The sequence below is a fragment of the Dryobates pubescens genome, chromosome 23, assembly GCF_014839835.1.
Source record: "Dryobates pubescens isolate bDryPub1 chromosome 23, bDryPub1.pri, whole genome shotgun sequence".
Classification (NCBI taxonomy): domain Eukaryota; kingdom Metazoa; phylum Chordata; class Aves; order Piciformes; family Picidae; genus Dryobates; species Dryobates pubescens.
In genome coordinates, this window is record NC_071634.1 from 13,366,131 (window position 1) to 13,507,115 (window position 140,985).

Here is a 140,985-nt window from a genome sequence, read left to right on the forward strand (position 1 = left end):
ATAGCCAAGGGCTCAGGCGCTCACCTAGCAGGTCTGCACACAGTCCTGAAATGGGAAGGAGCGTGGCAATGTGGAGCTAAATACTGATGGAAATGGCAGGGAACCCACATGCAGCTTTGCTAGCTCACCACAGAGCCATACCCATGACCTGTTATTGCTGCAAGTCTCCTTCTCTGAAGATACTCACAGCCCATCTGGGTGTGAGCCTGTCCAGCCTGCTCAGGGTGACTTTGCTTTAGCAGGGGAGTTGGAGCAGATGACCTCCAGAGATTTCTTCCAGTGCCTACCATGCTGGGATTCTGTGATTCTGTGCTGCCTATTTCAAGAGAGCAAGGTGGCTGCAGTTCACCTGGGTGTGCTCACAGCAGGCAGATGACAATAAGCTGCTGCCCACAGCTTCAGTCTGCAAGTGACGCGACCGAGGCACCTCGCAGTCTGAAAATGTGCATTTGGCACTGAGAGGCCACTCCAACAGAAAAAGCACAGGCTGGGAGCAGGGCACTCATCAGCTCTGCTGGCTAGTTCCTAGCACATAGCTGAGCTGTTGTGTACTGTCACCGGTGCCTGGCTTTTGGCCACCCTCTTCCACCCTCTTTTCCTGATCTCTGCACTAAAAGACCACTGACCATGATGGAAGAGTCAGAGATGTGAGGGGAGGATGCTCAGGGAGGCTGAAAAAGTGGATCCAAACAACACAGTTTTTGTGTAGCCTTCCTCATCCCTGAGGAAGTGTTAATTTCCAACTGCTTGTGGTGGTTTTTTACTTTCTTTTTTTCCCTCTGCATGGGCTGGAGCAAGCCCTGCAAGTTCCCAGCTATCTCCCAGCACCTCACACACACACCCCCCAGAGAGAGAATGCTTGGAATATTTTTGTTTGTTTTTAAATTGCTAGGGCAGCTCTTTGCCAAGTTGTGCAGCAGCACAGGAGTGCTGCTGCTGCTGCTGCTGCTGTCCAAGGTCCATGTGCTTGGCAAAGGGAGCAGAAAATGTACAGTGTGTGTTGGCTGCTCAGAGCTGAGCCTGAGTGCATCTGAGACAGCCTGGAATGTGTCCTTTGAGGGCTTCAGGGCTGAGGCTCAGCACTTTGGTGCTGAAACACGGTGGGGTTAGCACATAAATGCTGGGGACTGACCTAAGTGTGATGGTGTGAGTATCTCCTGACCATGCCTCCAGGGTGGCTCTTCTTCCTACCTGCCCCCACAAGTGCTGATGTCCCCCAGCAGTCAAAGAACTTGGGGCTCAACCAAGTTGTCCTACTCATCATCCAACACCACCTAATCAACCAAACCATGGCACCAAACACCCTATCAAGTCTCCTCCTGAACACCTCCAGTGATGGTGACTCCACCACAATGTTGTGCTCCATCATGTTGGATGTCAGACACTGCTTACAAATAACCTGAGGGGTAGCTGTCAGGAAGATGGGGACAGAATCTTCTCAGTGGTCCCCAGTGACAGGACAAGAGGTGATGGACATAAGCTTGAACACAGGAAGTTCCATCTAAACATGAGGAGGAACTTCTTTACTTTGAGGGTGGCAGAGCACAGGAACAGACTGCCCAGAGAGACAGTGGGGACTATCTCTGGAGACTTTCAAGGCCCACCTGGATGTGTTCCTTTGTGATCTGCTTTAAGTGATCTGGCAGGGGAGTTTGGTTCAGTGATCTTCAGAGGCCCCTTCCAGCCTCTACCATGCTGTGTGTGTTAGTGTGGGCTGCAGAGAAAGCTCCTCTTCCACTTGGGAGAGGACACCATGTCATGCTGCACCTCCACCTTCTCCATATACCCTGCCCTGGGACACTACTCATGTCATACTGTGCTCCAATTGCCACCATGCATGAGCTGCTCCTTGCACCCTGGGGTCAGATGCTGTTGTGAGACCTCTTGGGTTCACATGCTCCATCACAGAACTGCAAACCCTTTTCTGGGGCTGTTTTTCTGCAGGAGATGCTGCCTTTGCCCCTCTTTAAGAGAGCTGTGATATTCTTGTCACGGAGAAGCAGATCTCTCAAAGAGGAAACACGGGGAGGCAACCCAGATGGCAATTTCTGTGTGTTGCCTTGGATGACCTGGACTTGCCCACCTGGATGACCAAGAGGCTGGGGACAAGCACTGATGCAAGCAAAGAGAGCCAAGGAGCATGACCATTTGCAAGACACACTCAGCCCTTCACAGCATCAGGCATTTGCAAAAACCTCATCTTTTGACTCCCACTTTCTTCTGGATTTCTTCTGAAATTGTATGTTCTACATGAAAGATCTTGTGGTTATTAAAAGAAAGTGGAACCATCTGAGCAGATTCTTCTTCCTTCCCCATGTGCCAGTGCTGGGAAGGGCTGGAAATAGCCACCTCTTCTCTTCTCTTCATTATGTGCCACAAGATGGCTTTAGGGCAGTGGCTTGCCCTTCCACGTGGTGTTATTGGGGTTTTGCTCAAGCTCTGGCTCAGAGGGATGCAGAGATGGTGCAAAGGAGCAGAGTCAGGGCAAGTGGAGATGTTGCACAGCATATATGAAAGGTCTCCAGATTGAAATGGCAATAAAACAAACAAAGGGAACCCACTTCTTACATAAGAAGATGGGTGGCAAGTGTTGAGTGGCTGCCTTTTGCTTTGATGAGTCACGCAGCTTCCATGCTACTAGGAGGTTCAAAATAGAAGGAGCTTCTTCACGTGGCAGGTAGGAGATCTGCAGATCATCTTGCCAAAAAAAAAATGGAGATGATAAATATTTACATGAGCCTGAGTGGGGAAACCAAGCAAATCACCCAAACCACAGAACACTGAACGTGGAAGGGAAAGCTGCAGATCTGTGGACCAATGCCATGCATTAGAAGGGCACTTCTAACCACTTTGTACTGGCATGGGACACAGAGTGTACTGGGATGGAGCAAAATGATGCAGTTTGTGCTGGGATGAGACCATGTATGTTCTGGGAGGGGACTAGGGGATTAAGCTTGTTTTGGAACAAGGCCCATTCTGCACTGGGAGAGCTCAGAGAGCTTCAGTTTGTAGCTGGAGGGGGCCCCAGTCTGAACTGGCATGGCATCAGGGTCTCAGTTTGCAGGGATGGGTCCTGGTCTGTCCTGGGATGGAATCAGGGTTTCAGAAGATGCACTTTGTACTGGGATGAGACTCAGACTGTGCTGGGAGATGACAATGGGATCCCATTTGTACCAAGAAAGCAAAGGCAGGTCAGGTTGCTCAAGGTCTGGTCCAGCCAAGGCTTGAATATCTCAAAGAAGATTCTTCTCCTTCTTCTTCCCCTGGGTGAGTCTGCTTCTATCTTCACTGTAATCCCCCTCAAAATATTTGTTGGCCACCATTAGTCCTCCTATTTGTCTTCTCCTTGCTCGACTCTGCAGTGCCCAGGGCATCTTGCTCAGGCAGGTGCCCCAGCCCGGGCTGTTAAGTGGGGATATACAGTCCCAGATGGAAGAGCTGGCATTTGCCTGCAGGGAAGCAGGGGGTTACACTGAAGCTTGCACAGAAACCATGCCTAAGCAGGGAACTTCCTGAGCTAAAAATGGTTGGATGCGTTGAAAGCAGCAGAGGGTGGGAAGGAAGAAGCTCCAGACTGTCCTTTCTCTGGTGTTCTTGCCAAGGCATCTCCTTATGTCTATGGTTGGAGAATCGTAGTTGTTTTGGCTGGAAAAGACCTTTCTGATCATCAAATCCAGCCATCAGCCCAGCACTGAACCATGTCCCTCAGCACCATATCTACACAGCTTCTAAAGCCCTCCAGGGATGTGGACTCCACCATTTCCCTGAGCAGCCTGGTCCAGGGCTTGACAACCCTTTCAGCAGAGAAAGTTTTTGTGATGCCCAACCTAAACCTCCCCTGCTGCAACTTGAGACCATTTCCTCTTGTCCTGTCACTTGTTCCTGGGGAGAAGAGACCAACCTCCACCTGGCTCCAACCTCCTTTCAGGGAGTTGCAGGGAGCCAGAAGGTTTCCCCTCAGCCTCCTTTTCTCCAGGCTGAACAACCCCAGTTCCCTCAGCTGCTCCTCACAAGACTTCTGCTCTAGACCCTTGACCACCTTTATTGTTCTTCTGAGCACAGCATTTGAGGTGTGGCCTTCCCACTGCAGAGTGCAGGGGCATGACCATTGACAAGAACTCAAGTTGTGCCAGGGGAGGTTTAGGGTGAACAAGAGGAACAATTTCTTCCCCAACAGGGTTGTCAAGGCCAGGGCAGTGCTGGACTCCCCATCCCCTGAATGGATTTTAAAGCCCTGTAGATGTGTTGCTGAGGGACATGGTGGTGGGGACCTGGCAGTGCTGGGTTAATGGCTGGACTGGCTGATTGTGGAAAAACAATCCTGTGGTGCTATGATTACACTGTCATCAGGAGATGGCAGGACCTGAGCAGAGGTGAAGAGCACAGTGGATTTGCTGAGCTGTCCATGCAGATCTCCAGCACTCAGCTCTGACAGCCAAACCCTTCCACAAAGTGCTGACACCAGAGCCTGGGAGGCTTTGCTGCTCTTTGGGAAGAGACATGAAGGTTGCTGATGCCTTGGGCTGTCTGTTACATCTCTGGCTGCTCTTGCCTGGCTTTGCTGAATGTGGTTATCAAAACCTTCCCAACTCCAGCTGGGACAGCTGTAGGCATTTGTCAGAACCATCTTCCATCCCCAGACCTCTTCTGCCTTTGTATTTCCCCTGCACTCGAAGTGGAATTAAAAGCCAACCTGAGACCTACTCATTTTATGGCTGAATTACTTCAATTTTCTCTGCCTGAGGCTCCTTACTCTTTTCCACCACGTTGCTCCTAGCCTGCTGGGACTCTCTCATTGCCCACAACAGCTCCTCTTGTCCTCTTAAATTGACACTTTCCTCCATGAGCTCAGAAAATGGACTCTGCAGAGCTTATTTCTCTTACATCTCACCCAGTCTGGGTAGGCACATGTGTGCTCACTACAATCACTTTCACATTGGCTCAGAGCTATTTTAAACCTTTACTTTTTATTTTTGGCAGATGCCAAATGCCTTGATTCCTGGCTGACAGGAAAGAACCCAAACCCCAAACCATCCCAAGAAATAAACCACAAACCCAAACTCCACAGAGGACTTTTTCACTGTGATTTAGTGCCTCAGCTACAAGGATCTTGACTGGCTGAATGAAATAGTTGGTGCTCACTCTTGTGTGGGGAAAGAAAAGGTCCTTGGTGGCTTTGGAGGCACATTTTATGTAACTTGAACACAATTTAATCTTGGGGAGTTAAAAAGCAAGAGTTTAAGCTGATGGCTCACAGCTTGAGACAACAACTACTGGAAAAATCATGCAGCTATCTCATTACTTCTCTGAGCAAAACTCTTTGTTTCAGTGAAGCTCTTGTGTTTAAATAGTTTGGGATACAAAGTTTGGGAATTGTTTCCAGGAACAAAGCTTTTCTTTGAAAGACAACTGCAGCTAAAAATCATAGAATGGCTTGAATTGGAAGGGACCCTAAAGATCATCCAGTTCCAACCCCCCTGCCATGGGCAGGGACACCTCCCCCTAGATCAGGTTGCTCCAAGCCTCATCCAGCCTGGTCTTAAAACACTTTCAGGGCTGAGGCATCCACAACTTCTCTGGGCAACCTGTTCCAGTATCTCACCATCCTCACAGTAAAGAGCTTCTTCCAACCTGCTCTACCCTGCTCTAGTTTAAAGCCATTGCCCCTTGTTCTGTCACCACAGCCCCTTATGAAAAGTCCCTCTCCAGCATTCTTGTAGCCCTCTTCAGGTACTGGAAGGCTGCTCTAAAGTCTCCTTGGAGCCTTCTCTTTTCCAGGCTGAACAGACCCAACTCTTCCAGGCTGCCCTCACAGAAGAGGTGCTCCAGCCCTCTGATAATCCTCATGGCCCTCCTCTGAACTGTCTCCACCAGATCCATGTCCTTCTTGTGTTGGAGGCTCCAAAGCTGACCACAGTACTCCAGGTGGGGTCCCACCAGAGCAGAGCAGAGGGGCAGAATCATCTTATATGGAAATATAAGGAAAAAAACCTAATGATCAGATAAGCTTTGAGTGAAAAATTCCCATGCAGATCTAGGTCAAAAAAAGTCACTGGTTTTTAAGCTAAATGAGCTATTTTTCTGGGTTCCTTGCTTGGAAGAAGTGTAGGGGTTGGGTCATCAAGGATCATATCCTTTCCCTGCTATTTTTATTCTGGAAGAACCATCAAACCCAGGAGTCATACACCTTCATTTCAAAGACTCAGATGCTGTCTGGGAGCTCTTCTGCAGAATGCAGTGCTGGAAATGCCATCCAAATAGAGATGTTAGGTGGAATTAAACAAGATTATGCATTTTGAAGGCAGTTTAAGAACCTCTAATGCAGAAGATAAGTAAAACCACTGCACTATGACCTCAGGCATATCCATATCCTGCAGCAGAACAAACCAAATGCTCTCATTATGTGCTGAATGTGAAATGGACCGTCCTGGGGCTTCAGGATCCTGATGAGACTGGTTGAATTAGCAGCTGGTTAGTTCTAATCCAGACAGCTCTGGCAAAAGGACACCCTGTAGCTCCATGGCAGGAAAGGAGCTGGAGGAAATCAGACCCTGCAGGAACTTCATGTCCCCATGGCATACCAGAGCTGCTGCTAAAATGTTGTGACAGAGGAGATGGTGGCCCAGAGTGTTTTCTGGGAGGAAAAGAGTTGTTTGTGCTAAGCAGGACCTGAAATGGGCAGTCAGAGCATGTCCCAGAGGTGTGGTGTGTGGGGACTTCCTGCATGAGCTTAGAAGCAGGCAAATCATGAGGAGTGGTGACCATGCTGGGAAAGGGTGATCAGTAGCAAGTACACCAAGGAGAACATACAGCATCAAGGGGAAGTAGAGAGGTTGTGGCAAGGTTTAGCACCAGTAAATATGGCAGGAGTGTGAGGTAGGCTCATGTCACCTCCTGCCTCGTTGTATTGGTGGGGTCTCTGGTTTGCAGGATGCAAGACCACAGGGCATCCCAGGAACTGTTTCCCTGGACAATAGCATCCATCTCTTGCAGAAGGCAGAGGCCAGGTCCTTACTGCTGCCATGCCAGGGCTGCATTTTGTGTTGGAACAGGAGCCTCTGAGCAGCAGGGACTAGGGACTGAAAGTGGCTGCAAGGCCAAGGCACAAAGTGTGGAATGCTCTGCCATCCAGAGAAAGCCTGGTCCAGGGAGCCTTACACAAACCCAACACAAACATGCTGCTGTAGGCAGCAAACCGTGGGAGATAGCTAGGAAACTGTTAACCATCTTAGCAGAATCACTCACTACTCTTCAAAGAGCTCCTGCATAGGATAGCTCCATCAGGTGAAGCAGAGCTCCAGCAAAAACATTAGGATCCCTCCTGACTAGGTCCTCCTTCAAAACCCTTAGCTGTTTGATCTTTAAGCATTTCCCACTGGAGCCCCATACAACAGCTACACCAACCTGCCCTGCTCTCATGTGCCACTCTGGCTCCAGATGTGAGGACACAGCCTTGGAGAACATCAGAACAACCGGCTGTTCCTGACCCTAAACTCTCAGCCCCTTGGGCTTGAGAGCCAGTGGGCTTGAGACAGTTTCTCTGCTGTGAATCACCAGCCTGAGCTGGAGAACTTCTTCAGCATCTCCAGAAAAAGCAAGTGTAAAAATAAACAGGATATAAAAGTCTATTAGAAAGAGGAGAAGTGAGAGCACAAAAGATTTCACAGGAGAAATCTTAGTTACTAATCCAAACCATGCCAGCAGTCAGCCAAGATATCCAACAGCCAATTTGGCTGTGCATGGAGAGATCATGCTGCATGATACTGCAAGAGATGGGACTGTCACCACTCATACCTTGCTTGAAAAAGAAACTCTCTAGTAGAGGGAGAGCTAGAAATGCCTTTCCTGAGCCTCTGAAGATTCTGGCTTTGACAAAACCCATCTAGGAGATGTTCAAATGACTGACCCCACAAAGCAGATACCATATACAAATAGGTAAAGCTGGTGAGCCTGCAAAGCCAGGCTGATGAAAAAGGTTGGTCAGGAGCAGGAAGACAAATCACAAAATCCCAATATGGTGGGGGGCTGGAAGGGACCTCTAGAGGTCATCCAGTCCAACCCCACTGCTATAGCAAGGCACCCACAGCAGCTTGCCCAGGATCACAATGCCCAGCTGAACTTGGAATCTCTCCAGAGAAGGAGACTCCACAACCTCTCTGGGCAGCCTGCTCCAGGGCTCCAGCACCCTCGCAGCAAAAAAGTTTCCTCTCATGTGCAGATGAAACCTTCTGGGTTCCAGTTTGTACCCACTGCCCCTAGTCCTGTTACTGGGCACCAGTGAAAAGAATCTGGCCCCATACTCTTGCTCCCCAGCCTTTAGCTCTTGCTGAGCATTGATAAGATCCCCTCTCAGGCTGCTCTTCTCCAGGCTAAACAGCCTCAGGGCTCTCACAGAGATGCTCCAGGCCCTCAGCATCTCCATAACCTCTGCTCCCTGTCTCTCTTGAGCAGGGAGCCCAGAACTGGACCCAGAACCCCAGATGTGGCCTCACTAAAGTAGACCAAGTTTCAGCGCTACAATGCAGTAGAGAAATGCTTTAAAGCCAAAGTGACCACAGAGCCTACAACCAAAATAAGGAAAGCAGACTTCTTTCTTTGTTGTTTAAAAAAGGATACATCAATGAGTGCATTTTTTCAAGCTTGCTGGACACTGTCAGAGAAATTCTGTACCTTTTCCTGTTGCCAACCAAAGCGTGCTTAGATGGAGTTGATTAGCCGCGAACTATGAGCACACATCACTTGTCTGAGAAGGAATTACAGCACAACCCAATAAACAGAGCTGTCTTTGCCCACTGGTCACTAGTGGCCCTGATGAGGAAGCTGTTGGACTTTCCTATCCAACCAGAAAGGAATCTTCCTGTTGATTTGAGTCACCTTCTGGGAGTGTGCCTCTTCCCAGTGCTACGGCGTGAGAGGGGACAGGGCCGGTGGGGTCACTGCTCTGACGTGCAGACCTGGACACGAGCTCAGTGTGTACAATGCTCTTACACAGGTGGGAAGAGTTCGTGCAAGCTGGGATGCCTTGAGGGCTTGGATCTACAAAGAGCCTGCAGCTGCTACCGTATTCCATTAGAGAAGTGCAGCCAGTGTCATCTTTACAGAGGATATTGTGTGCCCTCCACAGACCTTTGAGCCCTTTGTGAAGGTGGAGAGCCACACTCTTACCAAGTTTGTAGGATGCTTTTTGTTTGGTTGGGAGGGTTTCTTGTCCTTCCTCTTTTTCTATTTATTTTTTAACAGAAGGGGAAACTGAGGCACAGTAAGGTGGTGTGACTTGCCCACAGTTGGTGGCAGACCATGAATCCCCCCCGGTCCTGTTTGTTTTCCAGCTCCCACCTGGAATATGGTTAGAAGGGGGGAGAAGAACAGCAGCTTCTGCTGGGGAGAGGGGAAGGGGTGTCTCTCTCAGTGGTGATGCCTGGCAGGGGGGACAATGGCACGCATGGTTTTTGCCAGCCTCGAGAGGCAGAAGAAGCAAGGAACCTGAAATGGAGAGGCAGGAGGTGGTTGGTCAGGCACTGAGCGAGAGGACACAGCTCTACAGGATGCATTCGTGCCTCTCTGTGGCTTTCAGGGCTTCGTGCATGCTGGCAGCGGACAGCCTCCTGTTGATGTTCCTGTACCTGCACCTCAGGAGGTTCCAGAAAGTAGTCCTCAAGTCTCGGTTGAAGAAAGCATAGATCAAAGGGTTGATGAGGGAGTTGGTGTAGCCCAGCCAGAGCAGAGTCCTCTCCAGCCTCAGGGGCATGCAGCTGCAGCGGATGCCGCAGATGAACGGCCGAGCCGTCGACATCAGGAAGAAGGGAAGCCAGCAGAAGGTGAAGGCCCCCACGATGATGCCGAGGGTCCGAGCCGCCTTCTGCTCCCGCTTGAAGATGGAAATGTTCTTGCGGTCCTGCCGGAGCAGCTTGGAGAGCGTGGCGCATTCCTCCGCCGCTTTGGTCCGCCTGGAGCTGCGGTGGCCGCGGCTGGAGGCCTCCAGGCAGTAGACGCCTTCCTCCTCGTAGTGCTTGGGGAGGTTCATGAAGCGGTGCTTCTCGGCGCTGTCCTTGGCCGCCCGGTAGATCCGGCTGTACATGACCAGCATGACGGCCATGGGGATGTAGAAGGCGACCCCCGTGGAGTAGACCGTGTAGCCGAAGTCCTGGCTGATGAGGCAGACTCTTTCCACCGTGACGTTCTTGGCCCAGCCAAACAGAGGAGGAAGCGTGATGGAGGCGGAGAGCAGCCAGACGATGAAGACCATCTTGGCCATCAGCTTCCCGTTTTGCCTCACGGGGTACGTCAGCGGCCGAGTGATCCCCAGATACCTGGGGAAGGAAGGGTGGCAAAGGTCAGGGGGGTCACAAGGTGTGAGGGCTGCCAGGGGGTTTGTCCTTCCTAACCAGCTGCTCACTCTACCACCCCATGCAGACGGGAGATGGCATTTAACAGCTGAGGGCAGGCTGAGCCCCACGTGGCCTCCTGGGGAACTAAAGTGCTTACAACCCTTTGCCTGCCACCAGAACTACTGCGCACAGCCTCCAGCCATGGCACGTAACTCACTCCAGACTGTTGCCATTCAGGAGTGGGATGGGTGATCCACAGAGTGATACTTGCACCAGGTCCAGATGAAATGAACAGATTCCTAGCAGGGTTTGCTGGGAGGTGGGAAGGACAACGGTCTTCCCCTGTTTGCCCAAGGTGACTTAGGAACCTGGGGAAGAAGTACAACCTGAGATGTCCCTGAGGTGAGTGTGGGAGCAAGGAGCAATCTTGCCTTTATGGGAAAACTTAAGGGTATGTCTGGATGGCCACAGAAAGCAAAGATGGTGATGGAGTGATGGACTGCGGTGCAAGACTGACAGCTCTTGTTTCACACCTCCTTCCAGCCCATGGACTGTGTGCTTGCACTAGCACCCATGTGCAGCGCCACTGTCAGCAGCACACCACATCCCTCCCCTTCCCATCCAGCCTGCAATGTTAGAACAAACCTACAGGTTCCTGGCAAGATCTGACAGAGGTGACCTCTGACAATGAGTGAGATCTCAGCAGTGAGACAAACAGCTGGAGCAGTCTGCTCCCTTGCACAGCCCATAGCTCCCGAAGTGATGGTGTCCGGCACTCCCTCAAAAGCAAAATGAGAGGAACTCTGAGCAGGAGACCCCAAAAGCATGTGGTGGCCTACAGAGTCACCTTTTATCTTGTCAGCTTGACTGAAAGGAGCTGGAGGCTGCATCAGCTCCTGTTAGACAATGGAGTGTCACTGACTCCAGCCTTGATGGAGAGGGTTTGTGTCACTAAGAGATTGTTAGAGGGTAGCTGGTGAATTACAGCTGTAAACAAAGAGATCAGTAGGGAGTTGGCCACCATCAGCCAATGCTGTCCCTGAAAAACATCTGCCTGCTGTTCAGCTCAACCTTTATCTGGTCATATAGAATAGTTTGGGTCAGAAGGGAACTTAAAGACTGCCCAGTTCCAACCCCCTTGCCATGGGCAGGGACACCCCCCCTAGCCCAGGCTGTTCAAGACCTCCTCCTCATAGGTGGGTGATTTGCTTTAGGTGACACTGCGTTAGCAGGGGGGTTGGACTAGATGACCTTCACAGGTCCCTTCTAACCCCACCACGCTGGGATTCTGTGCTATGGGTTTCTTCTGTGCTACAGGGGTTTGATCCCAACCTGCCTGCTGTCAGCAATTTGTAGCATTTGGAGGTGGGGATTGCATCAACTTCTCCTTGATCCTGGATGAACTGTGCCAGCCCAGAGGGGCAGTGAGCACAGCAGCTGAAAGCTGGTTGAGGGAAGAAGGAGCTCTTCTGCCAGAGAGGGAGAGTTCTACAGAGTTTTGCCTCTCTTGGATCATTATTTCTTTCCTGACAAGCTGTCTTGTTGTAGGTGTTAGGAGATATTTTTTTTTTCCTTCCCTGATTACTTCTATTTTCCAGATCCTCTCCCAAGGTTGGAAAAAGATGGAAATAAAGATAAAAATAAATCTAATTCCTCCTCCTCTCCTGACCACTAAATAAATTCAAACCTAAAGCATTCTCCTTTGACTTCCTGATAAAATGAATTTGAATTCTTTCACTGAGTTCTTCTCTTCCTGTTTCCCTTCAGTCACAAAACCAGGACAAACGCTCCATGACTACCCGTGTTGCTTGAAAGCCCAGCACTGCCTATGAAAGAGGAGATCCAGGGAGATGAGGTGGACACTGGGGCTGGTTTTTAATTCCAAACCAGTCCACCTGCTCCTTCCCACCAGGGCTGGCCACAGTGAGAAGTGATGAGCCTGGCTGGAAGGTCAGCACTCAGAGAGATGAGTGGGAGCAGGTTGCCCAGAGAGATGGTGGAGGTCCCATCCCTGTAGACATTCGAGGTCAAACACAACAGGACCCTAAGCAACCTGCTCTAGCTGCAGATGTCCCTGCTGAGTGCAGGGGGGGTGGACAAGATGGCCCTCGAGGGTCCCCTCCAAACAGCTGCATTCCATGATTCTGCGCTCTGCGGCACCCCAGGTTCACTCTGAATGCCCGAGCCCAGAGCTGTGCACTGAGCTGCCCTGGGGGAGGCTGTCACTGGGTTTGCTCTGGAAGCCAATCCGCTGGGGATTTGCTGCACCTTCAGGAACTGCCAGGGCAGCACAGCAGGACACAGGGTGCCAAGGTTTAGAGAGCAGCCAGAGCTGACAGGTGTCACCTGCGGGTGCCTGCCACCCGTGCTGCTGAAGGAAAGGGAGCTGCTCTGAGGACTTTGCTCAGAATTCTGATGAGAGCAGGGAAGGCCTCCAAACAGGCCAGGCTTGGGGTGGGGGCAGGCTGCACAGAGCTGCCATCAAATTCACAGCCACTTCTCTTCCTTTGAATCTGTTTGGGGTTTTTTTATTGGGGGGTGTCTCGTGGTTAATTGACTAATCTGGTAACCAAAGCCAGTTCCCAGAGCAGTCATTTGCCAGCAGCCTGTGCAGCATCCCCACTGTGCAGAGCTGACTGTGTAGCCTCTCCTTCTTGTGCACTAAACTGTTTCCATGTCCTCGCTCCCCCAGATTCCTGGGAAGCCCAAGCCCTGCCCCAGGCTGGTCTCCACCACCAGCCTCATGGATGAGGCTGTTCATCACATCTAGTCTGTACTTAGTGATAACTGATGAGTCCTGATGTCAGGGATTAAATAAGAAAGAAAACCAAAACCTCTCCAAGGCTCCCCATCTCCATCCTGCAGCTGGTGGACTGGAAAGGATGAACCTCTGCTCACAATAGTTGGCTTAGCCCAAACGAGCCCAGAATAGGGCTTTACTAGATCCCAATGTTCTATCACAATCCCCTGCCTCCTCTAGAACAAATTTAAGCTCAGTATCCTACTTCCAACCTGAGGCTATGGCTGCCTCATCCTGCTGAAGGAGAAGGAGCCTCCAGGTGGAGGATGCAAAGGGCAGCTGGAGACTGCATCTACCTTGTACCTTCCTAGAATCATAGACTCAGAGAGTGGTTTGGATTAGAAGGGACCTGTAAAGCTCTTCTAGTCCAACCTCCCTGCAGTCAGCAGGGGCATCTGCAACTAGAGCAGGGTGCTCAGAGCCCCAGACAGCCTGACCTGGCATGGTACCAGGGATGGGACATCTCCCACCTCTCTGGGCAACCTGGGCCAATGTTTTACCATCCTCAGTGCAAAAAATTTCTTCCTTCTCTCTAATCTAAATCTCCCTTTTGTAGTTTAAAACCATCACTCCTTGTCATGCTGCAACAAGCCCTACTCAAAAGATTGTCCCCATCAATCTGGAGCATATAATCTGATTTTGAGTAGAAAACACTTTCCAGGGAGATGGAAGAGCCCCAGTGGGGCTGCCTGGGAAATGGATGGAGACTAGGAAAACCCCAGGTGATATGTGGGGTTTGGGGAAGTTCTTTTGTCAGCTGCTTGGCATTGTTATGGACAGATCCATCAGAAGCTGAACAGCCAGGAGGGGGTTTGTGCTGTTAATATTTTGGTTTAGGTTTGTGCCATGAAAGAATCTACAACATTGGCAGGCTTTTCTATTAAAAAAATGTAAGAGAAAGATGGATGCTTCCAGCATTTTTTCTTCTGGGATTTGAAAGAAAATCAATCAAATCTCCCTTCAGACAAGATTAGTTCTACCAGCTTCAATCAAGAGGCTTTTAGAAAGCACTCTGCATTAATAATCAATAGTAGCAACCTACATTCTCATAGCACTTGTCATCCTGGTCAAACCAAGCATCTTTTCTACCTAAGCTTACCAAAATGTGAGGACTCCTCAGCCATCAATAGAAACACAGCTTCCTCTTTGTGTGAAACATGCACCAGTGCTGACCATGCTGGCATTCAGGGCAGAACTAGAGGAGATATTTGCACTTTTGAGAAGCACCAGTGCTGTCCCTCTTCTTTCTTGCAGGGCAGGAGAAACAGCTTGCCATCACCCTATGGGGAGATGTCAGTCCCACTGACAACCACTTCAGCTTTGGTGGAGCAGGCATTTGAGGCTCTCTGCTCATTTGCTTTTGCTCTGTGGTTGCCTTTGCTTTGTATCAGCAGAGAAACAGAAAAGTGTGCTTGTGGAGACGTTTCCACCAAGAACTAAACCAAAAATCCTGGCCCATCCCAAGGCTGGGGTAGCAAATGCAAGCACAGTCCTGGGTCTGTGCTGTCCCTCTGTCCAGCTCCATAACTGCCTGCAGGGACACCTTCCACCATACTAGGTTGCTCAAAGCCCCATCCCACCTGGCCTCTTTCTGGTCAGCCTTCGCTCTTTGTCTCTTTTCCCACCTGGAAATGCATCCTGGGCAATTTCCCTCTGACCACCCAACTTCCACATCATGCTTTTTGTTATGGGGATGAAGGTTTGAAAGCAAACAGTAACACTGCAGCCCAGCCAAGCTCTCAGCATGATCTGGTTCCTGTGCAAAAGCCCCTGAAGAGCAAGCCAATGCTGGCAGCCTCAGACTCTGTGCAGCCTCTTGTATCACAGATTTTTCCTCCATCAGCCTGCTGAGAGGTCTGAAGCAGCCTGCTCTCTCCATCATTTCCTTTGCTGCAGTGCCTTTTTCCTGTCTAATGGTGAAAAAAGAATGGTGGAGGTTGTTGGCTGGCACTTTGAGATGTTGCAGCAGACCTGAGTAAGTGCTTGAGAGCTACATGAGAAGAGTCATGGGACCATGTCCCTGTGGGGTGGGATGATTTTCCCTCCCTGAAGCTCAGTGCTGGCATCATGAGTTTGGCAGCAAGGGCCTGAGGCCGGCCTGCTGCTGGACAGCTCTCAGCCCTGCAAAGCTTGTCTGGGAGAGATGGGCAGAGAAGGTCCACAGAGAGGTGGAGGGGCTGCTGAAGATAGAAAAAGTGTACTCACAAGATCCTCCAGCATCACCCAGTTAAGAGATCCTCCTCGGCTGTATGACCAGTGGGTGCAGCCTTAGGCTTGCTCCTGTTTAAGCTGAGAATTCAGCCTCGGCACGTAAGGACCTCCCCATGCTGTGTTCACATCTCCCCACAAACATCCTGCCCGATCCCTTCCCAGGGGGGAAAGGCAAACCAGCCTCAGCCCTGGGCACGTGCCTGTGTGGCATCCCTGGGGCTTGGTCTGCTCGTGGGAGTGGTGACATTGTGTGGCAGAGATGCGATGGACAAGCGGAACGGATTGCCACGGGGTTGGTGAAAGATCTCTCCTGTTTCTGGGGTGTTGGGAAGAGTATCCAGGGAAAGGGGGGAGAGGGGGAGGGAAAATGAAAGAGCAGGGGAAAAAAAGACAGGAAATCTCTCCAAGCAAAGCTGATGTGATTAGTGTGGAGCTGCCTCCCCGCTTCTCATGCCTTTCACCACTGCATTCCCTCCTTTCCCTCTGCCAGCCACGCTCCTGCCAGCTCCCTCTGTATTCACTTCTCTTGCTAGCAGGCTTTCCAGAAGGACAAGGTGAGCTGTGCAGAGAGCTGGCCCTTGCTCTGCAGGGACTTGGCTTTCCCACCAGGGCTGTGGGGCAACGGGTGGCTCATAGGGGAGCAGTTGTGGTGGGGAGGGCTTCAGAGCAGGACCTGCTGTTTGCTTGCCAGGAGATAAAGTTAATCCCCACCAGCAGGATGTTCTCAGTGCTTTCTGCTTTGTCACCCTAGTTCACACCTGGGGAAGGTGACAGGGAGGTGGTGGAGCTGAAGGCACACAGCTTGTTGGTTCTCTGCCTTTTCTCAGCTGCTTGTCACAAAGCAGCCTGGCTCAGCAGTGCCAATGTAACCCCAAAGCAGCCCCTGGAGAAAGCCAGCACGTGTGTCAGACCTGGCCCTGGCCCACCAGCTCCTCGGTGCCATGTCCCCAGTGACGCAGGCTGCTATAATTAGAGCCATGGAGGTGCTGACTTGCCCCAGCCCTGCCCCTTTGCCAGATGGGGACTAGGGAAGGGGTTCGGGGAGTTGCTGACATGCTTAACCAATGCACAAGTCCGGGGAACAACAAATTATCCCATAGGATTGGGCTGCAGAAGCCCCATAACCATTCTTTGTGTGTGAATAATAACAGCTCCAGCCTACTCCCATGGGGAAGGTCAGGTCACTGGTCTCTCCTCTACACTGCGTTCCTCAAGCCAAGAAGGAACAATGTGGAGAATCTGCCTAGAACTGGAAGACTAAGCAAGAAACTTAGACAAATTACTTGAGGAAGCAGCTTAAGCCCAGCTCTTCCAAAGGCTGAGGCATCTAATCCCTACAGAAAGCCCTCAGCTACCCTGTGTGCCTGGAAAACACCTGCAGAGGCTTTCATCCAAGCAGGAACGTGATTCCGGTGGCCCTCAAGCTCCAGAGACACCCTTCTGTTCCAGCCTGCCTGAATGCAGGGCAGGTGCCTCGCCCTCCCTTACCTGTCCACGCTGATGATGCACAAGGTCATGATGGAGGCCGTGCAGCACATAACATCCATGGCGATAAACACGTTGCAGAAAACCTTCCCAAAGAGCCACTCTCCCCCGACCAGGTCTGTGATGGTCACGAAGGGCATGACGGCAAAGGCCACCGACAGGTCGGCGGCCGCGAGGGACACCACCAGGTAGTTGGAGGGCTGCCGGAGCTTCTTGACGATGCAGACGGAGATGATGACCAGCAGGTTGCCAGCGATGGTCATGAGGATGATGATGGAGAGCACCACGCCGATGACGATCTTCTCCGTGTCCCCATAGAGCAAGATCTCCTCGCCGCAGTCCGTCGCGTTGGTGAGGTTGGAGGAGGGCAGGTCTGGCTCGGCTGGCACGGAGGGTTCCTCAGTCATGAATGGAGGCAGGAGGGGTTTTTGAGCCGGGTGCTGCTGCTCTGCCTTCTCCACAAAGAGAAGATGGTGCTCCAGAAACCGCCTGGGGCCGACCCCGAGCAGCATGCTCCGAGCTCACCGCAGCGGGCAGCCACACGAGCTCTCCCCCAGCAATGACACCTCCGGTGACAAACCAGAACATCTTGTCACAAGCAGGATAAGAAAACACAATATCCCCCCCACCCCCAGCTCTTGCCTTCGTGTGCTCGGCAAGAAGCTCCTACCCAAGTCTGCTTACAGGCAGGCAGGTTGCTGGAGGGTGCCCGGGGAGAGCTGCTCTCCGCTCTTTGGGAGCAGGGCTGCCCAGTCCACCTGCAAGGAGCTGCCTGCTGGGCTGTGCGCTTCTCCAGAAGGACAGACAGCAGCAGTCCGTCCTAGCTGTCCCTGTTTTCATGCCTTGCTGCTGAGCTGTGCTGCTGCTCTGGCAACTCTCCCGTGCATCCATACATTGCAATTCCATGCAACTACATCCCTATTCCCCACATGTAGCTACAGCAGAGTATGTGACAGCACACGGCAGGCACCAACGCCTGCACACACATCTGCCTGCTTTGGCACATCGGCTTCCAAGCTGGGACTGAAAACCCATGCCCGTGGCACGTAATGGCAACAGTCCTCCGGGAGCAGGATGCGGAGCTGGGAATGGCAGCGGGAACATCTCCAGCACATGCGGCACCCCCAGGGTACCACTCACAGCCAGGGCATCCCGGAGCTGTAAGCATCACCACCACGCACCGAGCAGAGACGCACCGACAGCAGCTCCCACGCTCCCACCCGCGGCTGCTCACCCCTCTAAGTATTTCCCAGCCATCAGCAGGGAAACTTTGGGGCAGGGCTCATCCCTCTGCAGGGCTCCGAGCGGCAGGCACAACCTGCAGCCCCTTCTTTTTTTGTTTCACAGCCCCCTTTCCTTTTCCCTTTCCCTTGAAGGGAGTTTTGTTTAAATAGAAACAGGATCGCAATCCCCTCCTCTCCGTGGCAGCCCCCACCTAGGGTTGAGGTGATGGGGGTCTTGGACTTACCTGTGCCGAGGGGGTGAGACATCCTCCAGGCAAGCCCCTGCGAGCTCCGGGCAGGAGAGAAAGCGAAGAGCCAGCCCTGGAGCATCCTTCTCCCCTCCCCGCCTCCCGGTCCCTCCTACCGCCCTCCCCTCGCCTCTCCCCGGGCAGGGACCCAGATGGTCCTCGCTGGCTCCCTCTGAGCCCCAGGGAGGAGCAAAGACCGGGGATGGGGGCGGTCAAGGTCCAGGTCCTGCAGCAATTTGTGAAGCTTACAGTGACCTCGAGAGAAAGGCTGGAAGTTGAGAAGATGCCTTTGAAGGCAGTCGCACGGCACAGGAGCAGCAGCCTGCAATCCAGAAGCAGGCTAGAGAGGATGAAAGCGTTCTCCACAGCACCCTTCACCGTGCTTTTTGTTTGTTTGGTTTTTCCTTTTTGTTTCTGTCCCTGCCCCCTGCATTTTTCCATCTCTGCTTGTTGGGAGGTCCTGTATGTGTGCAGCTCTGCACTGAAGAGCAGCAAACAGCCAGGGACATGCAGACCCCTAAAGATCAGCCTTTGCCTTAGAATCATAGAATCATTTTGGTTGGAAAAGATCTTTAAGATCAGAGTCCAACCCTTAACCCAGCACTGCCAGGTCACCACCACACCATGTCCCTCAGCACCACATCTACAGGGCTTTGAAACCCCTCCAGGGATGGGGACTGCACACTGCCCTGGGCAGCCTGGGACAGGGCTTGGCAACCCTTTCTAGAAAGAAATTGTTCCTGATGTCCAGCCTAAGCCTTCCTTGATGCAACTTGAGGTCGTTTCCTCTTGTCCTGTCACTTGTTCTTTGCAGAAGAGCCCAACCCCCACCTAGCTCCAACCTCCTTTCAGGGAGTCCTGGAGAGCCAGCTCAGTCACCCATCCTGGTGCTGTGCAAACACCCTGACACCTTCTAGCCCTCCACAGAAGCCCCATTTCTGGAGGCATTCAAGGTCAAACTCGATGGGGCCCAGATCAAGCTGTTCTAGTGGCAGATGTCCCTGCAGGGATCCCTGCAGGGATGTTGGACAAGATGACCTTTGAGGGTCCCTTCCAGCCCAGCGCATTCTGTGACTGCAGGCAGAACACCTTTAAATCTCTGAGATGCAGAGCACTGTGCTACCTGGGGTCAGAGCCAGCACCAACCCCAGGAGGCTTTAGGGGCAGCTGTTCCCTGCAAAAGCACATCTGCAAGGATGCACTGCTGAGCTGAAGCAGGGCTGGTGGGGCTGTGCTCAAGCCAAGGTTCCTCCTTTGCTGCTCGAGCGTCGCAGCGTGTGTGGGAGGCTGGCTAAAATAGCTTCCCTGCCAGGGCAGTGTGTGCTGAAGCTCTGGGCTGGCTTGATTCACTCTGTGTGCTATGGGTGGGGCTTTTTGCAGCCCCTCAACGTGCCAAGATGGGATGGGGCTGACACACCAACAAAACCTGCAAAGCCCAGTTCCTGTGAGGAGCAGCTGAGGGAACTGGGGCTGTTCAGCCTGGAGGAAAGGAGTCTGAGGGAGACCTTCTGGCTCTCTACAAGTCCCTGAAGGAGGCTGGAGCCAGGTAGGGGTTGGTCTGTTCTTCCAAGGAACAGGCAATAGGATGAGAGGAAATAGCCTCGAGTTGCACCAGGAGAGGTTTAGGTTGGACCTTAGGAGAAGCTTCTTGACTGAAAGGGGTTCTCAAGCACTGAAACAGGCCAGGATCTCTCCAGCCCTGAAAATGTTTCAAAGAGGTAAAGATGTGGTGCTGAGGGCCATAGTTTAGCACCAGCCTTAGTAAAGAATGGCTGGAGAGGATGATCTTAAAGGTCTTTTCCAACCAACACAATTCTGTGATTCTATGAGGGACCTGGGGAGCAGGGGCAGCTTCAGTGGCCAGGCTAAACTCACTGATACTTGGCAGGAAATGCCACCCAGTATTTCCAAGGAGAAAGAGAGATCTGCAGAACTCCCTGCTGCAGGACCAAAGGATGCTGCAGTCTCAAACCCCAGACAAATCCACCCAAGAAGAAACCCAGTCCCTAAGGGCCAGCTCTTACATGCAAAAGTATCCATCAACAGATGCTTGGAGAGTTTCAGGGAAATCCTGCCCTGCTTTCCACCCCTGGGATCAGGGTTTGGCCAGAAGAACACAGGGTTGTGATGGACAGAAGGGAATTTTCCAGCTTCTCTGGATGATGCCTTTGGTGAGGAACACAGCAAGCAGCTCCTGTGTGTTAGCAAGGAGAGACAAGGAGGGAGTTTTGCCTCTTGCTGCACTCCTGGGAAGCAGACAGCTCCTGCACAGTGGTGAAGTTCATGTCCTGGCAGAGGAAGCAAGGAGGGAAGGTGCATTGAAAGGTGATGAACTTCATGGGCCCTTAGGTTTGGCTAAACATTTACTTTACTTATGGTAGAGCCTCCAAACCCTGCAATAGCTTCAGTGAGCAGAATTGCCCACCCATCCCTGCCCCATTTTTGTAGGCTATAACCTATCTTTGCCCTTCCAAAACTCCTGCAGGTCTGGGGACTCCAGAGAAGGGGTTGGCCACCACCCCACCCTCCAACCCCACCCCCCATTTCCAGCAGAACAAGCCAAAAAATCCCTGGAAAACCAACTGCCCTCATCCAGCTCATGGGACAGGCATTGAGTGGCTGGAGGGCACCTTCTCTGCAGGGACTGCTTTTTGGGAGGGCAGGAAGGAAGAGACCAGTTTTTGTGTGAAGGAAGGATTAAAAGCAATAATTCTTCTTCCTAAAACCCTCAGTGCAGCATTTCTCCAGCTGCAGGCCACGATGACCTTGCCAAGACCCTTGCTTCTGGGGCAGGGTGGGACGTGCTAATTGCATTTAATGGTCATTAGGAGAGGAAATGGCCAGCGTGCTTAGCTGCTAAGCACAGCTTTCTGCCTTTGGCTGAGAGCACAGAGCTGGAGGAGCAGGGATGTTGCTGGAGTGAGATGGATGAACCCCAAAGAAAACAAAGCTGAGAAGCTGAAGACACCAAACAGCCAAAGCTTTCCCCCTCCACCTGCAGGGACAAGAGCTGAACAAAATCCTCCACTGCTCCATGAAGGCTGCCCCCAGATACATTCTTCCATCTTCCTGTACAAGTGACCATTAAAGTGGCTATCTTATTAACCATTAATTGTTAGTATTACACCCTATTAACTCACGTGGCCAGGTGACAGGCAGAGCTATTGCTATGCAAATTCTGAGCAATCCCATTATCTGCCAGGTCCTCAGCCTCTTGGTCTTGTCAGGATGAAGATCCCAAAGGAATCCTCCCTCTATGGCAGGTGTTGACATTTCTCCAGCATGCCCAGATGGCTGAAATCAATCACTCAGCACTATCAGCTTGTAAGGAGCATCACTGAGGACTGCTCTTGCCTCCAGAGAAGTTCACAATGAGCTGCTCTGGAGTATCTAAAGCCTCTTTGATTTGAAAACAGAGGGGATTAACCCACTTTCTCAGCAGGGTGGCCAATAGCCCAGCCATGTGCAGACTCCATGCTGCTTCTGCAGTGGTTTTGATCAGAAATAATGATGACTGAGGTCCTTCAATGACCCAAATTACCCAAAACATCATCTCCTGTCCATGGGCATGTGTCCTGCTTTCCCTCTGAGGCTCTCCCCCTCAAAGACAGCCCCATCACCTCCTGATGAGCTCTGACACCCAGCTCCCCAGAGATGTTCAACCAGCATACACCACCTCAGTGAGGTGGAAGTTGGTGCCCAAGAGATGCTGCATCTTCCAGACACAGAAACACTGACTTGGGGTTCAGACCAAGGCGCCCAGTCTCAGCCCTTAGCACAGGGACTGAGAAGCAGAGCTAGCAGAGGTCTGCAGCAAATGGATCAGAGCTGTGGGGGGAAACTGAGACACTTGGGAGGGCCAGGAACACAGTGAAGCTCTGCACCTAAACTTTCAAAGCACATGTGCCCTTCAAAAACCAACCCACACGTTTAAAACCAGCACAAATGTTCACAGGAAAGTCCCTAAACAAGAAGTGACAGTGCTGAAGTGGAATGGTTTTGGCTGGACTAGGACAAGATCTGGGCTGCCCAGGGAGGTGGTGGAGTCACCATCACTGGAGGTGTTTAGGAAGAGACTGGATGGGGTGCTTGGTGTCATGGTTTAGTTGATAAGACGGTGTTGGGAGATAGGTTGGACTTGATCTCAGAGGTCTTTTCCAACCTGGTTAATTCTATTCCTATTCTATCCCTGTTCCTATTCTATCCCTGTTCCATCTCCTCCATCCCTCTTCCATGGTGTGGAACCTCCAGCCCTGCTGAGCATCTCTGCCTCCTCCCATCTCTTTGGTGTCCCTCTGTGTCGTGGCAGCAATACAGTGATTTGCCTTCTGCAGGCTCCCATCCTCCTGCAGGGTGAGGAGAATGGTGAGGGGACACTGTTCTATGATGCTGTGACACTGCTTGGAGCAGCCTATGGGAACCAGGAGACAGTGCCATGACAACACCACCAGTGGCCAAGAGATTTCAGCAGGGGGATCCAAGCAGGGGCCGGACCCATAGTGCTGACAGCAGTAGCCAAGAGAGCTCAGCACGGGGATCCACCCAAGGGGATGAGCCAGAAAAAGCTCAGCCATTTCTTTTTACTTACTTCTGAAGAGCTCTTAGAGATGACAGCCAGAAATGGAGTGCAGCAGCCCTGAGACTGTTTCTAGAAGGTTTCCAGTCCATACTCAAGCCAGTGGCACTGGAAAAGAGAAAGGGAACAACAACAAAAGTTAAACACACATTTAACTGGGGATGAACTAAAAGGGATTTCCAACCACTTGTTCAGTACCAGGTGAAAGGGAACTCTGCCAGCACCGTGGAGTCCAGAAAGAGAGCAAAGGAGAGCAAAGCAGTGCTACAAGGTGGCTGAAGATCCTCACACAAAAGCTTTAGCATCTTCCAGAGCAAAGTTTCCAGTGCTCCTGCTCTTCACAGTGTGAGAGCAACCTGCTGCACTTCAGAACCCTTCCCCTGAAGGAAAAAGGCAATACAGGGTAGAGGAGTTAATGACCTGACTTGTTAGTGACCTGTCTGCAACTTAAAGCTCTCAGAGTTGGGTCTTGGGCTTGGTTTTTCCTGTTTCTCCACCAAAACTTTTCATGTTCCTCTCCATGGGGGTGGTACTGGAGCCCCAGCAGGGATTGTGGATGCCTCATGCCTGAAGGTGTTCCAGACCACGTTGGATGGGGCCTTAGGCAACCTGGTCTAGTGGGAAGTTTCCCTGCCTATGGCAGGGGCTTGGAACTGGATGATCTTTAAGGTCTCTTCCAACCCAGGCCACTCTCTGGCTCTGAAAATGTCCCACATGTATGTTCCTGCTTGAGTAGATGGGGAGCAATTGGGAGCCTTGGGGGGAAAATGTCCTCCAAAGGAGAGCCTGTGCTGCTTCTCCAGGAACTGTGATCAGGTGAGGTTCAAACCAGCTCAAAGGAGGAAACTTTGTACACTGAGGGTATTGACACCCTGGCCCAGGCTGCCCAGAGAGATGGTAGATGCCCCATCCCTGGAACCTTTGCAGATGAGGTTGCTTGGGGCTGTGAGCAGCCTGCTGTAGTTGTAGGATGTCCCTGCTGACTGCAGGGGGTTTGGACTGGATGAGCTTTACAGGTCCCTTCTAACCCAACCCATGCAGTGGCTGTGATACACGCCTCCAGAAGGTGTTGGCTGAGGACCAGCCTGGGGAGCTTTCAGCCACCGCCACGCTCCCTCTGCTGGAGTCTGCACAGACCGCAGGCAGCTTCAAGTGAGACTCTCCCACCGTTTGCAACTTTTGGGTAGCTTGGAGGGCTGTCCAAAAGGTATCTCCCTGCTCCCTCACAGCTAAAGCCAGGGCAGGCCAGGTGCTGGCAGCACCAATGCTTTTTCCTGATGTGCCTCAAGGGTGTTACCACCCCCGGGGAGGATGGGAATGAGCTGAAGAGACCTTTGAAACACACATCCTGGGAAGAAAAGCTGAGAGAGCTGGGGTTGCTCAGCATGGAGAAGAGAAAGCTCCAGGGAGAACTTCTGGTGGCCTTACAGGGGTCAGTAAGAAAGCTGGGAACAGACTTTTTAGCAGGGGCTGTTGTGGCAGGACAAGGAGTGGTGGTTTGAAGCTAAAAGAAGGAAATGCCTCATCCCTGGAACCATTCCAGGTCAGGTTGTTTGGGAGCTCTGAGCAGCCTGCTCCACTTGCAGATGTCCCTGCTGACTGCATGAGGGTTGGACTGCATGACCTTCAAAGGTCCCTTCCAAGCCAAACCATTCTGTGATTAGCAGCAGGATGGGGGTGAGGTGGAGAAAGAGAAATGCCCAAGAGCACACTTCTGGTCTGTAGACCTCTGCTGCCTACCCTGGAACTGCCTGTGGTGGTTGCTAGAGAGATTTCCAGGAGGGCTGATGAAGCTAACAGAGAAAACTACAAAAGCCTGACATGAGAGGAGAAGGTGGAAAGTGAGTGATTCAGCTGAAGCCTCCAACTCCAACCTTCAGCTCTGGCTCACAGCTGTTGTCGCCCCTTTGCCAGACTTCATTAGCCAATTGATAGCATCAGTGTTCATTATTTATTCCAAGTGATGGACCTGCAGCATTTCCACCTACTGCTTTCCTATCCATCATCTCCAAGGCTTAGGAGAGAGCCTGATTTGAAATACTTGCAATGAGGTGGGGCCTGATGGAGTTATTTTGGCTCACACATCACCAAACCACTCGATGCAGGGCCCTGCTGTTACACCTCCAGACTACCCAGACTCCAAAGGGGCAGAAGTGGATGATGCAGAGCAAGAGTTCCTGGCCACATCTTTTTAAAATCCCATCAGGATGAGGCCCTGTGGAGGACAGGAGGAAGAGGCAAGATTGTTTCAGGGCATCATGGTAAGTCCAGAGCTAGAAATGTGAGCTGTGCCTGCAGGAGGGTGAGCTCGCAGCATCCTGGCTTGCTTGTGGTTTCTCCGTATGCCTATGGAACCAGAGAATGGTGTGGGCTGGAAAGCAGCTGGAAAGCTCATCCAACCTGACCCCCTTGCAACCAGAAGGGAGAGCTGCAACTAGAGCAGGCTGCTCAGAGCCCCAAACCACCTGACCTGGAATGGTTCTGGGGATGGGGCATCTACCACCTCTCTGGGAGACCTGGTCCAGGCTCTCACCCTCCTCAGTATCAAACATTTCCTCCTCCTCTCCAGTCTCAAGCTCCCTCTTTCAGTTTCAAACCACCACCCCTTGTCCTGTCACAACAGGCCCTGCTAAGAAGTCTGTCCCCAGCTTTCTGATTTTTCCCTTTAAATTCTGAAGGTCTCCTTGGAACCTTCTCTTCTCCAGGCTGAACAACCCCAACTCCCTCAGCCTGACCTCACAGCAGAGGGCTGCCAGCATTGCTGTGAGGCTTACAGGAAACCACTAAAGAACCACCTTGGTGCAGGTTTCTCTGGTCCCCAGCTTTGGGTGCAAGAGCTGTATGGAGACAGATGCTTTCTGCTGGGGATTGGGGACCACCTAAGCTTGGGTGAAGCCACGCACCCACCAGCACCCCTGGTTGAGCCCGGGGTACTTGGGCTGGGTGCTGAAGAGACTGGAAGCGGAGGTGGGCTGAGGGTCTTTGGAGACCGGAGATGGTTTAAGGTGGTGGTGCAGGTATGGCAGGTTCGGGGATGAAGCCTCTCGGTCAGTCCCCTAGGTGGCAGCTGCTTCCCAGCAGATAGATCCCCGGTGACAGCCAGCAGGGTCCGCTGCCTGCCAGAGCTCAGGGATGCAAACTGCTGGCCAGGAAACACACAGAAAAACCCAACCCTTAACACATATGCTACAACCGACGGTGTGCCAGAGCAGCTCAGGAGCCCCCCACACAACACAGAATGCACTGGCTCTGGTTTGGATGATGCCAAGGAAGAAGTCAGGGCCACAAGGGTAATGTGAACCAGGTCCAGGTGCTCCCAGTGCACCCCAGCAGATAAAGGCTGCACTCTTTTTTTGCACTCCTCCATTAAATCGAATGTTAGACTCACAGAACAGTTGGAGTTGGAAGGGACCTTTAAAGCTCACCCTCTGCAGTCAGCAGGGACATCTGCAACTAGAGCAGGCTGCTCACACCCCCAAACAGCCTGACCCAGAACGGTTCCAGGGATGGGACATCTCCCACCTCTTTGGGCAACCTGGGCCAGGGCCTCACCACCCTCACTGTAAATAGTTTTTTCCTCAAAGAGGGAAGGAATCCCTTTTTGGACTCCCATGAAGAAGTCAGCATGTCTCCTTACACTCACAGTTGAGATGCTCAAATGCTACAACTGTTGGAAACTGCAGCAGTGTCTCAGCCACCGAGCTCCCCACCAGGCACCAGAGAAATGCATCCATCAGCTCAAGGAGGGAAGCCCAAGCCACGCTGGGAGCTTGAGGTGAAAGAAAGGACACTGATGAGGCAAAGTAGAAATATATAAACAGTATATTTCTTTTTATTGTTTTAAATACAGAGCTTCCTTATACAACAAAGGAATTCCCTCCCCCCTGCCCCAAGCAACTCTTATCAAAGCAACCATCCAGTGGAAAGCCAGCCCTGGCTGGAGGCATGCGCTCGAGGAGCAGCTTCAGCAAGGGCAGCATCCACAGGCCATAGCTCCCTCAACAGCAACACCTTCCCTCACTTCAACCAGTTCCCTGGCAATCTCTGACAGAAACCTGCTGGCCAAAGACAAAAAGGTTTAACCAGTTTCATGGCATGTTGGGAGAGGAACCCATCAGGAAGTCCTCTGGTGTGCTACCAGGTGGAGCTGGCAGGTAGCTCCACTAGAACTCTCTTGCATGGGAAAAGGATGCAAGCTTTGAGATGGGCTGGATTTGCCTATGGATGGTTTCTCCTCTCAAATCACCTCCTTGGAACTCATCCTACATCTACACTCCCTCCAAGGCAAGCAGAGGAGCAATGAGGGGGTACTGACAACACAGCCCCTCTCTCAGGTGGGACCCAGGGGAAGGGGGCCGGTGTGCACTGACCTTCAGGAGCATGTACTTTGGAGAAGGTTTTGTTGTCTGCAGTAAGACAATTCCTGTGGAAGCAGCATCTGCATGGGAACAGGGTGCAGAGGACAGGGAGGACAGAGGGGCTAAACACCTCTGAAAATAACAGAGCACTAAGCCACCTTCCTTATGGCATCACAGCAGCTCCACCCCACATGGGAGGCTAAATCCTCCAAGGGCCAAGAGTACAATAAGCTTCTCTCTGTGTGTGCTTTGCTGCTCAATCACGCTTTCTCCCATGGGAAGAGATCTACTCAGAGCTGCTGGGCACTTTGGATCACAGCCCAGTACCTGCTGGGGATGGACACAGCCAGTGCACATCCCAGCAGTCACAGCTTCCAGACACAGGCACTTAAACCCAGGCTCCTAATTACACTGTGGCTTCAGAAGTCTTGGAGATGGGAGGTAGTGCTCACACCTGGGCAGGCAAAGGAAGCTCCACAATGAAGAGGTGAATCATTTCAAAGCCTGTCTATGTAGGCTGGGACTCTGCTGAGCATGCAGCCTGAAATCAGTGGTGCTGGTCCCAGGTTTCAAAAACAGATGGTGCTTTAAGGAGCAGCAAGGTGGCCAACACAGCTCCCCAGGTGAGCTGGCTACAGAGAGGAGGGTACACTGCATGAGCTGGGTCATGACAGACATCAGTCACCTCCTGAAGAGAGATCACCTGCAGAACTTCAGATGCCACTGCTCACGGCACCAAGGGCTACACCTTCTGCTCCAGCCACCTCTGGTACAAACCAGCACAGCCATGCTGCCTCAACATCAGCCAGGACATTTGCAGAGGCCATCTAAGTCATGCACCCATGAGAACTGTGTCTCAGTTTGGTGCCTGGGAGAAGCCTGCTGAGCCACCAGCTGTTGCTGGCAGGCAGAGCCAGAGCTGACCTCAGCCCTTGAGCTACCCTCTCAAGCACCAAAACTGGTACTCCAGCTGCTGAAGTTGATGTGCTCCTTTTCTGCAAAGCCCTGAGCATGTAGCAAACACTTAACAACACGAGGGAGCTCTCTTTCCAAGTTTTATTCATGCCAAGAGCAAAAGGCCAGCACAGCTCAGGAGGGAAAGAACTTTAATTGCAAACTCGTTTCTTTTCCAACAATTTTGGTGACCTTTGGGACTCCACCTGCAGCTGTGTGAGGGATATTGAGTTTTTGCAGCAGCAAGAATGTGTCATGCAGATGACTAAGTGAGGTGCCACATGCATCCCCCTCTTCTGCTCCAAGAGCAGCCTTCAGCTCTCCACGGAAGGAGCTCTTTGCAGCAGAGGTGCTGATGGGAACCAGCAGGCAGCATCTCCCTTAGGACAGGCTCTTAATATTTAATGCACCATCAGACCAGAGCCAAGTGACCTGAGCTCATGCAGATCTCTACAAGGGAAAGAGACACATCCAAGGAGAGCCTGCCTTTGAAAGGAGAGCACACGAAAGCTGAAGAGGAAAGTGCCAACTGGGATTTGTAAAGCATGTGTTCCAACAACAGCCTGGTCTCTCTGCTCTCCACACAACACTGATGGTTTGCTCTTTGCAGCCAAGTCTGCAGTCAGTGGTGTAATGGTCAGGGGTTTGGTACTTAAATGCCTTAATTAGATCTGAAAGCAATTAGAGGAGACTAGTGCATTCTAAAGCTCGCCAGCCTCAGCACAGACAGAAAATGGGGTAAACCCATCCCACTGCTATTTGTTTTGGAAGCTGGATGGATGAAAGGAGGACAGCCCATCTGGAACACTGCACCATAAAGTCATCATCTGAAGAGATGGAGAAATCAGTGCAACTGCAGGACAATATGAATCCTTTATAGGTGCCTGTTATGGTGCAGTGAGCCCCAAGGGAGCAGCCACTGCCAGCACTGAGTCCTCCGGAGCAGAAATCCCACTCAGCCCTTTGGCAGCATTCCCACAGTGGGGATGCCAGAGCTGACTTTCACAGAAGGGCTGGAGAAGTTGAGAGCTGGGTCAGGAGATGACAGAAAATGGTTTACATTCAGTGTTGTGTTTTTGGGGGGAGGAGGGAACAGAGACAGGAGATGAGCCTGAGCCAACCCTGGTTGGGCCACTTAACCTTCCAGGCAGGTAGAAACACTACAAAGGGCAGATAGAGAACATAAAGGAACAACAAAAGCAGCTTGATCATGGAGTAACGTGACCATGTGACAACAGAGAGCGTAGAGACACCTTTAGTGGGACACAGCCTGGGAAGGGGAAGGTGCTTTCAACAACATGGCACAGCCCAGGCCCCTTTGTTGTTGCTGAGTACTCCACACAAAAACCCAACCACTTCCAAGCTCACTCCAGCTCTATCCCACTGTGGCCAACCTCATGGCTCTTCAGAGTGTCCACAGAATAAAGTTCAGCAGCAGTTTCTAAAGCAGCCAAATATGATATGCAGGAGTTCTACAAGCAAACAGTTCCAGTCTTTAGGTACAGCTGGGCATGGGGGAGAACTGTTTGACCTACAGGGTATGGAAGAGGGACCATCTACCTTACTTCTTTCCGGAGCACCCCAGCTCTCGCAGGGCTCATCAGGAAGCACATATCGTGTCCCTCGGTCATTGGGCTCATCTTGCAGCCTTTCAGCAGCTGGCAGCTCTGAAGCAAAGCAGCTGAACTCCTTCAGCCACCCCTGTCCTTCCGCAGCGATGCGCCGACGCACATCCAAGTAGAGCTTGACATTTATTAACGGCTTCAAGTGTTGACACCAGAGAACCTGGGGACTGCTGCTAGTGAAGTTGTCAGATTCACCTCCTAAGCACTCTAGGAAGTGCTCTGCTGCCTGCTGCTCCTCAGCAGTCCACATTTTCACCCATTCTCCTGAATCCACAAGGGAGAAACCTTCCATTGCCATGCCCAGCATTGCTTGAAGGCAACACAAATAAGTCTCAGACCAACAAAACCGTTCAGGTACAAATCCAATTTTAATCGTCAGGCTAACTTCTAGCTCCTACATTCAACGCAAGGATCAAAACCCACAAGTTTGGGAGTAGAAGTTTATTCTGTCCCCAGTTTCTGATCGGTTTTGGCAGCTGTCAGAAGGGAACTTCCCAAAAATCCACTCGTTTCAGAAGCTTGTCACTACACCTTGCAGGTCCAGGTTGACGCTGGGGGCTCCCCGAAGAGCCATCACCACCTCTCCAGCCCGGTTCTTTGGCAACAGTTGTACATAGCATTGTGCGTATACAAAGAGCTTATAACAAAACTTCTTTTACATTCTAATTGTCTGAACCTTCACAAAAAGTATTAAAGTGCTCAATCAACTCGGAACAAACTCTCCTTCCCTAGGTAGCCCACTTCCTGGAAACGCCTGCGCTTAAAGTCAGCCAAACCAGAAGCAAACAAGAAGAGCAAAGTATGAAAACCAAACAACCAAACCCAAACCATCCTCTGCAGGATCATTACACCACCTGAGGCCTCGAGGCTCACATCTCCCTCCTACCCATACACTGAGACATGGGTCCAAATGGCCAACCATTTCATCTTCCATCCCCTCCCCGAGTTCTGCTCGTTCCCCATCAGCTGAGTCTTTGGCCCCTGACTCCTGTAGAAGCAAAACCACCCAAAACAGGAAATGCAAACACTGAAGTCCTAACTGACTGAGCAACAGCCATAGAAGATGGAAACATGAGTTGTGATGGACACTGAATCCCCCCTCAAGCTGCCTGGATTTTAAATGTCTGCTAGCAACATCTGATGCTATCTGAAATCGGTGTTCTCAAAGAGGTTTATATGGGGACGGTTTTTGCTGCTTCTCAGTGGGGGGATGGAGGGGCACACATCTCATAACTAGTTCTCTGCATGCCAGTTCACCCCACCGTGCTCTGTGCTGGGGGAAATTTCACCCAGGGCCTCTGCTCTTCCTCAAAGAGGATAACAGCTACATCCCCTTGGGCACATCCTCTCCTTCCTCCAGCCACAGCATCCCCAATGTGATTTAAATGCTCTCACAGGGTGCATTCTTCCTGCCAAGGGCTGAGACACCAGAACAACCCCAGGACATGTGTGCTTAAGAGCTTACTCAACCAGGGGATGACACTTTTGATTCTAGTTTTGGCTAAATCTTTTGACATCCATGGGAAAAGGTTATTCAAGCATCATCAGGCCTCTGCACTCCCTGCCTTACAACAGGTACTGAACCGTTTGCTGTCACCTGCTCTTTTCCTCTTGACTGAAGATCAGACATGCTTTTACCACCTCTCCCTTCAGACTGCCCCCAAATTCTGCTTGCTGTCTGCTCCCTGTTTCTACATGCAGACCTTAGTAACAGCTAGTAGTGACCTCACCACAGAGCTGACTCAAAGGCCAGAAAACACTGACCGAGGTAGTCAGAGCCACATAGATTCATGCCTTCTGTCACGCCACACATGGCACGAGTTATTCCAGCTGCCTCCAAGAGCTTCTGAAAGCCAAACGTGTGGCATTACCTGCTTTGATGGACTGGGGTGGTTCTCCTGGCCCTGAGGCTTCTCAGCAGTCCCACAAGAGTCGGTTGGTGCAAGATGAAGGTCATGCTTTCAAGCTCACAATGGTGCTGCTTTGCTGAAAGCTTTCCCCTACGGTTGCTTGGGGAGACCTAAACCATGGCTATGTTCTCAGGGAACACTCTTACTGCTCTCCTCTATCTAGTACCAACACAAAGATGAAGAGTTTCATATGAACAGGGGGTAAAAAATAATCTAGGCTTCCATCCATGTCTTACAGCCAACAGGCAGATGCATGAAGATGAAACACTAAGATGAAATACTCTCTGATACTTAGTGCAAATACACCAAATCTTCAGTGGCTTGAGTCTGGCTTAGTTGCAGCAGCAGGAGCTTTTTATCCAATGCCTTCCTCCCTCACTACAGAGTTGGTCTTCCTCCTCATGCAAAGGAACACCCAACCAGGAGGGTGTGTGCTGATCAAGACCACACCATCTACTGGGCAAGCAATGGGTAAGAAACACTTCTCTGTGCTAATACCACATTTGCATTCCATGCTATAGTCCTTTCCTTCCCTCATTTTTACTGTTTTCAAAGTTCATTCTCTTCAGAGGTCCACTTTTATCTTAACACTTCAGCTGTGATCTGTAGTGTGCAGCAAAGGGCAAGCACTGAGCTAAAGGGCAGCTTGTTTCACAGTACTCCAGATAAGAAAACTGACCATAGTACAAGCAAAAATTAAATAAACTGAAACCTAAAAGGCAGCAGAAGATAGATTCATCCAGAAATAGAACACCTGGGAGGGGGGAAAAATCCAGAGATCAGCTACAGAACAGAAACAATGAAATGACCAACAAATATTGGTTAGGTGAAAGAGGAAATCTTTCACTGCATGCTGTACATGAAAATCAAATGCAAAATCCACACACTGGAGCATCAAGACAGAGCGATGAAGGTCTCAAGGCATGGGAAGAAGACAGTAAAGGAACACCTTGAATAAAGCAACACAGGGAACAAAAACAATAACTGAGCAGCTTCCAAAGGGGGGGAAAAAACCAACCCAAAACACACAACCATATCTCAAATGAGAAAAAAGCAGCACTGAAGCAGAGAAGAAGAATATGGTCAAGGCAGCACAGGTAACACTGACTACACAAAACACCTCTGCTATTTTGAGAGAATCAGGCCTATTTGTATATCTATGCAAAATATATACACAAATCCATATGTATATATGTACACATAGGCACTACTGTACATCTGTATATGCAACCATCAACACAACTGCCCTTTGACATGTTTCAGACTCTGGGTGCAAGCCAGAAGGCTGCAGCTGTGCAAAACTACAGGAGAAGTCATGGTAGAGAGACCCAAAATCATTCCCAAATAGCTTAGACCCCGATGCCATTTCAGCAGCACCACCACGTGAGCCCAACCTCTGAACATTTCCAGCTCATTCACAGGAATTAAACATTCATCCAAAGCTGTGGATTGTATTAGGACAAATCAGAACTGTTTCCAACCCTGCTAAGCTAAAGAGATGTCCAGACACCTCTTCTGACATCAGTGGTTCAGCGTGAGGCCATCCCACCCAGAACACCGATCTGGAAATACTGGATGCCCAGGAAATTGCATTCAAAGGGCCAGCACAGGACTGGCACTCTGTAGAAGAAGGGTCAGTTGCTGTCCTTGGAGTGGTTTAGGAAGAAAGGGAACATGGTGCATTGAAAAAAGAACCAAAGAAAAGATACCCCCCACTTCCCTCCCCCCGTCAAACTAAGGAACACAGCTCTGAGAGGGCATGCTCCAACCACAGGGACCTGCTGATCTTTAGGGCTTCCAGTTTCGGGGTGCGGAAAGTGGCATTTTCCATAAAGCTTGCTCGCCTCAGCTCCAAAGAGCATCGACCTCTCAAGTCCAAGGCTGTTTTGGTCTGACCCTTCGAGGCTCATTTGGTCTCTATGTGCATTACCAATGCCATAATAGAGCAGAAAGAAAGTGGTGAGAGAAAGAACTGCAGAGATTGTTCCACGCCTGGGCGCTGCCTTCCGGCTCACAGGGAGCTGTCCTTGCTGCTCTGCCCACGGAGCACTCCTCAGTGCTCTGCATCCATAGCATCCAAGTACTTGGCTTCAATGATCCTGGGCAGCAGGTTATACCTAAGGTGGAACCAGAGAGGCAGCATCAGTGCTTGTTTACAGTCAGGTAACACTTTGGCTGTCCCAAGACTTGTCAGCTGGTGGTGTTGACTTTGGAAAGCCCAGCCCAAAGAGCTTTAACCCAGTCCTGTGGAGAGCCACGGCAGCTTTGACATTTGCTTTTGGTCTAGGAAGAGCCAGGCCCATCCTTATCAGGCAAGGAAAGTGCCACAAAAGGTTCCCTGACATTGGTAGCCCTGAACTTGGAGATCAGACAGGCAATCTCCAAGACTGCCAGCTCAGAGACAAAGCAGATACCACTGCATATCATTCTGGCCTAAAAATATTCAAATGGACTGGAAACAGATTTCTTCTTTCCAAGATCCTATTATGGCTTCTCATTACATCCAAAGGATGGAGAGCATGAATGATTTAAGTGGAGAGTGATGGGCAGTCACTGTTAATGAACACCAAGGAAGAAATTAGTTAAATTTCTCAGTGATTCTCTCTGAGGACTGCAAGATACTGTGGGGTCCTCCCAGGTTTAAAGATACATTTTAAGACTAAATGTGGCCAGCCTGACCTAACTGCTCATTGGCAACAGCACTCAGCAGTGCAGGAAGTCTATAATGTCATCACAGCACTGCCTTAGAAACCTTCTTAAAAGTTTCCAGCTCTGCTCTGAGCAGAGGCCTTAGAAAATCAAATTGCAAAGTATCGTGGTCTGAGCTGCAGCAAAACCAATTCTGCTCAGGGATTTGACTTCTCAGCTCAGGCTCTGCTCACTGAGGCACTTTCTGCAGCTCAGGGCAGGGTTGCACAGCCAGGCTATGCTCCTAGCCCAGAGAAGCTGATGGGGAGAGCTCCTGCCAAGGGCTGGGCTGCAGAAAGGCTCTGGCTGAGACTTGCTCCTGGGCACACCAAGGGCACTGCCACATCTTGTGTGCCTCCTTGGGGTGCAGGGAGCCAAAGGTGGCACCTACAGGGAGAAGTGGGCAGGACAAATTGCCCTACACTGACCAACAAGGGGTTGCAGCCCATGGACATCATCTTCAGCAGAAAGCTGAGGCATCACCAGAGTCAAGCCTCCTCTTCAATGGTTCTTGACCCAGGGGAACTCTGTCCCTTCTGCCTTCAATCCCAACCAGTGTGTTCCTGAATCCAGTTCCAGCATCCAGCTCCTGAATCTGGTTCCCATCTGCTGCTGAGTCCAGTCTGGGACTTCCCCAGTGCCTGCCCCCCAGCATCAGTGTGACAATAGTGCCACCATTGCCATCAGGGGTTGGATTGGATATTGGTTTGTATCTCTTTGTCTCTGTTTCATTGGATTGTTCTCATTTCCATTGCAACTGTTTAGTTTCTTTCCCATCCCATTGGTCTCTCTTCCTTACTCCCTTTCTCTTCCCTGTGGGAAGGCACAGGGGTTCATGGAAAACATCTGGTACTCCTCTGGTGGCCATCCCATCCCCAACCCTTCACACAAACCAACAGAGAATATTTGAAATGCAACCTAGAGAAAAGGCTTAGACTACAGCTGCTCAGGAAGATCAGGCATCTCACAAACTGCACAAGGAGACCCATCTGCCTCTCTGTAGTTGGAAGAACACCTGCCAGCCCAGAGCCCTTTAATGAAGACTCAGCCTCAGTGAAATCAGACTCTGCACTATTCCTCCTCAAGCCTGAGCAGCTAATGAAGGAATCAGCACCTGGCTACTTCAGAAAGCACTGGTTGCCCTTCTAGAGCACTCAGAGTTCCTGCATTCCAAGCCTGAAAAGAAAAGGCATGGGAGACAGGAAAAAAGAGAGCCAAGCTTCATACCTGATTGGGATCATCCCTATCATGATGAGCGGGAAGATCATCTTCATGTAGGGCAAGGGTGACATGCCAAACCCACAGAGGATGAGAAGCTGCAGCACCTGCAAGCCTGTGAAGTAGTGGATCTTCCTCTGGGGCACCCTGCGGATGTAGTGTGTCGGAGGATAGGCAGTCTGGAAGAGAAGCAATTCCATGTTAGATGGGCAGCACCTTGGACTCGTGGCTGCAGAGCGTGGCAGAGGCTTCTGAACCAGGGGCTTAAGGAAATCATCAATTCACACACACAGAGCCCTGGACAGGTTCAACAGCTGGATGTGGGATCTGCAGGGTTAAAGTGCCTTAAACTCCAGCAGTGGCAGCAGCACACAGGGGATGACAGCACTAGAAACCTGGAGAAGACACGACGCACCACACAGCTAAGATGACCTTTGGGAGCATCTGGAGTGCAATAAAACATCTTGGTAAGCACTGCAACGAGATCCCTAAGCAGGATTATCAGGGCTATGCAGCACTACATGAAGTGCCTGTGGGGATGTGCAGAGGGCTGCTGGCAAGCAGGTGTGCTCAGGTGCTGCTACCGCTGGATGGTTTCTCCTCATTATTTTACAGCCCTCCGGCCTTTGCCGATCAGATTCCACGCTCACCCCGTGGGGTTCCAGCTCTTGGCTGAACCCCAGGAGGGCAAGACCAGGAGATTAGATCAGGGAGGTGTGGGAAGAGGCTGTACTGAGACTGCAGTGATCTTCAGCTCATTCAAGCTATTCCCTTTTGAGCAAGCATGTGTGGGGGAGCAGAAGTGCCATGAATAAGCTAAATGCCACTCATGGCTGCCTTTGACAGTTGCCTGCTCGGCTCTGAGCGCAGGCTTTGACTCACTGTCTATACATCAATGAAGAGTGTGAGCGACTGTCTCCTGGCACCAGCACAGCCTCAATGGATTTCAGATTGTGCCATGACTCATTAAAGGGTTTCCAGCAAAAGGGAGACCTCCATGTTTGAGGATACTTCTTTCCATACCGAGGCTTGGAAAATTCCACACAGGATTTGTACTAAACCCAGAAGTAATAGTCCACATCCAACAGGAGCAAGTCAACCCTCACTGAAAAACTGACATGACAAATGCCATCTCAGGGATGTAATACCAGAGATCAAAGTAGATTAGCAGAGATGCAGAGCCAATGTTGAGCTCATTAAGCCCTTGACCCTTTCTGCATAAGAGAAGGTGAGCTGGAGGCTCGCTCTGGCTCCTGGGTGCTGCCCACGCTGCAAACTGACACCTTCCCAGCACTTGTAATAGAGAGGGTTTGAAAAGATCCTCCAGATTTGTTTCCATCCCACATCAGAAGGGTTTCAACAATCCAAGCTATTGCATGCTGCCTTTAAAAACCCTACCACCTGGTTTTTCCACACAGCTCAGAATCGAAGTGGCAAAATGCAGCAAGACTTTTACCTGTCGTGAGACTCTGCTGGGGAAGGGAAAGATTAGCAGTGACACTAAGTGTGTGCTGGTGAGTGTGTTTGATCAGCAGTCCCTAAATGTGTGGCATCACAGCACCAGGGTCTAAAGCTCATGAGCACCCTACATTCAGTGAGCAATTCTTAAACTAAATATTGAAGGATCACACCTGAGGCCTTGCTCAGAACAAGAAAGCTCAGATGCCTTTGTGGCAAGGGAAGGGAGAATGCAACTGACTCTCCACTGTAGCCCCTGGCACCATTTCACAGAGTCATAAAATGGTTTAGGTTGGAAGGCAGCTTAAAGATCATCCAGTTCCAACCTCTCTGCCATGGGCAGGGACACCTTTCACTAGCCCAGGTTGGTCAAGGTCTCATCCAACCTGGCCTTGAACACTTTCAGGGATGGGACATGCACAACTTCTCTGGACAGCCTGTGCCAGTCTCACCAGCCTCGCAGCAAAGAATTTCTCCTCAAGGAGTTTGCTGCTGAAGCTGTTAATATGATTTCCTTCTGTGTGCCAGCAGGCTGGTGCTCCTGCAGGCTGTGTACCTGTTCTTTGAGCAGGAGAGCCACCCTTTCAAAGAGCTGGTTCCCATCAATGGAGGTCAAGGCGATGTAGAGGAAGAGGCCATAGAGGACTGGCTTTGGGATCCACTGAAGAGGGAAAGGAAGGAGCAGGAGCGAGAGGCCAACCAAGAAGTTTGCCACTAGACTTGTCAGCCGGGTCTCCTTCACACTCACAATCCTGAAAGCAAGAAAACAGGGATTAGGGGAGTAGGATGAAGTCCCAGGATCCATGTGAGCTTACTGCTGGGGCTCACCGCTCCGTATGGGCGCGGGACACGTGCCACTCGGAAAGGGAAACTCATCTCCACAGCCTGAGATCAGCACTTCTGGCCCCGTGCTGACACTGAGAAGGCAGAGCTCTGCTGGCTCCAGGCCAAGCACTTAATCCACAGCTCAAACACAGCAACTGGAAAAATGCCAAATTCCCCTTCTGCAAAAGCTTCACAGATCCTATCCTGAACTCAGCTGCCCCTTACACTAATTCTGTTTAGCACATTGCAGAGGAAAAAAACCACTTCCAAAACCCAGGCAAGGCTCCTCTTCCTGGGCAGTACCTTTCTTGCTTTACCCAGTGCATATGCAATTGGCTTCCATCCAGGAGAAGTCTCCCTGACTCCTACAGGATCTAATGAACTCATGGGGAATAGCAGCCTGCACACTCCTGCCTGCGAGTCAGCATTGCTGCTGTACATGGAGATCATCTTGTTTGTGTGCAAGGGAATGCTGAGAGCACTACACAGAGAGCTAGAAACAGAATTCTGCTGTGGAGAACAGCAGTTGTGCTGAAAACTGCTTATTACCATGCAAAACATATAATTAATGCAAATTTTCCAGAGCTGACAGACTACAGACTGGTTGGTTTTTGATGGGTGGGAAAAAAGATTGACATGAAAGCATGCAGCACTATTCAGAGCCTACATGGGGGCTGAAAGGAAGATGCTTTGTTTTCTTTTCTCTTCAACTAAACCTGTGAGGATCTCCTAGGATGAAAAACAACTTACCAGAAACAACAGGAGGAAAGAAACCTCTCATTTTCCAGACCACTTATACATACAGATGGAGAACACTCCTAATGCTATTGAGAAGATAAATCCAGCTAGTGATGGATAAGGTAGTGAGGAATTCCCACCATCAAGAGCAATTCTTGTTCAAACACTCTTCAGGTGTCATCTAGTGGTCTCATTCCCTGGGTGTGAGACCTCACATTCTGAGTTAATCCTGTACACAAAACACTCAGGACTAACACAAGAGCCAGCTACAAGATCACAGAATGGTTTGGAGGGACCTTAAAGAACCTCTAGTCCCAAGTCAAGGTCTATCAAAACACATTTCCCTCTGTTCTATTTGCACTGCTGGGACTTGATAATCCTTTCTGCCCTGCAGAAGATTGTTTCCCAGTGAATTCCCTCAATATTAAGCTTTTGAGAGTCTTCCTTACAAGTAAGCTCCCCTGGATTCATCACTGTGGAAGCTACAGAGGAAGCACTTCTGCTGTTTCAGGCAAAGATCTAACCCACTGCTGGGGATGTTCATGACCTGAAAGCATTAGCCTGAGCACACACAAGTCTGCAGGTTCCTTTCAAGTGAAGTTAAGCAAACCAAAGAGGTTTGGATCAAAGTTCAACATGAAGCCACCACATTTCAATCAGGTGTAAGCCTGCAAGCAGAGAACAGCTCAGAGAAACACCCCTTGGGTGAGAGATTTTTGAAGTTCAAGAGCTTTTCTGCTGTAATTTCTTGATGCAGCAATCACAGCACTGAAGAGTGTTTGATCACATACAAGAGGTACTGCAGCTACTACTGCCACTTAGAATGGTTTGGGTTGGAAGGGACCTCAAAGATCATCTAGTTCCCACGCTCCTGCTACAGGCAGGGACACCTTCCACCAGATCAGGCTGCTCTAAGCTCCATCCAACCTGGCCTTGAACACTTTGAGGGATGGAGCATCCAGGTGGGCAACCTCAGCACTCTGACAGTAAAGACCACCTTTCTGCCATTGAATCTACATCTACCCTCTTTCAGGTTGTTCAAGTAGCTTGGAATTTCTTATCAGAACACAGAGACTATTGCTCATAATAGACAAAGCAGGAAATCTCTACAGCTGAAGTTTCCAGCCTCAAATCATTCTTCTGCTGATTCTAGCACCTTGTTTCCATCACACGCACATTAAGTCAACAGAACCAACTCTGCCATTTGCATGTGTCCAGTATCTGGTTTGGCCCTTGAGGAAATGGCTCCAGAAAGTCTGTGCTGCAATGGAAATGAAGTCACAGAGATCAAAGAGCATAATCCAGACTCGTTTCCCCACAATCCTTCACATCTGGGATTAGCCATTCCTGACCTTCTCTGTAAGAGCAGCGAGAGCCTGCTTGCAGACCGCTGTATGAAACTCAAATGGTTACTCTACAGGGGAGAAGAAAACTCTGCTTTTGTTATGACAGATCTTTATACTTGTTTATATCATCATCCTCACTGAGACCTTTGATTTGAGCACAAGAAGAAACCTGCCAAGGGAGCCAGTGCTGAAAGAGCTCCTGATTTTCTAATTGAGCTTCAGGAGGTTTCTTTTTCAGCAGAGCTGGCTATGAGAGGGAAAAAAGAAAAAGAGATGACAACATTGCTCAGAGCCCCCTGTTTATAGCTCAGTGCTTTGCAGAGAACAAAAAGCTTCAGTCCCAAAAGGGAGCTGAAATAAGGAGGCAATCCTCGCTCCCTTTCGCACTCCCAGCCTCCACCTCAAAGCACTCAGTTACAGACATCAGTCTGCAGCAAAGGAAGAGCTATGCTGGGAGGGTACATGCTTGGTGAGGCCAGCTTGTCCCTTAGCCCTCTGCAGAACCAAGACAGTTGGTGGGGAGACAGAAAAAGGGCCACCAAGTATTAAACTGATCAAAGGGGAGACAAGGTGGAGGCTTGGTACGTGGATTTTCAAAGTGTAAATTCTGCATCTCAAAGAAACTGAGCACAGGTACCCCAGAGCAGATCAGAGCTGCAGAGTTGGAAGGGACTTCTGGAGATCACCCAGTCCAACCCCCCTGCTAAAGCAGGGCACCCACAGCAGCTTGCCCAGGATTGCATCCAGGCAAGTTTAAGACTCTCCAACCTCTCTGGGCAGCCTGCTCCAGGGCTCCAGCAGCCTTAAACCAAATAATTTTATCCTCGTGGTCAGATGGAGCCTCCTGGGTACCAGTTTGTGCCCACTGCCCTTTGCTCAGCCATTGGGCACCACTGACAAGAGTCTGGCTCCATCCTCTTGACCAATTGATTGCTATTGACCAGCACTGATCAGATCCCCTCTGGGGTTGCTCTTCTGCAGGCTCAACAGCCCCAGGGCTCTCAGCCTTTCCTCCTCCCAGAGATGCTCCAGGCCCCTCAGCAGCTTTGTAGCCTCCACTGGACTCTCTCCAGTAGTTCCCTGTCTCTCAAACTGGGAAGCCCAGAATTGGACCCAGTACTCCAGATGTGGCCTCCTTAGGGTAAAGCAGAAGGGGAGAACCTTTCTCAATCTGCTGGCCACACTTTTCTTAATGCACCCCAGGAGACCATTGGCTGGCTCACAGTTAACTTGTCCACCAGCACTCTGAGGCCTCCATGGAGGTGCTTTCAAGCAGGTCAGCCTACTGGGCACCATGATCATGGATGAAAACCCTACAGATCTCAAACTACAAAGGTGTTTTGCAGTAGGTTCAGCATTTAACCAAGACAAATATCTGTATCTAGTTGTGGAAGCAACTCACCCCCACACATACTAAACGGGAATATGAGCCCAAGGGACTCCTAGGAAAGGTAAAAGGATTGCGGGGAGCAGCAGGAATCAGCCATTTCCAGGTGTGGAAGCTGAGATCTGTCCATCACTGACTCAAAAAGCTGCTGTGTCAGGTTGGGCTGGGCCAGCTGGCACCAAGAACAGCAAAAAAGTGAGACTGAAATGAAAACACAGACTTACTCCATCCCTCAAAGTAAATGACCACTTAGCCTCACTTTTGGTAAGTGGCAACTCTGAAAATGGAAACCAAGACAGGATAATTAAAACTAATGGCATGTGAGTGGAAATTACCACTTGAGGTAAAAGCACTCAGCTGTAACACACTGAGATCAAACAGACCAGATAATCTCTGCTCTGGAGCAGGCTTCATGAGAAATTAGCTTTTAAATTATTGTTTTAAATAAGTCTCTGAAAAGAGAGTGTTGGACAACACAGAGCAGCAAAAGCCTCCTTTCAGACAGAATGGTGGGAGCTGGGCAGAGCTTCACAGCCAGCTCTGCTGAAGCCAAGAGAATTCAGCCAGCAGCTTGCCTTCCTGACACATGCTGGGTGATGCTATGGGAGCTCTGCAAGAAAAAATACTGCATTTTTCCTGCCCTTTGTAATAACCACCATTCCTTTCAGGCAATGAATGAGAATGGAGTTTCTGTGGTGAAGATGTCTGGAAAGATCTGGCCAAAGCATCTCTTCAGCTTTCCACAAGATAAAACTGAAAAAGGCCTTGGCTGGCTGTCCCACAGAACAGTTTGCTCTGGAATGCTGCAGGCTCCGCCGCCTGCAAGAGCATCACTTTGTGGCTTGCTCACTCTGGTGAAGGAGCAAGAAGTGGGGTCACAGAGCAAGCTGGTTGAGGTGGCTTCATCTGGAGCCATCTGCCCTCCACCTTCATATCTTATGGGTCTCTTGAGAGGACACCTTATTGCTGTCTACAATTACCCGAAGGGAGGTTGTTGTGACTCGAGTGTTGGTCTCTTCTCCCAAGTAACCAGTGATAGAAGAGAGGGAATGGCCTCAATCTGCACCAGGGGAGGTTTAGGCTGCACATTCTGACAACCCTTTCAGTGAAAAAGGGTTTTCTTACACTGGAACAGGCTGCCCAGGGAGGTGGTTAAGTCCCCTTCCCTGGAAGGATTTAAAAGCTGTGTGGATGTGGTGCTTGGGCACATGGCTTAGTGCTGGACTCAGGGGAGTAGAGTTAATGGATGGACTCAATCTTCATAGTATCGGTCAGGGTTGGAAGGGACCACAAGGATCATCTAGCTCCAACCCCTCTGCCATGGGCAGGGACACCCCACACTAGATCAGGCTGGCCAGAGCCTCATCCAGCCTGGTCCTAAACACCTCCAGGGACAGGGGCCCCAACCACCTGGAGGTGGTTAAATCTTAAAGATCTTTTCCAGCCTAGACAATCCTATGATTCAGGATGACAGCTAACTCCCCAGCTATGTAACCCACAGGCTTAGGAAACCACAAATAACCCCAAAGACCTGCAAGACAGCTGCGAGGTTCCTACTCACGTCTCATAGATGTGTCCATTTTCCACCCTCTCTTCCACATACGCCAGGGCACGGACGTGCATCGGGGAGTGAGGGAAGGCAGCGTGGATCCAGGGGAGGCCGAAGACAGACAGCCCTGTGTTAATCAGGGCAACGAGCAGGAGGTCCCAGTGATAAGCTGTGCCCTTCACCAGCCTGAAAAGAGATTTTCCACATCAGTTACACCTGCTGCGGGCTGCCCCTCTGAACCTGAGCTCAAACGCTAAGCACCAAGTGCACCTCCGTGCACAGAGCCACTTCACTCTCCTCCTGCTTTGCAGCCCATGTTACCCGAGCACAGAAGGTAAGGACATTTGATAGTTTGCTCCCAAAGCAGCCATCTGCTGGAAAACACAGTGCTGAGCAGAAAAGCAGCCTACTGAAATGACAGCCCAGGAACCTTTCAGCAGTGTTTAGCCCCTCGATTCATTGCAAGGCTCTCTTCAATCACATCTATCTGCTAGCAGAGTCCATGGGAGAAGTGGTTAGAAACCTGGGCATGGGCTGCCAAACTACTGCCACTGAACTTTCCCACTCATCTTGCTTCTAAGCTGATCTCCCTCCTTCCCCACGGGCAGAACATGTGCTCAGTGTGCTGCAGTAATCCCCTAATTATGTAATTTGCTACTGCATGATAAGAAAATAGGCCATGAATTCATTAAACTTCCTTGGTAGTCAGCTCAGGAGATAAGCTCTTCACTTTGGTGACTGCTGGGCAGCCTCTCCATTTGGTTTGTCAGGGGAGGGAGAAGCTGGCAGCCTTCACCAAGGAAAGTGACCACCTTCACTTTGCAAGGACAGCGCAGGGAGCAGCTGCTCACACCGACCTTGCATCTAGTTTAACCTTGCCATTTTCTGAATGTATCTATCTGGTACCAACTGCTCAGATACCCTGAGAGAGGCTGAGGGAAAAGGCTGGAGAAGGGTTCAGCTCTTGGACTTAGATATGCAGCTTAAAGGTCTACAGCTGCATCTCTGCCCAGTCATTGGTGCAGACACCACTTGGCAACTTCACACAACGTAAGGGAGCAACTGAATTACTCCCCAGGCACTATGAACTGCAAAAGGAGCACCATTTAGGTGTCTCAATACCACCCAAGGAAGCCCTGTTCAATACCTAAGCAGAGACTTGGAGCCATCCAAGGTGCTGTAGGATGTGAGGTATGTAGAGCTAGCAGGCACAACCCAGCATGTGAAGATAGGTAAGATCTATCTCCAAGAGCAGCAGAAGTCTTGGGTGCAGTTGATTTTTGTAACAAAAAGCCTTATTTCATAATCCTCACCTCCACTCACTGAGAAGGCCAGAGGGTGACTAAGTCAGGTAGATGCCCACAATGCAATGGCTCTGAAGTTAGAAGGTGCTGGCAGGAAGGGTGGGATTTTAAATGCATTTCCTGTGTTGGCTCAGACTGGGGAAGCACAGCCCCTGCCCATGTGCTGCCTTCTCAGAGCAAAGGCATCTCCAGCATCCCCAGGGTTATGGTTTGATTGTCCAGCCTGCCCTGCACAGAGGGGTTTTTTTGTGTACAAAGGCCAACATACACCTGCTTGGATCAATGGATTGGCTCTGCTAGCTCAACAGAAAGGGCTTAGGATAAGGCATCTAGGTTTTGTCACACTACCCCACCAGCCCAGGCTCCTTGGACTATCACTTAAGCTTGGACATTAGAAAGACTTCTTAATTCCACCACCCTCATAGTAAAGAGGGTGGTGGAACACTGCAACAGGCTGCCCAGGGAGGTGATGGAGATGTTGAAGGTTTGACAGGTCTCTGAGCAAGCTGCTCTAGCTGCAGATGTCCCTGCTGACTGCAGCAGGGTTGGACTGGATGAGCTTTGAAGGTCCCTTCCAACCCAAACCAGTCTGTGAGTCTAAGCTTGCTTTGGTTTATTCTTTAAAGCACATAGAGAAGGGCAAGACATTTGGTAAGACACCAAACAGCAGAGTCCTCAGGTGCTTGGGATAGCCAATGGTATTTTTATTCTCTGATGGTACCACTCTGATGGTGTCAAGTCCCGGTTTTTCCATCTCCAAACACTGACACCAACCTCAGCCCTGTACTGAGGCACCATGATAAACACTATGAACAACTCCAAAGGCTACTTTACATTCCTCAGAGACACTCTAGTGACAACACACTCAAAGTTTACCAGAAGCTCCTCTTAGGAAAGAGAGCCCCACTTGCATTGCAGATTTATGCAACGCTCTACTTTAAGGGCTATAATGAAGATAAAAGGGGGGGGGAGGGGGGGGAAATCCTGTGGTCAAAGAAAGCCAAATTAGAATAACTGAATTTCAGCTTGTCTTCTTTCCCCTAATTCAATGTCACTCCAGCTAGAAGGTGGAGAATGCTAATGTGTGTTATGCAAGGAGAGAACCCTCCCACGCCTGACATTAGCAACAAACCCTCCGAGACGTGGTAGTTTCCCTGGGAAAAAAAAAGGCAGCAAGAATGGATGTGCATGGCTCATCTGCCTGCAGCTGGCACAGAGAGAGGGGATATTTTAACAGTGCAACATCTTGCCTTGGGTTTACACATAAATCAGACATGCTGTTGGACTTGACTTCCACCTTTCCAGTTGGAGACTAACGGCTCCAGACAGCTCGGTGCTGATGCTCAGCTGCAGCGGATCGTGCTGTGACATTTACACAGGTCACTGACTTCCCTTCAGCAAATCCCAGTACTGCAAGGGCTGGGCAAGTGCCCACACGTGTCAGACACCCCCTAAATACCTGGAGATACAGCCACAGACCTCAAGCCATGTAAGATGCCTACATAACATACACAGTATGTTAGGGGTTGGAAGGGACCTCGAAAGATCATCCAGTCCAACCCCCCTGCCCGAGCGGGGTCCCCGAGGGCAGGTCACCCAGGAATGTACCCAGGCAGGTTTTGCATGTCTCCAGAGAAGGAGGTTCACAATCTCTCTGGGCAGCCTGTTCCAGCACCTTCACTGTGACAAAGTTTTGCCTTCTGCTCCTGTCAAACCTCCTCTGCTCCAGTTTGCCCCCAATGCTGCTTGTCCTGTGACTGGCCTGGCTCTGTCCTCCTGACACTGCCCTGTATTAACAGGAATGAGGGCACCTCTTAGGCTCCTCTCCAAGCTCAAGAGCCCAAACTTCCTCAGCCTGTCCTCACAGGGAGATGTTCCACTCCCTTAATCACCTTTGTGGCTCTGCACTGGACTCTTTCAAGCAGTTCACTAAGCTCCTTCTTGAACTGAGGGGCCCAGAACTGGGCACAATATTCCAGATGTGACCTCACCAGGGCAATATAGAGGGGAAGGAGAACCTCTCTCAACCTACCAATCACACCCCTTCTAATACCATTCACAGATGAGCAGAGCAAATAAAACACCAGGCTGCGGTGATGAGCTCATGGCTGCTTTGCATTTTTGATTCACCACCACAGAATTTAGTGTAGGGGATGGTGAAGAGTTAAGCAGTACAGCTTCCCTTTATCTGTGACAACAGAGGTTCTGAAGAACATGTCCTGAACATCCCTCCTGATGTTCAGGCAAAGTTTGGATGAGTCATGCTGAAGAGAGGCTTGAGGATGCCCCTCTAAGGAGGAAGAGCAGCACCAGAAGCATTACCTGTTCTCTGGGGCGTTCGTGAGCGACGCGACGATGTTCTGCTCTATGAAGAAGAGCATTGACAGGAGGAACCCCAGCCCCATGGCGCTCATCACTGACCCAATGGAGAGGGACTGCACTGGGGCCAGCACAAACAAGCTCTCAGATGGGTTGTAGTTAAATTTGGACACTGGAAAGAGGAGAGCAATGATGTTAGAAGGCACCTTCTTGTCCAGCCATCGGCATGGACTCATGTAATGTTTTACTCGCACCACAAACTATTGGGAGCCAATGTGGCAAACCAGGCACGATGCTCTGGCTTGCAAGAAGCAGAAAGCCACAGAAGGCAGGCTCATCTGCCTGGGTTGGTTTAGTTGTTTCCCTTCATCCGCTTAGAACTTGGCTGCCATCCTGCCTTGACAGATTACTGCTAGCCCTAGTGAGGCATTACATATTATTTGAGCAAGACAAAAAGAGGGAAACTTGGTTTTGACAGAGGCGAGGTGCTGTTAGATTGGAAATCTCAACTCCTACCCAGCAGTCGCCCCTCCTGCTCAGCTCAGCAGCTGACAGAGGCAGTCTGAAACTTCCTCATATCCAACAAGCTGCGCAAGGCATTTGAATATAAAACGCTCCCTACTTTCCTGCCATTGGAAGAAATCCATGGCTGGGGATAAACCACCCATGGCCACACATCATTTTGGGATCCAACTGGATGGAATGGCCATCACAATAAAAACACAAAAAGCCATTTCTTATTTGCTTCCATACATTTCCTCACATCACCCACTCACGTCACCACAGGACAATGCAATTCCTGTCCCCATTATCACTTCCTGATATGGAAAAGCTGATCTATCTGGCCAATGAATGGGGTCTCATTTTTAGATTTCCTTGTGTAACTTAGAACTGCCCAGATGCTCTGCACCATTTCACCTAAATGAGGAAAACGTCAACTGGAGACAAAGAGGACAGGCTGGGATCATCAACTCCACGTCTGTATGACTGGCAACAACCCTTCCTGCCTGCTAATTACTCTGCCCTTTGTTCTTTGCCAGAAATTGTTGATGGTCTTTATTGTAAGAGATGCATTAAGTTGCACTGAGATAGAACAGTTTGTCTAGAGAGCAGACTCCAGGCAGCCTCGTTTCATCAGGGGGCTGAGTGAATTCAACCTAATGCTGAGGAAATCTGAGCTCTTGGGCTGGGGGGCACAGAGGGTTTGCCCAGGATTTGTCTTTTTCCTAACTCCCCAGCATTCCAGAGAACAAAACCAGAACTTACTTTCAATTTCCTTGAAGATGTAGGAACCCACAAGAGAGAAAGTCAGAACGGAGATGGGTAAGGCACAGTCGGACAGGATTTCACGCACTCTGGCGTGCAAGTAGGGGCTGCAAGGCAAAGACAAGAACATTTCCATCAACACCACGCTGTGTAGGGACCACCACTCAGTTCAGCTACTAGCAATGCTTTAACAAGTGAAAATTCAGCCCAATCCTGCAATTCTAAAAAGGCACTTGGAGTGAAGAACGAGTCTTTAACTCAGCCTTAAATCCCCTGGGATCTGTAGTCTTTGAGGGTTGAATGTATAAGCAAAACCCACAAAGAAACAAGAAACTAAGATGTGAGCTAAAAGAAAATCCTCCAAGCACCAGCTTGTGTCTCATCTCCACTTCACTTTGATTGCTTATTCAGCATTTCAACTTGAAGGGCAATGAAAGTGAAACTCAAATCAGAGATGGTTGTTTGACTCCCAAGAGCACGCTGAAGCAATGTCCCCAACAGACCTTCTAGCACCTCTAGGGATTCTTGCCCACCAAATCACAGAATCAACAAGGTTGGAAAAGACCTCAAAGATCATCAAGTCCAACCTGTCATCCAACACCTCCTGACTACTAAACCATGGCACCAAGTGCCACGTCCCATCCCCTCTTGAGCACCTCCAGGGAGGGCGACTCCACCACCCATGAGCCATGTGGTTCACCAAAGCTTTCTGAACAGTCACTTGTGACGCCGACCCAAACCCGGAAGGGCATCACCCAGCGACTGGACATTTTGTTCTGCTGCTAACATTTTCCAGGGGGGGCAGCCAAATCCATCTCTGCCTTTGGCTTCCACCACCACCAGTGGAAGAGTTCCACCTGATTTTACTGGGTTGCAAAAAAAACCCCCAAGGTCTAAACCCATGAGCAGTTCCTGACAGGTAACAAGCAGCAGTCTGAGCTGCAAGCAACTCACCTTTTCTTGAACTGATAGAGCGTGTGGCCCAGCCAGAGGGTACCCAGCATCAGCATGAGGCTAAGAACAGCAGTTTCACGCCCATAATGCACATCATGTGTGCCTGTTTGATTCTCCAGGGACATGGATCTGCTGACAGAGGAGTTCATCAAGAAGGTGGTGTTGATGCCGAGGCTTGGGATGGCGTCGGCTCGCGCCTTCTCCAGGTAGCTGTCTCCTGCTCGCCCGTGGTAGTAGTATTTCTTGAAAACTGTGCAAACAGCCCACAGGCAAAGCATTAGGACAGCTCTGAGACAACCAAAGCAAAGCAAATCAAGAGCTCCTTTCTTGCTTGATCATGCAGTAGTAATGTTATGCTTCACCTGGTTTATAGCTCTGCCCCTCAGACCAGGGAGAAAGAGGGAGAGCTGCTCCTCTTCGACCCAGTGCTTCACAAACCCAGGATTCACTTCCTCAATTTAAAAATCAAGCTCATTTAAAGCAACACATTTGAACTGTAAGGATTCCCAAGGCTTATTTCTGTGTTTTGTTTCTAGCACTGGAATCACTGCTCTTCACAACTTCTCTGGGCAAGCCATTCCAGTGCCTCACCACCCTCACAGTCAAGAGCTTCTTCCTACTGTCTACAAAGGAAGAAACTTCAACTTCTTGCATGTTAGTTAAAGCAAGAAGAACGTGCCAAGGTGGCAGGTGGAGGCCTTCAGCCTGCACCACAGACTTGCTCTAAAATACTTGATCCTGCAGATTTCTAGTTTGTTTATCCAGGAGAGCTAAGTGAATCTCGTTGCCCACATTCAGAGAGAGCAAAGCAGGTGGTGGCCTCACTGAAACAGAGCCCTTCAAGCCAAAGGCACGCTCAAATTCCCTCCAACAACACAAACTTGCTTTGTTTGCTCCAGCAGGTTCACTGCCATTTCCTGCAGAGTGCAGATGTCAAGATCAAACAAACACAGCTTTGGTGGCTGGGCTACATGGCAAAAACAAAGTGTCACCAGGACAGCCTGAGTGCACATGGCTTGACTCCTCTGTGCAGCATCACATCCCTCCCTCCTACTTTTCCTGCACGAGTAGCTTGCAAAAAAGTCAAGGCTATGAACAGATGAGGAAAACACAACTGAGCAAGAGCAGTGTGTCCCCTGGCACTAGGGAAGCCCAAAGCTGGATAGCCACTTGGTTCCTGTTTCTGGGGGAAGTTCTAAGTGGCTGGACAGAGAACAGCAGCTTTAGGAGCATGCTGGCATGCGCTGCAGTCCTTGTGCTGCCATCAAATAAAAGAGGCCTCAGAGCTCACAATAGCATGGGCAAACTCAGCCCATCTTTCAACTCCCCACCAGGCACCTTTAGCAGTGTGGTAAAGAAACAGGTCCAGATGCACTGCCTTTAAACTGGACACTTTTTTCTTCTGGCCAGGACAGACCAAAAGGGACTTTCACAGCAACATGAATATGGTTCCTCCATTTGTGAAGACATTATCTGTATCTCAGTTAACTGAACCTCTGCACACCCAGGTAAACTGCTGACACAGGGATGCTTCAATCCCATTTTCCCCTCCCCTGAAAACCCTGAATGAACCTGGAACAAGCAAACATCATGCATATTTGCAGCTAGGTATCCCCCTCTGACAACTAATCAAACTAGAGACCTGAACCAAGAAAAACCACTGCTGCAAGGCTTACCTTTAATAATGCCTTTGAAGGCATCAAGCACAAATGTGATGGATATAAAAAGTGCAATTATTTCTTCTGTTGACCTGTGGAGAAATCCCAGGAATGAATACAACCATTATCAGAGTCTGCATTCAACCCCATTCAAAGGGAACAAAAAATCAGCAGATTCATGCATTCAACATGAAACTATCCCAGTTTTAGTTAGACTCCAAGTCAGGAAACAAAACCCAGTGAGTTTTTAAAGGCTTCTTTCAGGTTGGAACAATAAGCTGATGTGATACTAGCCTCATCTCACAGAAATCCATTCCGTGGCAAGTTGGTAATTAAGGAGCTCGTGGAATGTATAATTTTTCCATTTGCTGAATAATTGGATCAAAATAGGGCTTCTTGAAAAATAGCTACCTTTTAAAGAGCTTCATCAGAAGGCTGAAATTAAAGAGGGAGTACATCACAAGGAAGAAACTGTTCCACAGTCCAATCCAGGCATAGAAAGCACTGAAATCCAAGTTGTAGTCATCACAGATTCCTCGGATGACTGCAAAACCAAAAGCATTCACATGGCAGATTAAGCTTCTGTCATTACCACCCTGTGACTCCCATCTGCCTGATGACAAAAACAACCAATTCCAAGACTTCAGCACAATGCACTTATGGCAGGCATCACTAAAGCCCTGTTCTTACGCTCCTGGATCAGCCTGAACTGTTCTCACTGTCCCCATCCTCCTTCTCCAGTAGAAATGGGGAGAAGCATGTGGAAGAATATTCTCCCACACTGCTCAAAGCATCTTTCTAGGTATCAAGGCCACAAAAGTCAGCCCCTGGCATTTGTTCTGTCTGACACTTTGGGTTGCTGTTGAGCACAGGATCTCATTCATGCTTTGCACCATATTTACTCTGTTACTGCAGTGTGGACAAAACTTAAGCCTTTCAAACCAGTCACAGCTCATCTGTAGATACGGAGTTTGCTCCTTTACACCCCTGCTCAGTAACATCAGCTGTGACTGGAAAGTTACTGACCAGACCCTAACACCCTCCAGCACCACAAAATCCCAATCCCCTTTTTGTCTCAGGCTCTTGTCCTCAGGTTGGTTCCCTGCAGCCACACAAGAAAACCATCAGCTGAAGAAGGTTTCCTCCTTGAAGCAGACAAAATGCTGCTTCTCACGAGATCTGGGAAGATGATTCTTTTAGGAACCAACTGACTAAGCCTGAATCAAAGCCCTCTCCCTCTGGCACCAGAAGCAGTCCTTCAATATTTATTAAACCAATGCAACTAACACTAACCCATCCCAGTCCCATCAGTTCCACCACTTACCGTTAATGTACAGTGCCAAAGGGGCTGTAGTCAGGAGAACCACCAGGGGCTGCCCTGAGAAGAGTGCATAAAGCAGCCCTCCAATGCACTGGCCAACAATTGTCTTCTGCACATCTGCAAGGAATCAAGAAAGGGGTTTTTAACCAACACCTCCCTGACTAAGGAGCATTTAGAGGCCACAGAAGCCAAGCACTACCAAGTAAGAGCAATACTTAGGAGGTCTGGAGGTGAAACTTGACGAAAGCAGGGTGCATCTGGGGTGCACTCAGAAGAATGTGACCAGCCGGTCAAGGGAAGCTCTCCTTCCCCTCTACTCTGCCCTAGTGAGACCACAGCTGGAGTACTGTGTCCAGTTCTGGGCTTCCCCAGTTCAAGAGGGACAGGGCTATACTAGAGAGTCCAACAGAGACGATGAGAGTGAGCAAGGGACTGGAACATCTGCCTGACAAGGACAGGCTGAGAGACCTGGGGCTGTTTGGTCTGGAGAGGACTGAGAGGGGATCTTATTAATGTTTACAAATATCTGAAGAGTGGGTGTCAAGAAGGTGCTAGTCTCTTTTCAGTGGTGCCCTGAGACAGGACAAGGGACAACAGAAACTACAGCCCAGGAGGTTCCATCTGAACACGAAGAGAAACTTCTTTCCTGTAAGGGTGCTGGAGGCGGCTGTACAGACAAGTTGTAGAGTCTCCTCTGAAGACTTTCAAGACCCATCTGGATGTGTCCCTGTGTGACCTGTCCTAGGGTGTTGGATTTCATCTCCAGAGGTCCCTGCTAACCTTTACCTCTGATTTTATGACAGCAAGAAGTGGTCCTTCACCAGCGAACTGGTACCAGCAAGTTTCCAGATACTGAACTGTGGTAGTTGGGTGTGGGTGTGGGGGGCTTCATTGTTTGGTTTGGGGGTTTTCCTGTTGTATTTTAGGGTTTGTTTTAGCATAAAACATGACCAGAAAACAGAACAAGACTTCAAGCTCTGACTCCCATAAACCACTACCAGTATGAACTGTTTCAGGGCCACAGCTGGGATAGAGAAAAGCATCATCCAGTGGTTTGGGTATTATTGGCAATGCACCTGGGACTGAAAGCACAGAAGTCTGGAATAGAAAAAAATGTGCAGATAACTGCACAGATACCAAGTGAGCAGCATCTAAAAATACAGCAGAACCTCTCTGTATCAGCCCAAGGCAGACCACAATATTCAAAGCCTTCAGAGAGAAATCATGAACACAACTAGCAGAGCCCTCAGCAGTGTTCTACTCCTCAAATAAAGAACCATTCAGTTTTGCTGTGAGCACAGCTGCCCACTTTGAACCCATGGGAGCCTGGCACAGAGGCACCAAACCCATCACTTACCAATAGCTCCTCGTGTGTTCTCGTCGTTGAGTGACCCAAAGGCAATGGATGGAAGCAGGCAGGCAAAATACAGAAAGATCATAGTTGTGATGTACTTCCCTATAGCTTTGTTGTTCCCAATAACACCTGGAGTAAGCCAAAACAAAAGTCATGTTAGCACTGCCCTCTGGGAGAGCACTGCAACCCTCCAGCTGCCACAGCCAGATCTACCATTAACAGCTTTAATGCTGAAAGGCAGAAGGAGAAACTCAGTCCAGCCTTGAAACACTTTCTGGTGCACCACTTTCTGGGACCAGAGCTAGAAGCACCAACCTGCCACCAGATTGCTTCAACAGACGTTTGTGGCCTCATCAAAACAAGAAAAACTGGAAAGCTTTTGTTAAGTTTTGTCAGAAGCTTGGAAGAAGATCAAAGCAGAAGCCATTTGTGGAGGGTTTATCAACCCCACCTCACCCCCTGCCTTTTTAATACCAATTTTATAGGGATTCTGGACTGCACTCCTAATGAGCTCCACAATGATCACTCATCTTTGTGGTGCTATGAGCAGGAAAAAGTGAAGCACTTCATTTTTCCCTGAGCAGAAGTCTGAGGTTGTAGACTTGATGCAGTAACACACTGTGCTGAGCCCTTAGTGCTAGCAGAGTGTCCTGGCCTGAGATGGAATAGAACCAATTCTGCTCAGGGATTTGACTTCTCAGCTCAGGCTCTGCTCACTGAGGCACTTTCTGCAGTTCAGGGCAGGGTTGCACAGCCAGAGACTGCTCCTAGCAGGGAGAAGCTGATGGGGAGAGCTCTTGCCAAGGGCTGGGCTGCAGAAAGGCTCTGGCTGAGACTCGCTTCTGGGCACACCAAGAGCACTGCCATATCTTGTGTGCCACCTTGGGGTGCAGGAAGCCAGAGTTGGCACCTGCAGGGGGGAGCAGACAGGACAGGTGACCCTCAGCTGACCAAGAGATTGCAGCCTATGGATGTCATCTTCAGGAGAAAGCTGAGGGATCACCTCTCTTCTTCAACGGCTGATGTCCCAGGAGGACATTTGATCCTTTGATCCCTGCCTTTGATCCCAATCTGCATGTTCCTGAACCCAGTACCAGAATCCAGCTCCTGAATCAAGTTCTTATCTACCACCATGTCCAATGTGGGACTTCCCTTGTGATGATGGTGACTAATTGCCATCAGGAGTTTGGGTTCATTACTAGTTTTATACCTACTAGCATAGATTTTGTGGTTTTATTAAAGGAGTTGTAGCTTCCCACCCCATCAGTCTGTCTCCCTTACTCCCTTTGGGAAGGGAGAGGTGTTCCATAGAGAGCCTCTGGCACTCTTTTAGTGGCCACCCCAGCCTTGACCCTTGACACAGACTTACAAAAACAACCAGCACAAGAGGTCAGGAATGCCTGCATTGAGAGGTTTGCTTTAAAATCCAACCAAACAAAAGAGCCCTTTGTAGAGAATGGCTCCTTTCTTTTCCATCCACTCACCCCCTCTCATCTCCATTGGAAAAAACACACCAAGCCAAAACAACAGCAGCCAGAAAGAGAATTAAATTGTCATAATGTGAATTTAAGGGCCTCTGAAGTTGCTTCCCTTCCCTTTCCTGTTTTCAGGCTCATGTCCATCCCCAGTGGGATCACATCAGAGGAGAAAGGACGAGAGATGACAACAGCTGATATTGTTTGAGGAGACTGTAACCTGTTCCACAGAACAGCCTCTTCAGAGAGGCTACACCAGAGGACCTTGTCAAAGAAAACCTTGAAACAGCTTTCAACCTGCAAATGTCACCATTCTTGACAGTGCTCCTGCAGTAAGTCACTTGCACAAGCATGGAGTTGCTCAGTTTAGCTTTCTGGAAGCCTCCTGAGCATTGAGCTCCCAGACAGGCATCTGCCCTTAAGCTCCCAAACATCTGTCTGAGGCTTTGCTAGCATCAGCACCTTGCTGAAGGAGCTAAGATCCAATGAGCTGAATCAGAGAAGGGAGGGTCTGCAGTACAGGATGCTGGTGCAACACAGTCTGGACATTGCCACAACAGGCTGGGGTGAAAAAGGCCAATAGAAATTACTTAGAGACCGTGGGCTCTTATCTCCCACCTCTTTTCTGCAGCGTTTGCAGTGCAGAGATAAGGACAAGCACAGGATGCAAAACTCAGAAATCAAAGACCATGTGTAATGACCAAAACCCCCCAAAAATCAAAACCCTGTGAGTGAAGGACACCTTGTGATGGTTCCTGTTCAGACACAACAGGACCTTAATGCTCACATAAAAAGGATGGGGGCTAAAACTTGACAAGAGACATCTTGAGCATGCAAATAGGAGCCTGACCTTGCAGAAGTCATAAGACCAGCTGTTTCAGGGCAGATTCCTTTCCATTTATTGTGAAGATTCAGAAACCACAGACCACATTCCTGGCAATCAAAGGGCCAGAAATTTACTTCTTGGAGATGAAGCTCTCTCATATGATCTCCAGTCCAACAGCTGCAGGCTCCTGCATCACACTCCCAAGTGATTGAGATATTCAGAGAAAAAGGAAAGACTTGGCAGGGCAAACACACACTAGGCTAAGCAGAAGGTTTGTAAGCAAAGAGGGTCACATCCTTGTTCAGAGGACTCTACACCTCTTCAGGACACATTTTGGATGAAGAAGTCTTTCCAAGAGAAAAGATCGGAGGGAACAGCGCCTGAAAGCTTTCGTAAGATGACAACCAGGACCAGAGAAGCATATTGAAACCAAACTAACAAAAGGCTCAGTAGCTGAGCAGAAAGAAGGAGGCACATAAGAGATAAGTTGCCTTGCAAGAAACCTTTCAGGTGGGTAAACCACAACATCTATGACAGGGTAGAAGGAAGGAAGAAGCCTTGAAGACCACAAAACCCTTCAGTTTCTGGTTCAGTCCTTGCAAGCCAGGAGTCCTTTCTGATCATGGAGGTCTTTATTTCACATCATGGCTTCCAAGAAGTAGTAATAGGTTTAGTCCATAATCAGCCAGAGACCCAAGGACCAAAAGAACCTCTTGTGGTGGGCAGCTAAACCATCACTTCATGACAGAGAAAACAGCTACAGCAGATGAAACAAATTCCTTTCCCAGCCAGCACTGATCACTCTAATTGCAGCTCAAATCCTCAGCTACCACCACCTCTCTGTACAGATTCACCTGGGACAAGCACTAAAACCCAGCATTAACCACCATTTACCTCTTTGAAGTCAACACCTGGCCAAACAATTTCAGGGTCTATTTGCAAGCCAGGGACTGACATCACTTCATTTACAGGAAGGGGGGCTGCATTCTGCTGGCATTTCATCTGCAGCAGGCTCATCAAGCCATTGAAAGATGTGTCACTGCAACTGCACAAGGGACATTTGTGGCAGCAAATCAGCTCTGGGTCCAGCTGTGAAATGTGAGTAGCTGACTATTAGAGAAGCCATCCCTTGGCATTAAGGTACTGAAATGGGAAGCAACTGCATTCAGCAAGGTGACAGATCTGTTTTGCTTGCTTGAATTTCTGACCTGTCCTTTGCTTTAGAAACAAGTTTTGGAGAGGTGCAGCACCTTGCTTGCTGTGCTGTGACCAGGAGACCCACAGACTACAACTAGACCTCCTCAAGTCTACTGACTGTGCATCTACTGAACCAAAAATCAAGACAGATGGACATCTGATGAAATGCCTGACTATTAATTTTCTTTCCCAAGTCTCTGGAATATTCAAAGCAAAGCAAGTTTAATGGTGTTGACCTGCAGCACAGCAGCAAGGATGTGGTATTAAAGCCCTGATTAAAAATAAAGAAAGAAAGATTGCCTTTCAGTGGTAGAAAACACACAGTAAGGAAATCTGTTCACAGGCTTTGAGCCACCAAAACTCAGAGCATTGCTAACGCCCTCAAGTTGGGCTCTCACTTATGTTAGTAGCTGCTGGACTCTGCCCAAGTCTCTGAAGATGAACAGAAGATGGATCTTCTCTAAAGTTCTCTGAGGAGTAAATCACAGCACAAGGGAGACTAAGAAGCTAACAGGAAAAGGAAATCCACTCTCCCCGATTTTGGAGCAGGGAAGCCAAGCATATGCTCACATCAGGGAAGCATGAAGAAATGAAACAAGGGGTCAGAACTTCTCCTTATTCTCTTCTTTCTTTCAGCCCACTCCCCATGAAGTGCTGATCTCCTGGAAGGAAACAGTCACAAAGCAAGATGCTTTTAGCCATCTTGAATGCATTCTCACCCACCCCTGACACAAACTTGAGAAGCAGCTCAGTTCATGATGTCCTCACACATCCAACAAGGCAGTCTTCAAGCAGCTCTTGAGTTTTGCACTCAGGTGGTACTTAGGAATGAAAGGGCAAGAGTTACTCCATCATCTGACCCAGGGCAGCAGAAGGTCTGAAGGGGAAAAGCCTACCTACAATCCCTTTGTTTTCCCTCCTGCCTCAAGAATGCAATCCTGTCTAACAGCGTGGCCAGTGCAGTGAGGTGGGGGAGTCCACAAGGCCTTGGCATATGCTGCAGCCAAGCCACAGGCAGCATTGCAGCAGGGTTAAGATCTGTGCCTAGACAACTAGCACAAGAAAACTTCCCTTTCAAATCCCATTTTTCCACTGCCTTCAAGCCTGCCTTCCAAGCATGCCTGCATCAGAGGGACAAATCCCGAGGGTGCTGCCAGCAGATGTTGCTCACATTACTCTCAGAAGCTGCTGAGGAGCTTCTGCAGGACCAAGGACAGGGAGGAATGCACATCACCCACCACAGCCTTGTGCTGAGCACACAGGTTCAGAAAACAGAGGGAAAGTGCAAATCTCAGCTCTCCCTTCTTTCCCTCAGCCTCCTTCCCCAAGGGATTCAGCAGAACTCAGGATGGAAGCTCACCATAAAACCCTCAGGCACCTCCAATTCCCTGTTGGGCACTCTGGTCTTGTTCACTCCTCATCATCACACCAGAAAACACACACTGAAGATCAAGGGTAGTAACTTTAAGGGGTTCCAAGGAACTTGCAGCTGAGTCCAGGCAGAATTCCCTATACCCTCCTTCAAATCACCTTCAACATAAAAAAAATAAAAGGAAGCTGCAATGCTTCACCTGTTGTAATTTGAGAGATACATTTTTGAGCCTGTATGTCAAGATCAGGATAAAGTTCTGTACAAGCTCTGAGAAGGCAGAATCCCACACACAACAGCTGCAGGAGAGGAGACTACAAGCCAAATTCTGTTAATCCTAATTTACAAGGGAAGTTACAGCTCTTCCTAGCATAACCCAGCTTGCTCATCCCCAGATGCTCCTGCTGGGAGACACAAAGCACCTATTACAAACCATCAGTACCACTAAAGTCCTTCAGAAAACTCTTCCTCAGTCCTAGTGGATTCAGTAACTTTGAGAATCCCAAGCAGACCTAGAGCTGGCAGTTCCCTACCTGAAGGAAAACAGGGGGAAAAAATGACTCCTTTGCTTTCCTCTCCCGAATCAAGGTGGTTAAGGATGATTTCACAGGCAGCCTTGTGCAGCACAAAACCACCAATCACACACAAGTCCAGCTGGCAAAACATTTGCTGGCCCTATGAAAGCCTTATTATTTATCACCCTGCCCTTAGTGGGTTTATCTGTCTAAACCAACTCCCCCTGGATGCTTCTCAGACTGAGGACTTAGAAACTCAAACCATTAAAAATAATAATAATAAAAAAGGCTTCTTGGTAACTCAGGACTCTTTGATGATGCACATGTGCTTGTCTGAAGCACAGATACTTGAGCAGCTCAAATCCCCACTGCTCTGGCAGACTGCTGGTCTGAGATGGCTCAGGAATTTCCCGTTCCTGATCACCTTCAGTCTCGGTGGTTTATGACAGATGCTTTATGCTCCATCTGGTTTTCATTCCACACAGACCCTTATAGCATTCATCTTAATTTCTGACAATATATAGAGAAAGTGTGTATATATCCCCATATCCTACTTGAAAGGGCACCTCAGCTCCTAAGGCAAGGACTTCACATCTGAGCTGTAGCAGCTCTTGAGTTCCACTTGGCTCAGCTCTGCACCCTCCACCCTCCAGAAGTCGTAGAACAAAGCACTGACACTTCTCAACAAATATTTCATTTAATACCAAACCCTTTTTCTGGTGTATTTGCGATGCTGGACTCTCACCACAACAATATTTCATCATCTGGAGCAGATATATTCAAGGTAGTCAAGCCCTGCACCTCGTTTAGGCCAAGCCTCAGTTCATCTTGTGGAGCTGACTACAGCTGGCAGCCCCAGGCCTGAGAGGCAGCATGCACAGGTTAATTTGGATGCATGCAGAGCCAAAACAGACCCTGAAATGAATTTCCACATTTGGCTGCAAGGGCATTGTATGATTCTTTGGTGCCCAGGACACTTACAGCCACAGCAAACACCACTCTGTCTCAAGATGCAGAAGGGTGCTTCTGCAGCACGTCCCTTCTGCCGTGCTTCAGCAGCCCTTGGAAATGAAGAGTTCAACTTTGACAGCCCTACAAAGCAACAGCCACAGATATGAAGCATCCTGAATGTACTCCAGGTGTCCAGATAAGAGCTTAAGTCCCCTCCTCCAAACCCAGTTCCAATGATGCACATGCCAGTAAGTATCTTTTCTGTCTTATCAGACTCGTTGTAGCTACTCAAAACAATTTCTTGTCCTCCTTCCACCCCAAAATACTCTCAGATTCCCGGACAATATAGCATTACTTCCACTTCAGACTGAGCCTGCCCTCCTAACACCCCAAGCCCCTGCAAACAGTTTCATCCCAGCAGTTACAAAGCTCCAGCACTCCAGGACTTTGTCAAGCCAGCATCCCATCCCATCCCATCCCACTCTTTCCAGCAGAGTGGCTGTCACTAACAGCAGAATGCATGGTGCTGGAGGAAGCATTCCTGGTCAGCACAGCTGCATCTGTGTGGGAAGCGGCTGTTTGGCATCTCCTTCAGGCAAGCAGCCAACACTCAACTGCTGTGCTCCTCTGCTGGGGGTGACCATCCTTGTTGAAATGCAGGGAAGAACACACATCCAAGCCTTGCCCACTTGCTCCCAAGCTGAAGCTGCTGTGGAAGGTAGTTTTGTGCTGGAACACTTACCTGCAACGTCTCATTGTGGTACAGCAACTCCAAGGCCCTCAGCAGAAGGGCAGAGGGGAAGGCTGGCACACTGTGGCTTGAGATAAGGAGGATTTAACAGCAGGAAAATCCCTGCTAAGGCTCTGAAATTCTCCATATCCACACTCTACATCTTGATCTTCCGCAAGCTCTCTGGGCTTGATACTGGAATATATTCACCAACTCCTCAACAAGCCAGAAGAACCTTAACCCATTTTGACATTGGGCTGAGGCTCTGAAATCATGGTTTGCCCTGAAGCCTTTCCCCAGCCTTTCAGATGTCTCCTTTCTGAGATTCTTAAAGTGAAAAGGAAGAAAGCAACTCCTCAACCCAAGCAGTTCTTTAATTAAGGGGAAAACTGCAGGCTCCAGGTCCGCAGTGTGCCACACTGCCTGTTCACGGGCTGTTGCCACAGCGTTCTTGCAAAGAAGCTCCCAGAGCCATTCCAGGTATCAAAGAACACATTCACCACAGGCTGTAAACAGGAGATGGCATCACAGAAAGCCCAAGGCAGGCCAAGGCTTTCGCAAACATTGGCCAACGTACCGTCAGTGAAGTCCAACACGTAGACTGGAAACCTTCGTGCAATGTCATCAGAAATCCCCTTGCCAACATTGAGGAACTCATGCAGCTGAAGAAAGGAAGGAAGTGCTGTGTCAGTTTAAAGGCTCATGTATTGTTAAAGAGATTAACCTCCTTCTTCAGCCCTGAGAGGGGCAGAACTTTGAATAGGGTATTCAAATTGCAGTTTGTAATGACCATAAAAACAAACTCTTGGCACTTCCATTTCTATCTCCCATGTGGTGCAAGAGAAACCTCCCAGACTGCCCTGTTTTCCTCCTTCCCTTTCCTCCTCCCCATTCAGATGGGCATCCCTGCTTTGCAGGTGAGGGACCTGCTGAAAGCACCCTGGCCAGCAGCAGGGTTAGACCTTGGGTATGCTGAGGTTAAACAGCAGCTCAGAGATTTCCCATCCCTGCAGCCATCTTCCCCTAGGTACCAGCACAGAGAATCTCTTCCCCCAAATCCACATAAAGCTTCCAAAAGAGGATCCCCACCACATGCTCCCTATCTCAGCATTACATTGGGAAAGACCTTAGAGCTACATTTCAATATCTGAGGGGGACCAGCAGAAAGGCTGGGGAGGGCCTGTGGCCATAGGATGAGAAGCAATGGTTTGGAACCGGAGCAGGGGAGATTTAGGCTGGACAGCAGGAGGAAGTTCTTTACTGTGAGAGTGTGAAATACTGGAACAGGCTGCCCAGGAATGTGGTTGAAGCCCCATCCCTGGAGACATTCAGGATCAAACTTGACACAGCCCTGAGCTGCCTGATCTAGCTGGAGGTGTCTCTGCTGACTGCAGGTGGGGTTGGACAAGATGACCTTTGAGGGTCCCTTCCAACCTGATGCAATCTGTGAAGCTGTGATATGCTAAGGGAACTAAGGGTCTCTACACCTCAAACTGCACCAAGAGGCAACAAGCTGAATCACTTCAGATGACCAAGCCCTAACTCCTGCCCATTAAAGGACAGCAAGATTGTTGTGAAATGGTTCCAAAACCCCCCAATGTTTCCCTTTTCTTTCTGGCTTAGGGCAAGATGCAGTATGAATGTTTCCATGGTCTGATGCTCACCACAGGCAACAAGGAGCTTCTCAGAAAAAGTGTGACAGCTGCTGTTGACTTACAGCCTCCCAATTCTCACAACTACATCCTTCAGAAAGCACATGGAAAGCCTCAGAATAGGCAACACTTGCAAATGAAGCACCTGTCAGACTTTTTCTCCTGTTGTCCTCAATTCAGAGCACACCTACTCCTCTGAAAAATCAAATGCACCTTTACAGAGTGCTAATTACCCCAGCCATCACAGCTGAGAGTTCAGAGGCTTGCTGCAGCGCTAGACACAGACAACTTAAAACCTCTGCAGGAGAAACAAACCCACAGATCCAGAACTTATACCAAGAAATCATCTTGAATCAGCATGGACATCTTCCTCAGGCTGCTTTATGGAAACAACCACCTTAGAAAGGACTTGACACTACAGTGCTGGTTTAACTGACAGCACCTAATAACTGCCTCTTCTCATGGGACTCACCTGCTCTGCAGCATGTGGAAGATGAGAGCCCTAAGTGAAACATGACAAAGAATCCTATTTTCCAGAAGGAAACACAATGGCCATGGCAAACACCAGGGCTTGAGGTGCAAAAAGGTGTCTCAGAGGACTGACTCCTTTATCAGTGTCTGACATCTCATACTCATAGAATCACAGAATCCTTTAGCTTGGAAGAGATCTTCAAGATCATCAAGTCCAGCCACTAACCCAGCACTGCCAGGCCACCACTAAACCATGGCCCTCAGCACTCACATCTACACAGCTTTGAAAGTCCTCCAGAGATGGGGATTCCACCACTGCCCTGAGCAGCCAGGGCCAGACCTTGACAAGCCATTTGGTGGAGAAATCTTTCCTCATGTCCCCTCCAAACCTCCCCTGGTGCCACCTGAAGCCCTTTTCAGCTACTTAAGGCAACTCTGTTGAATTTTGCCAGCACACCTGTACTGCTTTAGGACAGTTTCATCTCTCCAACCTGAACAATCATGGATGGGCAGACAGCAGACTCCAGCCTAACATCTGCTTTCGAAGCATTTCCGACAAAGCCATGAGTTAAACCCCGTCTGGAGGCATTTCTGGACATCAAAGCCATATGCACTTGAAAAGCAATCTAGTTTTCCCACCCCTTAAGACATTCCTGAAGGCAGGAGTCAGCCAGAGAATCACAATAGCTTAATGACTAATGTGTTTACTCCTCTGAATGCAGGGAAAGTGATGCTCAGGGTATCTCATCTTCCGGGGAAGGAGCCACAGGCTTGCTGCTGGCCTGGGGCAGGGAGGGAAGAGGCACTCATGTGCAATACCTGCTCGTAGGCAGTGGTGAGTGAGCAGAAGAGAAAAGCTCTGATTAACTCTCTTGTCCCACAAGGCACATTGAGGCAGACTGGAGAGAAGCAGCAGCCAGTGGGTTATTTCAGTCCCTCGATTCACTCACCTGTTTCTTGTGCTGGTGTATGTCCAGCCTAGAACAGGCCATGGGGATTCATTGAACAGTTTGGCTTGGAAGGGACCTTGAAGATCATCTAGTTCCAACCCCCCTGCTATGGGGAGGGACAGCTTTCAGGCCTCATCCAGCCTGGCTTTGAACACCTCCAGGGAGATGGTGGATGCCACCTCCCTGGGCATCGTGGCCCAGCATGTCGCCACCCTCGCTGGAAAGAATCTCTGCCTAATCTCCACTCCAAATCTGCCTTCCTCAAGCTTCAGTTCTCTCCAAGTACTTTGCCATAAACTACCAAGTCAGAGGCCACACTGACTTACACAGGGGAACAAAATACCTGCTCCATCAACACAACCCTTGCTCAGTCCTCCCCTGAAGTACTGGGGGCCACAGGACTATGTTACAGACCTGGGACACTCTCTCCTCCTCTCTGCCGATGCTGAGCTGACAAAGCCCAACCCTCTCCACAAATCCCCCTAGGCAAAGGGACATAAAATCACAGCCAGAAAACATCTCAGCTGGTTGGGGCTCCTCCACAAACAAAATGACAATTAGATGCCTCAGTAAACAAGAGGACTTCAGGCTGACTTAATCTCTCTGTAGCCTTGCCTAAGTAATCCTCCCAGACGAGCTGAAGCAAACTGCTGCAGGCACAGCATGGTGTGCAACTGTCATGTGTCATGTCCCCTGCAGCATTTCAGCACAGGTAACAAAGAGCACTTCCAAAACCCCACAATTTGAGGCTCATTTCTCTCCCATCATACCACCACCAGGGGAAGAAGGAAGCAGATTTTGATGCCACCAAAAGACTTGACCCTCCTGGCTCCTTGTGAGGGCTCCCTTACAATAACACAGTGGCTCTGGATTTGGGTATTTATTTCACTGGGGGTGGTCCACAGGTTGAAATTACATCCCTGGTCTCATATGAAACACTTCCCTTCTACAAGGCTGTCATGCAGGGCAGGCAGAGGGGGAGGAGATGCTGCTGGAGATGGCTTTCACAGAACTGAGCAATGCAGGCTATAATCTACTTCACCCAAGTTACATGACTGCAGCTGCTCCTAACACACCACTCTAAACAACCTAGGTTTGAAGAGGGCTTCAAGATTTGTTCTGACAACTTCAGAGCAGGTATGGGGTCTAGGCAAGTTCAAAGCACTAGCTACAAGCAAGGGGATTCTGCAGGAAAAACATGAGCTGTGCTCATTTCCAGATGCGCAGATCAAACCCCCTGAAGTCTAGTCCAGGAATAAAAAGTGCTAAGTTAAGCAGCTCCTGCACCGTAGGCAGCCCGGAGCTTTCAGGCTCTCTGTAATGCAGGGACAGGAGCAGCAAGCTGGAGATGACAGAGGCTGTTTTTCAGGTATGCTCTCTGGGTGAAGAATGAATTTCTGAACGGAAGAGCAAAGGGATGACCAATACACAGGAAATTCCAGAACAGAAAGCTGAGTTACAGCATTTCCCTAGCACTCAAAAAGGTACAAAGCAGGTTACGTTGTGCAGAGCTGCAGATCAAACAGCAAGAAGTCAGGCCAAATCCCGACAGGCAGCTTTTTGCCATGCAGGGATGGCCAAGAAGCCTTTTGGCTGCAGGAAAGACAGGCAGCAGCTTCTTTTGGAGACTTCTGACATTAAGGATTAAGTACCTTAGACCGACAATGCACAGCAATCCATTCATCTCACCCTTGACTAAGCATCTGGAATCAAAGTCCATTGCAACCCTTAGTGCTCTGCATCCCTTCAGCACCTGCTCCTTTTAAGAGTCTCTTTTGTTTAGAGGTACAGCAGGAGCTGAGGAAGGTGGACATCCACAGAGCAGCTGTCTGTAGAAGCCTCAGTGCTGAGAGCCTGCTGGAGAGCAGCAGCATGAGTGCTTCACCTCACATTCACAGGGCGGGGTGCACTACACAAGACTTGATAGGGTGCTTGGTTTAGTTGATTAGGTGGTGTTGGATGATGGGTTGGATATGATGATCTTGAAGGTCTCTTCCAACCTGGTTTACTCTATTCTATTCCAGAAAGGGGGCCTACAAGAATCTGCAGGGGGCTACAAGAAAGCTGGGGAGGGACTTTTGAGGGTGTCAGAGAGTGATAGGAGTGGGGGGAATGGAACAAAAATAGAAATGGGTAGATTCAGATTGGATGTTAGGAAGAAGTTCTTCACCATGAGGGTGGTGAGACACTGGAACAGGTTGCCCAGGGAGGTGGTGGAAGCCTCATCCCTGGAGCTTTTTTAAGCCAGTCTGGATGTGGCTCTGAGCTGCCTGATGTAGTGTGAGGTGTCCCTGCCCATGACAGGGGGGTTGGAACTACATGATCCTTGAGGTCCCTTCCAACCCTAACAGTTCTACAACCCACTCCAGTTCCTACCATTCTGTGTCACCCTGACCCCCAGATTTCTGCATTTGGACACCCCCAAAGCAGAGGCCTGGCCAGTGCTGCCCAGCCTTACCTTGAGTGGCTTCGGGCCGTGCGGCTTGTGCCCATCGCTCATGCCCGAGGGTCTCTGATTCACCACCGTCAACAAGTGGCGCTGGTGGACCAAGGCTTCCTTGAACTCCTCTTCAGTTTTGGTTTCTAGAAGTTTCTGCCGAAAGGTTATGTCTGAAAACATCGTGGCAAAGGTCCTGCCCACTTCTGTGGCAGTTTTGGTACTTTTCTGAGTGGAAAACAAGCAAACAAACAAGCAAACAACCACCGCTGTATAACTACTGTCTTTCACTTCTGAAAGGCAAAAATCCTTGACCTGCACCCTTAGGCAGCATCTGAAGAACATGCTGCCTGCTTCCAGGACCCCAGAGACACCCAGTGGAGAAGGGCACAGGTGGAAGCTGTCACAGATAAGTAACAGCAACCAGAGCAGGCTCCTGTGAAGCCATCACTACACGTGTCCTGACCACAAACTGATCAGTGTAACCTGATCAGCTTCCCAGGACTAGATCCAAAGCTGAATCACCTTGAGCACACCTTCTATCCTTGGTCTCCTTTCAAGGTTACACACTCATTGCTATCCTACAGCACCGCAGCGCTACTGCTAGTGGTGTGGAAAGAGACTGTAGTCAAGGTTCCTGCAGGTAGAAGTGTCCTGATGTCTTTTCTGGAAGACTGAGATTACTGTGCACGTTTGCTTCATGGGCTTCCTATTTTCTGGGCATTAAAACTCAACGTGGTTGGCCCCTCTAGGGCAATTCTGGCAGCACCAATGGAGATTTAGAGCTCTCAGCTGAAGTAACTACTGGCACAGAGGAAAGCTTAGGAAGAAGCTGCTGAGCACATGCACACAAGCAGCACTCTAACCTCACTGAGTGCTTGGAAGGGATATGCAAACATCAAAAAGGAACAAGTGCTGATTTGCGGGCCCTAACATTTCTGTGAGCCACAAGCCTGACCTCTGAGGGTCCAGCTACAACAGTACCTGAGCCTGCCTTCCTATTGCTCCAAGCATCTTGGAAACTAGCTACAAAGGGAACAGTAAAGGACACTGGGCTGCCCATCCCACCACAAACCCTGATCTGCTCAACTGCTGGTACTACTTGGGCCAGGACAGGTAAGATACTTGCCAAAGCAAAGTTGTGTAGAACCAAGAGCTCCTTTTGATGCAAAGTTTTAACCTAGTTGCTTTAGCTACACTCAATGCTCATGTGACAACCGTTAGAGACACCCAAACAACCACCCTCCTTTGGAGAGCCTCCAAGCTCCTTGTGTTACTGTGAAAAGTAGTAGTGAGCATATGTGATTGATCTGCATTAATTTTCATGATTCATAACAAAGCAGATGAACAATTTCTTCAACAACACAACCAAACAATGCTGTGTTGCTTGACACAGAGGCACGGGCATGTGGGTGGCAGTGCACTAGTCCCAGAGTCATCACTAACTCTATGCTTGCAACATCAACCCACACTGCCCTGCCTCCACCTCCCCTCCATCACAGGGAATGTCCTATCAGACACTTGCCAGGACAAGTTCAATTTCAGCTTCTAGGGAGAAGTCTGGATGGGCCATCTGTTCAAGGCAGAGATGTCCCTGCTCACTGCAGGGGGGTTGGACAAGATGACCTTCAGTGGTCCCTTCCAACCCCACGCATTCTGTGATTCTGTGCAAGTGAAGATCATTTGCTGTGGGAGTTGCCTCTACAGTTTGTAAGCTTGGTCCTTCCAGACTGAGCCAGCCTGGATTTACTGTCAGAGGGGAGGCTTCTCTTTCCACCTCAAAGCAGCACAGGTCCTTGGGCTGGGCACTGCTAGGGGTTACTTGAAGCTGCTCAGTGCTGCTCCGTTTCCTGGCTTTCCCAGAGAGAGATGACCATTTTAAAGGAAAGGATTTTCAGGAGAATTCCAGGCTTTTCCCATCTCCATATTGGAGAAGGTCAAAGATCTGGATTCCTCAGCACAACAAATGCCCATTCTCTGGGCTTTTTTGCCCACCCCCTCCCCAGGCAAAGCTCATTTAATCTGTTACTGTCGGCAGGTTAATTATTTTAACTGCTGTACCAGAAATGCGCACTTGGAGCTGGCTAGATGAAGCCATTTAAAATAAAAAGCATGCTGGCAACTGCAGCTCTGCTTGGCCTCCACTCCCTTTCCTCAATTTGCTGCTGTCCACTGGAAGTGCAGAGGCTGAAGAGAGCGGCGGATGCAGAGCCGCTCACCCAGCAGCCAATGGCCACATAAGGAGGGGAAGATAGTGCAGCCCTGCATGGCCTCCCCTGCTCGCCTGCTGCTTTTCATAAGGAACATCAACATGTTTTCAGCCTGCTGGGTTTGAGTCCTATGCCAGAAGCACTGAACTGCTCAGCTGGGAAAGATCTGCCAGGAATCCTGGGAAATAAGGAAACACCAGGATTTCCATTTAAACAAGGGTGGTGGTGGAGGAGACAGAGCAGACTAGAAGGTCCCAAGGTCACCCAGATAGCATTGAAGAGGAGGAAATTGAATCAGGATATGGTCTGTTCCAAAGAAGGTCCCCAACCTCTCCAGCACCTCCCTGAAGCACAGACCTAGTAGCCACAAGGTGTAAATAGTCAGTTCAAGTGTGAAAAGGTCTTGAGCTTTGAACTGTTCAGCCATTAGCTAGAAGAACATGCCATGCTGATCCAGCCAGTGCTTTCTAGGAAGACAGGATGGGGATCCCCAATTGACCTTGATGCCCCACCATGATAGTGCAGTCAATGTGTGCTGCCATGCAATTTGTTGGCCTTGGCTAACCAAAGAATCTGGAAGTACACTTGAGTGAGCTTGAACCTAGCAGCTTTGAGTGCCAGAGGCTACAAGAATGTCCCAGAGGACCTCAAGATAGTCTGACCTTAAGTGCACCCCAGCTCCCACAGAGTCTCATCCATACTGCAATAAGGCTGAAAACATCTTCCCCTTGGTTACATCAGTTCACCTACAACTGCTGCAATCACATCTACAGCATAACCGTCAGGCTCATCAAGGGAGTTGGCTGGGAAGCAACCCAGACCTTGGCAGTGGGGTATCAGCCACAGACTTGCAAGAAACCTCCACAAGCATGGCTTTAAGCAGGAACAGCATTCCTCACCTCAAAGACGAGCAGCCAAACTGGTGAAGCTGGGGGGAGTGCTGCAGCTCGAGCAACAAGTCCACAAGGACTATGGAGAAACTCAATCTGCTTGCCTCCCAGTCAGGCTGGAGGCTGTGATGAGGACACAGGTGACTTATCTACCCCTCACAGACCATTAGCATAAACCACCTCACAACTGCTGAGATGATCTGGGGCCTTTTCACTTCTCCTCGTGTTAAAAACAATCATAATGTTGTCATTCACCCTTGAAGGAGACCCAGGAAAAAGCAATCTTGGGACAACCCTCTGAAGCACCACCAGAGCAAGCGAGGAGGCAACACTCACCATTTTAGGAGGAGCCAGGACTAGTATCACAAATCTCACTTCACAGGAGTTTTCACCCCAGTTCTGAGGCCTCTCCAGGCGGCTGATGCAAACGTGACGTCGCTGAAGGGACTTTATAGTGCAACTGTCAGGGAAGATGGCATCGTTACACAGGGCACCCTCTCTCTGGTGCACAAGGTTTACAAACACACATTTCAACTGAGAAACACAAAGCTTTGTTGCTTGCTTGCATCAGGCTCACTTCTGGAGTCTGAAAGGGTGAGTTTAGGTTACTGTTAGCCCACTTCTGCTCTCTCTCCTGTAGAATGTGGACCTTTCCTGGCTTTATGGGAGATCATGGTCAGGATTGCAAGGTGTAGACTTCCTGTTCCCTCATCTGCTTTTCAACAGCCAAGAAGTCAAAAGACAGAATGCAGCATGCCTAGTGCAGAAATACCTACGACCCCCCCTCTCATTACAAACACACCACCTCCATCACTGGAGAGGAATTCATGCTCCAGTTCATTTCACCTGACCTCCCAAAGCGCTTCTGGAAACACGAGGGCCAGATGCCAAAGTAACACATTTCCACTTCTTTGGCCTCAGGCAGATTTCTCTGTTTGAATGGGTTTCCCTATCTGCTCTCTGCTGTTCTTTTCCCCCCTTTCTAGCACAGAAACCAAGCTGACCTCCTCACTCCCGATCTACAGAGGCTGCTCCGAGGGAAACCCTTGGCTGCAATCCATCCAGCCCTGCTGGGCATGTGATGGCTGTTTTGACTCCCACAACAGACTAGCAACAAATTGTTTGAAATAAACACAAGGATCATCTCTGGAAGCCATAAAAGACCAGGTCTGTGTCCACCTCAGGATGCTTGAACAGAGCTGTGACCCGAGTAACCATCATTTTTCCTGCTGAGAAACTAAGAAAGCAGCAAATTGGCTTGGTGCAGTGGCAGGAGGAGGTTAACAGGCTCTCTTCTTCCCATGAAAGCCACCTACTCCTTCCCAGCTCTTCTGAAAAGCACTGGTGAGATATCTACACAGAGTTTGCCAATGACACTGAAAGAGGTCTGGAAATGTCTTTTCCTACTTCAGAATGATTTTCTCTTTCTCCCCCTCTGCCCCTCTTTTTATATCTGGTTCAAAGTCACTTTGACTGCTTGTTCCCTTTTAGTCATCTGGCAGCTAGCTCATCTAGTGATAGGCTTCATCTCCTTTAACTTCTCTTCCAACATTCTAACCCATTTCTTTCCTTTCCACATGCACTGTCACACCCTGAAGATTGTTGCAGCAACGGCTCCTGAGGAACTCTGGCTGGAGATGTACTAGGCAAGAGCTCATGAGATTCTTCTATTAAGTTCTTAATAGCCTGCATACCAAAAAAACCCCATAAAATATCACACCACCAAGTATTCTCTCACTGAGTTTGACTTCCTTGATCACAGATTGGAAGCAGCCTACTTAGACAAATTAATCTGACAAAAGGCACTTGTCTGAGAGCAATCAAACAGCTTAATTAAAACGATATAGGTCATGAGGAAGATGACAGTATTGCATTTATTTCCCACTCCACTCCACCCCAGCCCCTTGGCATTTTTCTACTCTAATCAGCTTGGGAAGAGAGAAAGATCAAGGCAGGTTCTAAGGTTAGGAATAAATCTCTTCTAAAGTAATTGCAAGTAGAATGCAAGCAATCTTCTCAGCTAAAGCCATAGTTTGGGATCTGCAGCAAGCCTTGGCCTTCCCTCCCAAGGGGTCATAGACACAACTGCTTTTCCACAGGCAAGGCAAAGCCCTCAGTGGCAACCTTGTTATGGATGGACAACATTCAAGTCTCCTTGTGTTACAGTTCAACAAGCCAGAGGGGAAAACACATGAACTCTGGGCTTTAGACTGACAGAATAGCCTTCAAGTGATCCACCACCTTCAGTTCTCAAACCTTCATCCACCTGAACTGGTAAGCAACAGTGAATGCTTAGTGCAAAACTGATCCTTCTTTCATTATTTTCATACCTCAGATACTGCCCTCAGTAGTCAGAGTGCTCTGAAAAGGAAGCTGTCTGGGCATTCTGAACAGTGCTTTGACTCCAGAGATGGCCAGAAGCAGGTATCAGGTACTCTCCCCAGACATCATCTCTTTCTTGTCACATCTACCAGAAGAAGAAATTGTTCCTAATGCCCAACCTAAACCTCCCCTGGGGCAACTTGAAGCCATTTCCTCTTGTCCTGTCACTTCTTCCTTGGGAGAAGAAACCAGTCTTTGCTTCACTCCAACCTCCTTTCAGGTAACTGCAGAGTGAGGTCTTCCCCGAGCCTCCTTTTCATCAAGCTGACCACCACCAGTTCCCTCAACTGCCTCTCATAGGAGTTGTGCTCTAGACCCTTCACCAGCTTTGTTGCCCTTCTTTGACATACTTTAGCACCTCATTCTTATAGGGAAAAAACAACAACCAAGCCACAACCTAAATGGTGTTTCAGTATTTTTGGCACAAATCCACGCAACTCTTTCCAGCTCCTCAAGGTTTTCTTTACATTTCAGCCATTACTCAGCTGACTCGATGCCTGCTTCCTGGTGTAACACTTACAGCTTCCACTTTTGTTTCAGTTCTAGGACCTAGAAACAAACCTAATCCAAACCAAACCCACAAGTCCCTAGACTTGTGCAAATATTTGTGAAGGAAGCACAAAAAAGATTCCCAAGTTATGCAAATCTGCAGGTAAAGCTCAGCATAGTTCAAAGCCAAGGAGAGAGTCACTTGGGAAATGAAACAACTTTTGTCAAGTAGCACTCAAGTAAGTTCCTACTAAAAGAAAAAAAAAAAATAAAATAATTGAAGGGTAAATAGCCAAAGGTCCAAAATAATCTGAGAATAGAACAGAATTAACCAGGTTGGAAAAGACCTTCGAGAGCATCACGTCCAACCTATCCCCCAATGCCATCTAATCAACTAAACCATGGCCTCAAGTGCCTCATCCAGGCTCTTCTTAAACACCTCCAGAGATGGTGACTCCACCACCTCCCTGGGCAGAACCAGCAAGACATTTTCAGCTGACTCTAAATCAACCCTGGTTTGGCCAGAGCTTCCAAGTTCCCTTTTGGTTTGGGCTTGAGCTAAATTTCATTCTCCTTCGGTTTGGCCAGAGAGCTGAAAAATCTGTTTTCACCCAGTATTAGTCAGAGAAGGAAACGCTGGGCTATGATTTAATGAGATGCCAGGTTGTGTTCTCAGCAATTTTATCTTGATCCTCCAATAATTGAGCTCATAAAAAGGGGCAAATAAATCCTAGCACACATTCCTGCTCCACTGTCCTCCCCTCTGCAGGCTGCGTATCTCGCGGTGGGGAACGCGGCCCTGGGACGGTGAGAACTGGCAGTGCTCCACCAACACACCGAGTCACACATGCTGCAGGTCTGCCCCACACCCAAGATCTTATCCCAGCAACAACACATTTCTCAACCGAATCATAAAAAGGGTCAAACTATGGAGACCCAAGAGAAACAGAAACCCTCTTTAAACGGGGCAAGACAGGAAGTTAATTCAGAAACAAATTATCCCCTACAGTAAGAAAAAGTGCCCAACAGAGGTAATAAGCTAGCCAGCCTTTTCCTGTCCCGATGCAGAACAACAATGACACTTCTTGTTCTCATCCACTGGCCAATAAATCTTCCTCTGCAGAGCAGCTCCAGGCACAAGCTTTCAGAAACCAGAATGTGCAGGCGAGGAATGAAGCTGTGACCAGCAACGCCAGCTCACCAGCAGCTTGGCACAAGGCTGCTCCCCCAACAAAAGCACTCCAAGCTGGAAATCATTTTGACTGGTAAATGCACTTTGCTGGGCTCCAGGAAGACTCATCCTCCCTGGCAGTTAATCTCTCTAGGGGTAAGCATTTCCTACAAGTCAACACATAAGGAGACATCCTCTTCTTGCACCCATGCTGCAGGCACTGCAATGAGTCATCCACAGCTCCCCTTTGGAACCCAAATTCCCAGTGAAAGGTATGCCTTGGAGAACTGCTCTTCTTAGCAGCACCTGCAAGAGCTTCAGCTCTCCAGCATAACCTGGGACAGACCAGCAGGGCTGGCTACAGGCACTTCAGTTCCTTGAACACAAAGAGCACTTGAGAGATGATGGTTGTGGCTCTTGTTCATGAAGCTCCAAACCTTGTAAATATTATTCTTTAGAGGAGTGCTTGTTGTAAACAGTGAACTCTTTCATTTCCCATAGCATCCCATTTTGCTCTTTGAAGGAAGGGGCTCTTTTCTGAGGAACACACAGCAACCGGAGCCTCTCGAGCTGAAATCTATTCAACAGCCAAATCAGAAGCAATGTGACTTTCCTACAGACCCCCAAACCTCTGAGTCTGGCTAAATCCTTAAACAAGTGGAAAAGGCTTTGCAATGTTTTTGTTGAGAGAGCCAGCAGCAATGTACCACCCACCCACCAGTTACACATCTCAGAAGCCACTACTCTTGACCCTGACTCTCTGAAAAGCAGTCCTGCTTGATATCTACAATAACCTCCTCACACCTGCTTTTGAAAGGCCACCTGGGCTTCTCAGAGTTCAATCACTGCAATAGCACTGCAGCAGAGTTAAGCAATTCCACAGCACCACTGAGCACACAGACCACTAAGCCACCCTCTACTTGCAGAGAGGCTTTTTATCGCTGCCGTGCCATTGGAACAGCTCTAGCAAATCACCTGAATGCACTGAAAGCAAGTCCTTCACCAACCTGTGTGCCTCACCAAGGCAGCCAAAGGAAATGGCTCTGCAACCACTCAGTCCAGACAAAGAAGCAGCTTTTGTGGTTTAAGGGTTCAGCTGGGGAAGAAAGCATTATCTGCCTCTCTCTGGAATGAATATAGGCTGGAAATTGTGATGCCTTGGGAACTCCACTCAACTCTGGGAGCATTTGTTCAACAATCCATAGAGTTTCTCCTAGAAGGACATCAAGGAGAGAGATCCACCAGCAGACAGTGAACAGTTTGTTCAACATCCTTAGCATTAGGAGACCTTCACTGCAAGGCAACAGTGCTAGGTGTGACAGGACTTGGATCATGAAGACAGTCACAAGGGGCTTCCCTGGGCTTTTTGAGCTACAACAGTGCAACACCAAATAAAACAGCTCTCACAGGGGTTTCTTCTCCATCTTTCCTGATCCAGACATGCAAGGCATCCAGTTTCATCCCTCCAGCCTCTGGGTCATGGTAGGTCCAGGTGGTTCATGTGGAATTGAGCAGTACATCTGGCAGTACATCCTGGCAGTACATCTACCTGATGCAGTCACTCCATTCTGGAGGGGTACCAAAGCACCTCCCTAAGCTCCTACTAACAGCAGAGCTTCCTTACGCTAAATAACTGAACAAATCTGAGAGCAGTTCAGCACTTCCCTTTCTGAGCTGGGTCTGGCTACCCCTCATCCCATGTTTTCCAATGAAACAATCACCCATCAGCTTCAGAGTGAAGTAGCAGGAGACCTCTAAGCCGGTTTGTGCCTTGCTGTTCTGGACAATGCTATGAATAGGTGAAAGAAAGAGCTATGTCCAGGGCTTCTAACACATGAGATGGTGCTCTTCACTGATGAAACTGATCTGTCACTCTGAAGATTTGCCTTCTGGTTAGAAATCCATCACCTATGCAAACACCTAGCAACCCTCATCCTTCCAGAGCTGAAGGCTGATGATTAGTAGGGCATGCAGTACTGTGCTGCTTTCAGCTGCACAGAATCCTAATAAAGGAGTTCCAAGGTTTCCAGCAGCTTATGCACCCTGGTAGGGATTCAGCAAGATCAGGTTTTAGTCATCCTTGACAGTAAAAGCCCCAAAGCCTAGTGTGAATCAGAAGCCAGTTGTTTTCCTGGACTTCAGTGGAACATTCAAACCTTGAAAGATTCAAATCCTCAATGGTTTGTGCTGTGACATGGCTGTAGCCCAGATCCATACAGTACCATTTGACCTTGCTGGCAGTTGAGTAGACCTGGAGCTGTCAGTACCAATTCCAGGAGAAGCAGAATAGCCATTTCACTCTAGGTTCTCCCCACTGCTCTTCCCCCAAAGATAAGGCATGAGAGAAAGAGGAGAAAGGGAACCAGACTGTTGTGTCCATGAGGAATGCTCTTCTGCAGCCAGGCTTTGCACAGCTGAGGGAAATCTTATACAAGGTTTTTCTTTCTGGCTCTAAGATAATTTCAGCTTTAGTACTTCCCCTCAAAAATCAGTGCAGAAGCAGCACTACCAAAACCATGCCTCTGAGCTGCTCTTCCTCATTAATATAATGCTGTCACCATACTCAAGCTTCCCTCATCCACTAGGAACTGAAGAAACTGAAAGTGCACAAACCCAGCAGTGCTAACTTCAAATTTAGCAAAGGCTATAGACTAAATGGAAGGATAAAGAGCAGCAGATACCTTAAAGGTTCTTCCCACTCATGTGGAAAATTTTTCATCAACAAATTCCTTTTACTTCAGGAGTTTTGGAAGCTGTTTTGCAATTTGGCTTCAAGAAAAAAAAAAAAAAAGTATCTAAGGTCTAAAAATATGGTTCACAATCTGTTGCACAATAGCTGCAGCAGAAATACAGGGCAATAATTAGATAATTACAGTTAATAACTCATCACTGCTTTCCCACCACTTTCTTCTCCCTCTTCAGAGTAACAATAGGAAGAAACAAGGAAAGTTTTGCACAAGACACCTTCAGGCTGTAAGCTTATTTTTCCACTCATGTCTTGTCATGGAAGCTAGCATTACTCACAGGGAGGCATTTAAAGCTTTGGCACACTTTCTACAGAGAGGCTCAACCTGCCCTTTGCAGTTTCATGCACATAATCACAGCACTGGTATCATGACTTCCACAAGTGCTTTGTTATTACATCAACACTCCTCAAAGCCCTCCATGGAGCCATGTCACATGCCACAGCAGAAGCTTCCACCCTCAACCCTTCCTTGAGCAGGCTGTACATATCTTTATGGCTGCTATGCTACCCATAGCATGCAAAGGGGAGAAAACTGCTCCAAAGCCCTCTTGACCAGTGCAGAAAGATCATTTTCCTGCATGAACTCATGGTCTGCATAGGTGGGAGCTGCTCTGAACATGCAGGAGGAGAGCTGGCAGTAGCACAGGTAGCACAGGCATCCTCCAGCTCACTTCACAGAGCAGAGCTCTGACATGCAGAGCCCACATCTCTCTCTTTCACAAGAGATCAGAAACAAGGGTGGGTTTTTCTTGTGATTTGTGGGTGTTTCTTTGGATCTTGTTTTTAAAAGCTCATCTATTTCCAAGGCAGAATACTCTAGGTTATTTTCCAGCCATAATCAGAGGGTAGGAGCAGAACTGCTAGTAGAAAGCAAGCTATTGTGACAGTTGTCCTAGCAAACTGGCTGTGAAGGCTAAAATGTGGGTGCACCCCTGAGCCTTTAGGCATCTACCCAGCATATCCTAGTAATGCTTTTTGGAATTAAGCTATTTCTTGACAATGTGACTTGGAGACTGTATATGCATAAAGCAAGAGACAGAAGTCAAATCACATTGCTTTGGCTGGCTCAGTGATTCAGGATCTGGCTTTCTGTGAAGGGACAGTTTGGCTCACCCAACATGCTTGACTGGGAGACAGTGATTTCCAAACCCAGTTTTGGTCAGCTGGAAGCTGGGGTGAAAGTCACCATGTCTCATAAATCTCAGATGGTAGAGCCCTTACTGTCTTAAGGGTCTGCTTCAATGTTTAACAGCGTTGACAATTAATCAGCCTCTGAATTAGCTGTCAGAAACTAATTAGTGTCTGAATAGTGTTGGTATTTCTGACTTCAGTTTTCAGTTACAAAGTTTAGATGTTTTCATCAAAGGCCCTTAGAAATCCTTTGCTCCAAGTTCTCAGACTTTGGCAGGCAAAACAGTCCATGAACAAGTCTGTCCCTTTCAAAAGTTCCTCTCATTAACATTTCTCAGTAATTAGTATTATTTTCTGACTGAAGACTTATATTTTTTTCTCAACATTCTTAGCTTGTTAACACCAGATTTCAACAGCAGCCAAGAGCTTCACGTTCTGTCATCTGGGCCCAGGCTACTGCTTGTCATTGTGCAAAGAGAAGCGTCTCACTGCTGAGACCAGGATGGATGGAGACAGCATCACCATCTTGACTTACAAGCATACACTCTGAACAGCTGCAGGAGAAGGTACAAGTTTTGAGCAGTTTGGGATTTTGCTAACCTAACCCCAGGTACTTACATGATACAGAGCCAGGACTGCTGATACTGCACCCCTGTGACTGTTGCTGTGACCCCTTGAATCGTATCTGATAAGAGGTGAACTAGGAAAAGAAGAGAGGGTAACATTAGAGACTGTCCATCTTTGGTTTACAACTGCAAATGGCATTTCCTTTCAACTGGAAGCTCTGAGTACTAACTGCACACATACTTATTTATCTGCACAGTGAAGTGATGCAAGGGTGGGGGGAATGACAACAGAGAAGGATGGAAACATTTCTTCTGCTGCTTTTGAATTCTGTCCTTTAACTATTCACAGCTGCTTCCTCCTCCCAACATCAGCCCACTGCAGTATTAGGTTATTAGATCAGCACTATTCAACACACACACAGAGGACTGGAAGAGGCTGCATCTTCCCAATCCCTTGCCCTCTCTCCCCCTCTTCCTCATTAATGTTCTCACAGTATTTTACGGCACTGCTGCGTTTGTCTTTATTGGCAGAAAGCCTAAATTAAAGAGATTATAAATGCAAAGCTCTAAGACAGGTAGCAAGAAGTAACCAAAGCATGACCATGCTTACTACATGCTCAGGATTTGACATAACTGTTAAACAAATTCACTCAGGCTGTGACAGTTACATTTGAGGTGCGAGGTGCATGTTTGTATATTCATTCCTGTTGGCTCTGAAACATCATGGGTGCCTACAGAGAAACAATGCTTAGTTAAGCTTCTTTATATCCTGGGCTGAAAAGCAGTGCTTTAAACTATGCCACAACATTTGCTGATAACTTAAGGTGACAAACAAGAAGGCAGCATTGGCTAGGGCTGCCTAGTGGAGTTTCTGAAAGAAAACAAAGGGCCTCTCATCCCTTCCAGTGGGCTGGGAGCAACACAAAGGCTCAGCCCTCCCCAGTTACTTGCTCATTCAAAGCAGGCAAAACTTCCCCAGCCTGTGTGAATTCAGATGGAGAACCACAAGGCAAAAGAGCCACTTCTGAGGAGACATTGGCAAGTGTCTCTTCGCTGAAGAGCATCAGAGACTTGTCAGTGGACAAGCACGCCTAACAGCTCCAAAGAGACAACAGACTCCAGTGCTGCAGACTTCTCACCCCAGAGAGCACCACCATGTGTCATTTTAATGAAACAGGGGCAAGACTCCACCAAAACAAGTGCCACCAAACAAGTCTGAGTGACACGGGCAAACAAACCCCCAGCACCACGTGGCACACGCAGGTCTGGACACCACGCGGCAGCGCTCCACGCACCACCAAGGGCACGGATGACAGTCACCCTCAGGCAAAAGGAAACGAAGAGGTGGTTACCATTCCCTTCCCGTGGGGTCCCTGAATCCGTGAATAAAGTGCTCATGATTTTTTCAAAGTTGCAGCTTGGCTCCATGTTCTCAGGATCTTCAGCGAAGTGTTTCAGCATCTCCCGAAGAACATCGTCCAAGGAGGTGGCAGTCTCATCAAGGATGATGCTGGCTCTGGCCAGGAACCCATCCAGGTCTCGGTGGGCTCTGACTTCCTCCTCAAAATTCTTTAACTTCAGATACTGCATTAAGAAGAGGTCAGTGTAAGACGACTGGATGCACCACCCAACAGCAGAGGCCTAGGATCTGTCTCACTGACAAGCAGGTTTGCTGAGGTTCCTGCCCCTCAAGCAATGATCCCAGAATCACTTTGACCACTGGGATCCCAAGGCAGAAAAGGAGTTTAATGCTCTGATGGTTTGCATTTGCCCATAGCTGAATGTCTAGGCACCGTTTATACCCTGACAGAAAACAGAACTAAAACAAAATTAGGGATTTTGCCTAGGATAAAGCACATAAATTTGCCTAAAAGCAAAAATGCTTAAGGTAGCATTTACCAGCCTCCCTAGGTTTCAATAATTCAAGAGCTCTGCAAAAATGTGGGAGAAGTTATCTGGAAGAAAGACTGAGCTGAGCAGCATGGACAATTACCAGTCTGCACCTCAGGGTCACCTAACCCAGCTCTCAAACTTGGAGCTATCTCTGCCCAGGGTTCCCAGTTCTGGAGTCTGTAGTGGGAGGTAAGGAATGCCAGCCAGCTCATCACCTCTTTTTCAACTCCCCTTAAATATTTCTGTTCTTCCCACTCTCAAGGAAGTTTTCTTCCTTTGTCCATAACATTTAGAATCAAAGTATGACAGGGGGCAGATGCTGTCGCAGAGGCTGATACTGTTTCAGCTGTCTGTTGGTTCCTTTAGCCATCCCAGACTTGTTGGCCTCGAGCTGCTCTATTACAGAGCCTCAGCTCTTTGTATTTATCAGCTGAGAGGTTCTTTCACTGGACAATCACAGTATAACTAAGACTGGAAGAGACCTCGAGGATCATCGAGTCCAACCTGTCACCACAGACCTCATGACTAGACCACGGCACCAAGTGCCACGAATCAAACTACAAATGAGTTGTTTCCATTTCACTCTCCATAGAAATCCACACACAGGCTGTCCTGGCCAGGGAGGACAGTCCTGCCCTCTCCTTCAACAGCTTAAGGCTGAGGGAGGAAATGGGAAGTGCACTTTGTCATATGGACCTTCCTTCTGACAGGAAACTAGCCAGGCTGAAGCTGGTCAAGACAGACTGAAATCCTCAGTTCCCCCTGAACTCGGCAAGAGGCAAGCTCTGAATTGTCTTTACAAATCTGACACCCAGCTGCCTCCACAACCAAGACCTTGGCACATTCTCCCTCGAGCGACAAGACTACCCCAGCACCTGACTCACAGATCTTTTCCTCTCCTCTCACATGCCCTCTCTACCTTTTCCATTTATAGCCTAGACACGGGGGAAAATGCTAACATCTCACTAATTACTGTAATTATCACAGCAACTATCAAGTTGTCAGTACACATCCATTGCAATTAGCACTGTTTTACTTTGCATCAATCACTCCTTACACAGCATCCAGGAGAGGGAGGATTCTCTGAAGGATTTCAGCTCCCCACCCTCAAGGCTTTGTTACCATCTGCTCTTAGGAGACAGTGACACAGCTATGTTACAACCCCACCTAAAAGAGATGATAACTGCAAGCTGACAAGTCAGTGTCAAATAATCACTGTACAAAAGCAGGTTCAAACACCTACCACCATCTGCAACAGCAGGGACCAGCAGCCACCTCCCAAAGATGACTTAGGTCAGGCTGTCTGGTGTGCAGAGTCCAGGCCAGGATGTAGGTTCAGTCAGCAAAGAAGCCAAATGACCCAGACAGGATTTAACAAGGAGGATGGCACAGGAGGTACCCATGAAGGTATGAGGAAGGTTAATAGCATCAGAAGCGCTGGGGAGCTTTCAGAAAAAATGCATCAGTGGCTTCGTGTTGCCAACTTCACCCACACATAAGAAGCCACCAGAGGCAGAACAGTGGAAGAAGAAAGTTGAAGGATAGCTGAGGGACAGGAGAGATGAATCAAAGGCATTCAGAAGAAGGCTATTATCTGCCCACATCATCTCAATCAACACTGAGCCTCCAGTGAGCTGTGCATGACAGCAACATTTTCTCATGTCAGGACAGCACTGTCAGCAGCTTACTGCAAGAACTCAGCTCCAGCTCTGCCACAGGCTGCGGGCAATGCCTCAGGTAAACAATTTTCCATGCCTCAATCCTGCTTTATTCCACAGCTCCTGGTCTTATTATAGGAAACAGGGGTGATGCTCACCCTTATCATCACTCCCTTAGCACTGAGGAAGATAGGCACATTAAACATCACGAGGCAGCCTGCCACCATAAAAGGATATAAATATATGACTCCCAGAGACAAACTAGGATCAAGCAATTAGGAGCACTGGTAGAGGGACCCCTCTGAGAAAGCTCAAAGAGCTGCTCCAGTCAGGACACCCAGTGGCTTCAGGGTAGATTCATTACTTCTTCCCATTGCTTCACACCAGGATACCTGATGCTGGAAACTGTAGGAAAACTGAGACAGCTACCCAAAAGCCATTCCACTAACCCTGAGCATCCTTGACTGCAAAGCTGCACACTGCACCATGGCAAGAACAGAGGCTGCTGAGCCAAGGGAGGGGGAATATTTGCAACCAGCCTGCCCAGACTTCAGGCAGGTCTCTTGGCCAAAGTTGCACATTGCAGTAGTGCAAAAAAATCTGTTCTCAACACTAATCAAGAAGGCCCAAAATGCAAGTTCTCTGCTGTGTGGCTGCTCTGGAGACCACCTCCATTTACAGACACTGCAAGCAGCCTGTGGGAAGGTCTGTCCAAAAGGCATGCTGTCCTATGCTATGGTCACTTGGGACAATTCCCTCACAAGCACATCATCATTAAATAACTCAAAATGTGTCAAGGAGCTTCTCCTTCTTTATGTCTAGCAGTGCCATGCCAGAGGCCAACTTGCCTGAGACACAGATGGCCCTTCAAGCACTCCTGAAGGGACACAAGAAACCACAGGCTGCCACCACAAATGGAGACAACCTAGCACTGAAACATCTCCAGACAAAAAACTTCTGACCTGAGCACTTTTCTACTGAGGGATGCCCTTCCCAGACAGTTGGAGCCATCAACTCACTGACTCAAGTCCCCATTTCCTTTGCATCTGAAGTGCAAAATTTCCACTTGTCTTCCCTGGAGGCAAGAACTGGCAGCAATACTTTTCTCAAGCCCTGCTCAAAGCATGCTAGCTCTCTGCTGTGTGTTGCACAACAGCACACCAAAACTGTGGGCCAACAAAGCAGCAGCTCCACAGCTCCAAAAAGGAAGAATAAAATAGAAGAGACACTTATGTGTTTGCAGCTTCCAACTACTTCTTATCAGAGGCAGATCCTACATTTGGGCTTCAAATTTGCACTTGAACTGATTAAATTCTTAGGTTACTTTCAGTCAAGTGTGGATGACTTAGAGAACCTTGGCACTTGTACTGGACAAGACAAATTGACACAGAAATTTCCATTCCTGAGCACAGAAATAGCTTATTGTAACTTCCATGACTTTGTATCAGCCAACATTTGATTTTTTTGGGGTGATGGGTTTGGTTTGGGGTTTTTTTTGGGGGGTTGCCTTTTTATGGTTTGTTTCTTGGGGGTTTGTATTTATTTTTCTTGACCTAGGGGGAAGATTTCTCCTTCTAAAGCTATTACACGTTTTCCTTCCTCATTAATTCAGCCTGCTGAAATAGCTTTTCAGGATTGGAGCTGTCTAAGAGCCAACAATGCTAAAGAACTCTCTGGGAATGCCTAGGAGGCCCCCAGGGCTTTGGTACACAGGTTTAAGAACCCAGATTACAACCTACAGTATGTGACTGACCAAGACCAGTGAAGCTACAAGTCTTCAGGCAGCCAGCTAGTCCCTTCAATCAGCAGATGAGGCAAGAATCAAGACAACTTAAAGCACCATGAGTCTCAGCCTCACAGACCAAGACTTCACATGCTGTGAACTATCAGCCCATTTCCTCTCTGCCTTCTCTCTGTGTACTTTCACAGCTGGAGGTTTGCACAACTGAAGCACAGGAGGGAGAGGGGTTTGTGGTTTTGTCTTATCGCTGCGGAGTTACTGTCTCAAGAGCAAGTGTAAACTAAGAGTTCTTTCCTGATCATCCTCCCAGACCATGTGTTTCCAGGGAATTCCCTCCTGCTGAACCTCATGAAGGCAGATCTGATTAGCTGGAATAAACAGGAAACCAAATCACAGCAACGTCTATTGGGTGTTTCTGCTTTCGGCTCCAGAGGAGCCGAGCAGCCTCAGTCTCTATGGCGCACGCCTGGACCCCTTTGTAGGCAGCTGCAGAAGAGAAAGTGATGGATTAATGTGTCAACAGACTGCCTGGGACAAAGAGAAGTGGAACAATCAGAATTTCACAGAAATTGTTTGGAGAACAAGCAGCATGTAGCATTTTAGGTTTCAAGACAGATTAATTCAAACGAGGAGGCTTAATGTGTCTTCTGTTTAGGCCAGGGAAAAAAAACCCCAAAGACCTCCCCACACCCACACAGAGCGCTTCAGGATCCTTCTAGGTGATGAAAAACACATAATGAATTGATCAGAGCATCCCAACTTACCTTCCTTGATGTGTGCAGTAACACGCAGCCAGCGCTTTCATTTTCAGCTGCAAAGGGGATTAAAAAGATAAACAAATCAGTTTTACTGTGGAAGGTACCTGAGAGGCAGCAGGAGCCAAGCAGAGGGCTCAGTACAAGGTGACCTATCAATCCCTTGGCAAGGGGAAGATCTCTAGGGGAGAAGCAGAGCCTCATTTTTTACAACATCTCCCATTTAGGAAACGTAAACCAAGCGCAGCAGCCGCCTTTGGCATGACCTGACCAGCTGGGGCTTGTTTTGTTTGCAGATTCCCTATGTATTTTTACTCTTCATTTCTTCCCCCCCACCACCACCAAAAAAATAAATAAATTAAATTCTAACTCTAATCCTTTAGGTAATAATTTAATTCACTGCATGGTTGTTTGATAGATTGAGGCTAAGATTGCATGAGTCACGCTCGTTTGGAAGCCATTCCTGCCATGCTTTAACAGTCAACAATAACAGCCCGGCACTTCCGCGGGAGCAGGCTGGAGGGATCACACGCAGAGGCTCCCAGATGAGCACATTAACGTCCTGTCAGCTCACCACGCTGCCTCCATAAATCTCAGGGTAAAGCTGAGGCTTCTTTGGGAAAGAAAACGGCTGCTTCGAGACTATTAAATGTCATTTAATACACAGCTGAGACACGGGGAGGGGGGGACCCAGGAAGCTCCCAGATCACAGGATGTTAGGGGTTGGAAGGCGCCTCTGGAGATCTTCCAGTCCAACCCCACTGCCAGAGCAGGGCCACAGAGTCTAGCACAGGTCACACAGGAACACTTCCAGATGGGTCTTGAAAATCTCCAGAGAAGGAGACTCCACAACCTCTCTGGGCAGCCTCTTCCAGTGCTCTGTGACCCTCACAGGGAAGAAGTTCCTCCTCATGTTGAGGTGTAACCTCCTGTGCTGCACTTTCTATCCATTGCCCCTTGTCCTATCCCAGGGTGCAACTGAGCAGAGCCTGTCCTTGTCCCCTCCTTCTCGACCCCCAGCCCTCAGATATTTATAAACATTTATTAAATCCAGACTAAAATGCCCCAGGGCTCTCAGCATCTCCTCAGAGCAGTGCTCCAGTCCCTTCAGCATCCTAGTAGCACAGAATCATAGAATCACCAAGGTTAGAAGAGACCTCAAAGATCATCAAGTCCAACCCATCACCCTCAGCTGGACTCTCTCGAGTAGATCTCTGTCATTCTTGAACTGGGGAGCCCCAAACTGGATGCAATATCCCAAGTGTGGCCTCACCAGGGCAGAGTAAAAGGGGAGGAGAACCTCCCTTAATCTGCTGGACACACTCCTCTTAATGCACCCCAGGATCCCATTGGCCTTCTTGGCCACAAGGGCACATTGCTGACCCACAGATAAATTGTTATCCACTAGGACTCAAACTTTCAAGGACCCACATTGACATTTTCTCTGGGCATCTATGAAGTGATTTTTTTTTTAAGATATAAGCTAAAAAAACCTCAAGACACACAAAAATCCACCAAATAAAACTCAGCTGTCTTTGCCACTTCCCCTCCACACTTCTTGCATCCAAGGCAGCTTCTCTGGAGCCCCACTGCTAGTACCACAGGCACTGTCTGTGCATTGTAGAATTGTGTAGTTGGGAGAGACCTATAAAATCATCAAGCCCGCTTGGTACTCCTCCTCCTCCTCCTGTAGTCCTCATCTTCAAACTCCCCAAAAAGCCCACAAGACTGAGTAGCTACCAAACCTCTGTGAAGCACATGAGTGGTTTTTATTCAAATGAGCCTAATGACAGCATGGAAAAAAACCCTACTGAAGAGCAAAAACTTTTCCAGAGGCCGAGCTGTGGAAAAGTACAGAGATCTAACACGGAATTACAGCTACTCAGATGAGGCTTTTGCATCCTTTCCAGATCTGGACTTCCAAATCCTACCCTGTAAGATTTGCAGGCTGACCACTCACAGAGGCACCTTCAAGCCCTACCTCTTTCAACTCTCCCAAAAGCCAAGCTGAGTGAGGATGAAACAATCACAACTCAGGGAAAAAAAGAGAACACATCTGGGTTTTGCACCTGGGAAGCTGTCTCAATCAGAACCATTCCTCAAGCTCAAGTTATAACCATGCTGGGGTTAAAAGGCTGCAATTCCATCTGGGAGCAGAGCTGATTGCAGTAGAGGGCAAGGATTGCCTTCATCTCCCACTAAACAAGATGGTTAAAAGGCTTTGGCTGCATCACCCAACTGCTCCCAAAGTTCACTTGAACGCTGCAGATGTGATTAAAAGCATCACTTAACTAGACAAGTCTGCTGGTGTGACAGTCCCAATTATTGCTGCTTCTGACATCTTCTGGAAAGCACACAGGCTGCTTCATCTAACAAATGCTCTTTATTATTAAAAAGCAAGCACCCAAATAAACCAGAAACATCAAGCCCTTTCCCCAGGCTCTCGCATTTGTAGTCCTCCAGCGCTCACTTACTCCATTTACAGCCTAATTACACATGCAAAAGTATGCTGGAAGATTTGGGAGCCATAAATATTCATGGAGAAGAAAAATATGTTTTGGTTTTTCTGCTCTTGCAAGAAATAGTTCTAGAGGGACAAAACCATACCCACAACCCTGAACAATAGCAGGCATGTGCTAAAAAAGCTATCTGAATATCTGCTGCGTGTCCTTATGGGTGCCTGAACACCACAGAAGCCCACGTTGGTCTTTCCTCATGCAGCAGCTCTTGGTTCCCCTCACCAGTTTCAAGCATGCATCAATCTTCTCTAACAGCTCTCTCAGACACTCATCTCTGATGAGCACCAAGTGCTGCTTTATCAACATAAATAAAACCATCCAATGACATCTGTTGGACCAAGAGCTTACAAACTGCTCAGAAGAGCTGTTCTGGGTACAGAGGTGATGCCTCATTCATTTCATCCAAGCAGCACAACACTCGGCCTTGATTCAGGGAAAGGAGATAGCTGGATAGGGCCATCCCAGTCCTGGGCTGTTAAAGGCCCTCTGGAGTGCTTTGGCATTACTCAGGGGTAGGTGCAAATTCACCAGAACATGGAAAATGAGAGGGGAAAGAAACACAGACTTGCCAAGTGCTCTTCTGCCTGGTCTGTGAACCACACATTTGCTTACTGCAGGAGAATCCACCAGGCACTGTCAGGCAAAACCCTGCATGAGATTGTCTGCAACAACCATCAGATGATCTCTGTTGGGGCTGGAAAGGTGATTAGGGGACTGGAACACCTCTCTTATGAGGGGAGATGAAGAGAATTGGGTCCTTTCAACTTAGAAGAGAAGACTGAGAAGAGATCTCATAAGTGCTTATAAACACACACAAGGTGAGTGCCAAGACAACAGGACTGCTCTGTTTTCAGTGGTGCCCAGTGGCAAGATGTGGAGCAGTGGGCACTAACTGGGACATAACAAGTTCCAGCTAAACATGAGGAGAAACCTCTTCAATTTAAGGGTGGTGGAGCCCTGGAAGAAGCTGTCCAGAGAGATGGTGAAGTCTCCATCTCTGGAGATGTTCAAAACCTGCCAGTTTGTGCTTCTGTGTGACCCTCTCTAGGGAACCCTGCCTTGGAAGCGGGGTTGGACTCAATCTCCAGAGGTCCCTTCCAACCATTACCATTCTGTGACAGCCTGGCTAAAGCCCATGACCAGCCACCACCAGCCTGCCACACATCTTCCTCCTTCATGACACTACCACTGCTTCCCTCTGGTTACAGAGGAGATGAAAGGATGGAGCACCCTTGACCCTTGCACCTCCATGGATGAGCCCTTCATGGGGACAAAGCAGAGACAGAAAACCATGGACCCACCCTCTACTGACAAGGAGAGAACTATCCATCAATCACCAGTTATGTCTCACTAGCAGGAGTAATAACAAGATTTCACACATGAATGCCAGGATTAAGTGTACTTAAAGAGCAAGAGGAGGTCAGGGCCATGTCAAATGTTCATGTCTATTTTTGTGGTCCTCCCTGCTGGAGAAAGAAGGCTGCAGGACTATTTTAGGTAAGCCAGCTAGTTACCGGCCTTATTGTCTGTGTCCTCACACAGAGTTAACGGAGAGCTGCCAGGGGTGGCCAGCCTTATCTGTTAGGCTGGGCTCCAGGTTCTGCCCAAGGGAAACCCAGAAAGAGTCAGCAGCACATCTCCAGCATCCCCTGGCAGGCACATCAAGGCGGCACAGAGCCCGACGTTCCAGCAGGCACGCACACGGGCACGGCGTGCCCCACCGCGCCGCCAGCACTGACGCTGCTGGCCCTACCTTGGCACATTCAGAGCCCTGCCAGGGCACCAGGGCATGCCTCCTGGGACCCCCGGGGACCCTCTAGTTCCACCCCCCCCCAAGAAGGGTCACACACAGCAGGTCACATAAGATCACATCCACACATGTTGGAACCCAGCAGCCTCAGAGCAAAGAAGTTCTTCCTCACGTTTAGGTGGAACCTCCTGTGTTCCAGTTTGTGCCCACTGCCCCTTGTCCTGTCACTGGGCACCATTGAACAGAGTCTGTCTCCATCCTCTGGCACTCTGCCATTTAGATAGTGATCAGTATGGAGAAGATCCCCTCTCAGGCTGCTCCTCTGCAGGCCAAACAGCCCAAGGGCTCTCAGCTTTTCTTCCTCACAGAGATGCTCCAGGACCCTCAGTATCTTTGTAGTCTCCACTGGGCTCACTCCAGTAGCTCCTTTTCTTGAACGGGAGAGCCCAGAACTTGGCACAGTACTTTGACCATTGCAGAGGAATCAGAAAGAGGCAGCCAGCGCAGAGACTAACCAGAACTCTTGCACAGAAGCAGCAAGCAGATGAGAGTGCTGAGCCTTGTCTCACCCCCAGCTCCTCAGACGTGCAGCACTACAGCAGCAACATCATCTTTTGTTTTTAAAAAGGTGCAGGAGGTTTTATCACTAAGTTTGGAGCAAGGGAAAAAGTGTTCGTGGTGGTGGGTTTTTTTTCCCATGCCAATGGGAGAGGGAGTTGAAAATGCCAGGAGAAGCTGCCCCAAAGCAAACCCAAGGCGAAGCACCTACGAGCGCGATCGCTGCCTTCGTGCAGAACCACCCGCACCCCCCACCCCCCCCACCTCCCTTGGCTGAGAGCACCACTTTGAAAACACCCTCATCAGGAAATTCGGAGGGAGGCCATCTCCCCACACACACACACACACACAATTGGTGTATCCACTTTCCATTAGAGGATAGGAAGCTTTGGGAGCCCAACATCCCACGCTGACATCAAACTGCTAAAACAGGAGTTATCAGATGGAGCGCGTGGGTCAGCATTGTGCCTCGAGACATAAAAAGGACCTCGGGATTAATGTGAGGAAATGTGACTATTGTGTGCAGAATGATACCCATTCAGGCCCAGACCACTTGTCTCTGGAAGCTGCTCTCTCTGGAATATCCTTGGCGCCAGCATCCAGCATTTCTCCTCGTCCTCTTCAAGGGGGGAAGAAAATAAAGTCATCTGGGCAGGGGCCGGGCTGCGGCTTGGAGCTCCCTGCCCGGCCGCCAGCAGCGGCGGCCCCGCACGTGCGTGCCCCTGGAGAGGAGGACAGGAAGCTGTCGATTCCCCGTATCTAGGAATGATCAATTGTCCTGAGGGTGGAACAGGTTTGAATTTCTCGTGGAGCATAAATTGTGTTCTGTTATTTCCCCCCACACAAAGCCACATCCTGCCTTCTGATTGGCTTTGAGCCGCTGCTGTCAGGGGGTTGACTCCTTCCCCCCAAAAACTGCTCCAGGGACCTCTCTCCGCAGCTACAGCCACCACTCTGAGCATCAGATGTAAAGCAGGGGTGCAGACTGCAGCTACAGCTCCACAGATCCCTAATAAATTGTGCCCAGGTTCAGGAGAAAAATCTTGTTTAGAACAGAATAAACCAGGTTGGAAAAGACCTTTGAGATCGAGTCCAACCTATCGTCCACCACTATCTAATCAACTACACCGTGGCACCAAGCACCCCATCCAGTCTCGTCCTAAACACCTCCAGTGATGATGACTCCACCACCTCCCTGGGCAGCACATCCCAATGGCCAATCTCTCTTTCTATGAAGAACTTCTTCCTAACATCCAGCCTAAACCTCCCCTGGCACTTGAGACTCTGTCTTGTGCAAACCCCTCCCCACTGCGGTCTGGGGAGGGCAGATGGCAATGGTCTTAACACCCCAGGCTGCAAGAACAAGGCTCCAAGGCTTGTTTTAAAACCCAAAGCTGCAAGGATGAGGTCCAACCAATGAAAACTTTTGCCTGTCTGATCTAAGGGATGTGCCAAGCTGATGAGAATAGTCAGTAAGGTAAGGCTTTGCCAGACTCACTGCAGCAATCAAGGCTTGCATTGCCTGTCCACCAACTTTAAGGCTCCACCCAAACCAAGATGCCGCATTCACTTGCAGAGATAGAGCCCCAAGCATGCTGCAGATAAAGCACAAGTGGTTGAATCCACTAGTTCATGATTTCTGCAACAGACTGGAGGAATGTGGATATGGATACTGCAGCCCAGGCTGCAGCAGGATTTATGGAACAACCCACACATAAAACACAAAGTCAAGTTCACCTCCAGGTAGCAGCAGGACAGATGGGTGAGAATCACAGCGTCATTTCAGTTGGAAAAGCCCTTTAAGATCCTTGAGCCCAACCACTAACCAAGCACTGCCAAGGCTACCACTGAACTCTGTCCATCAGCACCACATCTATGCAGCTTTTAAATCCCTGCAAGGATGGAAACTCCACTTCCCTGGGCAGCATGGCCCAAGGCTTCACAACCCTTTCAGGGTTCTGCCTGAAGCCCATTTTTAAAACCTCCATCTTAGCATTTGAAAGGGGACTCCAGCACATCAGACACCCTTTGCCCCTCAAAAATCCTAAACATCCCAGCTGGAGAAAAGGGACACAACTAACACCACTATCACAAACATCAGTGCTCCAGGGAAATAAGGAGGCCTTTTTTGTCCTGTTTTGAATGAAAGGGGAACACTTACAAACAGCCCAGGAGGACACACAAGGAAAATCAGCTCCTTCAGATGCAGAGGAATCTGCAGCACTCGCATTCCTCATCCCCAAACAATGCACCCCACGGCACAAAGCCCAGACTTGTCCCAGCAGAGTACAGCTCCCTTTAAATCTTTCAATTAAGATGGCATTTGTAAAATTGCAAATGCTTGAAGACTGCTGGATGTTTTTCCTGAGTTAAAGCCACTTGCTCCAACTCAAAAAGACTACTTCTAGATAGTTAAGCAGGGGTCTGGGCCATGCCTGCTCTGCGATGCTCCAATAATTACTCACTACAGATCAATTGGGATTTGCTTGTAAGCTAATGATAACTTGGAGTAAACATAGCATACTCTCCCATAGTGGGAAGCCAGGAATAATCCAGAGCCCTTGGCATTTAATCTCCTAAACAGTGCCCCCACAGGTAGGCTTCTGGAAGCCTCCAGCTGCTAGGATGAAACCCAGGCTGCTGCTGCATCCCAGAGCTGCATTTTCTTAAGCACAGCACAAACCCCAGGTTTTGCTAGCCCTCCTCCTTCACCCTTTAGCACATGCCTTACAGAAGATGTTAAAATGGTGTGCTAGAGGCAAAAACAATCTCTAGAGCAACCTGGGGGTTTTATTCCTCAGCACCAAGCACTTGGGATAGCTTCACAATTTGTGGCAATTAGGCTGTTTGGAAGTCCCCTTCACCTTGCTCCCCAGACTGGGCAAAGCTTCTAAAGGATGCTGGCTTGGCAGGTAGTAAACAAACAGCACAGCTTGGGGTAGACACATCCATCTGCAACATGACTGCACAACCACCTCCTTTGTGGCCCCCAGATGCAAGCCAAACCACCACTCAGTGCTGACATGGGCATTTTGCTGGTGGGTTTACCCCCAGCACCACACAGTCCCTCGAGTACAGCAGTTATCTCCTGCATGAAGCTACCTTGAAGCAGGCAAATATGCTCAAGTGTATTTGGGGGGAACCTGACCCTTGGGCTCTCACTTGGAGCAAGTAGTTTGTATCGATAAACAGAGCATGACACCCAGAGCACTTCCCTGTACTGCAGAGAGCCGAGGGGGGCCTGAATTTCATCAGAGGTGTCTAACAAGTTGCTTTTCTTCTCATTTTTGCTACCTGCCTCTACACAGCAGGTAGAAAGATTGCCTGCCTCTAGCCAGGATGATAAACCCCAAGAGAAGACATCTCCTAGCCCAAATGTCCCTTTACACTCTTTCTTCCCTTCCTGGCTGCTGCAGACAGCAGTGACTAACCTGGGGGATCCACATCTCTGACCCACCTCATGCGCTTCAATTAAAACATTTACAAAGAAATGATGTCAAAAAGCCCTTGGGAAGCCCCAGAGCCACATCTCAACCATCTATGGAGATGACACACACCAAAAATCCTCATTTCTCCCTTTCAGTGACCAGAGGCAGCAGCAGCCAGAGCAACAGCCAGGTCCCAGGCTCCAAACTGGAGACCTTTTCAATGGAAAAAGGGAGTCAGGATGCTGGAAACCTTCTCGGCAGTCAGACTTGAAGCCACAGAGCAGTGGGGTTGGAAGGAGCCTCTAGAGAACATCCAGTCCAAGCCCCTGCCAAAGCAGAGTCATCCAGGGCAGGTGACCCAGGCTTGTCCTAAAGTGGCTCCACAATTGCCACAATAAGAGGCACCCCTCGGAGGCTCGGGAGGGGGACACTCACCGGTGGCATTGGGCGGCACCTCCAGGTTGACGTTGACGAAGAAGCGGATGCTGTCCCCCGAGACAATGGAGGAGTTCACGGCGTCAAAGAGCTCCTCGCCCCCCGTCTCCTCCTTGGCCTCGCAGCCATCGTCCGTGTCGCACTTGAGGTACCCTGCAAGGAGACGGGAAAGGGTCAGCGGGGCCGGGAAAGGAGGCGGCGGCCGCCGGGCTGGGGCATACCCACCGACCGCAGCTGCCGAGGGCTGCATCGGCAGCACCTGGGGCCTGGCAGAGCCTTCTCTTAAAACCCTCCTCTGGCAAGAGCCCAAAGCTAGAAACAATCAGCTCCAGGCCACTCGGCGTCGGCCTCAGGTGCGTCCAAATGGCTGCTCTGGAGCCTGGACCACGGGCTTCACGCAGCAGCCTGCTCAGCGGTGTGAGCGGCAAAACCAAGTCAGCACCTTGCTCCTCTCAGATGGTAAAAACAGGATGAAAACTCTGACTGGAAGCCATAAAAACATCCAGCAATCCTCCAGAAGCAAGAGCTGCAGCACAGCCCCAGCCCACCCTAAACCCAACACCCAGCAGCTCGAGTCACCGGCAGCTCGGCCGCATCGCTTTGCCACCCAGCAACTTGAAACTGAGGGAGGGGGGAGGAAAAAGGGGAAAAAGAAAAAGGTTTCCAAGGAGACACTTGATAGGGACAGACTGACCCACAGCTCCCCACAGGGCAGAGGAGCAGGTCACAGGAGGTGGCTGCACTGAGAAAGCGAGACAAGTTTCTTAATTACAGCAGAAGACTCCTCAGCCTTCTGCAGCTCTAATGGAGCTGAAGGCAGCTTGGTTGAGCAGCAAGCTGGTTCACTGCAACGTTTCATTGCAGAGCAGCTGGAGGACTCTGGTGGTGCACTCGTGGATCATGTTTAATTAGGAGAATTAGGGACATTAGAGAATGTCAGTTTTCACATTGCCAGGATTATTCAGCAGCTTCTACCCACCTCCTGACCAGTCTTTTAGGGCTGATTTGAAGCAGGAGGGAAGCATTTCATTAACTTGCTTTAGGCACTAGAGCCAAATGAAAAGGGTGAGCGTCAAGGAGAAGGCTTGAATGGAAACTGAAATACTGATGACTTCTTTTGCAGCCTGGTACAAGCAAAGGCAGAGGCAGCAGCAGCTGGAAGCAGCACACCAGGGTTCGCAGGGCTCTCCAGCAGACTGCTCACCATGGCAGAAAACAAGCCCCAGGCAGGGAGGCCACAAACAGGAACTTGGTGACACAGGACAGGAGCTGCAGCGCTTCCTGCCACAAGTGACACAGCGATGGGTGCTTGTCCCAAGTGCTCAGCGTCTCCCCAGGAGGGATGCAGGGGCTTTATGTCTCCTGGTGACTTCTGAACTGCTCTTCCAAGGCACAGGAGACCTGGCAAAACAACTCACATAATGCAGCCTCAGGATCTCTGCCTCTATCTACCTACTTGACAGGAATAAATGTGAGATGGCACTATCAGAACTGTTCTGAAGCCTTCAAAAAGGATCCAATGTGCTGCTGTCCCCATCCAACTGCCAGAAAGGAAGCAAAAATGCAGAGTGATGTCCTCTGCTGCTGGTGGAGCTTAGCAGCTTTTTCTATCCCTGCATGCCAAAAACTTGTCCAGAGACAGACAGAAAGAAATGAGGTAAGGAAAGTACAGGACACACTTGAACACAGCACCTGAAGTATCATGGCACTGTGGACACCACCAGGTATGAAACACCTGCACAAAGGCTGGGAGATGTGCCAGGCTTGAGGAACAGACAGCAGCTGGATGGGGTGGCTGCTGTAAAGCCCTACACAAGCATCTCAGTCCCAAACAAAGCACCAGACTTGGCCTGTGCCTCTTTCAAAATGCACAACAGACATCAAAACCTCTCCTCAGCAAAGCAGAGCACCCACCAGTGCTGGGAGCCCTCCTGGTGCCAGCAGAGCTTGGGGCAGGCTTGCAAAACAAAAATCAGTCTGGGGTATGCTCAAATCCGCAATCCTGACCTTTCCACCTCGGTCATATCCAGGACTGCAGCCCCAGGTCTACGCTTCTGCATCCTTCCCACTTGGCAAGTCAGATGGGAAGCACAGAGGGGGAAGAGGATTTAAGCACACAGCTCTGAAAACATGACTGAGGTTTCCCCCAGTGTCCTAATGCTGTTAAGACACAGATGGGTAGGAGCCAAGCAACGCAGACTACTTGTTCACCTCCAAAGCCTACTGAAACCAGCTTGAGAAGAGCAATGGCTGGAGACAAGAGAGAAGCAGCACAGGAGCTGGAAGAAGGGCAAGGGTGGAGTAGGATCAGAGGGCTGAGCAGAGGTCAGTGAGGACTCTGGCAAGGGAAGTATCCTCTGTTCCTCCCTCTTCAGGGGAGGAAAGAGCAGAACAAAAGGCAGCCTCGCCTCACGTCCCCTGGGCAAGGGACGGACAAAACGTTCAGCTTGCAAATAATCCCAAATCTGGGCCATACAGGAACTGCACTCCCAGGCAGGTGTCTGCTTTGCCACTGAACCACCTCAAAGCTTCAGACCACTCCTGGTTTGAATCCTTCAGCTTATTAGTCTGCCAGGCATTTTCAAACACAAGCAACTAACACCTGTCCCATATAGGGTTATCTTGAGGCAAGAAGAAGAATTGCTGTGTGCATGCCAGATGCACCTTCCCTTTCCTCAGAGCACAGCTCAGGAGCTGCCTCCAGGCCTGGCAGCTGTTTCTCCCCCACTGGCTGACAATCACCAAGTGCCATCCCCGCTGCTTGAAGGGCAGCAGATGCCACAAGCGACAGGAGAAGCTGTTCAGCTCCACTGGAAGTTTGATTGGTGGTTTGCAGAAGTTGAGAGCAGGATCTGTCGCGGCTGCTGCACAAGTTGCATAAACACCGATCAGGTTTCCATGTGGACAGTCTCACTAACACCTACAGCCTTTGCCAGGAGCAGTTGCTTTAGCAGGGGGAGGGCAGAGTTAGGCACCTGTGTGTACTGCCTGAGATTGGATGGGGAAGAGTTTCCCCCAGTTCAAAGCTGCCCTGTCCCCTCTACCTTATCACTGCAAACTGCCACCTTCATCCTCAGGCAGCATTTGCTGGAGTGCCATGGGCAAATGACAGGGTGAGTCAGACCTCCAGGCACAGGAAGCATCACTTCAGCCTGAAATGCAGTCTAAAAGTGTCAGAGAACATAAATTGTGCTGAGTAGGAGGCTAGAGTCAGGAGCTGAGTTAAGGCTGCCTGAGAAGATGAGGGCAGCCCTCCTGCACCTTGAAGAACACTTCATGGTAAGGATGACACCCCCGGTCCACCCTGCAGGACTCATCTCCTAACAGACAGATGGAACAGCATGCAAAGCACCCAAGGCCAAGGACAGCAGGCACCATCCTCCAGCGTGCTGGAACAAAACCCACTCCTCGTCCCCTGCAGCTGCAAGCAGCAGATGCTATAGAATCAGTTTGGTTGGAAAAGACCTTCCAGTTGGAGTCCAACTGTTAATCCAGCACTGCCAAGGCCACCACACAATCACATCCCTCAGCACTGCATCCAAAGCGCTTTTAAATCCCCCCCAGGGATGGTGACTCCACCATTTTCCTGGGCAGCCTGTTCCAGAGCTTGATGACCCTTTCAGGGCATAAAGTTTTCCTCGACCCCAAGCGTTTCAGCCCATCCCATGCAACTTGAAAAGAAGCCACCATCACCACCACCCTTCCCCCATTTTATGCAGGTGCTAGGAAAACAGAAACAATCCCCCCACACACAACCCAAACTCCAACCAGCAAAGGAGTTTCTCTATCCACTCCCCTGTGAAGCATCAGCACTTCCCCTGCAACTCATTCCTGGCCCAAGCCTGCTTTGCTCCAGGATCTCACTATCCACCCACAGCCTTCTCTTCTTACTCTCATAATCTCAGCTCCACTTCATCTGCCTGGTCCTGCTGCTACCTACCCTCTTAACTCTGCCAAGGCACCTGCCCTGCAGCTATTTTGCTTTTGAGCCCAGGGTTCTGTTGAGAAAAACAATGATCTGAGCTGCACAGCAGTGCGAGGTGCCATTACCTCTCCCACCGCTGCTTTGGTGGCACCTGGCAGCTGCACCTGGGGTAATAAAGGCAGCAGAGCAGTAGTTTGCAGGAGGCACAGCTTCAGTCCTAGAAAAGCCTGATTGCTCTGTGGGGCAGCACTCACAGCCCAGGGGTTGCACACTTTTCCAAAGGAAAAAGCCTAAACTGTAATCATCAAAGTCAAATTTCCTGGGCGAAAAGCAGCTGCATGACTAACATCATCGTGTCACAGCCTGGGTTAGGAGACACACGTCCCAGCATAACCTCTCAGTGTGCCTCTGAGGAGGCCAGAAAGATGGTAGGATTTAAAAACCTACATCTGCACGCATGCAGGTTAAACAGGAGCTTAGGAGTCAAAAGGCATCCACCCACTCATCTCATGCAGACACACTTCAGCACAGCGAGTCAGACAAAGCACCCAAGGAGGAGTGTTGGGGGAGAGATGGGACATTGCTCCTGCTGGCCTCCTCTTCTCCAGGCTAAGCAACCCCAGCTCCCTCAGCCTCTCCTCACAGGGCTGTGCTCGAGGCACAATGACTTCCCTGCTCCTGCTCGCCACACTATTCTTGTTGCAGGTCAGGATGCCATTGGCCTTCTTAGCCACCTGGGCACACTGCTGGCTCATGTTCAGCACCCCCAGGTCCCTTTCTGTTTGGCAAGAAGGGCCAGACAGCAACAAAAGTTCCTCTGCCACTTCAGTAATAATTCATAACAGAACTTCAATAAATAAATAAATAAATAAATCATCTGCTACCAAAAAAAACCCAACCCACCCCACACACCCAGACACTGCTGAATTAATTCCAGTATTGTGTTTTGCAGCCAGATTTCTAGGAAATGCTGTGAATAATCCAAGTAATTGAGTGGGGCTTTGGTTTTATTTTGTGTTGTTTTTACAACACACACAGCAGCAGCAGCACGTGGAACTGCAGTGCTGCAGCAGGACCCACAGAAATCAGGGCTGTTCAGTTTATTATAGGGCCTCCTGCTAGACAGGTTTGAGAAATGAAGATCTGCAACAGACTTGCAAGCCAACCCCCTGGGCTCTCCATAAGTACCAATGGTGCATCTCCTGCTGGTAAACTCAGCATCTGATCAGGGGGAATCCCATTGTGAAAGGATTTGCTAGAGACGCTTAGATTAATCTCCCAGCTAGGCAAACAATTCCAAGACAGATAAAGACAAACTTAGAAGAGGAAAACCACCCCAAAACACCCACAAAACAAACAAAGCAAGCCCTGAAAACCCAACACCCCCTCCCTCCAGCACACATACCAAACTGAACTGGAAAACAACAACAAGCAGATAAAATATATCCAAATATCCCAAGCCAGACTGGGGCCTTGGGGCCCTTCAATACAACTGCAATTTATTGTGCCAGCCCAACCAATTAATCAGTAAGAGTAAGAGGACTCCAAGCAGTGCAGGATTTACTCTGGAAGACAAAGAAAGAAGTTTCTGCTGCAGTATCTGTTGAGCCAGCTTTAAACTGAGGCAGCAATCCAGACATCCTCAGCACTGCACTGGGGCTCCTTCCTTGGGATTTTGCAAGAGGAACAAGAGTGTCTTCAGCCTTATGTCTTACCAGGGCAAGTTCTTGGGCCAATTAAAAAGCTCATCATATATTGGCAGAATTAAATCACTTGCAGCTAATATCAATGTCTTTGGAGCTAATTCACTTGTAGGAGACACTGGATACTCCCCTCTGCCACCAAGGAGGGTGCAGGAGGCTGAGAGCCAAGAGACAATATAGGGCTTGATGAGTTGTTACTCTAAACATTGATTGCTGAGCTCCATTTCATCAGGACTCCAATTATCTCCAGCTTTGGATTGGGTCTACACAATCATCTCATTAGTCACTTATAGTTACAGGGAAGAAAACTCACTTGGCAAAACAACCTCACTGAAGATTCAAGTGACGGAAACACACACACACACAGTGGGTAGAGGGACACCAAATGTCACTGGGCCCTGCCAGATTTGGTTCATTTGCACATGCAAGAGGCTTGCTCCACGGACTCAAAAGGACTGAAACCACGGATTTCATCTGCCAGATGTCAGAGGACAGCTATTAAAACAACACAGCCAACAGCTGCCATTGCACCTCCTGCCACCACCTTCTACCTGTACAGGCACAAACTTATTTCCTTTCTTAATGTCTCTACTGAAGCTACTAAACAGATGCAAGATCTCAGGGGGAGGTAAGGAAGAAAGCTTGAGTGTGCAAGGAGCAAGCATCACAAGATGCTGCCCCACTGAAACAGGGAAAAGTACTGGGAAAGGAAGAAAGTGCTGAAGGAACTGAAGTAGGTTATTCTTTGTATTTTCCCTCCTCAACACATCTTTTTCTTTTAAAGGTGGGGTAAGAGTATCTCTTGGTCTTCCTAATGACCTGCTACATCCAAACAAAACTTCAAAACAAGCAGTTCTGAAACCACCTGAAAAGGTAACTTCTTTCTCTGTGGTTTCCTTTAGCCCAGATTAAGGTTTCAGGCAAGTCGTCAAGAACCTGAGTGCACAAAACTTCTGTGCAGAGAGAACCAAAGCTCTGCCTCACAGAGGGATGTCAACATTCACACTGGCAACCTCCCAAGGTTCTCTGGCCATGTATCACATGTAGAAACACAGAAGCCTTCAGTTAAATCAGGCAGCAGAAGGTGACTCACTCAACAGCAACTGAACTTGGGGGAAAAAAGGTCAGTTTGTAATGAGGAACCAGAATGACAGCAGGTTTGAGCATGAAACAACCAAGAAATCCACTGTATTTGCAGTCACCACTAATACAGCACTCAAGGCTGCATACAGGCTGAAGAACTTGCAAGCCACCTTCCCTTCTTCCCCCAAACCAGGCAGAAGTTTGGAAAGAAGCACACACAGTTTTGTGATGTCCTCAAAGGTGCCACCTCCTTAGGACAAAGAAGGAAGCTGAGTAACAACACAAATAGGGCAGAAGTAAATGCTCACTGCCGTGGCACCAAGCTGCATGTCTCCCAGGAGAGCTTTGCACAGAGTGTCACAACCACAGGCTCTGAAAACATCCAGATTTGGGTAGGGGTTTGGTTTTGGTTGGTTGGGTTTGTTTGGGTTTTTTGTGGGGGGGCTTTGTATGTGTTTGGTTTGGTTTGAAGTTTCTGGGTTGTTGGGTGGTTTTTTTTTTTTTATCTGTTTGGGTTGGTTGTTTTGGATTGGATTGGTTTGTGGGGGGGTTGTTTTGCTGTTGTTGCTGTTTGGACAGCTCAAGGAAGCTAAGACACCAAGCCCTGGAAGAGGACATGAAGAGCTTTTCCATTTAAGACTTAGGGCACACAGCTGTGCTGTGGCAGATGGGCTTGGGAGGAAGTAGGTAGCTCCAGAAGACAGCTGCCTTTGTCATACAGCAGCATTTCTCCCCCAGGTCCCCTGAGTCAGAGCTTGGAGTCCTAGACATCTCTCCAGGCCCCAACCTGCATCACCTTCTGAAATACCCAGTTTTCAAGAAAGCATCAACCACATCCCAAGAGGCCACAGGCAAGCCAGAGAAGATGGAAGGAAGTGTACCTAAGACCTGATGCCCCACATGCCTTCAGAATTCCCTGAGGCCAGGCATTAATTTCTGCCCTTCTGCAACTCAACCCAGACCTTAGAAAAGGCATCTTACTAGAGATGTGAGCACTGGCTTCCACTTCCATCCTTCTACTCCTAGAAATTGGCTCTAACACTTTCACAGAAGGGAAGCAAGCCAGTGCCAAAGGAAGGGCTGTCAAGAGCAGTGCTGGATCTGCTGCATCTGGCACGTATTTAGCTTCCCCTTTCCACATGTTCACCTAAGACTTGGTCCCCTAAAACAAAAGAGATGAGCCTTGTGACAGCTGCAAGCACCTACAAGCCTAAGTAACCAGAGCCTACTGCTCTCACCATTTGAAGTCCTGGATACTCCAAGCACCTGGTCAAGGGAGGGAAGCCCCAGGCACTTTGCACTACAAGATGCCTTTCCCAGAGCCAGCCAACATTTGCCTGATGCTCTCAGCAGGATGTCTCCAAAGGGATCTGACACCTACACACGATCTCCACTCCAGAAGATGACAAGCAAATACACCTGCCAGCCTGTATTACAGGAAAACGTCATGAAAGAACCTGAAAAACAAGGAGCCACCCAGAACAGTCACTGGTGACAATGGGAAGATGATTATTTACTGCTTTGAATATCCAGAAAAGCTACAGGATTTAAAAAAAGGCAGAGTCTGCTTCTTACAACACTCCTGGGCACAACAGTCTTCTCATGCTGCTTAGGCTAAATGGCTTTTCTGTCCCCTGCTCCAAGTTCCCAGCTAGCCCTGTTGTGCAGCTCTCCAAGGAGCAGACAGTAGGCACAAAGAAGTCAAATGATACTTGCCACTCTCTTCAAAGAAGTATCCATTTCTTGACATCGCTGCTGGGGGAGACTCTGAAAAGAGAAAAAGAAAAGGAAACTTAAGAATCAAGAGGCTGAGTATCTCCACCTTGCTGCTCAACTCATTGTAAGCCTGGATTACAGCACAAAGCCAGCCCCAAAACACTGCAGGCATCAGATTCTTCCTGAATGGGGCAACTTTCCCCTTTTGTTTATTTGCTCTAGCATTTACCTGAAAATCTGAAACAGTCACAGCTTCAGAAAGGTTAAGCACATCTCAGACATGCTGGGCTGGGACCACAAAAGAGCGAGACCAATGGTCAGGACCAGCCTGATCATCTCGGTGACCTATCAAATCTCAACAAGTGTACCCAAAACCACAGCAATAACAAAATACAAGCCATAAGGAAGTTGAGGTTGTACCTAATACAGCTCACATTAAAGTTATTGGTTTATTTTAGAAGAAAACATCTGAATCCAGATGAGAACAGGATTGCACATCCTGCTCTGCTGCTCCTAATCAGTAGGATAGCCCCAAAACAGTGCTTAGCACTTGAACCACAGAATGGTAGGGGTTGGAAGGGATCTCCACAGACCAAGTACAATCCTCCTGCCAGAGCAGGATCACCTAAAGCAGCTAAGCACCAGGACACTGTAGCCTTCCTCGGCTCACTTCCTGAACTGAGGTCCTGCAGCAAACACTATCTGCACCACGAGTGAGCCCACAAACAGGGCAGCCCCCAGAGCGAGCCCCCACCATTCCCTCGGGCACATCCTTTATGTGTTAGTCAGTCAGTGCTGCACTTACAGGCTGGCAGGCTGCTTATTTACCATGCAAAGTGATGTTCAAACAGCAGAGGAGCACCTGCTGTCAGGTGTGCTCCAAGTCTGGCACCCAGGCCCAGCCTGGCTGTTTCTAATGCCAGCAGTATTTGGCAGTTGAGACCGGGCTGTCCACATCAGCTTTTCCATACAGGTGTGTCCCACTCCACAGGATGCTAACAGAGCTCTTCAAACAGCCCCTCAGAGCTGCTGCTAGGTGCTGCCTCTTTATAATACTTCTTCCCAGCCAAAATGCAATCAGGAAGAGGAATAGATTTGCTGCCTCTCCCCACTTCATCAGGCTAATCACAGGTTACCTACGCAAGCCTGGGATGAACTTGGTCCAACAAGGAAAGAAGCTGTGCCTGCTTTATTGTTCTACAGATTAGGCTTCCTGCTTCTCGTCTGAGGTATGAGACAGTTTCCCAAAGACCCTTTCTCAACCTGTAAGCCAAAAGTTATGGGGTAAAGTGCTTTTATTACTTTCCCTCCCCCTTTTTTACAGTGTGCCACGTTTTCAAGCACCATAATTCATCCTGGCCCACTGGGAGCCTTTGTGCTGCAGACGGATACAAGTCACGCCGCTGACGGCAGCGCCTTCCAGCCCCAGTGCTTGTCACAGCCCGCTGTGGCTCGGACCTTCCAGTGCAGGCAATTACTTGTACAGGTTCCTGGAGGGACACCCTTGCTGACCACTAAAAAAAAGTAGCCACATAAGCCCTGAAGGCAGTTCAAGTGTCTGGTCCAAGGGAGAAACATAATGTTCCAAGTTCATCCCAGAACAATGGGTTGAAAGAACAAAGACACCGTGGTCAAGGGGCACCCATTACAGGAGTCAATTGTTTGCCTCCACTTGGAAGGGAAGGAGAAGATCCATCCAGACTGATTAGAATGCCAGCGATCAAAGGAGTCTTTGCAAGAGAGTTATTGTGCCGTGATTGCACTTAGGTTGTTCCAGGGAAACAGAGTATGATGGATTACCCACGGAGCTGACATTGCCACCAGGATGGGATACCAAACACATCGACACACTATCAAGTACTGGAAGCAGGCAGCTGAATCCCCACCCCTCGAGGAGTTTCAAAGAGGCAGAGACATGGTGCTGAGGGACACGGTTCAGCACCAGCCTTGGCAGAGTTAGAGCACAGTTGGACTCAACCTTACAGGTCTTTTCCAGTCAAAACAATTCTATGATTCTATCAAGTTATCATTTCTGTTGTCTTCTGAGGAAGCCTGAAGTAACATGTTCATCCTTCCCTGGGTTTGCTTTTGCTTTCCCTGAACCCTATTTGGTGACCTTGAAGGTGCCTTCCAACCCAAACTGTTCTGGGATTCCATGGGCTGACAGCACGCAAGGAGCAGGGGTTCAGAAGTGGGTGCTTTCTCCATTACAAATACCTTCTAGCTGCTGCATTGCCTGGGCTGACAGGAGACCCTGGTTTGGTTGCTGCTTGGACAAGGCATGAAGAGGGCAAGGCTGGGGTATTACAGCAGGCAGTGCCATCTCATTAGGTGGCACTCATTCCTCTGAGTCACTAATGAGCGACAGTCCCCTAGGCAACATGCTCAGGCAGTTATGTTGGAGCTGCTGTCTTTTCAGATGAGTCATAAACCAGAGGTCTTAACCTTGTAATTAAAGATGCAATGGCACGTTTGGGGGGGTGGGAAAAGCACCAGGCCTTCACCCTACTATGTCCTGGCTAAAGTCCAGCCCTGGTCATTAGTCTTCTCCCCACGTAATGCAGTCCCATGGCACCAAGGGTACTCAGACTTCAAAACAGCCTTGCTGGAGCCCTTGGGAAAGTTGCGAGAACCTCACGGAAGGTGCTACGCACACGAGCGCCAGGATGGTGTGCTACGTGCCCAGGAGGTGAGAGGTGATGGGGTGTTCACACCAGCCCAGGCCACTCAGAGCTGGCTTAAAGGTCAGAGCAGAAGTGGAGGTAGTAAGGGTAAATTGAAGGTTACATCATCTACATCTCTGAGCATCTGGAGAAGGCAGCACCCACTCCACTTCTTCACTAAGCAGAACAAAGGAGACAGATTCAGGGAAGAGTGCAGTTACTATCTTCCTCCCTCCTTACACAGCAGCTGCCTTCTCCTTGTGTTTCTCCCATCAGTTCCAGCAGTGAGCACAGCTCAGCTTGATGGGATGCCAGGTAGGGACAAGGCCAGCCACACTGTGCTGAAGTCAGCAAAGCAAATGTATCTGCAGACTCCATATGCCTCTCCCTTCACAGGGGCTTTAACATCCAACCTCTCAACTCCTTCACCAAATTTTGCTGGAGATGGGAACAATAGGTCTGAGCTGTGCAGAACTGACAATGGGGAAGAGTCCTCTTCTCCCTAGGTAGCACAGCCTCAGACACACACACCAGCCTGCACTGCCTCTCCTCATCTCACCTCCACTTTTGAAATTAGAAGAGCTCAACCAAGTAATCAATGCAAGTATTTAGCTTAGGGAAGCCTGGGCAGGAGTACAACTCTCAATACATTGGAAATCAGCCTGACAAAGCTCCAGGCTTTGCCTGAAGTTGCAGAAGTGTTTCCATGAAGAATAAATCAGCCCCTGCACCAGCCTTTGCAGGCTGGAAGAAGTCTAGGGAGGAGTTCATCAACATAAGGTGGGAATTTCCCCTCTCCATACCAGCACATCACTTCCCCTGAATCCACCAAACCCATTTCACCAGTTCCTTTCCCCCAGGCTTTCCTTCAGAGACTCCAGCAATTCAGAAAAGAAGTCCAAGCAAAGCAATTTCAGCATGACATAAGGTCAGGCTTCTAGGAACAAAGCTGGAAAGCCTCTCCCCAGAGAGCTAAGATAGCCAACATGGCAGTTCATACTCTTGTGTCTCCAGCATCTCTCCCCAAGAGGTCCATGCCAACACTCTCCAGACTCAGCTTTCTCATCCAACACCTACAGGGACAACCAGACCTTCCCCTCACTCTCCCGCTGTGCAAAGGCAGCACAAGATGCCACCTTCCCTTGCCTGCCAAAAAGCACATGGTGCAGCTCTTTTGACAATTTAAGCAGTGCTCTTCATTCTTCAGAGTTCATTTTCTCCAGCAAATAAGTTTCTGCTGCCACCCCACCTTTATTCCCTCCAGGGATGTCTATTAGATGAGACTAAATTGGACTGGCATTGAAAGTGCCACCACTAAGTTGCTTTTTCGAAGGAAAGCTGCTGACTAGTTCCTTGTCCCTTTATGAGCACTGAATTAAAAGGTAAAAGAGAGCTGAAGCACTGAAGTGCTGCAAAAGCCTATTTCTCTAGACTCAGATACAGCTTAAGATTTCAGGAGCAACTCATTGCCTTTTGACTTGAAGCAACTGCAGTGACTCCAAGAGCCACCAAGGGGGAGGTACAGGAAGTTTCCTCCTTAACTGCTAGGACAGTTGAGTTTGCCGTAGTATTACAATTAACCAGGTTGGATAAGACCTTTGAGATCAAGTCCAACCTATCATCCAACACCATCTAATCAACTAAACCATGGCACCAAGCACCCCATCCAGTCTCTTCCTAAACACCTCCAGTGATGGTGACTCCACCACCTCCCTGGGCAGCACATTCCAATGGCGGGGGGTGGGGGGATGGGTGGTGGTGGTGTCAACATTAATTAAGACTAATAATTAGGTGGCTAATAATTATTGATTGATAAATCAGGAATTGGACCCCCCCCCCCCCCCCCCAGGCCCTGTCCTCAGTAGCAACGTGGCATCAGAGACCCTCAGCCATATGGTTGTCCTAGTCACTCATCACTGAGGTGCTTGCTAGGAGCACTAGGATGAATGAAGTGATGAGCAGTGGGAAGCAGCAGACAAGAGGCCATATACTTCCTGATTTCTTACATTCTTTCCATTTCTCCATTTCCATTTCCCAACACCACCAGGCCGAGCCCTGCCGTGCCATCCCCCATTATTAAATTCCTGTGGGAACCGTCTCTGGGATCTCATAACCCACCGCAGCTCTCTTGTTCTAAGGTTAGCCAAAAAGTTCACTTGAGCCTTGCAATATTAGTGGATTACAAGTAAAAACACATTCTCTGGATACTTTGGTAACTCAAACACAATGTTCTGCTGCTGGCATCTTCCAAACAGGCAGCCCTCCGCAGCACAAGCCTTACACTGAAGCAAAACAGCTCTTAACGAGCTTCCCACACATGGTACTACAGGCTTTGGATTTTACAACTTCCCTCCCATAAATCCCTCTGAGGTCTAGTGTCTTGGTATTTAATTCAGTTTCCTCTGAGACAGTAATTTTGAAAGAGTTACTGGACAGGTACTTTCTCATTTACAAGCCCTTCAACACTGGCTGCTCTCGGGTTGTCCCTCAACACAGGCAGCCTGCTCTTACGGAGCATTTAGTTACCGCACAAGTACTCCTCAGTACTGCATCATCTTTTACTCGGTGTGCTCCCACACCCCAATCTCCTCCATCTTCTTCCACCTTGTTTTGCTGAAGCTCTGAGAGCCTTTCCGAGGCTCACCAGCACACGCAATGCCTCGTCATAAAGTCGCTAGGGCAAAACACTCGAGCCTCCACAGCAAGAAGTTCAGCTGGAAAAGCATTTAGACTTTCCCCATTTCCTCCCAGGAGGAATGACCAACTCTCAGTGTGACAGACCGAGCTGCAGCTATCTGGGTGAAAAGAAACATCACATAAAACACCTACTGGCCAGAAGACATGCAGGGTTGGAGCTTTGAAGCAAGGCTTTGGCCGCTTCTAGCTGGCTTCCAGGACTTTGTCGGTCAGTGCTAAGAGTGTCCGTCGCTACCATTAAAGAGTGGGACACCACTTTCTCTGCATGATGTTGCAGTTAGTTGCATTATCCCAAACAGATCCAGGGCCAAGTCCAGTTTGAACAAATGTATTGTCTCATCCAAGGCTTAGATCTGAGTTAAGGTGACAAAGCTATGCCTATCCAAGGCTCCACCAGAGCTCCTGGTCAGTATTAAACTCTGAGCTCACCTCTTATGCTTTATTCTCTCCACCCCAAAATGAATTAGCATCACAGGACAAAGGAGTCCACAGCTGCATAAGTGACCAAGGAGCTGCACCCAGGTTTGTGCAGAGGGAAAGCCACAGTTTGTGCTTCACATACCCAATAACCCAACGATGCTGCTCCCCTCCTCCACTCCAAGTCAGCAGAAACCCAGAGAGACTGAGAAGAAAAAAAAGTAACACACAAGAAATACTGTCCCAAGGGAAACCTGCAGGATAAAAGGTTTTTGGTGTCTGTGTTTTCCTTTTAATTATGTGGAACATTGACTGAAAGAAGCCTGTAATTGAGAGCTGGAAAATCTCTAAATGCAACAAGAGTTCAACATCAGGAGAACGAGGAAGCTTCAAACTCCTTTCGTAACACAAGTGCCCCACTGCAGAAAAGAGACTGACAGGCAGCAAATCTGATCACACTGACAAGCTGATCAGGTCCAAATGCATCAGTGCTGCAGGATTCCCTCTCACTCAGGCTCTTAAAGCATGAGGTTGTGTCAGTTCTCAGGGAAGAACCAAGCAGCAAGGTCTCCTGGTGGAGACATTTGCTGCAAACTCTTTCAAAGCCATCCAAGTCAGCGAGAGCAGATGGACAGCAGCATGCAGTCTGTCTTCAGTGACCACTGCTGCTTTCTACTGACACCTGCAGCAGCTGATCCCTACCCCCAGCCCTGCACACTTCAGCTGGAAGATGCTGGCAAAAGCACAGCTCACACTGGCACAGTCTGACACGAGAAGCCTGCCCCTATGCCATTGTTCTGGGCAATAACAACAGACATCCAGGATAAGAGCCTGAGATTTTACTGCTTTTCTTCTGTGCCTACAGAGGTGTGACACACAAAAAAAAGAGGGAGGAACAAAAAAAAAACCCAAACCACACTAGTTAGGATTTCAAAACAGATCACTAATTCAAGGAGGTGTAAGATGAGTAGGCACACTTGTTAATGCTTGGGCAGGAAAATGCCCAGTAAATACAGTGTATGAGCACTGTGCTGCCCATGGCAAGCCCAGACAGACCTTTCCCCAGAAAGCACCACTTTGTGTCAAAGAAAGGAAAACATAACAAAAAAACCTTGAGAGGGGTAAAAAGACCTTTTGTAAGTCATGAAATGGGAAGTATCAGCATTGCTATGTTCCAAGAAGCTATTGATCTGGTGGAAGGTGTCCCTGCCCACAGCAGGGGGATTAAAACAAGATGAACTTTAAGGTCCCCTCCAACCCAAACTGTTGTATGACTCCAGGGTTTATTTTGAAGGAGTAAGAACCAAGACCAACTAAAGGACTCTCCTTCAGTGCCGCTGTACAGCCTCAGTCTCCCTGCAAGCACCACAAATGCTTTCTCAGTGCAGACACACTTCCATCCACCTTTCACCCCCAGCAGAGGCTAAGGGGGATAAATCCTTCTTCCCCAAGGCACACCAGAGCCCCATCCCTCCTCAGTTTATCCTTTGCTCATCTCAGTGGCATAGCTGCTGGGAAGGACAAAGCACAGCCCCACAAGCAGCTCCCCGAAGGGCCAGCTCCATTCCTGCTCCCCCCCAGTTACATCCACAAGCCCATCACACATCTGAAGCTCTTCCCAACGCTGCTTTCTGCAGCACTGTTTGAAGAGTACAGAGTTAGCAATGTCCTTGTCATCACAGAGAGCTCAAAGGCACGCTCCAGCCCATCTCTAGCCAAGGGCAGATCTACGTTCCCATTCTGCACTGCAGCCTGCTCACTTCTCAGCTTCTTTCTCCTCATGCAGACACTGCAGGATGGGTGAGGAGGGACTAATTCCCACAGGGAATGCCCAGAGGTTTAAAGCAGGCAGCAGTACCACCTACCAGCAGGAGTTCTGCTGGAGGCCTTTACTCAAAGGGGTTTATTAAACCATTGTCCATGTGCAAGCACCAGCACAAAAACTACTCTGGAAGCCTTGAAAACAGGCTAGGACAGCCATGACCCAGCAAGATTTAAATGGAATCCAACTTCCTTCACCTTGGTAAGCTTCTGGAAAATGAGAGAGCGTTGGCCAGAGCAGACACTGAGAAGGAAGATGCTTTTACACAGCCCAAGCCAAGGACACACTGCTGCTTCAGCCACCAGACTCAGACCTGCAGGGAAAAAGCTTTGTTCTCAAGTGTAGAGATGGCCAAACCCTCCAGCAGTCCTTACAGGAGAGGATTCTCCTGTTAGCCAGGAGCACTTTAAGAATCATAGAATCAATCAGGTTGGAAAAGACCTCAAAGATCATCAAGTCCAACCTGTCACCACAGACCTCATGACTATTAAATCATGGCACCAAGTGCCACATCCAATCCCCTGTTGAACACCTCCAGGGATGGTGACTCCACCACCTCCCTGGGCAGCACATTCCCGAAGTAGTGATGTTTCAGACACTCTTCTTGCCACAGAACCACAGAGGGACAGGGGAGGCAAGCACCATTACCAGTAGTAGTATCCCTGAAGGATTTTCACCACCTTTTTGCTTCCCACAAGGAATTCACTTCACCAAAATTCCTATTTTTAGGACAATGAGGTCTGGGTCACCAAACGTCTCTAACACTGGTAGGAAATGTGCCACTTGGCTGATTTTTTTGGAGGACATGACACTGACACTTCCCTCTGACACTTCCTATCTGCTCTAGTCACTGGGACATGGAGCTCCCTAAACAGTGTGCTCCATCAGTGTGACCACCCTGGCATGCCAGTCCTGATCCAGGTAGCAAAAAACAACCCCACACCACCTTGCTTCAGCAAGCCCTAAAAGTATCGAATCAGGGATGGTATGCAAGGAGCTGGATATTCTTCTGATGAAGGGAAATTGTGGAGGAGGTCCTAAATCATTGCCATGCTCACTCTGGTAAATGAAACCCCAGAAGTAAACGTTCAGACTCCCTGGCTGTGGAAATAGAAAGCATCATACCGAAAGGCTAAAAAGCAGGAAGCATCCTCCTGCCTGCTCACTCCCAGGCAAACACACACCCACACACGAGCTCAGGGATCAGACACGTCTGCTTCCAAAGTCTTTACCACACTGCACTGAACAACTCCCCTCAGGAGCCCCTCCTCAGCTTCCTCCACAATACTCATCGCCATAAAACCATCTAATAAAAGATCACTGGCTGCAGCAGTGCCAGCTGCCCCCCACAAGAACACCCCATGGACACCAAAGAGTGGTGGCAGTTGGCTCTACCAGCAGCACCAGGCTATCCAGGTTGACTCATCACAATTGAGCCCACCCAAGCAATTAACATCCACGTCTGCCTCCCAGAGGTGAGCTGCAAGAGGAGGTGACCCTGGAAACCCAGCTCTGTGCAGCTGCTTTGCTAACAGGGTGTCTTTTCCTCCTCTTCCAGGTGTCTTGCCCTGCATTTTGTAGGTGAGCAGGACAAGCTGAATCAGGGAAACAATGACACTTTGGCAGCTGGCTGGGGGATTTGGGCTATTTGCCCTCCCCCCCCCCAGGTTGAAGAGGGAGGTTTCATTTTGTTGGGCCCTCTAAAAATGGGATTTAAGACTTGCAAGGATTTCTTGCATAAGTGCTACAAGGAGAGGAGCAAAAGCAAATACCTCCAGAGATCCCACAAGCTGGCAAAGAGCCAAGGACAGACCAGTTGAGGCTTTACAGTAGACTTCTCCTGAAACACTTAAATAATTTAGAAAGCATTAACTCTTAGTGACAGCTTTTCAGAGAGCTCTTCCACTTGCAGGGACCTATCAAAAACCTCATCACTCTTAATGAAAAGAAGATACTGCAAGGGCCCCAGATCTTGGTCAGGGTTGAATGTGGATTTAAAGATGTGCCTGGAGTTTTCCTGAAAGCAGAAATGCTTTCCTTGCACAGAAGGTCTTCCAGAGGCCACCACCTGCCACTTATCTGTAGTGGTGCTGTGTAAAACATGCCAGAATGGTTAGGAGACAGTCTATCAACATTTCACTTGGGGCTATTCCCAGGAAGGGAGCTGCTCCCTGCAGTGGTTCAGCTGGGTTAAGTACTGTAAAAAAAAAAATTAAGCAGCAGCACCAAAAAAAAATTAAGTAGCAGCCACAAGACCTCTTTAGGGTTAAGGTAGAAGGGATGCTCTAGCACCACCAGGTTCACATTCTAGCATCCCCTGCAGGGTACCAGGATGATGCTTTGGAGCCAAGTGCATTTCTCAGAAGTTTTTATCCCCATCTTCCTGCCACCAGCATCAAGAACAGCTGCTAAAGAGGAAACAGTGGCTGGACCAAGCTTATGCGAAGTCACTCCTGCATGCCTTCCCACCCCCTCAGCCCTCCCCCAAAAGGCATCTGGATGGAACATCAGATCAGCTTTACCTCACACAAACCCAGAAGCATAGAACAGCAGGTTGAAGCGAGCTCAAGCATCACCTGCTCCAACCTTTCTTAAGAAAAACATGGTCTAGATAAAGGTGGCCCTTGTCCAGCTGCACCTTCCAAGTGTCCAGTAGAGAGGACTCCACCACTTCCCCAGAGAGATTATCCCAATGGCTGACTTTTATTCTTCACAAAGTGTAAGTTAGGTCAAAAGCAAGACCATAGAATTATTTTGGTTGGAATAGACCCTTAAGATCACCAAGTCCAGCTGTTAACCAATACTGCCAGGTCACCACTAAACCATGTCCATCAGCACCCTATCCACAGGGCTTTTAAATCCCTCCCCAAGGAGTGACTCCACCACTTCCCTGAGCAGACCTATACTGGAAGCACAGGAAGATACTGAAGCAGAGCAGTGAATTCATCCCCCTGATCACCAAAGACATTTCCAGTTGTGGTTCCAAGCAAGACAGAAAGAAAGCCTTCTGCCATCAAAAGTGAAAACAATCCAAAGGGCACCTAAACGGCAGCCCAGCTGCCCTCTGCAGCCCCAGCACTCCCTAAACACCAAGATTTGAAATCACAACAGGCTTGCAGGATAACAGAAAGCACCCCACACAATTTCTATGTCTAGGAGCCACGAAACAGCAGCAGTGACACCACCACAGGCAAGAGAAGACCCAGCAGCACCAGATCTGATTTTGCAGTCCATCATCAAGCCAAGATCAAAATGCCCTGCTCTGGTGGTGAAATAACTGCAGACTGCAAGAGTGTTATTGTTAGGACACTGTTTAGGGTTCATCTACATGGCTTCCATGGCTACAGCACCAGCATCTCAGACAGCTTACAGCCATGCACTCTGTTTTTATTCAGCACTGCACTTTCCCCATGTGAAACATCAGTATGTAAAGCCTCACAGACAGCCTGTTAGGATGTTTTCGCATTAATTAAAAGGAAAACCAGAACAGGTAAGATCTCCTGTGCTCATCTCCCCATGCATATCCTGAAAACTACATTCAAGCCCTGAAAGAGAGCACTCTGGTTAATGTAAATTGAATTCAAAAGGTATTCTCCATCCTTAAACAGAACAGCACAGAGACATCCGGCACAGGCAACAGATATCATCACTAAGCAGCAAAGCCCATTGAAAATACATCAAGTGCTGCCTTACTTCAGTGAATTAAATAATTAAAGAGCTGGCAGAGCTGGTGTTCTAGATTTCCTGTCCAAATGCATCACCCAGCAACAGTAGTGCTTCAGTTTGAGGGCTGGGTGTTGGGGTTTTTTTCTCCCCCAAGAGCACAACTTACCTGCACTACTTCTTTAACAGAGATGCTGTTCCAACAGCCTCCACTGCCCTCCTGGCTGCTTCCCCCGAGCCACCACACTTGTTCCCAAACAGCACTCGCTCAGGTGGCCGAGCTGGCAATGGCTCGTGCTGTTTCGATGGCTTCAATATTAATCCATCCACAGCATCTTTCTCCCTCACTTCCAATTGGCGAGCGGCGGATGGGTGGAGTGAGAGCCTGACCCATTAGCTCCCAGATGGGCACCTCCACCCCAGCTCTCCCAGCCGGCGCTGCCAGCCTGCCCCTCTAACTTCACGCCTGAGAAGCACCGCTCCGCATGCCACCGCAGCCCCGGCCACCGCTGGCCTTTGGCTTGGCTCCTCCAGCCACCAGATCCCAAAGCCTCCCGGAGCTACTTGACAGCAAGGAAGGAAAATAGAATCATTAAAGCGACCCTGCACTTCAGCATCCAGCAAACCCCGTCGGCTCCGAACAGAGAAAGCCCCCGTGCCTCCTTAAAAGAAAAAAAAAAGAGGCAGCTTTGTGGCAGCCAGGCTCAACTGAAGTGAGGAGATACTGTACTGTACCTTACAGGCAGGAGGACAGGGGAAACAAGAGGATGTGAAGATGCAGGAAGAAGAGAGGGAGGGGAAACAAAAGACAAACCTGCTGCCGAGAGGAAGATAAATGACATTGCTTAAAGATATAGCTGCCCTAACTCCGCGAGCACGGCTGCAGGGCTGGGCTCGAATGTTTGTACCACGCTACCCAGCACGGGCGGCAGCAGCAGCGCAAGGGTTAATGCATTCAGTGAGGAGCCTGCAGAAGGGAATGAGAAACAGGGCAAGAAGTTTGTGCTCTGACAGCAAGCCGCAGAAAATAGACCCCAAAAAGAGACCTCACCTCGTCCGAAGAGCCTTACATCCCAGCCTGCCTCCCAGCGCTTGACCGTGCAGTGCCTAAAAAGCTTTGGAGGGAAGATGCCACATCCTCCCCCCTCCTCCTTCGAGCCTGTTTTACTGCCTCACTTTCCTTACAACTCAGGATTTTCATAACAATAAGACTTCCACAGCTGGGTATTTAAAGCCCAGAGGAATGGTCTATGCTGACCAAAACAGAAAAGAACCCCAACCAAACAACAAACACTAACTCCCCAAACCAACATCCACCCAGCCTTCGAAAAGGTAGAACCCTAAAAACCAAACCAAGAGAGTGAGTATTCCAAAGGCTGGCTCACTCCCTGCAGTAACTGCCAATGACTTCGGCACAAAGCCCCCAGGAGGCAGCGAGCGTTTCCCGAGCACAAAGCGAGGCGAGGCAGGGCACAGCTCGGGCAGAGGGCTCAGAGCCGCAGACCCCCGTCCTCAGCCCCTGCCACAGGCTGGTTTCCGCTGCACGGAACCACAGGCAATGCATGTTTTGAAACACCACCTACGCCTTTTCTCTGCCCAGACTGCTCACCCAGGCTCCTCCATTAGGTGTTTTTTTTTTTGCATGCCACCTGACGAGCTCCTCCAGGTACGGCGTGCCGCAGCCAGGCTCTTGGTGAGGCGCAAAGCAAGTCCACCATGCTTTACAGAGTTAGCTAAGGGTGGAGGAGACTCTTGGAGAGGTTTCCAGCCTCACTCCTTGATCCAGGCAGGACCACCTTAATCAAGCTGCTCAGGATCTCATCAAGCCTGGTATCTTCACCCCGAAAAAGTTTTACAGCCAGTCAAGACTCCTGCCCTCCAGATCAGCACAGAGCTCAGCTCCTACACCCACAGGATCTACCCTCAGAGATTTTGTGGCTGTAAAGCAACGAGTAAAGTTTTATCCAAGCTGAGACTTTTAAGGTATTTTGAGTCAGGGAAATCTTTAATAGAGGATCTCAATATCCTCCCCTACACCCATACTTGATACCTTTACTAACAGCTTAAAGGACAGAGCTGCCAGCATCCTAAGCTGAAGGTGAAGCGAGCCTGCCTAGCCTCCAGCAGGTATTTCAGGTTCTAAACACTGCTGGATTCATTTCAGCAAGTGAAGAAGCTTATGAAACAAAAGGCTGGCTAAGATCAGTTTCTTTTTGGTTTTTTTTTCTCCCATGCTGAGGTTGTTTATCAGCTTTCCCTGGGTGCAAGGATGTAGCAAGGACCAGAGGTGTTCCTTGGTGAAGATGACAGCAGCCAAGCAAGCACCACCACAAGAGGTCTGAGAGAAGAATGCATCAACACAACCACACTACATGCATCTAACAAGTCCTACCTCTGTTGCCTCCCTCCTCCCCCACCATCTCCAACACTCCTTCAAACCTCACTGGGCTTCTTTACTATGCCATCCCACCCCTCTCTGGTCCCTGACCCTTCCATCCCTGCCTGGTCACGCACCATCCACTGGCCTGGTCCACCTCTGCGTCACCAAGCGTTGTGGCCACGGGGCCAAATCCTGGGAAGAGCCAGCACTCGCCCCGAACTGGCCATAGGGCGAGCGGAGGAAGGTGAGCCGGGGGTAACAAAAAGAAGCTGGCTCCATGAGGACAGAGAAGAGAGGAGAGCCAGGTACGAAGCAAACCGCGTCTCCCTTCACCTCCTTCAGCGGGAACTGCTGGGACATGCAGTCTCAGAGCCTCCTGCCCCGTGAAGTTCCTTTTTGGAAAGGAGTTAGTATTAAAAAAAACAAACAAAACGAACCCCACACCACCAAAAAAACCGACCCCAAGGCACAACAAAAAACCGCTGCTGGAGCAGCCTGGCTGCTGCTGTCACAGCCCAGCAGAGCACACACTGGCAGGGCTGCGTCTCCAGCCTGTATTTAAACGCCCCTCTCAGAAAGCAGAGATGCAGCACAGGAAGAGACAAATTCCAGCTCTGCGTCGGGCTGATAAGCCAGGTTTATAATATTCAAGAAGTATTGGCATTACTACAATTCCTTCCCCCCGCCAACCTCCTCCCCTCAGCGAATCTCTTGTGCCGTAGCCTGTTGTGCACAATAAGCAAAAAAAAAAGCCAGCACACAACGCCCCGCACACAGCAGCCCAATTGCTACAGAAATCAGCCTGTTCCGGTGGGAACAGCCAGCACGGGGAATAAAACAAACACACGCCTGGTAAACCCTGGGGATGCAATTAGGCTCGGAGCGAGAGGAAAAGACGTTTAACTCCTGGAGAAGGAGGTGGCAGCAGGCAAGAGGAAAAGGAAAATAAAGCTGATGCCCAACGCCGTGCTTCACGGGCTGCTTTCTCCCCCCAGGCTGTGAGCCCCAGTGGCAGCTCCCACCACTGCAGGGAGCCAACACCTGTCCCAGTGCCAAAAGGGGAAGACCACCTCATCCTCAGCCCCCAGATTGCCCTATCCTCCTCATTTTCCCCTCACCTGCCCTCACGAGTGGGTAGCACCCAGCAATAGAACCATAGACCTGCTGAGGCTGGACGAGACCTTTGAGGTCAAGCCCCACCACTTGCCTAGAGCTCCCAATCACTACTGCTAAGCCACTACAACTAAACCATGCTCCTAAGCAGCAGCTCATCACCTCCACTCTTCAAAACCCATCCACAACATCTCAAGACAAAGGTTGCCCAGCTCCAAGCACCAATCCACTGAGATGCTCTCTCCACCAGTTTCAAATCTGAGGTTTCTTCCCTGCTGTCAGAGGCCACATTATCATTAGTCTCCATCCATCCATCCATCCATCCATCCCACCACGTTATAGCTGCAGGGATGTCCCTGGGGTAGCCACAGCCCCACAAGCCCTTCCACTGCCATTTGCATCAGGTCCTCTAAGTCTAAAGAACTAAAAAGCACCTGAGAGGAAAAGAAAGCTCCTGCCCAACACAAGCATAGAGTCAGTGTTACCCACTGAGTGGCTCAGATCAGGTTTTCAGGCTTTCCTCCCTATCGTCTTGCAGTTTCTCAGCAGGGTATTTATGAGGGATGAAATTGGACTCCGTTCCCTCTATGTCCTACCCAAATCACAGCTCCCACTGCTCCAGAGCTGGCAGACCCTTCTTCAATAACAGAGTTAGGCTGAAGCCCTTCATACAGCTTCTTTTTTTAATTGCAAGTCAGAGCCAGGGATGAATTTAGAAAGGGGGAATAGAAAACCACGTGGAGTTGTGACAGCTCAAGTGCTTTGATATCAAAGCCAGCACTGACAGATGCAGAAGCCTGCAGTGCTCTGCTCCGGGCCAGCATGTCACCATGCTCTGCAGAAAGGCTTTATCAAGAGCTTATCCTAGATCCAATTTAGAGAGTTATATTTACACTTAACAACAAACAAATAAATGCCAAAACAAAGCAAAGCCAAACAACAAAGCCACAGCCAACACAGAAGAGTTTTTCCTCAGTTTTCACCAGGTCCCAGCACAAACTGATGGAGCTGCTTTGCAAAACTTCACAATCCTTACTCAGACCCACACTGGGCTGAACAAAAAAACTGCTTCAGCATTCTCAGTTTTTAACCTTACTGCATGGTATCCCTCACAGCGGACTCCTCCTCATCTTCTTCAGCAGCAACTGGGTGATAGGTTGGACTCGATCTCGAAGGCCTTTTCCAACCTGCTTAATTCTATTCTCATTCTAATAGCTGCTGTTAGCAGCAAAGGTAGCTTGGAATTTGACACATGCTGGATAACTGCTGGTGTTTTGGGTGCTGATTTGCATATTCAGAGGGCAGATGAGGGTTTCATGAGGCTGATGAGTCATTAAAGTGTCCCAGAGAGTTGTTTACTCCCAGAGAAATTCTACATAAGGAAACAGGACACTTCTAGAAGCGCTTTTACTTTAGGAAGAGGTAACTCAAACGACACCCAAAAGAGGGCAAAAGCTTTAGGACAGCAATTGTTATCACAGCGCACTATCAGAAGGAATTACCCACTGAAAAGCACTCAAAGCCAACAGCTTTTCCCCCAGGTGGTTTAGCACCTGTCTGCAGGATTGAAGTCTGTGTGTGGAGCATCACCAGAGTTCTGCAAGGACAAGGGCTGTGGTTTTAGACTTATACAGGCAAACAAAACAGCACCAAGCTAGGTCACAGAACTCCAGACTAAAATCCAACTTTGCAGCCAACCTCAAGCTCCTTTCTGCAAGAACTGTCAAACTTTTCGTTGACACCTGGACATGAGCCAGCACTCTGCACCCACAGCCAGTCTGTCCTGGGCTGATTCCCAACAGCATGGGATTCTGCCCCTCTGCTCTGCCCCTGTGGCAGCTGTGGAGTATTCACCACAGTACAGACAGGGAGGGACCTGCTGGAGCAGGACCAGAGGAGGCCACAGCAATGCTCGGAGGGCTGGAAGCCCTCTGCTGTAGGGCCAGGCTGAGAGATGGTAGATACCCCCCCTTCCTGGAACCATCCCAGGTGAGATTGCTTGGGGTTCTGAGCAACCTGCTCTCATTGCAGATGTCCCTGCTGCCTGCAGGGGCTTGGACTGTATTAACTTCAAAAATCCCTTCCAACCCATTCGATGATTCCACAAACACAGAAAGCTTTCATTTCAGATCCTTTTCCTTCTCAGACCAAGAGACCTTTGTTTTCACATTGACTCAACACAAAACTAAAGCTTGCTTTAACAACTGCTTACAGCCTCAAATGATTTCCTACAGCATTGCTCAAGTCAAAGCACTTCAGGTTCACACGCAGCTCTCTTACACCGCTGCGGGAGCCACGCCAGTGCTCCGTGCAGAAGCCCAACTCGTGTTTCTAGCTGCCTTCCTTTAACAAGCTGAAGCACTCCAACTGCCAACAAATAACAGGAGAGCTGCAAGGAGTTCCCCTCTGTGGTGCATCCTTCTCACAGAGCCGCAGCTGTGTAACAGCCACGGAGATGTCAGAGCCGGAGGGCTGGGGCTGAGCAGGGTCAGAGCAAACAGCAACTCGCAGCTCGCCAAGGTGGCAGCAGCACTGCCTGAGGTCGCAGCGTAGACAGGGCTGGAAGTGTTGCATCATTGCTTCCTTCTAGCCTCCAAAGAAAAAAAAACACCCACAAAACACAGCTTCAGCAGCAACCCGGGTGAGAAAGTTGAAACACCTCTGAATTTACCCAGCCCTAGGGTCAAACAGTTTATGCCACATGCCAGTTATAGCATTTGAAAGGTAGTAACTGCACAAAGGAGAGACGAGGCTACAGTCACACTTCAAGAAAGCCCACGGGAGAAATCCTGCAAGCACTGCACACTGCAATGATTTGGGGAAAGAGTTCTGTGTTCCCAGTGGGCTGTTCACATGCACACTGCTGATGGACAGTCTGCACCATCAGGGCTCAAGAGCCCTGGACATGAAAAACAGCAACACAGAAGAAAGCTTTGAAGAACAACATTGGTGCAACCAACAGGGAGGGGATTCTGCCCCTCTGCTCCACTCTGCTGAGATGCCACCTGTAGTGCTGGGGCCAACTCTGGAGTCCTCAGAACAGCACAGACAGGGACCTGTTGGAGCAGGGCAGTGCTGGAAGCCCCCTGCTGTGAAGCCAGGCTAAGAGTTGGGGGTGGTTCAGCCTGGAGAAGAAAAGGCTCTAGGGAGACCTACAGGAAAGCTAGGGACAGACTTCTTCGCGAGGCCTGCTGTGACAGGACAAGGAGTGATGGTTTGAAACTAAGAGGGAGATTGAGACTGGAAGAGAAAGAAGAGATGTCTCATACCGAGAGTGGCAAGAGCCTGTCCTAGGTTTCTCAGAGGTGGGAGATGCCCCATCCCTGTAACCATCTCAGGTCAGGTTGTTTGGGGCTCTGAGCCACCTGCTCTAGGTGCAGATGTCCCTGCTGACTGCAAGGGGGTGGGGGCTAGATGAGCTTTAGGGGTCCCTTCACACCCACACCGTTCTGTGATTTGAAGAGGGAAAATTACAGCCTTGTTCTTGGAAAACAGCAGCACAGAAGAAAGCTTTGAGGAAGAATATCAGGCCTAAAGAAAACTTTTTAACTTGTACTGAAATGAGAGAGGGGAAAAAACCCCACAAGGGCACAGTCCTCCCCGAGAAGAGCTCCTCCAGAGGAGTTCGAGCAGCAGCATCCGCTTGCTGCTTCGCAGGAGTCAAAGCTGTTGTGCCACCTACAGTTGCTTCAACTCCAGAACAAACTTCCCCTACAGCGAACCCAAGTCCCTGTCACTTAATTTAGTGTCACACAGCGCTCATGCAGCCATGCTGCTGAAGGAAGTGCTTCCTCTGGGGCAAGGCGGGGGGGAGGCACTTTAGAAAATGACTTTAAGTTGAGCATAAACCACAAAGTGCATTTCAAACTGCCTTGGCAGCCACCCTCTCCCTGCCTTCCCCAAAAACACATCGCTGGAGTTTTTGCCAACGCAACACAACTGCCCAAACCCTTCACACCAGTTCAGCTCGAGCTGTAGTTTCACTTTTCCCTATTTATTGTGGTTTTAACACCATTACCAACACGAAGTCAGGCAACCGCATCAGCGAGCAAAGCCCCGGAGCGGAACACCAGGCACCACACCGTGCCTCCTCCCTCAGAGAGGGACAAACAAGTACCAAGAAAGGGGGAAAAAGAACACCCCCAGAACGAGCCACCTGCGTTCTATCACTCCTTTATCCCTTGGTCGCTCCTTGAGCTCCACATCTAATAGGTTGGACCTGATGATCCTGAATGTCTTTTACAACCAAAGACTCTGGTACTCTCTGGGACATGCCCGTGGAGTCCAGAGTTTGGTGGCACCACCTCCCCGCAGATAGCAAAAAAAAGCCCAAAACACACCTCAGGCAGTGATGCCAAGTGAGGACATCCCAGATTCCTACCCCCTGCCACAGCACCATTCCCAGCAGGAACAGCAGAGTACACCCCATCCCACCCTCCCCATCCCATCCCAGCTCCAAGCCCCGTTCTGCCGCCGCTGCAAAAGACAATGCTGGGGTCAAAGAGGTGTAGGTGTGTGTAGGAGGAACAAGCTGCTGCCATAACTGCTGCCACTCGTGCCCCCCGGGGGGCTGCCAGCCCGGTCTCACCGCAGGGCTGGAGGTGGAACACGCGTCTCGCTGCCATGGCTGCCGCGGGCTCTCCTCATCCCGTCCGCATCTCCGCACTTCCAGGCTGCTCTGGGAGCTCGGGACAGGAGCGGGGGGCCGCTTTATTATTAATTTTCCCCGCCAAGACTGCAAAAAAACCACCAAACTCCAGGCTGTTCAGCCCAGACCAGCACCGAGAGTGGCGGCGGCGGAGCGGCGGGGAGGGACCGGACCGTGCTGTGCCGTGCCACCACCCGGGCCGGGTCCTAGCGCCCGCCCCACTGCTGAGAGCTGCGGGGAGACTTAAGAGTCAGTTCCTGCAGCACCCCGCGCCAGGCTCAGGCTCTGCACTTGGGTTCAAATAAATAAATAAATAAAAATGTTAACTACATAGATATATAAATTTTAAAAGTGCTTAACATTTACAAAATGAAAGAAAATATTACAGTTTCTAAAATAAAACATGAGAATAGTTTAAGTAATAATAACCCATTTTCTCTTTTCCAAGGAGCCCAAGAAGCTGAGATGCAGGTGAGATGTTGCTGATAACTTCAGATACAGGGGAAAAAAGCCCCAAACTAACAATCTTGCCTTTTCCATAACACATGAAATGTTGAGAGGGTTGGGGTTGCTCAGCATGGAGAAGAGAATGCTCCAGGAAGACTTTCTTGTGGTCTTCCAGGCCTTAAAGGGGCTGATCAGAAAGCTGGGGACAGGCTTTTTAGTCAGGCCTGCTGTGACAGGACAAGGGGTGAGATTTAAAAGGAGAGATTTAAACTAGAGTGAAGGAAGAAGTGTTTTACAGGGAGGGTGGTGAGACACTGGCCCAGGCCGTCTGGGTAGAGGCCTCCTCCCTGGTAACATTGAAGATTGTCTGGGGCTCTGAGCAGCCTGCTCTGCTTGCAGATGTCCCTGCTGAATGCAGGTGGCTGGATTAGATGACTTTTAAAGGTCACTTCCAACCCAAACTACTCTATGATGTACACACCATGGGGTTCCAACATCTAGACTGGTCCTCTCTGTCTTTGGAAACTTCCTCTCAAGTAGCCTGGCACAGGGACCTTTGAGTCCAAAGCAACTGACTGGGATGCCAGATAAACCCCTGGCACACAGCAGGGAGAGGTACCTCAAGTTTCTTTACAAAACTAAGAAGCAACCACACAGGTTTTTAAAGAGCAGATGCAGAGTGATGTCTGCAAGGTGCAGCCTCTGCTTCAAGTTAAAACCAGGCATGTTGAAGTTCTTACACTCTTTGGGTGAGTTTTCCCCAGGTGCTGCTTCCCTTGTTTGCTCACAAACTGAGCAAGCCTTAGTGGGTTTTTTGCATGCTTGCTCAAATCACCCTCCCCAGAAGGCAGCAGGTCTCAACACCAAGAGCACTGACCATGGAGCAGTTAGGCAAGAGGGGAATGAAGCTGAACTCTCCTGTGCTGAAATAAAAACAAGGCAGAAATTAGAGACTGGCAAGAGGATGTTTGCATCACCTCCAGTGGGTGCACCACATGATATTAACAGCTCAACATCCACAAAGGCTGGATTTGGACTGGTTTGTTTCACCATTTCCCAATCTTGCTTTCCTCCAGACAGCTCTGAGCTAATCCAGTTGCAACAAGCAATTGGGGAAAGCTGGAAATTAGGCATAAAAGAGGTTTAAAGAACTTTTAAAGACATCACAGCTTTTGATTGCTACAGATCTTGGTCTCAGGGCAGCATAGCCATAGTGAACCTTCCCCACCTTCTAGATCAGCAAACCACATCCAGAAAAAAACTACCTAGAAAGACATCTGTCAGCATTTCAGCTAGAGATGGGACCCCCCCTGCAAAGTTCTGATGGCTTCAGCAGCTGTGTGGGTCCAGCAAATACTGGAGAGAAGGGCATTCATGCTTCTTCAGCACCTGGGTTCATGTCAAGGAATCAACTCATTTCCAAATGCTAAGTGCCATCTTCTTCAGCTCACAAGAAAAACCCATTCCCTCCTAAAAACCCACCTCAGAAGAGTAGTGAAAAAGCAGTTCTAAATCCCCATTTTGTTGGTTTGGAAGATGGATGTATTTTAAAGCACTGATCCCTGGGTTTGGGGAGGTTCTGCTTCGGTTGCAGACGTTAACAGTGGGTTTCAAGGGTCAAACCGTAGGGATCAATGCAACATTGAAGTCCTTGCTGAGCTGAACAGATGGTGTCTGGTTACATCAGGTGACTGGGAGCCCAGCCTCCCAACTGGGGTCTCTGCTAGGAAGAGCAGGACTGTGGAGATACATGCAAGATCATGGAGGGGCAGCTTCATAGGGCTGTGTTTCCCACAGGTCTCCTTCATGGGTTTGTAGCATTCCTTCAGGACCTATATCCTCTGGGCACACAGCTAACAGTGAAGAACTAAGCCCCATACCGATTTTCTTTTACATACCAAACTATATTTTCCTAGGATGAAGAGCTATTATAGCAGTAGGTGTCCCTGGACAGAAATACTATCCCCCAGCACCCAAGGAGTTTTCTGGAAGTCATAATTTATCTGCTATGATACCAGGCACCAGAGAGGGTATTAGGCACCTTCTGTCTGGCGCTACCACAGTGTCTCCAGAGCTGCCCTTTGCAAGCTGTCTCCACTGGCCCAGCTAAACAGCCACCCAGAGGGACCTCGATGCAAGGAGCAGGTGCTACACCCTACCCTGAGACCTTCAGCTTGTAAGAAGCCTTATCTGAGTATTCCCCTCCAGCAGGTAACTAACTTTATGCACAAAGCCAGCCTCCCTTCTAGGCAGGTGGTCGTGATCCTTTCTCAGCAAGTTATTGCTTATTGACTGATTGGAATGAAGTAGCTCTTTGTGGGCTGGTTTGTGGCTAGAAACCATCAGGAAATGGATTTTTCCTTGTCTTCACAACCAGCTCACACAGGACCTGATTGCCTGGTCCAACAGGATCAGCCATGTGTTTGAGCAGAAGACACTTGGGTTTCCTCCAAGCCAGGGACAGCTACCAGGCTTATTTCCTTCCTAGCAGGATACTTTTGCCAAGGCTGTTATTCTTCTGGTGGGCTGGCACTGGAGACTGCAACAGTGGGGAGCCCAGAGAGCAACTCTAGGTAGAGCCAAGCAACACAGTGAGACCCTTCTCCAGTGTTTCATGCATGAAGTACTGCTGGGGTTTCCACACCTGTGACACAGCCAAGCACTTAAACAAAAGCAAGAAAGTTGCTCACAGGATCCACAAAAAAAAGGTCTAACTACTACCACACCTGCAGCCAGGGCTGCTTTGTTCTGTTTTAACCATGCCCCGAACTCCTTCAATCCCATCTACCTGCTGCTTCTCTGACTGCAACTCAAGTGGCACATCAGCTTGCTTCACAAGTCCAGCTCCTGTTGCACAGCTTGCTTCGTGCCCTGTGCTGCAAGAGGCCAGCTATGCTTGCAGGGCAATGCAATAGATGCTGCAGCACAGCAGAGGGAGCACAGAGTCCTGCTGGGAACCTCCCTCCCGGTTTGGAGGGGAACCATCAGACAACAGCTCCTTCCTGTGGCCTTGTCATTTGGAAGGGTTTTAAGTGTTTGTCTCACCACCAAATGGGTGGGAAAAACCTGTAGTGCTCTTTGGCCTGGGTCCTGGAGCTGAATCCTACGGGTCTCAACCACAGCACTAAGGATCCCTTTCCAGGACGTGCACTTGAAGTTGCTCTGCAGGATCCACAAGGGAAACAGGAGACAAATAGATCCCAAGGAAAGTGCCAAGACAAAGCCTAGCCTAAGCCTAATCCAGACCTTGGAGTCCTGCAACTCAAATGCCATCTCAAGCCTTTCCACCTCTTGTAGAGAAGGAGAGGTTCATCACACCTGAAGAAGGTAGGAGAGCTAAGGAGTTAAGGGTGATGAGAAGAGAGGGCTCCAAGGAGACCTAACTGTGGCTTTCCATTATCTGCAGGGGGCTACAAGAAAGCTGGGGAGGGACTTTGTAGAGTGTCAGGGAGTGACAGTGCTAGGGGGAATGAAAAAAACAAACCTAGAAATGGGTAGATTTAGATTGGATGTTAGGAAGTTCTTCCCCATGAGGGTGGTGAGACACTGGCACAGGTTGCCCAGGGAGGTGGTGGAAGCCTCATCCCTGGAACTTTTTAAGGCCAGGCTGGATGTGGCTCTGAGCAACCTGATCTAGTGTGAGGAGTCCCTGCCCATGGCAGGGGGGTTGGAACTGGATGATCCTTGAACTCCCTGCCAACCCTAACAATTCTATGATTCTCTCAAAAGGAGCAGGGGCACATGAACTTCATTGCTCTTACAGCTATGGTCTACCCTTGGGCTCCTGAGCATGTTCCACTGGAGAGCAGGATTTGAACCAGAGTGTGAAGGAACATTGCTCATGGTTACTGTGGTGTAAAGGAGAAAAATCCCTTCTAAGGCAATGTGGTATTGAAATCCATCTCCCCAGAAGTAGCTTAAGCCCTATCCTGTCACTTGAAACACCTGAGTGTCAGTTTACCTTTCTGTTGCAATTAAGCAGAAGACATCTCCATGGAGCTTGTCAAAGCACCTCTCCATTTCATGGCTCATTAACAGGACACGGTGTCTCCACCTGCATCAGTGCTCCCTGGACCTTGTAGCAGCAGTCAGTGGAAGGCCAGAGAGCCCTGGCCCTCCTTCCTTCCTGCCAACACATGCCTGAGAACCAGCACATCCCTACAGGACACAGCAGTACAGCAATGTCCTGTACAGCACTGGTGAGACCCAGTGGTGCCACTAGTCATTTAAGTGGTGATGTTCAGCAAAAGATGGTTTTCATCTCTTTGTTTTCTGCATGAATAAGATTATGGGGAAAGCCTACCCTTAAATGGTGTCATAGCTATGCAAAGAGCCATAGAATTGCTTTGCTTGGAAAAGGCCTTTAGGATCATTGAGTCAAACCATTAACCCAGCACCATTATGTAACCACCAAGCCATGCCCCTCCTGCAGCACATCTCCACAGCCTTGAAAACCCTCCAGGGATGGGGACTCCACCACTGCCCTGGGCAGGCTGAGCCAGGGCTTGACAACCCTTTGGGGGAAGAAAGTGTTCCTCATGTCCAACTTTCCCTGCAACAACTGGAGACCATTTTCTCTTGTCTTACTGCTTGTTCCTTGGGAGAAGAGACAGCTCCTCCCCTGGCCCCAACCTCCTTTCAGGGAGCTGTAGAAAACCAGAAGGTTTCCCCTCAGCCTCCTTTTCTCCAGGCAGAACACCACCAGTTCCCTCAGCCACTCCTCACAAGATGTTGTGCTCTAGACCCTTTGACAGCTTCATGGCCCTTCTCTGGACATGTTACAGCACCTCAACATCCTTCCTTTAATGAGGGTCACAGAATCACAGCATCACCAAGGTTGGAAGAGACTTCAAAGATCATCGAGTCCAACCTGTCACCACAGACCTCATGACTAAACCATGGCACCAAGTGCCACATCCAATCCCCTCTTCAACACCTTCAGGGATGGTGACTCCACCACTTCCCTGAGCAGCACATTCCAATAGCTAACAACTCCCTCAGTGAAGAGCTTTCTCCTCACCTCGAGCCTAAACTTCCCCTGGTGCAGCTTGAGACTGTGTCCTTGCAGTGAGTCCTGCTAGGCTGAAGAGCAGGGCTCAGGTAGAGAGAAACACAACAGATTTGCAGAGAGCTGCAGCTGAATAGTTACTTCAGCCTTATTTATTCTGAAAGCATCAGGAAATAGTTGATTCCAGCAAGGAAATCATTTGCCAGCCTTCTTCATGCAAGAGACCCCCCCCCCAGTAATCATTCCCTGCACTGACAACCCCCAGCCTCTCTCCTGCAGAGACTCAGGCCATGTGGAGACGTTCAGTGTGGCTGGGGGCAGTGTGCTGGCCATCAGGAGCCGAGCATGGTGTTTACCGATAGGCAGAGCTCAAATGGATTTAGAAATCAGTGATGGTTCTTACTCAAGACTCAGCCCAACATGTTGTGAAGCTCAAAGAACATGACTGGAGCAGCAGATCCAGATGATGTCATGTAATAGAGCAATAAAGAATTACACAACTGGAGGCAGCAGACAGAAAACAGGGACACTCAGCAGCATCTAAAGATGTAATTAAGGAATAATCTTCATTCTTAGCTGTATACACTTGAAAAAGGCCCTTGCCCAACACATCTAGTTAGGTCACAGGACATCCACAGATGTCAATATTTACATGAAACCTTCATGACCGAGCAGGGGAGGGCACCAGGCAGCACTGCAGCTTCATACCCAGCAAAACCACACGGGAAGCAGCAGAGATGAAAGCAAGTCTAAGCAAAGCACATTAGGAGCACACCATCACAACACTGCCCTTCCTTTCTGCTTTTGGGGGTGGTTAGCCTCCACGAGAGTTCAACTAGTTTGAAGAATCCACAAAGATGAGTTCATGAAGCAGCCTAGATGTAACTTCTGACATCTCAGCACCAGAGCCACCAAACCCAGGGTTTCCCTTTGAGAGGGAGTATTCCTTTGCATTTCTTTAACACCCACTACAGATCCACTTTAGCTTCTGAATGATGCCAAATGCTCTTAGACTACCAAGAGTCTCATTCCCCTGCTGAGGAAAAAGGATAATCTGAGAAAATTCAACAGGCTGATATGAAAAGAGACAGCTAGATTCAGCTCAGCAGACTGTCCTGCAACTTTATTCCCACAAGACAATATTTTCACACCTTGGTCAGGGAGACAGCAGTTTGAATCCAGGAACATTTGAGCTCAGGGCTGGAAACAGCTTCTCTATTCGCAGCATTTTGTTTCCCCAAGACAGTGCCAGCTTTGGATCATTTTGTCTCTGAAATCTTGAACTTGAGGCATGCTGGGAACCAAATAAGTGGCTAGAGTTAGGGTCAGAGTTGCCATTATTAAGCCAGCTAATGCAGAGTGCTGCTGAGTGGGGGATGGCGTTAAGCGATCAAGTCCTCCATAGCTCCAGGCTGTTCTAAGGAGAGCTCCAGTTGTGCCTTTCCCAGAGCATCCCTCCTGCAGAGCAGCAAGAGGTTGACCTTTCATTCTCTTCCAGGTACCCAGGATGCTGATCCACAAAAGACACCTTGTCAAGAATCCCACAGCTGTATCTGCTGCCTTTATCCACAAGCACTCAGCTTGTAACAAAGGAGTCGGCAGCGCTCTTCCCAAGGCAGCACAAAAGCCATCTGTGATGAAGCTTCATCACAACAGCATGACCAAGGACATGAAGTAGTGTTGAGATGGTTTCCCATCTCCCCCCACCCAAGTCATAGTTGACACTACCTTTATTCCTTCAAAGCTTTCTCTCACTGTCAACCTAAGCTCCTGCTGGCAAAAGCAAAGGGGAGCAAATCAAAGCAATGTTTCAAGGACACAACTCAGGCAGGCTGCTGCTCTAGCACAATTCTGTTCTCAGCCTGGAGATACAAAGCAGATACTCATTGTGTGTGAAGAGAGGGCTTGCATGCCATTAACAAGTATTTTATTGGCTATATGCACTGAGGGCACCAAGGCAGTTAGCTGGCAGCCATATTCTGTCAAAGTGCTCCAGGACTCCCCCTTAGCTTAGGCTATTTTGATGATTGCTACCTGAAGATCACAGTCAAAATACTTCACTGTGCTCTGAAGCAATGCTACAGGGAGTGCTAAGGACCGAGAGCCAGTTGTGGTCATGTTTGTTGAGCAACACAATCTCCCCAGGCCTTTTCTCATCTCCTTGGGATATAGGCTTTCAGTGCCCAACAGATTGGGATGGAGAGATTCCATCTTGGTCCACACCGATAAATTAAGTGCTCTTGGAAGTCTTAGCAAGAAATCCTCACTGAAGATTTGACCTGAACTTGCCACCCAGCTTTGTGTATCTTCACCACAAGCAGCTCTCCCCAGGCAGCTAGCCTAGACATCACGTCCCTGGTTTGTGTCCCTCGGCAGCAGACCGCAGGAGGAATTCGTGTCCTCGCCAGACATCCTACTTCTGTCTCAATAGCAAAACCAATTCAAACTCTACCCTCAGCAAGGCAAGTGAGATCTAACAGCTCCTGAGGAGTTCCAAGCCTTATTAAAGCCTTACCCCTTATTGCCCAAGGTACATGCTGCAGCTCAGAACGGTTTAGCACAATTTGCAGCTGATTTCAGTCTGTTTCCAAGTTTATCCGTGCTTAGATCTGGTGCAGGCTGAGCCACCAGACAGGCTGCTTTCCACCTCCCTCATTACAAGAGCTGAAATCGCTCAGGAGCGGTGTCCTGATGCCACAAAGCATACTGGAGTGCTGAGAGCATCATCTGAGCCAGCGTCAAGGTTATTATCTGACCTTCTGAAAGACTGCAGAGGTTCACCCAGAACATTGCCTCTGTAAGAAAGGTTATGATCATCAACAAGCAATAGAAACTGAGGAAAGAGCTGAGCAAGTCCTGTGAAGAACAGAAGGAACAGCTGAGTAAGAACTAGGGAGGAGAGCAGGGTGGAAATACTTCTGACATCAGGTGGTGTTTGTGGACATCCTTCCCACACAAACATCCCATTAAAGTTTTGTTCCTGCAGAGAAAGCTAAGGCCTGGAGCACCATTGCCATCATGATAGTGCCTTAGAGCATAGTGAGAATTGCTGGCAACAGGCATGGTAGAAAGCAAGAGCATCTCAGGAGCTTAAGAACATCATCTTCCACTGATCAACAAAACCTGCATCCAGACCAGTATCCTGGATACCAAAAAAAACCTAGAAGAGAGCTTCAGCATCAGTCCAGCACATAGAGAAACCTCCTCCAAGTCTGGAAACCACAGACAAGACAGACATGGACCTGTTGGAGTGGGTGCAGAGGTGGAACAAAAATCATCTGGTGGCTGGAACCCCTGCACTGTGAGGCCAGGCTGAAAGAGTTGGGGTTGTTTAGCTTGGAGAAGAGAAGGCTCCAGGGAGACACATGAGGACATCTCTCCTTGCCTACCAGAGGCCACAGTGCTCTGCCTCCATTATTGTCTGGGTAAGCCAGACAACTTCTCACTGCACTTCCAGTACCCAAGAGACCCTAAATCAAGGGAAGAGCAGATCAGAGTCATTCAGATCTTTAGCAGCACAAACAGAATTAGTGATGGCCTGGAGGAATAAAACTTTGACAGGCTGTTTTAGGTAGGTTAAGCAAATTTGGCTCAGCAACACAGGTTTGTGTTCCACTGCCCACTAAATCATGCCCCAGCAACGACACCGGAGCACAGTTTAATGAAGACAGATTTGATTAGCAGTGCAAAAGAGCACCACAGAACCAAAGCTGAGAGTTAAATAATTGTCCTGTTATTATCCCAACAGAAGACTTGCTGCTAACAAAAAGATTTCCAAAGGTTTGGTGCTTGGTTAAGCAACAGCACTTCTGCTCCCCAGCGAGGTGATTTGCACAGCCATTTCAGCCAGCTGGAAGAGGTTTTTTGGAAGGCACAATATGTGGCAGGCCCAGAAGAACAGAATGAGGAGCTTTGGGGGAAGTAGCTGAGATGCTATGAAGCAGGCTTTCTACAGGTAAAGGCTTCCCTAGGAGAGGGAGAGTGCACACACATGCTTTCAATCCACCATCCCTGGGAACAGGCTGATCTGGGTCAGGAAAGGAAAAAAAACCCACAGAATGCAGTGGGTTAGAAAGAACCTCAAGAGGTCCTCTAGTCCAACCCCTCAAAGCAAGCAGGGACATGCAAAGAGTCCCCAGCCTGTGTACTTCACAGCTGGAACTTTCCTGTGGTCTGAGCAGACAGTGCCCTTAGGGGGCTGTTACTGCCAAACTGTTCTGCTGCTGAGATGGGCACTGGAATCCTGACAAGCAGCTGAGGACACCACATCTGTCCACAGGTGACCAGATACCCCTTAATATCCAAGGTGCTCCAAGGCTGCCAAAAACTCCTCTCAACACCACTGTAATCTTGGAACATGGTTCACTGGCACAGAGAAAATGGAAAGCAACCATTTTCTACCTGCATTCTTCAGAGCCAGCTCCTCCAAGCTGGAAGCTCTCCATAAGTTTAAGACCAGCAATTTTTGAGTTGGTTCCAAGCACTTTTCATGAACAATTCCTGGCCAACCCAAACTCCTGAGATTTAACAAGGGCTGGGAAGCCCAGTCACAGCCAACTTGGGCTGCTGCCTGTGTACCTGCACTAGGAGCACAAATGAAGCTGTAGAACTAGGAAGCACTGAAGCTATCATCCAGGATATCCCCAAAGCCCTCCACATCCTCCTCCCTGCACCCTGCAGTTCTGCAGGGCATAGAGATCTCATCCCCAGCTGCATGCCCCACCACTCTGACCCATGGTGCACTCATCATTCCACATCTCATTTTTTGTGACATTTCCATCACACTATTCCTGATGCAGGCCTGGATGCTGTTGGCCTTCTTGGCCACCCAAGCTAAGGCAGATCCCAATTAAAGGTGTCACTCCTGGGTGTCACAATGCTCCCAGCACAAGCACTCTGCTCACAACATTGAACTCCTCAGTGTTGAAGTAGCAGGTGTGGAGCAGGCAGGTGATTTTCAAAGCCTGCTTTCCAGGTTTGCAGCTATCCAGAAGCAGAGGCACACAAAGATTAGATTGGATACTAGGAAAAAATGCTTTCCTGCAAGAGTGGTCAGGCATTGGAACAGGCTGCCCAGGGAGGTGGTGGAGTCACCAGCCCAGGAGATGCTCAGGAAATGTGTGGCTTTTAATCCAACATCACAGCACTGGCTGACCATGGAGAAGTCATTTGGACTTCTCATCTCAAGAGACACCAGGACTACCAGCACTTATCCTGACTTCTGGTTATATCCTTGCCTCTGGATGTGTGCTCATTCCCATCCTCCAGGGCTTCACTTCTGCCTCTGGAGCCAGACAAGCTGTCTGGTTATTTTCCTTTGAGTAAGGTCTCCAAGAGAAGACAGAATGCTCTTCAACAAGGTGAGAGTGTTTACAGGAGCCGGAACCAGTGCACACTTTGGTTTGCTCCCTCACTTCATTAGTGTTTCACATCCTGCTCCTCTCTGCCCACTCCATCCCTGCTCCTCTCTGCCCACTCCATCCCTGCTCCTGGGGGCAGCCAAAGCCAAGCTGGTGGCCAAGACCATTTCAGCAGAGAGCTGCATTTCAGTACAGTGTGTAGCAGAGCCATATCTTGAATTTGTCCAAATGGACTTTGCCATATCCAAAAGACCCCCCACAGTAGTTTCTCTTTACACAGGTACTCTGCAAGACCACCAAGAAAGCCACCACTTAGCAAATGGGTTTCTACATTGCACTCAATGCAGTCCTCCTGCCATGCTGGATTGGTTTTGTGCTGCACAGTTACCTCTCCCAGACAAAAGGAGCACTGAGCAGGTCATGGTTTCCTTCTGTTGAGTCACTTAATAAGAGAGGAAACCCCAGCAGAATGCACAGCACGTCCTGCTTTGTCCCGCACCGTAGGATCCCTGTTCTGCACATCTTTAGCTGGACTGAATTTAACTGCTGAGTTCTGGTTTTATGGGGTTTTTTCCCCCTAAAGGAATGTTTTGGAGGGCTGACATCCCCCAGCATGAGTGCCTTTGAGTGTCAGAGGTTGCTCTGGAGATGTCATGTTTGCAGAGCCAGAGGAACCAAGGAGAGCATGAGGAGGAAGCCTGACCGCCATGCAGCAGCCATGCTCTTGTAAGCCAGTCAGATGAAGTCCAGAACAGATAGGTATGGTCTGCTCTGCTCAGTTCTGGCTAGCACTCCACTTGGCCTTGCTAGGACATCTGTTGTTTCATAGCAGTCTCCTGTGAGATTACACACACAGTTTAGCCCTTGCAACCTTGCCAACCTCACACATCATTATTACAACCACTTCTCATGCCGCCTCTGAGCCACCACCTTAGCCTACAGGCTTGCAGTACGACTTGGCCACCAAGCCCATAAGCACAACTGCTTGACAAGGAGCCCTCTGAAGTGGGCCTGAACGCCTGCCCTTTTGGATTGTGGATGGCTGAGTTCTGTCTTTGTTTTCACACACTCAAAGTTCAAAGAGAAACTGGACATTTAGCCAAGGGAGTCGATGGAGCCCAAGTTCAAGAGATTCTCACATCTGCTCTAAGTTGCCAAGGGATTGGCAGTTCACAGGACACAGTCTGTAGGGTTAAACACTTGGTGCCTCAGAAAGAAATCCATTTATTCTCCAGTGGTAAGATGTGGTTTTATCCCAGAGGTTAATTTTAGATCTTTACTAGGCATGAATTACTCAGGAGGGTTCACAGACACAGACCTTGCAATCCAGCATGGCTTTTACAGTCCTTCAAGCTTAAGAAGCCTTAATACAAGGAGTAGTTCCACATTTCATCTCCAAGTTCATGTGGATTGAAAGGAACACCACCACCAGAGCTCCAAAAGGTTCCCCTCAGTTCTTTCACACAGATCTTCTCAATGCAACTAGGTTTCTGTATGCAACCTTTAAAGCAGAGCTCCTTAAGTAGGCATCAGAGACAGCATACCCCACCCCACATCTGCCTGCACTCACTGCAGCCATTCTATCAGTTGCTCTCCCAAATTCATATTTCACCCTACTAGTGGTGGTCAAGCACTCATCCAAGCAAGCAAATAAACTTCATTCTTCTCCAAGACACAGTTCCCCACCTCCCTGGATGCATATTTAAACACCAAGGCAGTCTGCCCTTTCAGACAACTCCAGAAACATCATTCTCACATTCTGGCATCTGCAAAGCTGGAGAGACCAAGCGACCCTGATGCACTCATGACAATTGAGTGCTCTCCAGCCAGTTTTCATCTGTGCAGCAACTCTGAGGCAGGGTCAGCCACATGCAGATTGCTGCTCCAGGTGTGTCTGCACTGCTGCAGGCAGCACCTGTCACAGAAGGTGACAGGCCCAGCATCAGCACATCAGGACACACCTAACTGTTCCTGTTGCATAGAATGACATCGGATTCTGCAGAGCCCCCCCAGCTCACCGGCAGGCAGGACTCAGCTGGAATGTGACCAGAGGTGAAGTCACTCATCTTCCAAACCAAGCCTTAGCATCTCCAGTAGAAGTTTTGCAAACATATTGCTGAAGCACACCACTTCCTCAGCCTCACAGGGGAAAAGAGCTGTTGCACAGACCCTAATCCTCTAAAGAGTTTCTGCTGAGCTACAAGGCACCAGTGGTACCAAGTGCACAGAGTCAAGAGCAGCCAGTCCAGGCACTGCAGCACAGAGGCATTTGGTTTCCTGATGCTCTGTGCACAGACTCACTCAAACTGGAGTTAAAACTTCCTCACTCTGAGGGTGCTGGAACCCTGGAGCAGGCTGCCCAGAGAGGTTGTGGAGTCTCCTTCACTGGAGGGATTCCAAACCTGCCTGGGCACTAAAATCCTAGGTGGCTTGCTGTGGGTGACCCTGCCTTAGCAGTCCAGGTTGGACTTGATCTCCAAAAGTCCCTTCCAACCCCCACTATGCTGGAAGTCTGCAACTGTTGAGTCTTCACCAGAGCTGCCACCTATTGTTTTTTTCAATGTGAAAGCCAAACTACACCTCTAAGCAACTAGACTCTCCTAAGAGGCTCAGCTTCCAGTTGCTTTGTTTCCAGAGTCAAATGTCATTGATGGCAAACTCTATTCCAGCTCTTAGAGGAACTAGCTCAGATCAGCAGCACCGTAGCTAACCATCCTCCAGCTGTATGATGCAGATGTGCAGCAAGAGAAAAATGCTGTAAACAGATGCTTGCAAATAAAAAGCAACATTTAGATCAATAAGGACTCCACATCCTAGGAGCTGGAAAGTAGAGTGGACAAGTCTGTATCTCAGAGATAATGAGCAAGATCATCATTCCAGGTCAGACTTGATGGGGCCTGGAGCACCCTGATCTAGTTAAAGATGTCCCTGTTCACTGCAGGAGGGTTGGAGAAGATGACCTTTGAGAGTCTCTTACAACCTGGGGCACTCTGTCGTTCTTAGATGAGATCTCACACAGCAAACCCTGGGGAGAGTTGAACAGGAAGGTTGGAACCGCGGTGACAGAGGCTGCCACAGAGGGAGTTCAGTACGCTGAACTCATGCTGATAGTCAGCTTCACAGAGTCACATTTGGAGTTCTGCAGGGATGGGACAACTGATTGCCAGCATGACAAGAGCTGGATTTCTACTTTCAACTTAAAGCAGCCAGAGGAAAAGCAGAGGGGCTTCTGGGGCCTCCATGGACATCAACAATGGGAACTAGAAACTCTTGAGATGAGCAAGTATCGACACAAACATACAGAAAGAATGAAGGATGAATGGTTTTCAGCCTGCTGGAAGAGCTGGAAAACACTGTTTTCAAAAAGGGAGAGGGATAAACCAAGCTAATAAGACATGAGCATCAAGAGGCTAAAGTCATGGTGATGAGGGAAAAACAAAGATGTGCAATCACTGCCCATTCTTCCCTTCCTCAGGAGAAAGGAGCTGTCACCCACACACACACAGTGCTGATGAACTGATGGTGCCAGTTCAGCTAAAGCCCTTGGTATTAAAAATTAAAGCAATCTAGCCTTCCCCTCTGCAAAGGAGGTTTGCTTGAGAGAAAGGAATTTGCTTATTTAAAAGCAACTTCAGCAAAGCAGGTTACAGCCTCCCATGGATGGATTTGGTTATAAAGCCTTTTGATACCTCTTTGTATCTTGGGATCTTTCAAATATCTTTGTGTTTTGGCCATAAACCCTTGCAATAAACCTTTGGACATTTGTGCCTTGGTTATTTTTAAAACACCTTTGTGTTTTGTTTATAAATCCTTGTCTGCAGAGGGAGGACTCCACATCACTAGCATGGATGTGTCCCTTCCCTCCAGTACATTAGCCAGCCTCTGGTACACCATGTACCATTTAATATAGCCACATTGAGCCTAAGACAAGAGCTGCAGCTGAAAATTGCTCAAGAAATAGTCATGTTAATAGAAACCTGCCTCAGAGAATTAGTGCTCATCATTTCAACCTGCCTGCATCGGTCTCCTTACTAGGTATGTGTCACACTTGGGCTACATAACTGTCTGCCAGGCCCTCATCTTTTACTGTTTTAGATAATAAATGGCTCAAATGCAGAAGCATCACATTCATTTTCTGCCAATAGCCAGGAGCTTTATTTCCTAATAGTTACAGTAGAATTTAGTACACTCAGTACTTTTGAGATATAAAGTGCTGTTTAAGTGCCACCATGAAGTACTCAGGAAAAAAGAATCCCAAACCAACAAAACACCACCAAAGATGGAAAGCCAAAGATAATTCATCAGGAAAAATCATTTCAGTTTCTCATGAAGAAAAGGTCTGCCTTCCAAGTGCCTTTCCAGCAGAGGTGCCTACAGTTTTCATCCCCTGTTCATCATCAAGATGACAGAGTGCAGTGGGGCATCAGTACTATGGCTTCTCATAGCTCTCCAGCCAGCCTAGATGATCTTCATTGCAGGGGACCCCAACAAAACACACCCAACCTCTTAACTTGGCAGAAAGGAGCATTTAATGCTTCAGTAGCAGTTCATACCATCCAGGTTAACTCTTTCTCTAATTTCCATAAACAAATTCAAGTGAGAACTGAAGTAAATAAGCAAGCAATTGAATTCTGTTGTTGCTGGTAAAAATTCATCATTCAACAGGATTCTCCCACCTCTGTGGAGAGGACACCAAGAATCACAGAATCAAGAGTCCTTTCCCTGCTCACACTTGACCTCCTTCTCCCCTTACTACCATGTAACATGGAGACATGGCCAGACAGACAGCACTGCTCAGGCCCACCAAGGGGGTGAATGACTCTCAGCAGTTCCCCATGTCGCCAGCATCCAAGCACCTATGCCCAGGAGACACTGTCAGATTTGAGGTAGAGCATTGCTCAGTACCTCTGCAGTTACAGGAGATGCCTCTTCCAGGACCATCTGGCCAGCTGTTGTCCTGGCCACTTTCTAGGCACTGAACAGCCTAGGCCTCATCTGTTTTCAAGAGGCAAGCACTGCTCTCCTCCAACTTGGAGACATTCACCATCAGCTAGAGGTCTGCCTATGCACAAGGGAAATTCTCAACTCTTTCAGCACAGAAATGGAAGTATTTCTTGGTGGGCAGCCCAGTGGCACTAACACACACAAGCTTGGACCACTGAGAAAGCAGCCAGCTTCCAGAGTACAAGATGCACTCTTAGAGCATGTGAGAGTCAGAGGAGATTTAAAAGACCAAACAACTCACTAACTTGCCAGCTATCACCACCCTCTAATGAGAAATGGAAATACAGTGTCTTGGAGAAAATGCAGCTTCCTTCTCCTTTGTCATGCTTGCTCCCCGTTCCAGATGAACAGTAAACCCCTTAAGATCAGGGAACCATGCAATCAGAGTGGTGGGGACTGGAAGGGACCTCTGGAGATCACCTAGTCCAACCCCCTGCTAAAGCAGGGTCACCCACAGCAGGTTGCCCAGCATCAAAATGTCCAGGAGGGTTTGGAATCTCTCCAGAGAAGGTCACTCCACAAGCTCTCTGGGCAGCCTGCTCCAGGGCTCCTGCACCCCCACAGCAAAGAACTTTCTCCTCATGATCAGATGGAACTTCCTGGGTTCCAGTTTGTGCCTGTTGCCCCTTGTCCAGTCACTGGGCACCACTGAAGAGTCTGGCCCCATCCTCTTGCCCTCGATCAGCAGTGAGAAGATCCTCTCTCTCTCCTCTACTCTAGACTTGACTGCCCCTTGTCTCTCACCCTTATGGGCATGCTGAAATCCAGATCAGCAAAGACAGTATTTTGTGGTGCTGAAGGTGTCAGCACTAGCTGGAGTGGACATGAAATTGATGCCTATTATCACCATGCTCACAGCCTGCTCTTTCTTGGTCCCTTTTTGAACTTACAGCCCAAGTCTTATTCTTCTATTATGTTCTGAGAGGAGTAAGTCCACAGTGTAGTGGTGGAAGCTCCTTCACTTTGAACCCAGGTCACATCTGCTGCAGGCATGTGCTCCTCCAGCTGCAGGGCTATTTTATAAGAGCCAGTGAGCAGGACTGGCTATTTTTCCTGTTAGTCCCACTGCTCGTTACCATGGAGCTCTGCTGAGAGTTCAGTGCTGCTCACCCATGCCAAGTGCTGGGGAACATTATGGCAAGAGCAAGACCCTTCAAGGACTTATAAAAGGGAGATACTCATCCCACCCAAGATGCCAAGAGCACTTTGAGTTTCCATCAAACAGGCATAGCTTGAATTTGGAGTGACCGCTTAGTGCGGTGGAGGAGCGGGGGAAAGCTGGTGGCCAGCTTGATGGAGCTCAAAGCTTGGCATTCATGTTCAGCTCAGGTTTCATATTAAGCACTCAGCTGCTGTTAAGGCTCAAAAAAAACACAAGAACTTTGGAAAGTACTGAGGAAGACAAAAGGTACACTGACACATTTGAGAGGAGGTAGAGAAATCCAGTTTTAAAGAGTAGCTGTACACACCAGCAGCCTGACTCCAGAACACAAGCAACCCAAGCATGAGGCAGCACTGAGGGACAGTTCCTGTGGTGGGGATGGAAGCAGCTGAATTGACAGAAAACAAGAGCATTGTGAATCAGCCTCCTCAGCTCACCTCTGTTCCAAAACCCAGTCCGGTTGGCAGCACCATACACTAATTTCTAGCATCAGCCAGGCCAAATGTCTCATTCCAGCACAATCCAGGCCTGAGAACAGGAGCTTGGAGATGTTGCACATGAAAGAACTCCCATGTCAGCATCTCCTGGTAATGAAATGGGAGGGCAGAAAGCCCTAGCATTGAAGAGAATCTGGGCACAGGTCCCAGATGTTCCAGTACCAAGGGAAGAGAATACCTCCAAAGCTTTCTCTCGAGGCCCACTGTGAAGCACCAAGCAATACAGCATAACCCCTCCTACCCAGGTAGCAAAAACCCCAGAGCCCTCTTCATCTCTCCTCCTCAGTCCCCAGATTTGGGGGAGCACAAGCCCCTTGCAGCAGCGCTAGCACCCCTCCACACATCTGTGCAGAGCTCACACACTGACATCAGGCCAGACAAACTGCACTAACCTCTCACTGGAGACATCTCCATTGCAAGGCTCTCACTCAAACAGGTCAAGAGGAACACACTGGGAGAGTGCTGGTAACAGAGAGACCAAGAAGCAAGGCTCCAGAACCCAGGCACTGGTTTAGCATTGATAAAAACACATTCAAAGCAGCCAAGCCAGCCAACTGCAGCCCTCCATTTAAAGGCTCAAGCAGCTCAACACCAGGCTCATTCCTTCAGATATGGACAGCAGGAGATGAAGTTGTTTAAAAGTTGTTGAATCACACCCATTCTTAAAAATAAATCAACTCTTAAAAGACCCTGCTCCAGAGATACGTACTCCTCATTGTCCTCATTACAAAGCTGGCTGCACGCAGCCCTTTGACAAATGAAACATGGCTGTTGTCATGCTGCTTCAGCAGGGTGGTGGGGCAGAGGAAGTTCTCCAGCAGACAATGTTCTCTCAGGGTCTGATTGTGTATCTAAGGGAGGGCCAAGTGGCCCCATGACCCCTGAAATGCATCCACTAAAGAAAGAGAGACTCCCAAGCACACAATCACTTCCATTTGTTGTCCTTTGTGCTATTGTGGTGGATGGAAGAGGGGGACAGGGCTGCAGGAGCAGCGTGTGGGGTGCCACAGAGGGCTGTGCAAGCCTGTGGCCAGCCCTGAGCTCAACCCTTCGCGTTCTTATGGGCATCCAGCAGGACTGGACCTTTCTTCCTCTTGTTAGAGGAGACTTTTTACAGAGATGATCTTCCTTCCAAGACTACATCTTTAGGCAGCGTTCAGGCTGCCTAACCCTTCCCAGCCCTGTTTTCAGTTGCTTATAAATTCACCCAAGCCCTGGCTGTTGGAGATAGGAGTTTGCATGCTAGCTGGGGCTGCCTGGGGCAGAGTTGTTTTGGAACATGCGGATTCAACTGCTTCTCAGAAAGCAGCATGGGAATAAACACATTGTTTTGTTCAATTTCTGGTGACTGCTCTTTGAAAAGCCTTGGACCCATGATTTAGAGCTGGGGCTTTAACGAGCAGGGGATAGCTTTTTGTGTCAAATTTGATTTTTGTCATCGCCAAAAATCCAGGCAAATTATAAGCCTTTGGAGGGGAGGAGAAGTAGCAACTCAATTGCATATGCTCAACAAGCCTGAGACTTCAGTTTCAGACTCGAGGGTTTTGGCTTCGCCGAGTGAAATTGGAAGCAGGTATGAGGCAAGGGGAAGGTAATGAGGAATAGAAGCCAGTGAAAAAGAAGGGATAATGTGAAGCAGCAGGAGATAGCCAGGAAAACAGGGGGCTGAAGGACATGCAGAACACAGGCTTGGAGCCAAAGGGCCAGGCTAGCAGCTTGGGAAGGCCAAAATTGTTGTTTCAAGGGGCTATCCATGCAGCAAAAAGTCCTCTTCTGGCTCCACAACAGAAAGTGCATTTCTGGTGGGCAAGTTCACCAGTAGTGTGCCCTCATAACCAAGAAGGACAATGGTATTTTGGGGTGCTTGAGGAAGAGTGTGGCCAGCAGGTTGAGGTAGCAGCTTCTTCTCTACTCTGCTCTAATGCGACCAGATCTGGAGTACTGTGTCCAGTTCCAGGCTTCCCACTTCAGGAGACATGGGGAGCTACTGGAGACAATCCAGCAGAGGCTACAAAGCTGCTGAGGGGCCTGGAGCATCTTTCTGATGAGGACAGGCTGAGAGCCCTGGGACTGTTTAGTGTGGAGAAGAGAAGCCTGAGAAGGGATCTGATCAATGCTCAGCAAAAGCTAAAGGGCAGCGTCAAGAAGATGTGGCCAGGCTCATTTCAGTGGTGCCCAGTGACAGGACAAGGGGCAATGGGCACAAACTGGAACCCAGGAGGTTCAATCAGGACATGAGGAGAAACTTCTTTCCTGTGAGGGTGCTGGAGGCCTGGAGCAGGCTGCCCAGAGTAGTGGTGGAGTCTCCTCTGGAGAGATTCCAAACCTGTTCATACATTGTGATCCTGTGCAGCCTGCTGCGAGTGGGGGTTGGATTGGATGATCTCCAGAGGTCCCTTCCAGCCCCTCCCATTCCATGATTCTGTATTATGGCAGAGATCCTCATTTCAACCCATTCTCCTTATCAGCTCAGTTGGCCAAAGTATATTTAGTGCATCTAGCACTACTCAAGTGGCAAAGTCCTTTGCTGCTGGGGACTGTTGTCCTAAGGAGCAGCGTTCCCAGCAGCTCTGGAAACACAAACCTGCTAATGGACAGCACTGACACCAGAGGCACACTGAGAAACACTTCCACAGTAGCAGGCAGGGATTAGCTTCTGCAAGTTTTTCCTATTTTGTTAGAGTGAGAGAGTGTAAATCACTCCAAGGGCTCAGCCATACAGCATTCAGTCCGTTAGTCTGGGCTCCAGGGTGCCTCTTTTGGGGCCTGCCCTTCTTTAAGGGCTTGGCATGGGGCTGGGTGCTGGGCACTATGCTTGAGGGGAACAGAGCCCAAACAGCAGCCTCTGCTAAGCCTTATTCAACAATGTAGAACCTTTGATCTGATTATGATACCATTTGTCTCTGTTTTTGAACAGAGGTGGAAAAGAAGGAGCTATGGTTGAGTCTTTCTGCATCAAGATGTAGAAAGAACTTATTGTGGCCTTGGGAGGCCTTCTTGTAGCCTTTCAGTACTTAAAAGGGGCTGATAAGAAAGATGGGGACAGACCTTTTAGCAGAACCAGTAGCCATTGTCCTGTTGCAAATGATTTTAAACTCAAAGAGGGGACATGGATAAAAGCAGACTTTTACACTGAGGGTGGTAAAACCCTGGCCCAGGTTGCCCAGAGAGACAGCAGATGCTCCATCTCTGGCAACATTTCAGGTCAGGTTGGATGGAGGCTCTGAGCAACCTGATCTAGCTGCAGATGTACCTGATCTGACTACAGGGGAAAGGTTGACTAGATGACCTTTAAAGTTCCCATCCAACCCAGAACCCTTTACGATTCCATGGAGTCACCAATAGATAGTTCTGCTACCATAGATACAGATTGCTCCAGAGATTTCCAGCTCTAATGAGAAGGGTCTCCACAGCACCAAACCATGGCAGTCAGCTGTGCTCTAGGCATGCAAGGTGCAAAGCCATCTGATGTCTGGAGCATTCAGCTGAAGGATGCCATCTAATCCTGAGCTCATAGCAACATCAATGACATGTGCAAGTTTCCAGCCATCTGTTATCACTTTTGTGGTCACCACACCCCCCTCTCTGATCTCTTCTTCCTTCAAAGAAGCTTCAAGCAAAGTCTAGCAGCACCTATGACATTTCATGCAGACCATGAAACTCTGCTAATGCCACTGCA

At 49.2% G+C, this 140,985-nt stretch overlaps 2 protein-coding genes across 3 annotated transcripts; both read right to left on the reverse strand.

Annotated features, from left to right (window-relative positions):
- Positions 1 to 5,645: 5,645 nt before the first annotated feature.
- Positions 5,646 to 18,400, reverse strand: LOC104300464 (5-hydroxytryptamine receptor 7-like). 2 transcript variants are annotated; one of them, XM_054172415.1, is made up of 4 exons: positions 18,293 to 18,400; positions 16,828 to 17,390; positions 8,617 to 10,310; positions 5,646 to 5,964 (listed from the first exon to the last, which is right to left on the reverse strand). In XM_054172415.1, exons 2-3 carry the CDS (start codon positions 17,334 to 17,336, stop codon positions 9,539 to 9,541), a joined length of 1,281 nt encoding a protein of 426 aa, XP_054028390.1. In that variant the 5' UTR covers positions 17,337 to 17,390; positions 18,293 to 18,400; the 3' UTR covers positions 5,646 to 5,964; positions 8,617 to 9,538. The 2 variants fall into 2 exon arrangements, with proteins under 2 accessions (XP_054028390.1, XP_009899056.2); XM_009900754.2 differs by lacking the exon at positions 18,293 to 18,400 and having other exon boundaries at positions 16,828 to 17,413.
- A 15,053-nt stretch (positions 18,401 to 33,453) lies between these two features.
- Positions 33,454 to 114,428, reverse strand: SLC4A11 (solute carrier family 4 member 11). The gene is made up of 20 exons (XM_054172417.1): positions 114,202 to 114,428; positions 100,426 to 100,476; positions 91,999 to 92,151; positions 83,318 to 83,364; positions 78,614 to 78,845; positions 77,314 to 77,395; positions 69,113 to 69,236; positions 65,698 to 65,904; positions 60,744 to 60,828; positions 53,107 to 53,232; positions 51,753 to 51,866; positions 50,840 to 50,972; positions 50,447 to 50,520; positions 48,771 to 49,020; positions 47,817 to 47,923; positions 46,554 to 46,722; positions 42,940 to 43,113; positions 37,639 to 37,834; positions 35,634 to 35,803; positions 33,454 to 33,835 (listed from the first exon to the last, which is right to left on the reverse strand). The coding sequence occupies exons 1-20, from the start codon at positions 114,425 to 114,427 to the stop codon at positions 33,772 to 33,774; spliced, it is 2,784 nt and encodes a 927-aa protein (XP_054028392.1). The 5' UTR covers position 114,428; the 3' UTR covers positions 33,454 to 33,771.
- Between the last annotated feature and the right edge of the window lie 26,557 nt (positions 114,429 to 140,985).

Excerpts from the sequence above, each read along its gene's own strand:
- LOC104300464 (XM_054172415.1), bottom strand. The coding sequence starts at position 17,336 with ATGCTGCTCGGGGTCGGCCCCAGGCGGTTTCTGGAGCACCATCTTCTC. Across the intron at positions 10,311-16,827 it reads TGCATCATCAGCGTGGACAG|GTATCTGGGGATCACTCGGC; the intron begins GTAAGGGAGGGC and ends TTCCTTCCCCAG.
- SLC4A11 (XM_054172417.1), bottom strand. The coding sequence starts at position 114,427 with ATGTCCCAGCAGTTCCCGCTGAAGGAGGTGAAGGGAGACGCGGTTTGC. Across the intron at positions 47,924-48,770 it reads CTCTATCAGTTCAAGAAAAG|CCCCTACTTGCACGCCAGAG; the intron begins GTGAGTTGCTTG and ends TTTGCCTTGCAG. Across the intron at positions 46,723-47,816 it reads CATCTTCAAGGAAATTGAAA|TGTCCAAATTTAACTACAAC; the intron begins GTAAGTTCTGGT and ends TCCTCTTTCCAG.